The sequence below is a fragment of the Silene latifolia genome, chromosome 5 (assembly GCF_048544455.1).
Source record: "Silene latifolia isolate original U9 population chromosome 5, ASM4854445v1, whole genome shotgun sequence".
NCBI lineage: Eukaryota > Viridiplantae > Streptophyta > Magnoliopsida > Caryophyllales > Caryophyllaceae > Silene > Silene latifolia.
This window is the reverse complement of record NC_133530.1, coordinates 11,331,289-11,448,691: the sequence shown is the minus strand read 5'-3', so window position 1 is coordinate 11,448,691 and position 117,403 is coordinate 11,331,289. Positions and strand designations below refer to the sequence as shown.

The 117,403-nt window shown below is 35.7% G+C and overlaps 9 protein-coding genes and 2 non-coding genes across 19 annotated transcripts; 5 read left to right on the top strand and 6 right to left on the bottom strand.

The window, feature by feature from the left end:
* Positions 1 to 23,572: 23,572 nt before the first annotated feature.
* LOC141656697 (uncharacterized) lies at positions 23,573 to 25,105 on the bottom strand. The gene has a single exon (XM_074463698.1). The coding sequence runs from the start codon at positions 25,070 to 25,072 to the stop codon at positions 23,783 to 23,785; it is 1,290 nt and encodes a 429-aa protein (XP_074319799.1). The 5' UTR covers positions 25,073 to 25,105; the 3' UTR covers positions 23,573 to 23,782.
* Positions 25,106 to 46,368: 21,263 nt separating this feature from the next.
* LOC141656696 (uncharacterized) lies at positions 46,369 to 54,705 on the top strand. Of its 2 annotated transcripts, none has more exons than XM_074463696.1 (3): positions 46,369 to 46,665; positions 48,765 to 48,846; positions 52,153 to 54,705. In XM_074463696.1, the coding sequence occupies exon 3, from the start codon at positions 52,257 to 52,259 to the stop codon at positions 54,390 to 54,392; it is 2,136 nt and encodes a 711-aa protein (XP_074319797.1). In that variant the 5' UTR covers positions 46,369 to 46,665; positions 48,765 to 48,846; positions 52,153 to 52,256; the 3' UTR covers positions 54,393 to 54,705. The 2 variants fall into 2 exon arrangements, with proteins under 2 accessions (XP_074319797.1, XP_074319798.1); XM_074463697.1 differs by having other exon boundaries at positions 46,414 to 46,665; positions 52,148 to 54,705.
* Positions 54,706 to 55,544: 839 nt separating this feature from the next.
* On the bottom strand, positions 55,545 to 66,546 carry LOC141656695 (ATP-dependent zinc metalloprotease FTSH 11, chloroplastic/mitochondrial). The gene is made up of 17 exons (XM_074463695.1): positions 65,442 to 66,546; positions 63,429 to 63,582; positions 62,815 to 62,907; positions 62,538 to 62,626; positions 62,294 to 62,417; positions 61,875 to 61,994; positions 61,042 to 61,092; positions 60,493 to 60,554; positions 59,034 to 59,091; positions 58,612 to 58,737; positions 58,446 to 58,526; positions 57,943 to 58,072; positions 57,683 to 57,831; positions 56,895 to 57,176; positions 56,504 to 56,593; positions 56,293 to 56,346; positions 55,545 to 56,075 (listed from the first exon to the last, which is right to left on the bottom strand). Exons 1-17 carry the CDS (start codon positions 65,924 to 65,926, stop codon positions 55,923 to 55,925), a joined length of 2,301 nt encoding a protein of 766 aa, XP_074319796.1. The 5' UTR covers positions 65,927 to 66,546; the 3' UTR covers positions 55,545 to 55,922.
* A 1,445-nt stretch (positions 66,547 to 67,991) lies between these two features.
* LOC141656692 (polypyrimidine tract-binding protein homolog 2-like) lies at positions 67,992 to 75,386 on the bottom strand. 7 transcript variants are annotated; one of them, XM_074463689.1, is made up of 12 exons: positions 75,278 to 75,380; positions 74,341 to 74,584; positions 73,466 to 73,675; positions 73,266 to 73,323; positions 71,884 to 71,946; positions 71,633 to 71,706; positions 70,859 to 70,954; positions 70,721 to 70,778; positions 70,107 to 70,211; positions 69,940 to 70,021; positions 69,164 to 69,276; positions 67,992 to 68,560 (listed from the first exon to the last, which is right to left on the bottom strand). In XM_074463689.1, exons 3-12 carry the CDS (start codon positions 73,501 to 73,503, stop codon positions 68,255 to 68,257), a joined length of 993 nt encoding a protein of 330 aa, XP_074319790.1. In that variant the 5' UTR covers positions 73,504 to 73,675; positions 74,341 to 74,584; positions 75,278 to 75,380; the 3' UTR covers positions 67,992 to 68,254. The 7 variants fall into 7 exon arrangements, with proteins under 7 accessions (XP_074319790.1, XP_074319788.1, XP_074319787.1 ...); XM_074463687.1 differs by having other exon boundaries at positions 73,402 to 73,675; positions 75,278 to 75,359; XM_074463686.1 differs by having other exon boundaries at positions 73,266 to 73,326; positions 73,402 to 73,675; positions 75,278 to 75,352.
* A 6,715-nt stretch (positions 75,387 to 82,101) lies between these two features.
* On the top strand, positions 82,102 to 83,541 carry LOC141654820 (putative FBD-associated F-box protein At1g61330). The gene is made up of 4 exons (XM_074461934.1): positions 82,102 to 82,122; positions 82,256 to 82,879; positions 82,991 to 83,140; positions 83,254 to 83,541. Exons 1-4 carry the CDS (start codon positions 82,102 to 82,104, stop codon positions 83,539 to 83,541), a joined length of 1,083 nt encoding a protein of 360 aa, XP_074318035.1.
* Positions 83,542 to 90,981: 7,440 nt separating this feature from the next.
* Positions 90,982 to 94,043, bottom strand: LOC141656691 (pentatricopeptide repeat-containing protein At5g59600-like). Its single transcript, XM_074463684.1, has 2 exons — positions 91,858 to 94,043; positions 90,982 to 91,666 (listed from the first exon to the last, which is right to left on the bottom strand). Exon 1 carries the CDS (start codon positions 93,708 to 93,710, stop codon positions 92,076 to 92,078), a length of 1,635 nt encoding a protein of 544 aa, XP_074319785.1. The 5' UTR covers positions 93,711 to 94,043; the 3' UTR covers positions 90,982 to 91,666; positions 91,858 to 92,075.
* Positions 94,044 to 94,792: 749 nt separating this feature from the next.
* LOC141656694 (uncharacterized) lies at positions 94,793 to 108,274 on the bottom strand. Of its 2 annotated transcripts, XM_074463694.1 has the most exons (4): positions 108,087 to 108,274; positions 98,122 to 98,285; positions 95,743 to 95,994; positions 94,793 to 95,292 (listed from the first exon to the last, which is right to left on the bottom strand). In XM_074463694.1, exons 1-4 carry the CDS (start codon positions 108,121 to 108,123, stop codon positions 95,017 to 95,019), a joined length of 729 nt encoding a protein of 242 aa, XP_074319795.1. In that variant the 5' UTR covers positions 108,124 to 108,274; the 3' UTR covers positions 94,793 to 95,016. The 2 variants fall into 2 exon arrangements, with proteins under 2 accessions (XP_074319795.1, XP_074319794.1); XM_074463693.1 differs by lacking the exon at positions 108,087 to 108,274 and having other exon boundaries at positions 98,122 to 98,629.
* Positions 96,813 to 96,885, top strand: TRNAE-CUC (transfer RNA glutamic acid (anticodon CUC)). The gene has a single exon. It is a non-coding gene; the product is annotated as a tRNA-Glu (tRNA).
* On the top strand, positions 97,652 to 97,724 carry TRNAE-CUC (transfer RNA glutamic acid (anticodon CUC)). Its single transcript has one exon. It is a non-coding gene; the product is annotated as a tRNA-Glu (tRNA).
* A 1,542-nt stretch (positions 108,275 to 109,816) lies between the features above and the next one.
* LOC141655896 (uncharacterized) lies at positions 109,817 to 113,228 on the top strand. The gene is made up of 3 exons (XM_074462903.1): positions 109,817 to 109,901; positions 110,264 to 110,557; positions 112,550 to 113,228. Exons 1-3 carry the CDS (start codon positions 109,869 to 109,871, stop codon positions 112,607 to 112,609), a joined length of 387 nt encoding a protein of 128 aa, XP_074319004.1. The 5' UTR covers positions 109,817 to 109,868; the 3' UTR covers positions 112,610 to 113,228.
* Positions 111,788 to 115,416, bottom strand: LOC141655895 (transcription factor SPEECHLESS). Its single transcript, XM_074462902.1, has 3 exons — positions 114,838 to 115,416; positions 112,707 to 113,243; positions 111,788 to 112,134 (listed from the first exon to the last, which is right to left on the bottom strand). Exons 1-3 carry the CDS (start codon positions 115,240 to 115,242, stop codon positions 112,042 to 112,044), a joined length of 1,035 nt encoding a protein of 344 aa, XP_074319003.1. The 5' UTR covers positions 115,243 to 115,416; the 3' UTR covers positions 111,788 to 112,041.
* Positions 115,417 to 117,403: the final 1,987 nt, after the last annotated feature.

Here is a 117,403-nt window from a genome sequence, read left to right as displayed (position 1 = left end):
TAGTAAACTTAAAATTTTGGCTCACCCTATTACCCAAACTAGTTTTAAACCCGTGAAATTTACGGGTCTGCTTTCAATTTTTTAATTAATACGGGTAATCATGATTAAGATTTAATCGTTTAATTTATTTCGTTAATATATAAAGAGTTGTACATAGACTATATATATATCAGATATATAAAGTCTATTAGGTTGATTTCAGCTTAATAAGGAGTAGTTATTATATTAAGTCCTGACAAAAAAAGGTTATTATATTAAGTCACTCTTTAATTTTGTAGTACTTATTTTATAATAATCTTTACCAGATTTTATTTAGTACATATTTAATTCCCGTAACACAATTTTGTTAAAACTCTTAGAAAAGGTCAAAAAGTTAATTTAAAAACATTGATTTTATTTGTGGAGTATATACATATACGAATATATACTTTTTATACTCCATATATAATGAGATATTAAACCAAACCTATAGAAGTGCACTACGGATTTAAGACGGACATATCCGTCTCAACCTTAAGACGGTCAATTATTACACATACGGCAAAAAGAGAATACATTGATATTAGCAAAAGGTTTATTTCATCTTGGATGTCATTTGACCCGTTTTATTCGTAAACGGATAAATCCATCATAAGAAAAACTACTCAGATAAGTATTGTTTACTAATTCAATAAGAAAAATTAGGAAAAATAAGCCGAACGAAATAAACAACGAAGAGGTAGACAATATATGAACAAACACTCAAGATAAAACATAAATCAATTTGTGCTCTTTTCTTCCACCATTGCCATTGTTAATTGACAAATCAACCCCATAACTTCATGGATGTAAGTAGTATGTAACTACATCAAAGGGACTAATAATTGCCGTGGAGTATTACCAAAAGCAAGCCCAGCGAGCATCAACTGTGGTGCGTGTTCTTCGCTCAATTGTTCCTAAGTGGTAGTACCTTGATTTTGAAGGTGGTTTCAACAATTTTTTTTGATAAATTTCTAAAGGGGTGTAGATCATAAATTATGTAAAAAAATCACAGTTTGGAGATGAATTGTGATTGACTGAAGGTTGATGGCAATGCATGTTTATATTGATTTTTGTATGGCATTTCTGAAGATCTAATCTAGAGCATGTTTGGCCTCGATTCTCAAAAATGAGTTTTTGTTTTTCAAGCTTAATTTTTCAAAAGTGTTTTTCAAAAGCAGAAACAACAAATAGTTGCTTCTATTTCTATGGGCAAAAATATGGATTTTTAGCTTTTGAGAAATTTTGTTTAACTTTTAGAAAATTATGTGTTTGGCCAAAAAGTGTTTTCGAGTCCAAAAACACTTTTACAAACTTGGCCAAACACACACTAATTGATAATAGGCGAATTTTTTGTTTTTTTTTGTATTATATTTTGGGTCAATTATCCTGTTATTATTATGGAAAAAGATAATTTCCAAAGATAACATATATGAATCTACATGATTTCAGCATAATCAATCAATACTATATATTAAATCCAGAAACCAAGGGACTTCAATGTAATTAAAGAAAGTTATACAAATTAATTATACTATATAGTTTTAAATCAATAGCACCGTGTGATGGACCTGATTAAGGGATCTCAATGCAAATATTATATAGTTTGGGTTAAAATTAAATTATATAGAAGCTTGGTAATTTTCCTAAACATTTATAAGAGACTAAAACATGGTCAATTTCCTTAAAATAAAATAATTAATTAAGATGGTCAATTTCCTTAAAATAAAATAATTAATTAAGATGGACAATTTTAAGGAGACTAAAAGAAAGAAGATGCTTGGTAATTTTCCTAAATATTTATCAAAGACCAGAAGATGGCCAATTTCCTTAAAATAAAATAATTAATTAGTATAAACATGCACACTTATGGTATTAATTATTATCATCATAAAATTATATTTTAAATTTAAAATCTATGCAATTTTAATAAACTTTATAGTTTATTAGATGTATAGAGATGTTAATTATTTAACATACAAAAATATAATAAGTAAGTTATAAATAATTCAAGTTAGATTCCATAATATATAATATTGCATAATTCTTTCGATTTGATTTAATGCATATATGTAATATATTTATATAAATATATAATCCTCTTAAAATTGCATGCTTAAGTAGTAAAAGTAATTTCGTCAGTAAAGAAAATAATTGTAGTAATATTGGATATAGTTATATGATAATCACTCATTTGAATAGTAAAAGTAACAATATTATCAGCGAGATTAGTGAAAGTGGTAGAAACAACAACGGGGGTAGTGAAATAATCAATATTAATGCGACAATAGTGATAGTAACAATAATTATGGTAGAAGTAGTGAAATTATCAATATTAATGCGGCAGTAGTGACCGTAACAAGAAATACGGCGGGAGTGGTGAAAGTAACAATGATTACGGCAAGTAGTGAAATGTTATTACTATTATTTCATTAATAAGAGTAAAATATTAATAGCGGGAGTAATGAATTTGTCTCAAAATTTATTTCATTGTAATTTTAGGATATGTCATAGAAAAATATATTAATGATAAATTTTTGGGTTATGCAACCTTAAGTAATTTTATTTAATTAAAAAAAAAATTAATGGTAAGTAGAGGTAGCCCGGGCGAAGCCGGGCACTAATATTAGTACTATATATTAAATCCAGAAACCAAGGGACTTCAATGTAATTAAAGAAAGTTATACAAATTAATTATACTATATAGTTTTAAATCAATAGCATCGTGTGATGGACCCAATAGAGGGATCTCAATGAAAATATTATATAGTTTGGGTTAAAATTAAATTATGTAGAAGCTTGGTAATTTTCCTAAACATGGAAATTCCCTAAAATAAAATAATTAATTAAGATGGTCAATTTCCTTAAAATAAATTATACTATGTTGCGTAATTCTTTCTATTTGATTTAATACATATATGTAATATATTTATATAAATATATAATCCTCTTAAAATTGCATGCCTAAGTAGTAAAATTAATTTCGTAAGTAAAGAAAAGAATTGTAGTAACATTGGATATAATTATATGATAGTAATCACTCATTTGAATAGTAAAAGTAACAATATTATCAGTGAGATTAGTGAAAGTGATATAAATAACAACGGGAGTAGTGAAATAATCAATATTAATGCGGCAATAGTGAAAGTAACAATAATTACGGCGGGAGTAGTGAAATTATCAATATTAATGCGGCTGTAGTGACAGTAACGATAATTACGGCGGGAGTAGGGAAAGTAACAATGATTACGGGCAAGTAGTGAAATGTTATTACTATTGTTTCATTATTAAGAGTAAAATATTAATAGTGAGAGTAGTGAATTTGTCTCAAAATTTATTTAATCGTAATTTTAGGATATGTCATAGAAAAATATATTAATGATAAATTTATGGGTTATGCAACTTTAAATAAATTTGTTTAATGAAAAAAAAAATGGTAAGTAGATGTAGCCCGGGCGAAGCCGGGCACCAATACTAGTACTATATATTAATTCCAGAAACCAAGGGACTTCAATGTAATTAAAGAAAGTTATACAAATTAATTATACTATATAGTTTTAAATCACTAGCACCGTGTGATGAACCCGATTAAGGGATCTCAATGCAAATATTATATAGTTTGGGTTAAATTATATAGAAGCTTGGTAATTTTCCTAAACATTTGTAAGAGACTAAAACATGGTCAATTTCCTTAAAATAAAATAATTAATTAAGATGGTCAATTTCCTTAAAATAAAATAATTAATTAAGATGGTCAATTTTAAGGAGGCTAAAAGAAAGAGGATGCTTGGTAATTTTCCTAAATGTTTTTATAGAAGACTAGAAGATGGTCAATTTCATTAAAATAAATAATTAATTAGTATAAACATGCGCACTTATGGTATTAATTATTATTATCATAAAATTATATAATGAATTTAAAATGTATGCAATTTTATTAAACTTTATAGTTTATTAGATGTATAGAGATGTTAATTATTTAACATACAAAAATATAATATAAGTAGCTTATAAATAATTAAATTTAGATTCCATAATATATAATATTGTATAATTCTTTCGATTTGATTTAATGCATATATGTAATATATTTATATAAATATATAATCCTCTTAAAATTGCATGCCTAAGTAGTAAAAGTAATTTCGTTAGTAAAGAAAAGAATTGTAGTAACATTGGATATAGTTATATGATAGTAGTCACTCATTTGAATAGTAAAAGTAACAATATTATCAACGAGATTAGTGAAAGTGGTTGAAACAACAACGGGGTAGTGAAATAATCAATATTAATGCGGCAATAGTAAAGTAACAATAATTACTGCGGGAGTAGTGAAATTATCAATATTAATGCGACAATAGTGACAGTAACAATAACTACGGTGGGAATAGTGAAAGTAACAATGATTAGGGCAAGTAGTGAAATGTTATTACTATTGTTCCATTAATAAGAGTAAAATATTAATGGCGGGAGTAGTGAATTTGTCTCAAAATTTATTTCATCGTAATTTTAGGATATGCTATCAAAAATATATTAATGATAAATTTATGGGTTATGCAACTTTAAGTAATTTTATTTAATGAAAAAAAAATTAATGATAAGTAGAGGTAGCCCGGGCGAAGCTGGGCACCAATACTAGTATCAATTAAAACCGATATTTCTTTTTTTTGTATCAATTAAATATGGAATATTCTATTTAAGATGTCATATCTTCCCTTTTCTTCTCATTGTTTTACTTGGATTTTTTTTTTTTTTTTTTTTTTTGGTAATTACTATCACGCCTTTCGTTTTTCGCCATATCAGACTGAGATTAAAAATTGAGATGCCACATCAGCAGATTGGCTATTGCATTAGAGAAGTATATGATTTTCTCACTTTTGTACCACAAATAACATTATACCTCCAGTGGTACAATAACATCATATAACCAAGTTATATCTTATCAAGCTTATGTGTAATTTTATTGAGCTTTCTTAAAGTTAATTTTTTTATGTTTAAGTGAGTGAATTCAGAAATTTTATGGTATAGCTTGACTTCTTTAAAACAAAACTCGAAAACTTTATTATATAACTCGAATTCTAGAGCATACAACTGGTACAACTGGTTGTAGGATCTATTAACTGCTTTTGTACCTATCTCCCTCGCGCCTCACCTTTTTGTTATTCACATTTCACCCTCACAAAATACAAACCTTTTCTTCAAACTCTACTTATCTCATTCTATTCATCCGTCTCCTCACTTCTCCTTCATCGCCTTCCTAACTCCATCTTTACCAAGTTCAACTAATGAAATCAGATTCTCAAATGTTAATTTTTTTTCAAAAAATATTCATTGTTTTGAGATTGAAGATTATAGAACTAGTTGGTAAATATCAAAGAGTGAGATGTATATATTTTTTAATTTTTTTTTGTTATTAAAACACATTATTTTGATTTGAAATATTTCTCCTCAAATTTACATCTTTCCATTTTTCCCGTTTAGGCTAACGTTTTGACAATAATATATCTGTATACTAATGAATTGGTAACGTTTATTATTTCATTTCTATTAATTAGCGATATTGTAATTTCTGAAAAATGATTTATACTCGTAGTTTTTAACATAAATCTATATATATATATATATATAAGAGAGTTTTTTCGAGCGATTCTAGAGCGTTCACATCATCAAAAATTAATTTAGGAAAGTTTCATAAATAATATTTTCCACATAAAAAATAAAGTGGAGAATCTTTTAATTATTATAATATTTATATTTCATATTTTATATTCATGAGAAGTTTCTAATTTTTATATAAAAACTTTGACATTTCATCTGGCAAAAAAATGTTGTTATAAAATTATGAAAATAATATAATTAGATTCGTGGTAAAAAAAATGTTTTCATTAGAGTATAGATTTCATATGATTTGCACATACGAGTATTAAAGATGGTGTACTTCTTTTAATATGTTATATGTCCCACATTGAAAAAATAATGTTAGTGTGGTGATTATAATACGTATAAATTATATAATTGTCTCACATCGAAAGATTAACATAAGGTGGGTGATACTATGATTATAAATAGGAGTCATCATTGGAACCTATATACCAACCAAAAACCTTTTGAGTCTCTTAAGTATTGTTTTGGAAAGCTCTTAAGAGTTTATATCATTATCTTCACAGTATGATATATACATATTTTTTCTATATTATGTATTATATTCAAGTGATGTTTATAATCTTTATATAAAAACTTATACAAAAAAAGTGTGAATATTAATAATTAGTACTCTCTCCATTCAAGACCAAATACAACATTTTCATTTACCCACTTGCCAAGACACAAACTACACAATTCATGGATTATACAACCAGTTGTATATGTTATACGGTGTAGAATCTGAGTTTTGTGATAAAGTATCCGAGCTTTATGTTAAATAATATGAGCTTTATTAGAAAGTATTGAACTCATCCATTTACGCATTAAAAACATGAACTTTGAGTTAGCTCAGAAAAAATAAATATAAGCTTGGATTCTTATACCTTGGTTGTACAATGCTTATGGTACAACTGGATGTATAATCCTATTTGTGCAAATTACAACGTAAATATCTTTAAGTTTACATTATAAAAAATTTAAAGTTTGATATTCTCATTGTACTTTATAGGTGAATCAAATAAGATCCCACATGACCATATTTTGTCTTACATATTACAAAGAATCGTAAAGATTCTCTTCGTTCATGAATAGTGTAAAAAAGGAATGTAGTATTTGATCTTGAATCGAGGGAGTATAGTATTTGCTCATTATTATTAACCTGGGTTAGATGTCGAATTATGTGCGAAAAAGACGGTGTATTTCTAAGTATGTTATTTGTCCCACATTGAAAAATATGTTGGTGTGGTGAATATATTACGTATAAATAATAGAATTGTCCCACATCGTAAGTTTAGCATAAGGTGGGTGATCATATGATTATAAATAGAAGGCATTCTTAGAACCTAAATACCAACTCAAAACCTTCTGAGTCTCTTAAGAATTATCTTGGAGAGCTCTTAAGAGTTTATATCATTAACTCCACGATATGATATATATATTTTTATATTATGTCCAAGTGGTGTTTATAATTTTTATATAAAAACTTAATACATCTCATTTAGCAAAAAAGTAACATAATTTTTTTTTTTGAAAAAATATATAATTAGATTCGTGGTAAATAAATGCTAGCATTAGAATATAATATCATATTATTTGCACATATTTTAATCACGATAAGAAGTTAAAAAAAATGTACTATATGAATATTAATAAATAGTACTCCTATAGTATTTGCTTATTATTATTAAACTGGGTTAGATGTCGAATTAAGTGTGAAAAAGATGGTGTATTTCTAAGTATATTGTTTGTCCCACATTGAAAAATAATGTTGGTGTGGTAAATATACTACATATAAATAGTTGAATTATCCCACATTAGAAGATTATCATGAGGTGAGGTATCAAATGATTATAAATATGAGTCATAACTTAGGGGTATCAACCCAAAATCTTTTGAATCGCTTAAAAATTATCTTAGAGAGTTCTTATAAGAGTTTGTATTAACGGCAAACCTTAGTTACAACAATACCATACAAATATGAATCACGTAGATATTTATAAAAGCGAATATATATTACTATATTAGTGATATTATGATGTTTATTTTAAGACAATCGATAGTGTAATAACTTTATTTAAAACAAAGTCATAATTAAAAAATAAAATGGGTGCTAAATATACATAAATTTGTTTGTGTTATATAATGATAATCTCTGCACTAAAATAGAAAATTTATGAATTATAATACAATCAAGTGTTACATAAGATCTTAAATCCACAAACAAATCAATAATGAGCTTTTTACATTGACAAATAGTAGAATTAAATTTTTTTAACTTTCAAATATAGGTATTATTATGCCTCATTACATTTGAGTAACTAAAATACATCATAATTTTTAACCATTAATCAAAATCGCACCAGAAAAAGAAAATATTTTGCATTTGTTTATACATTCTATTGCTCCCTCAATTACATCTTAAAAGTCGTGTTAGGAAAAAAAAGGTAATTTAAATCATATCATTTGTACATATTTTAATTATGACAAAAAATGGAAAAAAACGTACGAATATAAATAGATAGTATAATATTTTTTCATTATTAAATCGGGTTGGATATCGAAATAGGAGCAAAAAAGATGTTGTACTTTTTCGTGTGTTATTTGTCCCACATTGAAAAATAATGTAGGTGTGGTAAATATACTACATATAAATAGTTGAATTGTCCCACATCAGAAAATTATCATAAGGTGGAGTGATCTTAAAAATTAATTTAGGAAAGTATTATAAATAATATTTTGTGATGTAAAAAATAAAGTGGAGAATCTTTTAATTATTATAAAATTTATTTCCTATATTATATTCAAGTGATGTTTCTAATTTTTATATAAAAAATTTTACATTTCAGTTGGCAAAAAATTTCATTAAGAAAATTATGAAAATAACAAATTTGATTCGTGGTAAAAATGATATCATTAGCGTATAGATTTCATATAATTTGTACATATATAAAATTGTGTACTTCTTAGTATGTTCTATGTCCCATATTGAAAAATAATTTAGGATTATATAAAAATAATAGAATTGTCACACATCGAAAGACTAACATAAGATGTAGTGGTCTTATGATTATAAATATGAGGCATCCTTGGAACTTAGGTATCAACCTAACATCTTTTGCGTCTCTTAAATAAGATATTTTGACTTTTGATCATATCTAAATAAATGATTAGACATAAGATGTAAATATTAAGACCTTATAACCAATTTTTTTTAACTAAGTTAATTACCCCGTTGCAACGCACAGACATCCAAACTAGTTGATCATTAAATTAGTGTTTCACAACTAAAATGTACTCCGTAATTTTTTATCTAAACATTTGTGAGATGATTATTTTTCTTTATCATCTTGTACGTAATATTTGCATAACTGATTATAAAAACTAGAAAACTATAAATATTTTTTTTCTTATTTTTACAGCGTCTAATCTGATCATTGTACGATTATTTAGTCATGTAATTTTTAAATTTAAATTCATGTAAATAATAGATAATAGACTTATTATAAGATTGCCTATTTATATGGATTTATTATAAGATTATGACGTTATTTGGTAAACGACATATTGGCCAATCTTTAGCATATTCAAGGGTCTTAGCATGTTTGACCAATTAAATATTAATATGCTAATTTTAGTGTTTGCTAAACAACATATAATCGTAATCTGCCAATTATCAGACACTCAAATTAATTCTGCTAATTATAATATGCTAGTCAAATCTGCTCATAAAATCTGTCATTTATAATCTGTTTTTGCAATCTACTTATGCGGAAATTAATCCGCTCTTTACCAAACAGGACCTCATGAGATATAATTATTTGAGATTTGCATATTTATAATTATTTGAATTTTTATATTTAATAAGTAGGATTTTTCTCTTTCTTCTTTGTTGGAGTTACTGTTTTTTTTATATTAATGTAAAAGTTTTTAGAATATTTGTTTTTCTTTTGTAATTGTGCACCGTTATTTACTTCAATTATATAGTTTGTACAAAAACTCTTCTTTATTTTTAATGAACCAACGCAATTTATTATACCTTCATGGCTCATGCATTCAATAAATTAAATCGATTATAAGGAGTCGTTTGGTTGCATGTAGGAAGTTGCATTGCCTAGGAAGTGATAAATCACATGATTTTAGAATTCATGTGAATTAAGAAAAGTTGTTTGGTTGCATAAAGGAAATGCAATTCATGTAGGCATTTCCACTTACCTAGGGGGACCTAGGTAAGCAACTTCCTCCATTATGTAGGAATTAGAGTTCCAAGGTAATTGTATTTCATGTGAATTGGGGTAACCAAACAAGTTGCCCATTTTGCAATTCACATGAATTGGAATTCCTGTGTTATTTAATGGGTAACCAAACAACCCCTAAATGTGGGTAGTAACTTTGCAAAAAAAAAAAAAGAATATAGTTAGGATGATGAAGCATGGTGGGCCTTCATGTTTCTTAAAAAAAATTAAACTTTCAATCAGTGGCTGACACATCAGCACTGTGATTGTTCCTTTAATAAAGAGAATCATTTTCTTAACACTCCCGAAACCTCATAGGTTATTCTCTCCGTTTTATTTATTGTTTACCTTTTTTTTTTCTTATGTTTATAACGAGTTAATTAATTTTAATTAAATGTTAAACAAATAGTTTGAACAAAGGAAATATGTGCTTAAACATTATGAGTAAACCCGATACGGATTTAGACACCTGACACCCGTACTCTTCCGTTTCAACGAATAGTTTACGTTTGTTTTACTTACCCTTCGCAAAACAAAGGAAACATAAATTAGCCCTTTATTGGCCAAATTTAGCAAGATGACAGCCTACTACGACTGTGCCCAAAAGATAGATCTAAACATTACGAGTACAAATGATTTGAACAAAGGGGTAATAAAATATATACAGTAATTATATCGCACTGCTGCCAAAAAAAAAAAATTATATCGCACCATACAAATATAACGATCTTACACAAGATTAATTATATTGCACCATTCATTACGAGTACAAATGATGGGAAAAGAGGGGTAATAACAATATACAGTAATTATATCGCACTGCTGCCAAAAAAAAAAAATTATATCGCACCATACAAATACAACAATCTTACACAAGACTAGTGACTAGTCTTGATTAGATTTGGTAAAATTAACTTGTCAAACAACCTAGAAATAACAAGTACAAGTAAATTGAAGTTAAAAAATAATCTGATTTAAAATAATCAAACAACACAAAAGGGACTCCACTTAGCATATTGATTAATCAAACATGTTAAAAGCAAACCCGATATGGATGATGTGTTTGACAAGATCGAGTAATAGCTAAGATAAAGGACTCAACTATGAGTTTTTTTACAGATAAGTGACTCAACTTTTAAATAGTACAGTTAAGGGATTCAAGAGTTAAAAGTAACGGAATGTTCACATTCATTGACCAAAAAGTTGACAGTTAACTACATAATTATCAAATAAATCCTTCTTGTCCAAAATACATGCATCCTGAAAGACAAAAAAAATGCATTTCACACTCGTCAAAGTGGAGTAATATTATGAAGTGCTTCCTTGGTTCTTCTTGCACTGACAATATTCTCCCTTTGTGATCTATGGTTTGCCCTTTGTCAAACCTAATTGGCTAACAATGCATACACAAAGCACACATTATGCCGACATAATAACGAAACTAGGTACGTTAAAATTAACAAATTACCTTGCCATGTCCATGTGCGACTTGTAACACAATTTCTTCCGCTAGAGTCCATGAAAGTGGGCATGCCCGTAGATGTTGTGCTAGTTTGAGATTGGTCGTAAAAAGTGAAATCACGCATTGTAGTAATGCCACGTAATGTTTGTTGACCTTCAAAATCAGAATAATATATAACTTGGTTGGCCTCTACTATATCACCCGCCAAATGATTTAATAGAAAAACATGTAATAACTTTACGAAAACAAAAAACGTACACAAAAACAAAATTTCAGTCATAATCTAGGAATATGAACATGTGAAAGAAAATAAGACAAGCAGCAATATTTGACAAAAACGTATACAACACAAAATTCGATAAAAACGTATACGACACAAAATCAAGCTCCAGTTAATATAAGTTCTAATAAATAAAATTAGTAAACATCTATGAACAACCAAGCTAAAACAAACGAAATTGACAAATTATCATACTTCATCCAGTTTTGGGTTTACTGCTAAAACTATGGTTAACCCGCTGATGGTTGAAGTTCCTTGATTCATTTCATATTCTAACACTCCCCCTCACACGAAGGCCCTTTTTTTCGGGCTTGAAGTGTGGGTGCAGGCAGGATTCCCTGGCCTGTTCTGATTATCCACTTTAGAATAAAGGGGGTGGGATTCGAACCCGTGACCCTTGGTCACGAGGCTCTGATACCATGTCAAGAAACCATCTCAACCAAAAGCTTAAGCTGATGGTTGAAGTTTCTTGATTCGTTTTATATTCTAATAGCATATATAATTATTGTTGAATAAAAATTGTTACTTGAGAAGAGATGAAGAAATTTAAGAAACCCCATCCTAACAACTCCATATATACAATAAGGTATTCATGCAAAAAATAATTGAAATAGATTAATATCACAAGAGAAAACTTAAATTGAACAATTAATTAGGAGTCATTAGTATCACTTACTTGGTTGTTTCTCCAGAAAGGATGCCCTGATTTTTGATTTTGGGGAAGATGGGGAGGGTTTTGTATATCAGTTTAGATTTGATCTAAGTGACTTCTAGAATTTAATTTTTTTTTTTAATAAAATATACTTGCAGCACACATTGGCGCCATTTTTTTTTGGTGGACATCAAGGATTGAACAATATGGGATAACGGCGTTATAACGGAGTCCCTTAACTGTACTATTTAAAAGTTGAGTCCCTTATATGTAAAATAACCTATAGTTAGGTCCCTTATCTTACCTATTACTCGACAAGATCTAACCATTTCTATTTACTACCACCATCACTTTTCACCATTTTTCCACTGTAATGTTGTTTTGGTCCATTAGTACGCGTAAATTTATCAAAAAATTAACTGGAAGTTGAATATGGGAAATTCAAAATTTCTTCCTTAGTAACAAGCCAAAAATTATTTCAGGAAGCTCTCATAAACTTATTAATGTCAATTTAATATCATATATTTGTTTCTTATACATAGTGAAAGGTAAACTTTAAAACAAAAAGAAAAAAAATAGTTATGATAATTAAGTAATACATAGTAAGTGATTGGACTAGCGAGAACCTGGACCTTACCTAGTCTCATTGGATTTGGATGGATAGATAAATTTTTAACCATCGGGTTTGGGTCATGTTATATCTAAGCAGCTAAACATAACCCGTTTAGCTATAACATGTGCGGATGAGTTTGAGTTTTGTACCACTAGTAACATTAACATCCATAGTCGAATGCATTAAGGGGGTGTTTGGTTGGACATATTGGAATGGAATGGAATGGATTTAATTCATTCCCTTGTTTGGTTGGAGTAATTTGGAATGGAGTTAGATACCAATGGATTCTAACTCCACCCCAACTCCTTGGAATCCCATACCCACCCTCCCCCCTTGGATTTAAACTCCATTCCCTTCTTCTATAATTTATGATGAACCAAACAAGATTAGACAAGTATGGATTTAGCACCTCATACCATCTTACTATCAAACTTCATTCCATTCCGACTTGTTGAACCAAACGACCTCTAAATAACGACAAAAAATTACTCTATTTTTTTTTATTACGGAAATTTCCCATGGTACCCCTAATTTTGTCAGATTTCCCATGGTACCCCTGCTTTTAAGAATCTGCCTATGAGACCGTTGAGGTTTCATTTTTGTGCCCATGGTAACCCCCTAATGTAACGGCCGTTAAATTTTGATGATGTGGCAATGAATTAGTAATTAAAAATTATTAATAAATATGAAATAAAATGAAAAGCAGAGGTACCATGGGAAATCTGACAAAATTAAAGGGTACCCCGAAAAATTTCCGTAATTTTTAATTACTAATTTATTGTCACATCATCAAAATTTAATAATAGGATCCCAAAGAGCCGTTGCTCAACATCAGCAAAAGGCTCCTGACATATCACAAATCAAGGCTGCCCATACTTAGTTGTTTATTATTCTTTCCATATGTTTGATATTGTAAACAATACTCACCATACTTAGTTGTTTATTTAGCTTGTATATAAAGCACATGAAAGGATGTAATTCACACATCAGAGAACATACAATAATAAGAATCATTCACCCCAAATGTTCCTCTGGTTCCTACGTTTCAATATGGTATCAATAGCTAGGTCTTTTCATCTCAAACATCTCATTCTCCATTAACAGTCTCCTTCTCTCTGTTTTGTTTCTCTGCTTTTCCTCTGTTTTCTTTTTCTTTTTCTTTCTTTTTTTCTTTCTATGCCGAACCCAGATTCCGGCACCGTGGGCAATACTACCACAACTCCGTCGTATAATCTGGTTCACGTCGAACACACCGGGCATAGTATTACTCCCATCGTTTTTGATGGCACAAATTACGATGAATGGTCACGCTCGTTTCACCTTGCTCTACTCGCTAAAGGCAAACTCGGATATGTTGATGGGACGATCTCAAAACCATCGACTACATCTGATACATTTGCGGCATGGCAGTCAACCAATGCTTTGGTTACTATGTGGATCTTCAATACACTTGCTCCGTCTTTACGACGACAAATCTCTCTGAGGCCGGAGGCTAGACAAGTGTGGCTCGATATCAAAACTCGATTTTGTCAGGCCAACGAAGCACGCATTTATCAACTCCAAACGGACCTTCATGCTTGTCGACAAGGGGCTTCTGAATCCCTGGTGGATTATTATGGCAGATTGACAGCGATTTGGGATGCTCTCGTCGATCAAGATCAGCTTCCGAGGTGCTCGTGCGACCCCTGCAATTGCGACTGGGTCACTCTCATCAATAGTCGCAGGGAAAAGACGCGGGTACGTGTTTTTTTAATGGGCCTTGACTAAACACCATAAAGCTTTTTTATCGGCCGTGACTAAACACCACGAGCCTACCTTTTATAAAGATGCCGCACAGGTACCCGAATGGCGAGAGGCTATGAAAAAGGAGCTTGATGCCCTCGCGAAAAATAAAACATGGACCCTCGAATCTCTTCCTCCCCACAAGAAAGCTATTGGATCGAAGTGGGTCTACAAAATTAAATATAATGCCGATGGGTCCATCGAACGCTACAAAGCTCGTCTAGTCGTGATGGGTAATCGTCAAATAGAAGGGGTCGATTATAATGAAACTTTTGCCCCGACAATTAAATTGGTTACCGTTCGTACTCTTCTTGCCATTGCTTCCGCAAAACGTTGGGTCATTCACCAAATGGACGTTCATAACGCCTTTCTCCATGGAGATCTTCATGAGGAAGTCTATATGAAGCCTCCACCAGGTTTTCTTCCCTCCACTGACGGGAAGGTTTGTCGTCTCAGAAAATCCCTCTATGGCCTTCGACAAGCACCTCGATGCTGGTATGCCAAGCTAGCTGCTGCCCTTCGCGAGTACGGTTTTAAACAATGTCCTCTCGATCACTCTTTATTCTCCATCTCCCACACCAACACCGAGGTACACGTCCTCGTATATGTTGATGACTTGGTTATTTGCGGGAACAATGTTCCCTTTATTACCAAGTTCAAGGAATACTTGCACAAGTGCTTTTACATGAAGGACCTCGGGGTCCTCAAATACTTTCTTGGACTCGAGGTTGCAAGAAATGATTCCGGATTTTTTATTTCTCAACGACAATACGCTCTAGACATTTTAACGGAAACGGGCCTTCTAGGTACCAAACCCGTTTCCACACCTATGGAACAAAATCATCGCCTTGCTCATTCAAAGGCCGACCTGCTAAAAGACCCACAGCCCTATAGAAGACTCGTGGGCCGCCTCGTTTACCTTACAATTACTAGACCCGAACTTACATACTCGGTCCACACTCTAGCTCAGTTTATGCATGCTCCAACTAGTGACCATTGGCACGCAGCTCTTACAGTGGTTCGGTACTTGAAAAACTCCCCGGGACAAGGTATACTTCTTCGTTCCGACAGTGATTTACGTCTCAATGCTTACTGTGACGCAAACTACGCGGCCTGTCCCACCAGTCGACGTTCTCTCTCGGCTTATATTGTGTTCTTGGGATCATCTCCCATTTCTTGGAAAACAAAGAAGCAACCCACCGTCTCACGTTCTTCGTCCGAATCAGAATATCGAGCCATGGCTGTTACAATTTGTGAGCTCAAATGGCTTAAAGGCCTCCTTCAGTCTCTCGGCATTCCTCAACAACAGCCAATCCCGCTTCGTTGCGATAACAAATCGGCTCTTCACATTGCCCGAAACCCAGTTTTCCACGAGCGCACCAAACACATCAAAGTCGATTGTCATTTCATCCGCGACGAAATACAACGAGGTGTCATCGCGCCAAGCTACATTCATACAAAAGCTCAACTCGCAGATATTCTGACGAAAGCTCTCGGTCGTGCTTCCTTCGATGACCTTCTATCCAAGTTGGGTGTGTCAACTATCCACACTCCAACTTGCGGGGGGTAATAGGATCCCAAAGAGCCGTTGCTCAACATCAGCAAAAGGCTCCTGACATATCACAAATCAAGGCTGCCCATACTTAGTTGTTTATTATTCTTTCCATATGTTTGATATTGTAAACAATACTCACCATACTTAGTTGTTTATTTAGCTTGTATATAAAGCACATGAAAGGATGTAATTCACACATCAGAGAACATACAATAATAAGAATCATTCACCCCAAATGTTCCTCTGGTTCCTACGTTTCAATATTTAACCTCCATTTAACGACCCTTACATTAAGGGGTACCATGGGCACAAAAGTGGAACCTCAAGAACACCATAAGCACATTCTTAAAAACAGGGGTACCATGGGAAATATGACAAAATTCAGGGATAACATGCTCCTCTGGTTATCTTTTTTGATTCGGTGAAACCAGGAGAAACTATAGCATTTGATGATGGGAAAATATGGGGAGTGATAGTTGCATTAAATTTGAGGGTCTGACTTCAAAGGATCTGTTGGACCTTGAATTTGTCGCGTCACAAGCTGACATGATTGGAGCCTCGTTCATACGTGATGTTGAGGACATCGTGATGGTTAGAAAACAACTGCAGAAACTTAAGGATCAAAATCTGGGAGTTATCTTGAAAATCGAGACAAAAGACGGATTTGAAAACCTGCCACATTTGTTACTGGAAGCAATGAAGTGCCCTAATCCTTTAGGAGTCATGATTGCCTAAGGAGATTCAGGAAGAGATACTGTCTATTTGTAGTGCTGCTCATATTCCTGTGATTTGGGCAACTCATATTCCTGTGATTTGGGCCACTATCCGCCTATAGTTATAGAGGGATAATGGCCGTCTATAATGAGACGGAATGTTGATTGATAAAACTACAATTTGATACACTGTACTTATGCAAGAATAGATGTATAACAACAAATGTAAAAACAGTTGAATAATTACTTGAGAGAATCCAATAAATTAAAGTGGTCACATTTTCCGTCACAAATTAGAATTTGTGATAAATAAAAGCCCGTTATGATCCCTGAAACTTAGAATGAATGATTCTACAAGGCCATCAATATACACCGTAGTCTATAATTATTCTTGGAGGCCATTAAAAACTCTCGTCTTGCGTAAACATAAATTAAAAATATTAATTGTTCTCTCTTCCGAGCGATTTCATCCATCAATGCCCATTTTCCTTACGGGTCTCGATCAATATTATTTCCCAATGTCATAACGTCACCTCTCTTATCAAAGCGTTTTTGTAACGACTAGGTAAAAATATGACTAATCCATCTTTCGCGATTCCTTAAATTCCGGACAATGAAAAAAATGTGAAACACACTCGGAATTGAAGAAATATTGTGAAAGATGTCGAAACATAATTTCATTCCATGTATGATGATCTTGTGATGATTCCGAAAACCCATAGTGAAATTTGGGATGGCACAAAATCACTCAACTTCTCAAATTAAAAGAGAGAACATTTATTCTTTGCCCTGCATCAATCAATAGTGAAAAAAAATCATCAAGACGTGAAATTGAAAAATTAAATACTCCATAATACAACAATTTTAAAAAAAAAAAACAAATTTACGTACCATTTCCCTCTAAAGAACGGAAATGAACTATATGGTAAATCTCTGATTTGATAATGGTATTTTGGTTTCATATAAACATTTCGAGGTTTTTTGTGATTTAAAACGGTATATTTGAGTTTTTTTCTATTGGAGAATATAATCATGTTTACGTCCTCTTTCATTTGATACGTGTCCTAACAACATGCACCAAATGGATTGACAAGCAAGTGATAATGTTGGGATATTGTAGAGGGACACTATTCGTCTTCAGCTTGTGACGGGATAGTATCCGTCTTCAATGAGAATTTGTGTTGTAGTATAGAGAAAGTTTACATTTATACTACCATACATATATAGCTTCATGTATGTAGTAGGGTAGGGTGGGTTGGTGAGGTCATATTTTATGGACCTTACTATATATGGAAACATATCAATGAAAATCAGAGTAAATCAAAGTGTTCACATTGATATAATTCTATTTTTAGACGATTTCAATTACAACAATGTTTACAGAATTCGATTGCATATTCGCATAAGGCATTGTATTATGTTCGATAGAGTAAATCTATTATCACGGTTTTAAAACGCGTAAATAACTCAAAACATTCGCTTTTTATCTTTTGTACTATTTATCGCGCGAAAATATTTTACATCCATTTATGTTAGTTTTCGTGACTAATAATTAAGTAAACGTACTAAGTTGGACTAATACGCAGAAACAAAGATACGAAAAAGAATCAGGGTAAATCGGATTTAATAAAAGATTATATTCGCAATTAGGCTCTTGTTAGGTACTCCGGTCCAGACCGGAGTATTTGTATTGCATTTGAGAGAGACAAACGTAGCTAGTTAGCTACTGATGACGAACATAAATAGGAGTATTATTGTTTATGTTTTGCTGGCCTAAGAAGTATTTATTCGTCTTTTAATTTGTGTAATTGATACAAGGGAACCTGACAATATCTTTTACATCTTCTATACTACGGAGTATAATTATTGATGCGTAAAAAGAAGCAAGTCTATGTTCGACATCTCCTTTAAAAATGGTAAGTAGAAGGTCGTTAACGAATCTCTAATCGATCCTCTGTTAGACCAACAAACTTAACGACAATGTCATCCAAAATGAGAATTTTTTCGTAGATCTAAAATTAACATCGTAAAGGATAATATGCATTTTCTCCTTGGAGAATATAAGAATTGATTATTTTGAAGCGAAAATTACAGATCAAACTACTCCCTTCATACCACACCAATGGTAACATTGGAAATCTTGGCACTATTCATGGTCGTAAGGAATCTTCGATATTATTCTTAATTTATAAGACAAAATATAGTCATGTAAGATCTTGTTTGATTTGTCGTTATTAATGCTATAAAAATATCAAATTTTTATAATTTTTAATGATGTGTAACTAAAGATATTCACGTTGTAAAACGTGTCTTGACAGGTGTGAAAAAGTCAATGTTACCTTTGATGATGTGGTATGGAAGGAGTACTATACAATTGTACATCAAATATACTATCTAAAGTTAACATCGCAAAAGACAGAATACACGTTTTCTCCTTGGAAAATATGATAAATGACCATTTTATGGCGCGAAAATAATATACTCATATCAAATTGTACAATTTTACATCAATAATCTATGAATCGATCTATTAGATATTATTACAAATGATTGAATACAAATACATTCGATTTCACACATATATATATATATCAGATATTACAAATGATTGAATACAAGTCATAGTATCACTATCGAACCCTTTCCAATTACCGCAGCTAACCCTTAGAAGGGAGTTACGATATTGCAGTACAAAAAGCGAGCATGAATTTTTTTTTAGCATGCTTATAGATTTCTCTAATCAGTTTGGACTGCATTGAATCTGCACGCTAGAAGTGTGATGTGTCAAGTTATTAAGGTGGGGACACAAGATGGGATATAACAATTGGACACAAGATGCTTGAACTGGCATCGTGGCATGAACCATATTTGTCCTGTATCAAATGAACATGAAATAAATGTAAGAAAATTAAATAGACATAAATTATATAGAGATTTAAGAACGTTAGAGGGTTTACAATTTTACGTACCACATCTTTCGAGGGGACGAAAATTGGCCATTTGGTCGATTACTAAATCAATGAAAACATTTTGATATATTCTATAAACTTTGTAGAATGATAATTTATGTTGTTTGGGTTTTTTTCTATTGGAATATGCAATGATGTTTATGTTTTCATCCATTTAGTACATGTAACAAAGAAAACATGCACTATTATATTGGATGAGTACAAGGTGTTGAGATAGGTTGCATTTATACTACAATAGATAGATTTATATGGTAACATATACACAATTTGGTCTTGGAGCAAAGGCCTAACTATCTACTTTTTGAACGTAGGCGCTGTTTGGTAAATAACATATTAGGTGAAATTAGTAAGTTTCGGTATAAATAGTAGATTGACCAATCAATCTACTAATATTATGTGTTTTGTCAATGGCATATTCAGATAGCATATTGGCCGGAATCTACTGTTTTTGAATATGTTGTTAATAGCAGCATATTGCTATAGCATATTCATTTTATACATGTATGAAAATGAAGTGCAGATCTTCTATCCCATTTCGTGTCCCATCTTGTGTCCCATCACTTCTCCTATTGACACATAAGCACTATGATATATACTATTACCATTTCTACTATCTTATGTGTGATGTGTCAAAATCTTAAAGTAGTGGGACACAAGATAGAACATAAAAGTGGGATAGGTGATCTCAACTGATGAAAATGGTAGATTTGTCATATAATCTGCTAATTACCAAACACGTTTTCTTAATTCTACTAATTTAATTCGATGCATGGTCAAACCTAGGGCTGTAAATGAACTGAGCCTGCTCGACAAGCCCTCGGGATCGGCTCGGTCAAAGCTCGGCTCGAGATCGGTCAAACTGAGCTCGAGCTCGGGCTCGAACTAAGCTGAGCCCAAACCGAGCCGAGCTTGAGCACACTAAGGCTCGGCTCGGGAGCTCGTTTGAGCTCGTTATTTTTAAAATTACTTAATGTTTTTCAATATATTTACTTAAATTGTATCAATTTTAAAATAAATAAATTAAAATATTAGTTTATAAGATAAAATTACATAATAACTGTTATTATAAGCTAACAAAAAAATAATATTCTCGTTTGAATTTGAATTTTTAAATAAAAAACTACGTTATAATTAAAATAATGCTCGAAAAAATAGTACGCAAATAAAGCTCGAGCTCGGGTTCGGGCTCGTAAAATATTATATGAGCCGATCCCGAGCCTTGATTTCAAGAGCTCGGATTCGGGCTCGAACTCGACTTTTACAATATGAGCCGAGCTCGATCATAGGTAAGCTCGAGCTCGGCTCGGCTCGTTTACACCCCTAGTCCAACCTGCTGCTAAAATCTGTCAACCGTATTCTGTTATGTTATCAGCTAGTGCAAAACTGCTTCTGCCGTTTGCCAAATAGAGCCTAATTCTAATTCAAATAATACAAGGAAATATATCAAATTGGATCAAAATAAATCAAATCGAAATTGAGTGTTCACATCGGATAAAGGAGTAAACATAGAAACTAATTAATTGGATTACGTTCTACATTTCGAACCTTTTTCAATAGTTACGGATAGGATAATTTCAGATCGCGGAAAGAAATGTTCTCTTTTATCGCGTGCTCAAATTCAAATTTCTTAGAGAAAATATCAAGACCGTTGAATTTTAGATAGATCTTATTCTTGTTGTATTAGTTTGTCGAATATAGTTAACATCGGTGATCAAATTCACAATATTTCAAGGACGATTTTTGTAAAATTTTACGTTACGCTAATTACAACCTAAAATATGGTAATATTGCATGTCATTTTGCATTTTTGCATGGAAAAGAGCGTGATTTTAGTTTTTTGAACACGATTTCTAAAACAACATAATTCTTTAGCCTTGATAGACCGCGAGTACTTGCCATGGTTTTTGTTGTTGTTGTTGCTATTGTTTTAATTGCTATATCGTACGTGTTTAAAAAAAATTCGCTATTGCCAAGCCCGTCACAAAACTTAGGAAACTGGTTAGTAGATATGTCGTTATATGATACAAGAAAATTTTGTTTGTCATCTAAAATATTCGATTAAATTTAGTTATTTTTGCTATAATCTTTTTTTATTTTTATATGGCAAATTAAAATTTGTTGACTTTAAAACGTAAATATATTAAGAATAATAATCGGAGATATTTAAAAATATTATATTTTCTACACAACAACAATAATAATTATAATTACAATTAAAATAATATTAATAATATTATGGACGTAAGGTTTTCTTTGAAATTAAATTTTTTTATGCTTAACTCCATAATGATGCTTAGACAAAAAAAAAATCAATAGACATGCAAGTTACATAGAGATGCAAGAGCGTTATAGGGTTTACATACCACATCGTTCGAGGGGTGGAAAATGGGCAATTTGGTCGATTACTAAGATAAAATCGATATTATGTAACTTTTGATTAAAAAAACGATATAGCTTGTTAGCTTGTGCCAATAAAACGTGATCGAGTAGGATTTCTAGTTAATGTATTATACAACTGGTTGTATATACAACTTATTCAATGCAGTTGAGCTTTGTTATAAAGTTATCGAGCACTACTAACAAAATTATCGAGCTACGATACAAAGTTATTGAACTTAACAGAATAATTATTACGCTCAATAACTTCATAAAATAGCTCAAAAACTTTGTGTAAAAGCTCAATAACTTTGAAACGGTTTTACCATGCTACTATACAACTGGTTGTAGGAAGGATAATATTTGTGTATGTAGGATTTTATGCACAAGTGGTTGATGAGGCAAAAAAAAATTAACAAATTAAAACAGATCAATGATCCTAGCTAACCGATTTAACCAAATCCAAAGCCGAATCAAAATGACTGTTTACCAGTCTATTTTGTTTATTACTCGATTCCTTTTTTCTCTTTTCAGTAACATTCACCACTTCAACATCACCGCACAAACCCAAATGCAGTGCTACTTATACAACGGTTTTACATAAGCGTACATTTTATTGTAAAATCAGCTCTTAGTTTACATTATTTACCTTCGTAGAAGTAGTTATCACTTTCTTTTGTGTAGCCTTTTTTGTACTCCTATATAAAAATCATTTTCACGTAAAATTATTGTACGAACATCTCATTACTTAAGACCTTTGGTAATTTCTAAATCTTCTACGAAATTTAACTGTTCATTGTGCAGTTATCTCCGTTGCACAAACTAATTCGATGTCTGTACCAAAAAAAAAAACAAACTAATTCGATGCTGTAAATCAGTTACAACAGAATTTTGGACTTCCCACTGTGACAAACACCATATTTTTTCCCACAGTTATTATAGATTACCACGTATTAATTAATTAATTAATTAATTAATGAGTACCTCTTGTTTAATCCGGATCCGAGCTAATAAAAACTAAACACTAAAAATTACGATAACTAATCCCGATCTTAATTACAATTCCGCGGACACATTCACGTACGAGTAATCGAGTATATTCAAGACTGTTGAACTAATTAAATCAGATATTTATGCATTAAAATACTGAATTTCTTTAAATTTGAAATTAATCGAGATTTGTGAGTTACTGTAACCAGTAATAATTATAATTAAAAAAAATTGTGATTCAATTAACAGACAAAATTAAAACGAAATTCAACGATAATTGCACCGAGTTTACTGCTAATTAACATCTTCATCATCATTTCATCATAATTCGTGGAACATCGATCGTTACAATTCAAACTACAAAATCATCAGCTACTACAATTCATCATCAACAAAATCATTAAAACGACAACTAATTATTACTATAAACGACGTAGTAATCGTCGATCATAGAACCTAAGATTAGAGAATTGATTGAAGATTATCATGAGATTAATTCAAAGACCGTGATGAGCATAATCATGATAATCATCATCAGACTCAACATGATTATTATCACCAGGAGCATTACTCTGATAATCAGCCATTACAGGCGAGCTTGCAGCAGCAGGTTCGGGAGAGACGGTCTCTTCATAAGCCGAATTTTGAAACGACGAGACAGCAGCAAGAGTAGCTCCGCTAATCTGGCGAGTGGCGGTAGAAATAGTGTGACCGAGACGAGGAAACGGAGAGGATACACCGTGTACAACAAGTTTCATGTTATACAACATATCAGGAAACTTAACTCTCACGTAATTAATCCTCATCGGCGACGACAATCCGCCACCACCGCTGCTTGTTACAGTAAGAGACTCGCCGATTTCGAGCGTCGGAAGGATCGTCGAAGCTGGAAGACGCTCCAGGTCAGCGAACCGAAGCATCCGGTTCGGGAGAATGTGGAACCGAACACTGTGAATGTACGCGTGTCCGCCGTGGAAGATCGCCACGTCATCAACCGCGAAGATCGTCATGTTATGTAGCGTCACGAGCTCCGGATACTTGACGCGGATCGCGAGCGAGAGGATTGAGTATCCGGAAATACGGAGGCGGATCATTGCGTCAGCGAGCATCATTCTGGTCAACGCCGTTGACGGAAGCGGATGGTGGATGTAGAGTGAAGACGACAACGGCGAAGCCGCGAATTTGTCGTAGGAACACGAGTACGGCGAGAGGTGAGATAAGAAGCCTTGTAGGCCATGGATTATAATGTGAGGATTTGAAAAGAGGTCAGGAAATGTGAGTTCGGCGCCATTGATGAAAAGGCGAGAGGAGTTGACCGGAGAGGTAGGAGGGGAAGGAGTGTGAGTGAGGGTGAGGCAGCGGCCGGGAAGGAGGGACTCGAGACGAGTTCCGAAAGGGAGACGGGAGAGGTAAGAGGCGGGGTAAAGGCCAGGGAGGGAGTGTTCTTGGAGGAGTAAGGTGAGGGAGCAGGTGGTGCAGGTACGGAGGGAGGAGTCGGAGGGAGCGAAGAGAGTTATCGGAGTGGTAGGGGAGAGTGGTGGTGAGGTTGGGGAAGGGAGGGAAAGTGTGGCGGAAGCGAGAGCGAGGTCGTGGTAACCAAGGGAAGAGAGGATTGGTGTGAGGGCGGCGAATGGGGAGGTGGATTGGGAAGGGAGGGTGGTTGTTGTGGTGGGAGGTTGGGAAGGTGGGGTGGAAACGGTAGGGAGGGAGGTTGTTAGAGGAGGGTTAGTGGCGAAGATTATTATGAGGAGAAGGATTGTTAAGGAGTGTGATGATAATGAGGCCATTTTTTGGTGTGGTGTGAAGTGGGAAATGGGTGGGGTATTTATAGGAGGATGGGAGAAGAGTAGCTTGGAGAAGAAGGTAAGGGAGGGAAGATATTTTGGAGGGAGAGTAGTGAGGTGGATGGTTCTAGAAGGTTTGTTAGTGATTCTGTTATGGAGGTGGAGATGAGATGGAATGGAGTGAACGGTATTTTTACAGTTTTATTACACTAAGCAGTTATACTGTTTTACAGAAGTTTTTACAGGAGGTGAGTCAGGGGTAAATTGGTAAATGGAGAGTGAAAACTCGCATATTGATTATTGAAGTATTGTTTTACTATAAGCTCTCTGAAATTAGAATTTGATTGGTTAAGTGGAAATTAGTGTGATTGGAGGAGCGCCGACGTCGGAGTTAGTGTGATCTCCGACAAGCAACGCCGTAGTTCACTGACGATGACTGTTGTGACAGTGTTGGTGGTGGTCGGTTCTGAGAGGGGTGAGGGTGGCCGGTGTAGAGGAGGAGGGTGGGGGAGTGCAGCAACGGATCTACTCACGGCATTTCGGGGTGCGCGGACACCGGAAATAGATTTTTTTTTTTTTGCGTATTTTATCTAATTTTCAGGTTAAAAAAATAATTCTATAATTCTTTTATGTGTGTATAGATTTTAAATATTAATCAGGACCCCAGAAAGAAATTTTTCTGGATTCGCTATTGGAGGAGGGTGGTCGAGTGATTGGGAAGGAACAAAAGGGCCGGGTGTTGTCATATTTTTTGAGTTTTTGATCATCCTCTTTGTGGCATTGAGAGATGGCAGGGGTATGCTTGGAATAAAAGGGAAAATGCGGATTTAAGTAAATTGTGTGCGGGATTTAGCATGTCTCATTAAATAGTTCTTGTTCAAATGACCACTCGAAAACCTTAAATTAATTTCAAATTTAGATTCCGTATTTTGTTGTCTAGGGGATTAATTTAACATTTTTATTATAGGATAAAATTAACATATTTGTTGAATCCCCCGTATAATATTATTATATCCTACGCACTTTAAAACTGTTTTCCAATACAATCCTTTATTTACCAAAAAAAAAAATCTCTCCTCATCCTCCTCATCATCCATGGCCACCCACCAACCATCCGACGACCACCATGTGCCAGTCCTGAGAACCAACCCTCGCGCCGGCGAACCATCCCTCATGCACTGAAACTTGTCATCGAAAGATTCGAGTCAACAGTGTAATAGTAACAAGCTCAATGTCATAATTCAACCAATTATAAGACTATGTTTATCCACAGACTTAATATGAGTCTTAACAACAGTAAAATATTATTATTTTATCTTAAAGACTTAACTCGGACTCTTTTATTTCTTCCACTTTATCCCTCAGACCCATCAAAATTATCAACAATTAAATATAGGACCCCACTAAACCTATTTTATACACAAACAAAACACTATTTACGGGTTTTAAGTTGGGTCTTAGATTCCCCTGACCCGTTCTAAAACTTTGCTACAGTACACTTGCTTTATCCATGCTATGCTGCAAGTTTGAGGCTGAGATCTTTGCTCAGACCCTTGCTAAGACCCGGTTAATCTTAGCCTAAGTTATAACACGTAATCAGGGGCGGATCTACATAGGTGGCTATATGGGCTTAAGGCCAACTAGTTTTTAGGAATATAATGAATTCACATCAGCAAATGATTGTTGTTTCAACCTTGCTCAGTTGGCAAGAGCAGTAACTTGAGGAATTTCCTTCTTGTTGTCAGGGGCGGGGGTTCAAATCCCATAACAAGCATCTTTTTTGGTGGGGTTTGGTGATAGGAGAGAGAAATGAATAAAATAAGAGTAAAAGTTTCCAAAATAAGAAAGGGGAAGAAAACCTGAATAATCCGTTTTAGGAAATAGGGAAGAATATATAGAATAGGAGGGAGTATATTCCAAAAAGACGGAATTTTCTAGTCTTTGTTTTTTTATAATGGTTGTTAAATTTAACAGAACTTGTATTATGAATAGTACTGAAAAAAAATATTTGTTAACAAGTATACACATTTTCAATTGTATACTGATTTATATTGTAATTCTCCAAAAAAAGAAAAAAAAAGGGCTTCGCCATCATCATTCACAGATCACTGCTCCAATTATATGGTTTGCGGGTTTCAATTGTCTAACCACCATCGACGTCAACGCAGCCCAACCTACTTCTAAATCCTAGATCCGCCCCTGCACGTAATAATGCATGGTCAGTGGTAAATCATGCAAATTCCAATCAATTTGCTAGCAACTTGCAGTTTATCTGTTTACAGCAATTAAATCATTATTGTGGTTGTGTGGCGTCGAGTAGAGGAAAGGGTTGTGGCAGCGTCGGCGCAGGAAGGGTATGGAGGGGTGGTCGTGGCGGTAGGAGGGTGGGCGGGGAGGGTGCCGGTGCAGGGAGGGGGGTTGGTGATTGGGAGGCGCGTTTCTCATTTTTTTGGGTTTTTAATTCTCTCTAAGTGGCGTCAAAATGAGAAAGGTATGCTCAGAATAAAGAGGAAAAATGTACGAAATTGAGTAAATTGGTGTGCGGGATTTAGCAAGTCTCAATCACAACACAAATTCTCATTATAGACGGGAGATATCCGTCTATAGTTATAGACGGGTCAAATATCCACCACTTTAAGCATAGGACAAACAATAAGTTGTATAATAAGCCTAAAAATGTGACCACTTTAAGCATATTTGACCCATGTTTCTCTTCAGACGGACGAAAAACTAATTACAATCACAGAGATATTTTCCTACACCGTGAAGCTTGAAAAAAGCGTATGTTTGGCATGTGAGAGTGACGTCACTATCAAATCCACCTATCCAAGTCCTATAAACAAGTCTGGGTAGTGGAAAATTCTGTTATGTAACTGAATTTTGCAGCGTCAGATTTAGTTTGTACGACTACTTTGTAGTCGTAATGCAACAGATATAATTTCAAAATGAGTATGTAGTACTTGTACTCGTATAATAATAATAAACGTATTAATTTCGAAAGATTGGATTAGAAATTATTATTCGTAGGATTGCATTCGGTCAGAAATACAATTTAATTTAACAAGTTCATTTGTTGAATAGACCTGCATATTACTCCGTTGAAGAGACGGTGTTTTATTAAGTTATTAAAAAACGTCTTTCTGTACTCTTTTATGTATTTTTCGTGACACTATCATTTATGACCATCTTCCTAACTTCATGTTATAAAGTACAACTATAAAAAGAACCGAATCCTGGAATTTTTGTACATTTTGCTAGGAATATCTCATTCTCCATTATTTTTCTTCTTGTTTCTTCTTGTTTCATTTATTATGTTTCAATATATACAACTCAAATTCTCGGAGAGCCAAAAAGCATTGTATAGACAATTTCTATGCATACTCCGTACTTCTGATCATATCACAAAATCTCATTGAAGACGAGCACTATCCGTCACAAGCTGAAGACGAATAGTGCCATCTCACAATATGCAAGTTGCACTATCCATAGGGTGCTCCATTTTTCCCCCACTTGCCCTCCCACTTGCCTTACTGTGAGAGGGGTATTATCCGTCTTTAGCTTGTGACGGGTACTATCCATCACAAATAAGACCAACTGATCATATATAGACTCCATGTATGTCGTTCCTCATAACTAGAAAGTACGAGTACCATTTAGTCATTACTTAGAAAATCAAGAGCCTAGAGACTGTAAAGATGGATTTGGGCCCGGTTAAGATTTGAAAATTTTGGACCCGTGTTGTCTAGGTTACCTCTTAGTCTAATGTGTAACAAATTTAGGTTTAAGTCGCCATAGGAATGCTAGGTTGCACGAAAACGGACACGGACACGGACACGGACACGACACGGACACGGGACACGGCAGTCCGATTTTTTTAGGACACGGGACACGGCAAAAAAAAACCAATATACATATTAAAATAAAGGGAATTTAAAGCCCATTACAACCGACATCTAAACTTTGGTCATTTAAAGGTAACAAAATCGTAAAATAACCAATACTAATCTTTAAAATACGAGTTATAATACGATCCAAAGTTAAATCATTAAAAAAATACATGACTTAAAAGGCCCAAAAGAGCCGTCTCAAACCGGCCCGACTACAACTCCAAATAAACAACCAAATCAAACGACAACTTCTATCATTTCCGTTGTCATCTGCTGCATCTCCTTCTTCAATCACCAATAAAAATCTCCTCCTTCAATCACCAATAAAAATCTCAATTTCCCCCAATTCATCTCCTCCTTCTTCACCATCATCTTCATCACCTTCAACTACAACCACTTCTTCTTGCTCCACCACCACCACCGCAACAACTACCGAAAAAACCATCTTTATCACTTTCAACTACAATCATCTTATTTTCTATATAATCATTTTTTATGGCAACAAGGTAAGTATTATAAATTAAAGTAATTAGCAGTTGGGTTGGTCTAATTGAATGAGGCAAGAGCACAAAACCCTAGATTCAATTTGGGGAAAAGTGAAAAACCAAATCTCTCAACTGCTTTGAGGAAGTGGACGGCGGCGAGATCGAGGCCGGAGGTCATTTGGGTGGTGGACTTGTCGGAGGTCTGATGGTCGCCGGCCGTCTGTATGGTCGAAGAGGAGCTTGGAACTTGAAAGAATTCAATGTCGTGATTGAGGGAGTAAAAATTTTGTTTTGAGAATTTCCAATTTGCCGTGTCCAACCTGACACGGACCGTGTCCGTCGTGTCTTGGCCGTGTCCAAGACGTGTCGTAATTAAATTTAAACCAAGGACACGGTCCAACGCGTGTCGGACACGTTTTGAGGCGTGTCCCACGCGTGTCCGTGTCCGACACGGTGTCCGACACGGGAACGCTCAAAATTAGGCGTGTCCGTGAAACCTAGTAGGAATGTGAACGTTGATTTTCGTAGTACACATTTTACTCATTACAGTATAATTTTGTCAATTATATCCAAATTCACAAAATCTCATTTGTGACGGCACGTATCCGTCACTTTGGATACCATTTTCTCTCACAAATGACCCAAATATAGGAGAGAGGGAAGCACATGAAGGTGCCCCCACCTTGTCCCCCTATTCGTTTTGTGAGTGGCATTACCCGTCACTTACTCCGACCCGTCTTCAGCAAGACTAATCCAAATTATCATCTATAATTGAAGAAATTGGTTGATTAAACGAGTTATATGGCCAGAAATCAAGAGTAACTAGGTAGTATCCCGCGCTTCGCGCGACCTGTTTTAAAATTTTATTATTATAATTGAAGAAAAATAATATAATTCATATATAACCTTTAATATTTTTACCTATAAATAAAAATAAATTAATTTTTTTCTCAAATTTTATTTTTTTAAGTTTAAGTTCAGTGTTTTAAAATAAAACAAATATAATTTTAATTAAAACTAATACTAAGTTATAGTTAATTACGCATGATCAACGTTTTACAAAAAAAAATTGTAACTGATCAAATATCACATTAATTAAAATAAAATTTATTCGAATAATGCAACAATCAACATTAAGGTATCAAATTATATCATTTCACGATACGTTATGTTCCAAATCAGTTAAAATATTTGTTCAAAATGATGTGAATATAATTTTATGCAATTTTTAATTTTGTATGTATAATGTTTGGTATTTATGTATCAAACATATATGGCCCAAACTAAACTTATTCAAATATTTTGGTTGTGTCTTACATGTGCTATGTGTCAAACATATCTATCAAAAATTTACACCTTTTGTTTTTTTAACAACTATATATAACGATGTTTAAGAGTTTACCGTAAATAAAATAGGTTAAATTTTCTCAAATATGATTTTTATATGATAACATATAAAATATTTAAATAAAAGTAATATCTAGTTAGTCATAACTAATATTTTGTTCTTGACGTATACATATTTAACTAAAGATATTAAAGGAAAATGTAATGTGTATTCTACTTTTTCATGTTTATATAATAGGGTTTTTCTACATGATACTCTTGTATTTATTCGAATTCTACGTGATATCCCTCACTTTTCATAAATACCCGTGATACCCCTAAACATGATAAAAACATCTTAAAATACCCAAAATGCTCTAATCCGCCTCTTTAAAATGTTTAATTTATACATTTTCTATTGATTTTTTGGCAATAATTTGTCATGTCATTAACATAAACATCGTCTACTCAATTGTAAACATATTTTCTTTACAAAATCTAACATATTAAAACGTGATTTTTAGTAGATTGGGTATTTTTAGAACATTTTACTAAATTCAGGAATACCACTTATATTTTCAAAAATATAGGGGTACCACGTAGAATGCGAAGAAACACGGGGTACCATGTACAAAAATCCTATATAATATTATATTACTTAATAATCATTACTTTTCTTTTAATTATTCAAACTCACTCGTGATCACTGTGTACATACATACTCGTTATCACAGTATTTAAACCTCTCAAAATCTCATATGTATTCATTTTGTCGCAATATAATTTTTCGTTCCCACACTATAAGAACTTATATCTTAGTAGCTTTTTTTAAGTTTTGTTTTTAATAAATACAATGACTCTTCAAAGTATATATTTCTTAATAAAATTAATGGTCTAAGTTTTATAACTTTCTCAAAATATTTTTTACGTAAATGTAAAACATTGTAAGATGCTCACTTTAATCATCTCTACATATCAAAATATGTTAATAAATATAATGAAAAGTATACTCGATTGAAAGCATTTTTCGCAATGAACGTTTTTATTTACAATTTAGATTTTTTATCAAAATTTTTTTTATATAAATTTAGAATCAAATCAAAGTAATTATTTAATATAATTTTATAATAAAATTTATTAAATTATAATTAATATTTACTGAGATTTTTGCTGCATTTATTATGTTTATATTTAATGTTCAACTGTAATTAATACTCGTATTTAATGCTGGGTTGACACGTGTCGCATCCACAGCGTTTCAACCCAATTTTATATATATATATATATATATATATATATATATATATATATATATATATATATATATATATATATATATATATATATATATATATATATATATATATATATATATATATATATATATATATATATATATATATTTATATTTATATATATATATAAGATTGGCTTAACATCTTTTGTAATGTAAGGGTATCAAATGAAAAACATTGTGTAAATAGTACTGTAATGAATAAAAAAACGTACTGCGAAAAAAAAATATGAATGGCTCGTATTAATAAAATGAATGGTTTAGCCCAACTTCCCAATTCCCAAGTTTTTTTCACAAATTTAATATCTTTAATTAGAGAAAAAAGTTTTTTTGGCAGCATTAGAAAAAAAAAAGTTGAACTTGCAAATGGTTTGTCAAATTGAATTGTTTAAAGAGTTTTTTGTCAAACACAACCTTTAAAAAACTTTTTTTTCCAAACACGACCTTTAAAAAAAAGTTTGTGAAACACAACCTTTAATAATTTTTTTTTTGTTAAACACGACATTTTGGCTAGAGTTTGAACACTTGCAATGGGGTGACTTTGAGTCGATGTTTGAGATAGCAAACGGGGTCGGTTTGAGGTGTTTTTAGACTCGTTGGAAAGGTGGGAGTACAAGCTTTCCCGGCATTATCAATATGGCGGTGATAGGTGGCCTTATGCGGGGTTTATTAGTGTGTAAAGTAAGGTTGGTCAAGGAGTGAATTGGTGTTTTTCTGATTTGTTTCTCTCTCCAATTCACTCCTTGACCAACCATACTTTACATATCAATAGACCCCACATAAACCCATCTATCACCGTCGTATTGGTAACCATTGGAAAGCTTGTACTCCCATCTTTCCAACGAGTCTAAAAACACCTCAAACCGACCCCGTTTGCTATCTCAAACATCGACTTAAAGTCACCCCATTGCAAGTGGTTAAACTCTGGCAAAAATGTCGTGTTTTACAAAAAAAAAAAAATTATTAAAGGTTATGTTTTACAAACTTTTTTTTTAAAGGTGGTGTTTCGAAAAAAAAAGTTTTTTAAAGGTTGTGTTTGACAAAAAACCCTTGTTTAAATTTTGATTTTACAAATTGTCGGGAGATGACTAAGAGTCAAACTCTAAGATGACTGCCACTAATTCATTTACATCCTAAAGATTGTTGAAATATTTCGCCGTTTTACACTTAGTTTTAATCCTGGGAGATTAAGTAATTAGTTTCCATTAAAACGAAGGTATCGGTATTTCCGAGTTTATGGTATATTGAGTTTTACCGAATTAGAAATGTAAGTATAAAGGAGTTGTATATTAACATGAAATTTAAAAGTGTACGCTATATTTAAAACAACGATATAAAAACAATTTGAGATTATATTTAAATTGATATGGAGCTTGTTTGAACGTGGGAAAGGATTTTTTTGGAAGTAAATTTGAGTATAAATTTAATTTTATTGTATTATTTTATTTGAGTCAATTTGTAGTGTTTAATTTATAGTTGTAATTTTAGGTGGGACTACTTTCTTCAAAATGAAACTGTATGAAACATATGATGATTTTGTATTCTGATTTTATTTTCGAATTATGATGATTTTATATTCAGATTTTATTTTTTGATTTTATTGTAATTTTAGGTGGGATCACTTTCCTCAAAAATGAAACTATATGAAACGTATGAGATTTTGTATTCTGATTTTATTTTCGGATTATGATGATTTTATATTCAGATTTTATTTGCTGATTTTATTTGATTGAATAGGGTAGATTTGAAATATGGGCCAACTGTATGAAACGTATGATGGCTGGTAGTATCTTAGAATATGGGCCATTAGTGAAATAAGCATATGACTGGTAGTATCTTAGAAAAATTCGGCCCTTTTAAGTAGGTGGTAGAAGTTGAGCGGGAAAAACACAAGGCTTCTTATTCTCTTAGTTATATGGGGGATGGGGGATGGGGGATGGGGGATGGGGAATTACACGTGTAAGTCTTCTAACAATAATTTCCATAATAAACTTTGATTTTTGCAAGATCATTCCACAATTTAATTTAATGTTTACATTGGTATAGTAGGTAGAGTTACTCATAGGCCAGGCCACCCTCAAGCGGGCCTTGTGATATGAGGCTTGGGCCCAACACTACTCTTCGGTGTTGAGCCATGTCAAGTTGGACTTCGGAATTAGTGGTCGGGTTACGGTTGTGTGTGGCGGGCCAGAACCGACTGCACAATGTTTGTTCTACTTTTTTATGTCGGAGTTGGGATCAAGTCGGGCAAAGAGAAGCCTGACAGTGACTGACACTTTGGATCATAGATTATTAATTTAACAATGATACTAAAATATTAATTTAAAATAGGGTTATTTCATGAGAATAATCCATCCTATGCCCCCTCTTCTCAGATTAATCTATCCTCGCGTTTAACTGAGAATAATCTCATGTTTGACGTCATTTAACTTATAACGATCTTTCGGAAGGGATACCGGTAAAACCGGTTACCTTTCCTCTTTAACTCTTTCATTTTACTGAGAAAAAAAAATCACTCAAGATCTTCATCCTCTTCAACAATCAAAAACCCAAAATTATTTTCCACCTTCTTCCTTAGCACTTCTTCATACTTTATCCTCTATTAACACCGACATTTCCTCACCACTTCTTCATCCTCCAATGACACCAACATTCAAAGGTATTATTATACACTACCATTCACTACACATCCATACCAACATCAATATATCATCAAACAAACACTCAATATAAATTGCCAAAACCACCAATATTTTACCAATTACCACTCTTTCATTCTACAATTTCACTCACCCAATTTCACTCTACCACCTACCACAATCTGAGTTCACCAAACCCCACAAAAAATCTGGGTTTTTTGGATTAAAGTTAGGTTTCCAGAAACATCTCACAGTGTATGTATATAGTTGAAATCAAATATTTATGTTGTTATTGTTACATGGCTCATCTCAGGGTCGGTGGGCGCGTGTGCGTTAGATTAAAGGGAGCCGACAATTTACAACAACCGGACCAATATATGGCTGTTGTATCTCTCAATCTGCTTCTCGTCATCAATTCTCATGAAACACAATATCACTATTCTAATTGACAAATTACACCACTCCACTCCGTTATTTTTGGGTTTGTTGATAATTAAACCCCCAAAAAATCTGGATTTATGTATTTAAAGTAGGTTTTCAATTGATTTGGGTTTGTTGATACTCTCCCAAAATATCTGGGTTCAATCAAACGATTTCTGGGTTCGCCCTTCCAAAAAATCGACTGAGTTTGTTGAAATTAAAATCGATTGGAATCAATTAAAGATGGTGACTGATTATTTGAGATTGTTGATGATTAAATCGATTTGTTTGTCTGCTACCTTTTAGTTTGTACTTCTTGGGGGGATTATTTGGGTTTGTTGAAATTAATGATTTGGGTTTCTTAATCATTTTGTCCGCTGCCTTTGGGTTTCTTTTGGGGGATTTTGTTGGGTTTGTTGATGATTTAAGTAGTAGGATGATTATTCTAGATATTGATAGCAATGAAGATGATGGCTATTATGAAGGTCTATAAGATTGGTTATGGAGGTCAATTAGATTGGCTATTTCATGAAAATGAAGATGAAGAAAAAAAAAAGAAAAAAAAACAATGACCTGTTGAGAAACCGGTATTAGCAGGTCAATTATGGATCCAGTTCACTACAAGTTAAATGACGTCAAAGATGAGATTATTCTCAGTTAAACACGAGGATAGATTAATATGAGAAGAGGGGGCATAGGATGGATTATTCTCATGAAATAACCCTTTAAAATATATATTTTTCTGACGGAACAACTTAACTTTTTTTTTAATCCAGTAAAATTATAAAGAAATTTTATGGTATATTAATGACCACATATGTTTTTAACAAATTGTATTTTCACCAAAAATACAGTATTCTTTTTCTCATACTTTATCCCCTCTCACTTTCTTTTAGGCAGCTAAAATTTTCAAATTTTGACCATAAATCAATTAAAAAATAATATGCGACGCTCGTATGGTCACATTTATTTAAAAAAAACGTAACTACCTTCGAACACGATTGAAGTGTTGTTTAAAAACTATATACATACATGTGGGAGAAACTATAACAACCCGACCCACCATCGTTGTAATACAACCCTAATAAGATGGATGTGTACTTTTGGGCCATTATTTGTCCTCACTTAAGCCCAACAATACAAGGCTTTGTTACTAAGTGGTGGGTGGAGTTCCTTATAAACACACCATAAGCTCCTCAATTTCCGAAGTGGGACAAATTACTCTCAATAACTTGGGTTGTTGCAAACTCCCTCACTTAAAGAACACAACAAATCCGTTGTGCCTGGAACTTGACCGCAACCATGCCCAAAATCCTCCCTCGCTAGATGGGTGATCCGAGTACTCCTGACCACAGGCTCAGCACACGGTCGCAAGGTTGCTCTGATACAATTTATAACAACCTGGCCCGTCACCGTCGTAACACAACACCAATAAGATGGGTGTGCACTTTTGAGCCCATAAAATGTCCTCGTTAAGCCCAAAAGCACAAGACCTTGTTATTAAGTGGTTTCCTGCTAAATGTCGTCGACAAATTACTAATTATTGTCGACAATTTGTAATGACTTTCCTAATCTACCCCTCACTCTAAACCTCCCATATATTAACATCTTTTTTTCAAGTACGACATTTCTGTCACCACCGCTTCAATTCCGCAACCAAATTCAAGGAAACGACGACAAGTAATCTAAACTAGTTTAATTTTTTTAAAATTTGTAATTAGTTAGTAGATTTAGGTGGTTTAGAATAGAATCGTTATTGTTAGAACGAATTAGCGATTATCGATTGCCGCGCCAAAAATTAATCTAAGTCGAAAAAAAAATTTCAAATTTTTTTTTTTTCCGGACGAAAAACATTTTCGTCCAGACGAAGAAATTTTTCGTCCAGGCCTAGGTTATGGGTGTTTGATACAAGGGCGATTCACCACCACTCATCCTTAGACCATCCTATCCGCCTACACCACCACTACCGTGAACACCACACTAATCCCCCATAAAAAAGCCACCCCATTTCAAAAGTAAGAGATGGTCTTGGTTGTGTTGTGGTGGTGGGGACAAAATTGGTAGCAATTATGAATGTTGTCATTCTTTTTTATGGAGTAACCAAACAGTAAGGCAATTTTGGAGTAATTTCATTCATTTCCACTTATTTTCCTTTGTTGATTTCATTCTCTTACCCTTTGATGAACGAAACGTCTCCTATTTACTAATCTTGCTAGGTAAAGAAGTTATTTTTTTATAATAAAGTATGATACCAAATGTTAAATGAATGAATCAACTCATATTACATACTCGCATTACATAATACTAACATTTGATGCATTCAACAAACAAAATTACATTATTACTTATTTTCTGTAAGTTTGATATGGTATTCCTAACATGAATTATAAGTTATCATGCTTGGAAAAAAAATATAGAGTGAGCGTAAGTAACAGGCCCACGATCACTTGTATTGTGTTGGTGGTAACGAGGAGTTTTCGTCACAAACCTTACCGTTAATAGATATGTTAATCAAGGTTGTCAAGATCGAGTCGAGGATCGTAAGATCTTAGAAATAGCTTGGATAAACTAGTTTATGTAAAAAATTGGGCATAATTTGTGATATATAATGTGATGGGGCATATTCTGCACCCGCTGACCGAGTCAACATATTGAGCAAGGTCAAAGATATCCACAAGCAAGTCAACGACTTAGACAGCCTAACCGACGCAACCTGTCGGCCTGTCACCTATGTCCCGGCCACGGCGACTAGCCAGCCGGGGCGCATATCCGCGTACTCATATCCAAGACCCCTCGGCGGCGAGTCAACAGGGTTTGCCGGCCTGCCATGGGTCCCTCGGTCGAGGGTAGATCAGTCTTTCCACCTGCTAGCCACTTGGCCACTACGTGACAAAAGGTGAAAGTCTATAAATACTCCTCAACTCTCATTGAGGAAAGGATCCACAATTTAACCTAAGAATCACTATTCATCTGGTAATATCTTCCTCATCTCTCTACAAAATATACTTCACCAAGTAACAACAACTTATCTCTTAAGTTTACTGACTTGAGCGTCGGAGTGAGTTCGCTCGGTGCAAAGCCGAGCCCTCAGTTTGTTCATTGTTTCAGGAGACCGAAAGGAGGATTCAATCAAAGACGTCATTCTACAAGCACGGGTGGTAACAAATAACTGCTCTGGAATTACACCCGGAACAATTGGCGCCGTCTGTGGGAAAAGACACTAGAAGCTAGTCACATTCATTCCCAAACAAAAAAAAAAAACACAAAACAAAAACCCACCCAAAAAGCTAAGAAGATGTCGAAACAACAAGAAGTATTCGTGACCGACGAAACCGAATTCTGCCAAGATGATACCGTCCACAATTCTGGGGTTGCGCAGCCCTCCACCGGCCGAGTAATTCAACCGGAGTACGGGATGCCAATAATACCAGATACGCCGCTGCCCGCCGACCAGGTCACCATCATGGGACATGTGGTTGATGTAGCAAAACTGAAGCTACTCCTGGACCTAATTGGTAGTACGCCGACTCACACTGTCACACCGACAAGAGCGGCGGAACCCGTCCAGGAGACCAGGGCCCAAAATGTGACTCCGAGAAACTTGAACGGAGCACTGGAAGAAGCTGGCCCGTCAAGACGCCGGGGGAGCCCAGAGTGCTAGTGATAGACCTGAGTCCTTCCCGCACTCGCGGGAGGACGGTGTCGCCGCAGCACCGACGAGGCCTGTCCCAGAGAAGCGAAAGAAGTCCGACTCACCAGAGTCGGAGAAGAAGTCCGACTCACCAGAGTCGGAGAAGAAGCCCGACTCACCAGAGTCGGAGAAAAAGCCCAGAGTCGGAGAAAAAGCCCTTCCCGCCACGGGGAGAGGAGCCGGACCAAGGATATGAGGAGCCGATCGCCGCGTGCCATTCGACACGTGGTCAGACAGCCCCTCGATGCCTACGTCCTAGAGGTCCCGGTGCCGACTAAGCTAAACTTGCCACCCATATCATACAAAGGAGAAGGCGACCCAACCGACCACACCGAGGCTTTCAAGTCTCACATGTCGGTGTGGGAGCAACCTGATGAGGTTTGGTGCCGAGTCTTCCCTACGACTCTGCAGGGGATGGCACAAAGTTGGTACAAGGGGCTACCCGATGGGTCGATATACTGTTATGCCGACCTAAGGGACACATTCCTAGCCCAGTATTCTTGCAATAAGAGGAGGGCCGTCGAGACATCGGACCTCCTGACTATCAGACAGGAGGGAGGCGAGTCTCTCCGGAGTTATGTGAAGAGGTTCGACGCCAAGGTTCAGCAGATTCGTGAGCTGAACAGCGAACTGGCGGCCTTCGCACTGATGAAAGGCCTCCCAAGAGGAGACTTAAAAAACGAGCTCATCAAGTGCGGCGGCCTGAACTTAGACTCCGCCAGGAAGATGGCCGACCAAGCCATAAAGGTGGAGGACTATCACAAAACCTGGGTAGGCCCCAGTGAGGCCGGGCACTCAGAGAGAAAGAGCCGCCGGGAGGACAACCCGGACGAAGGATGCCGTGACAATAATAGGTCACGGTCTGACAGATCTGCCAGGAAGCAGAACTCGGCGGGTGCCGGGGGGAGTTCAGGACCGTACTACCAGAAACGGTTCAATGGCCACACCCCCCTGGTCGTATCTGCCGCCGAGGTCTTCGCCCTGAGCAAGAACGAGGGCCAGAAGTGGGAAAGGCCCCCAGGCCGAAGGGGGACGGTGACACGAGCCGATCTTGAGTACCACGGCCACACCGGTCACCTTCGACAACTCGCCGCATCCGAAGAATGCCATTGAAGAGCTGATCCGGAAGGGGAGCCTCGGCAAGTATGTTGCCAAAGGCCAAAAGACGATGCGGCGGTTCAAATAAGAAATCCGTCTTTGAACGGATAGGAGTGATCCATGTTGTCATCGGGGCAACGAGAACGGTGGGTCCGCTCATGGGCACAAACGGCACTGAACGAGCCGTATCGGGCCATCAACTTTGTGCCCAAAACAGCGATCCCCGCTTCCAACATCCCCGATATGACTATTGGAAGGAAGGACTACGAGGGAGTCATCGCCCCTCACAGCGACCCACTCGTAGTCCACTTGGACATATTCAACCATCTGGTCAAGAGGTGCCTGATTGACACAGGCGCCTACACGAACATCATGTTCAGGGAGTGCTTTCTCAACCTCGGTTTGAAAGTCGGGGACTTGAGCCCCTGCACCAGTCCACTGTACAGCTTTTCCGGGGCCGGCCTGGTACCCCTGGGGTCAATCGACTGCCGGTGATGTTCGAAGCGAGGGAATGCGGCTAAGAATGTCCTAGCCGAGTTCGTGGTCATTGACGGCTCGTCCGCCTACAACGTTCTCATAGGCCGAGTCACTCTGAGCGAGGCCGACGCAGTGATGTCCATCCGGGCCTTGACACTGATGTATGTCTCGGACCGGGGGGAAGCGCATAAGCTCGTCTCCAAGGACGAGGTGGTCAACGTCCAGATATCTGCCAGAGGATGCAACATGCAATCCCTTAAAGTGGCAAAGAAGTCAGAGAAGGGGAAAAGCCCATCCTTACAACAGGAGGGCGACCTCATGGATGCAACTGACGGCTAACTGGGAAGGTCCCTACAAAGTGGTTGAAGAAATAAGGCTGGGTACACACCGGCTGACAGACATGGAGGGTGTGCCTTTAATGAGCCATTGGAACGCTGACATTCTCAGGAAATACTTTGTATAGCGGCGGAGGTGCCCAAGACAACTGTGGGCACCCCGACACATGTTTATATCTAATGAAGAATCGTCCAAGTTTTCCATCAAAGTGTTCATTTCCCCCCCATAGTCACTATCAAGAAGTAGACGCCACGACAGTTACCCCAAGAGGTAGACGCCACGGCAGTCACTATCAAGAAGTAGACGCCACGGCAGTCACCCCAAGAGGTAGACGTCACGGCAGTCACTATTAAGAAGTAGACGCCACGGCAGTCACCCCAAGAGGTAGACGCCACGGCGATCACTATCGTAGCGAGCGTCACGGCGGTCACTACCCGGCGCGATTGATACTCGCGAAAGCGATCAACATGCCTTAGAAACGTTAAACACAGTTGAGATACGCATTCTAAACTGCCTCGGCCAGGCCGAGGCAGAAACAAAAGAAGCGCTCAATTAATAACGTAAGAAGACAACTCAGACGAAGACAAGAAAAGACCTCGGCCAAGCCAGAGGCAAAATAAGCAAACTCTCATTAAAAATTATAACAGGTTACAAGTGAGGAGAATAAAGACGACGGCCGTCCCCATAGGGATAAGCCAAAACGCAACCTACCAAAGTTTTACAAAAACAAGGAAAAGAAAAGCAAAAGGTTACAGACATATCATTTGAAGCGCCAAAAGATGGCAGGGAGGAAAGGCTTAATAATTGGCTCCCGAACAGCTGAAGCTATCCGAGACGCCGGGTGAGCCTAGTGACGACCGCCCGTCTCCCTATGCCTGTTGCTGCTTGCCATCAACAGCGTTAGCAACGTCATCTTTGATGGGCGACCCGTGCTGTCTTGGCGATCTCGGCTTTCTCGGCGACCTCGGCCTCGGCTTTCTTGGCGACCTCGGCCTCACCGCTTTGCCTTCATCCTCTCGGCTTCCTCCTTGGCCGCCTTAGTCTTCTCAAGAAGGGTCGCCTTCTCCGCGCCACCTATTCCTCCTTCTTCACCCTTACCTCCTCCTTGGCCTTCTCCTCCGCGGCTTTATCCTTAGCTTCGAGCTTGTCATCAAACAGCTCGTCAAATTTGTCCCACGGAAAGGAGCCATCAAGAGGGAAGAGCTCCCCAATCACTTCCCTGGCGGATTCTTCGGCCAGTCCCGTGTTGGGCGCACATGTTAGGGAGGATAACGGTTTGGAGCGTCTCAATGTCCTCCTCCCTTTGGGCGATGATAGCATCCTTGTTCCGAACCACCTTCCCCGGGCCCGAAACATGCCCCTCCATTCGTCCCTCTCGCTTAGCATAAAGGTCGGCGTGCTTCGAACGAGGTCACGCCCTCCAAAGCGCTTAGCGGCTTCACCGCCAGCCTCGGCCTTGGCTCTCTCGAAGGACCTCCTTTTCGGCGTCCTCCCCGAGTTTTCTCTCGGACGGACTGCCTCCTCAGCCTCAGCCTTTGCCCTCTCGGCTACCTTGTTCGCAGCGTCGAGTTCGAGCCTGAGCCGCTCGAGCTGTGGGGCAGCTTCAGCAATGGTCTTCTCTTGCTCCAGAATAAGAGCATCGGCCGTATCCGCCCACTTCGACGAAGAACTGGTCAAACTTAGGCCCTCCGACTTAATCTGGAGGGGGGTAGGCTTCGGGAAGGAGGTGACGACGGTGGTATCTTGACCACTTGTCTGCAAAGTCTTCCTCTCAGCACGCCGTTCAACATTGTGTCCGGTGGACGGCAGCGGTTGATCTACAAAAAATTCAATCAAATCATCCATGTCAAGATTCATGGACAAACCAGAGAGCCTGTCATCAGGAACGCCCAATGAACCGGCTAAGTCTGAGCCATAGGATAGATCTATACCAGGCTTGGACTTCTTGGTCGGAGGACCCATTTCCTTGCCGCCCTCGGCAGCAGCAGCGGCAGCAGCAGCGGCAGCAGTAGGCTCCTTTCTCTTACGAAAGAGAGAAGACTCCTCTTCCGCGGTGACCTCCTCATCGGCGGTAATATCGACTACCTCCACAGTCTCCTTTTGGACAGCGGGGATTGGAGGTGGAACTGATGTCGACGCCGTCGCCGCCGAAGGCTTTGTTTTCCGCGTTCGGCGCGGCATGTTACCATCAACCTTTGCTTGGGCCGCCGCTATATTTAAGCCCTTCAGCTGCTGGTCCATAAGGTCATTCGGCGACGTTCTGCGATCACGGGCTAGAGCCTTAGGATGCAAATCAACAACGGTCTTGTCCTTGGCAAGCCCCATTCTCTTAAGAATATCTTCAGACAGGTCCGAGCCAAAATGATCTGCAAAGGAAACAAAGCAAGAGGAAGCGAGGAATAAATCAAAGTTCAAAATGTAAAAACATTGAGAGCAGAGATGGGCCTCACACCGACCCCACTCACCCTGTGCTAGGGCCGGTATGAGGCCGACATGGCAGAGCAGCTCATCCTGAAGAATGATCTGCGTCGGAGGAATCCATCTCTTCGGCACCCCATTCTTCTCCGCCTCAAACAAATACCTCATCGCGCCTTCTCATCCGCATTAAGAGGGACCTTGCTGGCGTCCATCTTAAGCTTACTCCGGGTGACCCATTTCTCACGCTCTGCCTTACTCTCGCACCGCAAATTAACTTGGTGCTTGAAGGACCGGGCAGCGGATAGTCATCCGGCACCTCAACGTACACCCACCGATCTTTCCAGTCCTTGCAGGAGGAAAGCTTATCAACGGAGACGTAACCCGGCTCCATTTGCACGCTGTACCATCCGACGCGACCAGGAAATGACGGCCGAAGGTGGTGAAGCCGACGGAATAAATTAACCGTTGGGACCTCCCCCTTGAAGAGACAGAGCCAGACAAAGCCGACTATGGTCCTAATAGCCAACGGGTGCGGTTGGCCACGACGACGTTCATGGCTCTAATGATGGCCATAACGTAATCATTCAGCGGAAACCGGAGCCCGTACTCTAAGTGCCGGATGTATACGCCGGTGCAACCCGGTGGAGGGCAACAGACGGCCGACCCTCCTCGGGGATAACAATTTTGTACCCCGCCAAAGTAGAAATGGCCCTCGAAAAGTGTTTCGCGGAACACCGGCGAACTTATGGGTCCAAGCACGGTCAGGGCAGACCTTACAAGCGTCGCCGTGATCCATGATGTACTGCCTCCCCTCATTAGGACGAGCCCTTTCAGCATCATCATCGTCATCATCAACATCATCATCATCCTCCCAACCCTCCAAAGCTTTTGGATCAACTTCGGGAGAAGGAGACCTAGGGCCCCCAGACCTTATCGGGATGGCGTCTAGTATCTCCTCCTCATCAAGACGCGACGGGGAACCCCCCGGCGCACGGTTACTAGGTCCGGCATCAGCAGAAGACATGGTAGCAACAATTACTTAACAAAATAAGAGTGAGAAAAATTTGTTTGTTTACCTTGAAGAAAAGCACTAGCCGAAGTAACGACTCTGAAGATTAGAAGAGAAAGAAGCCCTTGAAAGTTTAGAGAGAAGAAAATTTTAGAGAAAATGAAATTGGTGGCCAATTTCGGGGACTAACTGCCCTATTTATAGAGGAAAGCCCATGAAGAAGGACCAATCAGGGCACAGCCCATGAAATGTCAGCCAATCAGCGAACATACACGTGTCAGACATGCAACCACGGAATGTCAATCGTTGCAACAGTTGAACGTCAATCAATGCAACAAAGGACCGTGCGTCTTCAACACGCCCCTTCATATCTCTCTCGCCTATTCATCTTCCTCAACAAATTCCTAAAGTATCATTCTCCGCCGCCACATGATCAACCAAGCTAGGTAGCACCGGCCGGGGCAATCAAAAACAACCTTAAGCACTCTCAACCCGTGTCTCGGCCAGCGTCACTTTCTTTTCCACATCGGATGCCCTTTACACATCCATGTGGAGGGGGGATATGGTACGGCCTAAGCAGAACCAAGCCGAGGTAGAAGAAGCCGGGGCAGAAGATTTGGTCTTACGCAGAATATACGCTCAACACACATCGGAGCCCATACCACGACATAGACTACGCTGGGGGCAAATTGATGGGGCATATTCTGCACCCGCTGACCGAGTCAACATATTGAGCAAGGTCAAAGATATCCACAAGCAAGTCAACGACTTAGACAGCCTAACCGACGCAACCTGTCGGCCTGTCACCTATGTCCCGGCCACGGCGACTAGCCAGCCGGGGCGCATATCCGCGTACTCATATCCAAGACCCCTCGGCGGCGAGTTAACAGGGCCTACCGGCCTGCCATGGGTCCCTCGGCCGAGGGTAGATCTGTCTTTCCACCTGCTAGCCACTTGGCCACTTGGCCACTACGTGACAAAAGGTGAAAGTCTATAAATACTCCTCAACTCTCATTGAGGAAATGATCCACAATTTAACCTAAGAATCACTATTCATCTGGTAATATCTTCCTCATCTCTCTACAAAATATACTTCACCAAGTAACAACAACTTATCTCTTAAGTTTACTGACTTGAGCGTCGGAGTGAGTTCGCTCGGTGCAAAGCCAAGCCCTCAGTTTGTTCATTATTTCAGGAGACAGAAAGGAGGATTCAATCAAAGACGTCATTCTACAAGCACGGGTGGTAACAAATAACTGCTCTAGAATTACACCCGGAACATAATGTTTAAAGTCTATTTAATGACAAAAAAGTTTTAATAATCATATCAATATATTACATATACCTTTACTTTAGAGTTATAAGTATAGATGAACAACCAACTCGCAAAATTAGAACACAATTAAGTCTTTTACAATCCCGAACTATCCTATTATCGATCCTACACAATCGTGTAGGATCAATCGTACATGATTGTGTACGATCCTGAATTATCCCACCATCGATCCTACACGATTGTGTACGATCCTAAATTATTTCACCATCTATGCTACGCGATTGTGTACGATCCTACATGATTATGTACAATCCTACATGACTCCGTACGATCCTATGCGACCATAGAATCAGTTGATTTTGTGGGTTAATTCTTGGATAAGGATGCATTGTAAAATGGTTGATGAGTTGCGATTGGGCGTTTTTGCGGGTTAAACTCGAGTTTATGGTTTTATGGTGTGTGTATGTGGTTTTTAAATTATCATTTGCTTTTGTGAGTAGACTCGTGGTTAATGATGCATTGTAAAAATGGGTGATAGGTTGTGATTAGGTGATTTCGTGGGCTAGAATCTAGATCGTGGTTTCATGGATTGTGAATTTGATAGTTTTTTTTTGCTAGGTAAGTGGACTGGTAAATGGTGTCCGTGATGTGTGAGACGAAAGTAAGGGTTAGGATTTAGGGAAAATGTACCTTTGTCAAATAGAAACAAAAGATGGAATATGCCGATTCATAAAACTGAAGAAACGTTCATCAAAGACAGAATACCTTTATTCAATAAAAGTACTCTAAAAGTAACTCACCTTCTTAACTCGAGTAAAGAACTAACCATGATCAAAAAGTACGCTCTCTATTGTACATGCTCTTAACACCAGGATCGAGTCAAAAACTAACCATGGTTACTTTTCTCCTTGGGATTTGTACCAACCATGGTTAACATTTAACCATAGTTAATGGTTACTTGTTGAAAATGGACTAAAATATCATCAATGCCCACAATCACTTTCCTTTTTCTCCCTTCAATCCAAGGAAGAACATCCCCATTTTCCCTTATAAATTCTTGTGATTTTTATTTATTTTTGTCACAATTTTTTTTTTTTTTCATTTGGGTAAAGTTCTGGGATTAATCCCCAATCCTCTGCTCAAATTTCATACAAGCAGAAAATAAAATTCAAACTCTCTATAGTTCATGGCGCTTTCTGCATTCAAATTCAGTACTCTACAGTAATTTTTTGCTAATTTGGTATAAATCCCTTTTATTTCTTTACTTTTCTTACTTAAATTTTGTAACTTTTTTACTGTTATACTGTTGTTTGTTAATCTATCAACTTGCCCAGATGATACATTTCTAGGGTTTCTGTTTGAATTTGGTTATTGTTAATTTTGAATGTGTACATTTAAGTTTGATTGTTAGTTTAAGAGCTTTACTTGATGTGTTTATGTCTAATAAAATAATTCATTTTGTTTTGAATTGAGTGGTTTTACTTGTTTATGTTAATTGGATTTTTCCCTCCATTTTTTAGTGGCAAGATCTACATTTGACCATTTTTTTTTGAATTTAGGTTTGAGGGTTTTGATGAATTCTCATATACATTTACTCATGTCTGGTACTTTCTCGATGCGAGGGGATTTTGAAAAACGTATACAATCAAATGGAACGGAAAAGAAATACTTCTTTTAAACGGGGTTTAAGCGCGTTTTAAAACTTGCTATTGGCTATAATTTTGTGTTCATTAGTCCATGGATTCAAACATAATACACAGCACCACCACTGTTTTATTTGTTTGTTGTTTTGTTTATTTTAAGTAGATGACTCTGTAGATGTTTGAAAACTTCTGAATTCTGGGGGGTGTAGAGGAATGGAGATGTGCTCTTTTGTTCATTGATTGTTTGTCTGAAATTGTTAGTAGGCAATTCGAAGTATGCGAAATTTTTGAGATGGTTGGGATGAGGAAAATTTGGGAGATGAGTGATTTTGTCCTTAACTCCCCATAGATGGGGAGCACAGATAGAATCTCTGAATTTAATTGCAAGATGCGGTTTTTTTTGGCATTAACGATCTGCTAATTATTTTTTGTATATTTGTATTGAATATGTGTTCGTGAGAATTTGGAAATATGTAAGCTGATCTACCTAGGTTGTGCTGATTGGTTATCGAATCTGATAATTCTATCGGAAGCTGATAGGAATTGAATTTTTTGTCATTTCTTAACCTATTTCCAAAAAATTTGAACACAAACGGTAAAATGAGATGCTTAGTCATCGACTCATCGTTACTGACAGCTAAGTAGCTAACGTATAATGTCAGCGAATCAGTTGAAGGTGAGGTTTTTCTATGTGTGGTAGTACTAAAAAGATGCATACCTCAAGACGTTGTTTCATTAATTCTGTAGGTTATTCGCTGAATCAATTTGATCGTAGTCCTTGACCTCGCACACTAATTTTTTTGTGACACTTTCATGGTAAACAGGGGCAAACCCAGAAATAAAATTTAGGGATAGCGAATTTTTCTGATGTTGTTTTACACGTATGTTAAGGTGCATATTTGAAAAAATTGGGGTAGTAAAAGTCGATAATCTTAATCATTTTCTGGGAATTTGGGGTAGCGAGTGCTACCCTTTGCTACTATGTAGGTTCCCCCCTGATGGTAAATGGGACAAGTTATTAAGTATTACTGTCTTAGGTTGAGTTTTAAACTTAAACCTTAAACATTCACTCACTCTCCTCATGCGACCACCACTGCACCTCACCGGAGATCAGCTCATTGACTAATAGTATTAGTATCCTTAACCTTTTTATACCGTATACAACATGACCTCCTGAGACATTTCTGATGGCATGTTTAATCTATGTGTGGTTTGCTGTTGAACATGTCTTTAACGAGGCTCTGATTCTTTTTAGACTAGTTCGAGTTGACCTACATGGTTTCATGTTTAAAATCTTCTTGCATGGTGTCTTGTTTTGTTTTGTTTTGTTTTGACGATGGTTAGTAGCTGACCAACGTGACTTGTCCATTATAGTCGCTCTGCTAACTGCTAAGTACACTGGCGACCTTTTTTTTAATGGTTCATAAGTATTTTCTCCTCTTTTATCGAAATAATTTGAACATACCACTTACTTACATCTGTCACTAGGCTTTCTTCAACTGTACTGAGTTATATATTCTAGTCTTACCGTTGAAGTCAGATTGTAGTTATTCTCCACTGTACCCTAAGGTGTAACCTTAAATAACTGAGATTGACCAGTACGTCATAACAACTCTTACAGATTTTGTTGAATTTTGCAGCATTGTTGTCATTACTAGTTTGTTGACGCTGCATTTTTTTTTTCCATTTTTTTCAGGCATTGGGTTGATTATCTAAAATTGTTTTTAGATTAAGCAGGCGAGAGAAAGGAGCCGCTGCTGAAGCAAGCATTATCTAAGGTATCACTTTTGTAGTAAACTCAAAGCTATAGAAGGGAAAGTAAAAGTCAAAAAAAGGGGATTACATGATCATTAATGCTTTGTTACCCGTTTCCTCTATGTGAAGAAATTTTGTGATTATCGTATATACATCATTGATAACACACACCACTAAAGTTTATGCAGTATCCATGCTTCGGTTCTCCTGTGATTTTTTTTCCTGTTAGTTCTCTTAAAATATTGGTGGAGATTGGAGTTTTATGCAATTTGATATAATAATTATCTGTATGCCTTCACATTTTTTAACTGACTCAGCTGGATGAAAATTGTTTATATGTACCTTTTGTTCATATTGGAAGGCTATACTTGGTATTGCATTAATGTGGGGTGCAATTTATCCCTCATTCCTCATCTTGTTGTGCTATGAGCCCGTGACTCTTGCCATGTGTTCTCTCGGCATGATTTTCCTCCGCTATGATTAATGACCCCTTTTAAAAATCTTGATAAGTAAATCTTTTGATAGGAATACACATGACATTAGTGAACATATGTTCAATGTCAAAGGAAGCTTAAGTTTTATTTTTAATAGGAAATTGAAGATCAACTGTTATTTCAGCACATCCGCAAGGATGTTATAGGTTGATTTATAATCATCCTAGTTTCCTTACCTTATCAAAAAAAAAAAAAAAAAAAAAAACTGTTATTTCGGCAAAAAAAGATCTACCTAATGAAATACTATAGAAATATGTATTTAGGTTTGGTGGAGTTGTGATTTTATCAAGTAGTAAGTGTTTTAGTAAGACTATTTTACGTAGCAAATATGAAAATTTCATTACACTTCGGTATTTATAGCCATGTGCTATGATCATTGATTTGCATTTATAATTTTGGAACTATGCTTACTAGTTAAGTAGGTGTCTCTCATCTTTTTCTACAGTTCATTTACGATATGTCAACATGCTTATATTGAATGTAACAGTAGTGTTATGATCATTGCCAAATATGTCAAGATAATAGACATTTGCATTTTCTGATGTTTTTACCATTAAGGGCTCACTGACTTTACATGAGGATAATTAATAAGATTATTAAGACAAAAATAAATGAAAAATTAGGAAGTGATGGTGGTGAAGGGAGGAATACAGGTTGGTTGGAGAACTAAGTTTGGAAGTAATGCGTTACCGTTTGTGGGAATTGGCTACTATTATTCCCTTTAAGGGGGTAATTATTGTCTTCTTTTCCTCCCCTACTCCCTTCCGTTACCAACCACTAACTCCACATTTCCTGACTTCTGTTACCCTAGTAACAAGTAACAACGAGCCTCAAGCCCTGACTCTGGCTGATTCGATATGAATTAGACTATGCTAGTAATTTTTCCTTAATTTACTTTTGTGGTATTGGCCTTTTTTTTTTCTCAGATCTCTTGCCATTACCAAGCTAGATATGTTTACTGGTTTCATGCATCCTTAATAACTGAGACTGCGGGAACACTTAATTTATTTATCATTTTTATGCCTCAATTCTTTGCTTTCATTTTGTCTGCTCTACCCCGAGGGATTTTTTGGTTCACATTGAACAAAGCAGGGACGATGATGGATTTGTTTGTGTTTGGGACCTTAGGTCCTGTTTCTTGTCTCTGCACAGACCGCACTTGCAGCTGTTTAGTCTCAGTTATTGTTGAAAATCTTTGATTTTGCCTATCAAACATAATCACTTTCATGCCTTATGAAAATCTACTTGGCATCTTTATGTTCATCGAAATAGTTGTCCCTGCATTTTTTTTTTTTGCTATTTTGGCATTTTCCAGTTACTTCACTGCCTTTCTTCTTGACTGTTGTTTGAGTTTCTTTCACAGCTAGTGTGATTGAATGCATGTGCAATTATTAGTGGCGGCACTAAGATCTGAAGTTGGTGTGTGGAGTTTGGGCGAAGGAGGGGAAGGAATATAGATTGAAAACTGTAGGGTGAGCGAACTAGTAAGCCATGGATTTATTTCGATAACAAATGAAAAATTGAACTGGAAGATTTGAAATTGCTTGGGGAACATGGTTTAGTCAGCTTTGCGTGGTTTTTGTTTTCCCTTTTCATGTCAAGTGTCCTGGATGGACTAATTTTGCATGGAAATTTTCATATTAACTTGGTAAACATAATTGCTAGAATTTCGCAAGTGGAGAATTGTAAATATGACATGTCTCTATGATTGGATATATATATATCTACCACTGATTTTCCGTGCAACCTAGGTTGGTGCATCTGCCTTTTTTTTTAAAAAAAAAAAAAAAAAAAAATCTATTCAGCATATTCTGGGGTGAATCTATTGAGGATGAACTGTAATCTTTGGACATTGGCTGGAAATTTATGTACTCTTTGTCATGTTTATACTTTATTATGTGTAAACAATAATGAATAATCATAATCGTGCTTTGTAACGATAATTTAATAGGGCTAAACCATTTTTTTTAAATAAAAAATACTAGTCATTTAAGCATGCAATTAATGGATTTTTTAAGCAAATAGCGTGCTAGGTTTTCTTATATCCATTAAGCTCCGGTCAGTAAACATTGCTTGTTATTATAGCCTGCTTGAATAATTTTAGCTAATAGATTTTCCTTTTTTTCTCCTTATTAATGTATGCCTAGAAGTCACATTCATTAAGCTCTCGACTATCAAATGTTGCGTGAAATATGTTCTGATGTCTAGCACATTTGTAGTAGATACTCACTTTAGTTTTTTGGTTACTGCTTACAAGCTAAGTGAAACCCTTGTTCTTCTATCAAAGTTCTTTTACTGTGCTTGTTTTCTGTTGAATTATAAGTGTGTTGGGTTTACAATGAATAGATTCTGGCTTCACTATTGAAAACCCGTTGTCAAAGATAGGTAGTTAATGCTTGATCAATTAGATGGTACGAGGCACTTCTCAAGCAATTAATTTAGCATATTCATCAAAAGTTGTCATTGCTATAAGCCTAAATTACACTTAAGTTGGTAAGAGTATTATTGTCATTAAAGTGAATATGAGTAATGTCATACTCTTGTCACAAGAGTCTTGTGAATTTGATAGTATTTTTAGGTGGATGTGATAGTGTATTTTGCTACGTATGAATGTGTATTTAGGTGAATGTTTACGGGCGTGTGGGGTATGGTGCTCCCAGAGTTTTGAGGAGCACCATATAAAAACTCATCTAGGCGATTTAGTAGCTGTTGAGGTGAATATTTTTATTTAATTTTTTTTCTTGGAGTTATTGCTATTTTATTTTGGTTGGAGTGGAACTTTTTAGTGAAATCTTCTGCTAGTTTTATTTAACTTCAAATGAAATTCAAGTGCAGGCAGCAATTTAGTTTGGACTAATTTCAAAGAAATTTCCAAATTTGCTCATTTTGGCTAAAAGCACTAATTTTGAGGCGAGGAGGAGAAAAGCGGGCTGGGAAGGATGGAGTGCAATAAAGACGAAGCTATCAGAGCTAAGGAGATTGCTGTGAGGAAATTTACAGATAAAGATTATTTAGGTGCAAAGAAATTTGCTCTAAAGGCTCAAGCTCTCTATCCCGGGCTTGAGGGCATTTCACAGATGTTGATCACCCTTGATGTTTACATATCAGCCGAGAATAAAGTGCATGGAGAAACCGACTTGTATGGACTACTCGGTGTTCAACCATTAGCTGATGACGAAACCATTAAGAAGCAGTACCGAAAGCTAGTACTTCAGCTTCATCCTGATAAAAATAAGTCTATAGGTGCTGAAGGTGCTTTTCAATTTGTCACAGAAGCTTTCAATTGTTTATCTGATAAAGTTAAGAGATCAGCGTATAATACAAAGCGGCTTCTTCAAATGGCACCCAAGGTTCCTTCCTACTCTAGTGTTCCAATTGGGGCATCAGGGAGCAAACCCACTTCCGGCAGAACAGTTGATCAGAAGGCTTCAGCCGGACTTAATGTACCGCTTCCGTCTGTGGTTAATGGGTCTCATAAACGTGCTGGCTCGGCTAGTGGAAAGTCACAGAAGGGTGCGACTCAGAAAAAATCTTCGCACGTGCAATCATTTTTCAAGAAAGGGGATACTTTTTGGACGGTCTGCGCTAGATGTAGGATGCAGTATGAGTACATGCGAATCTATCTCGGCCAGATGCTCAAATGTCCTGGTTGTGAGCAGGGGTTTTTAGCTTCAGAAGTCCCGCCACCTTCAAATGTGACCCCAATTCGACCAGATAAACAGTCTCGGGGGTCACATTCGAATTCCAAACCCCGTTTTCCCAAGGGGAGTAAAATAAGTGGTGATGCAAGTGCTCGTTGGAGTCCTTTATCAGGGACAACAGCTTTTATCTCAAAATCCACCTCAGCTAGCCAACCAACAAAGGGGAGTCTAAAGAGAGAGCGTGAGGAGGCACATGCCAATTCAGACTTTGTTTCAAAAGGAGAGGGTCCTGCGAAAAAGATAAGGAAAACAAATGGCAGTCTAAGTCAAAATGGGATCGGAAACATGGATATTGGGTTAGGAAATGGTTATGGATCAAATGCTTTTCAAGGGAACAATGTGAAGGCTAATGTTAACAAAGAGTTATCAGCAGTAGATGCCAAAAAAATGGTATCGGAGAAAGCACTGGTGGATATGCGTGAGAAAGTAAGGAACTGGAAATTGGACGGAGAGAAAGCGAAAGTCAAACAAAGTGAGAGAAAGAAGTCGAATCCAGGAAGCCATAAGAACAATAACAATAATTCTGACTCTCACATAGGATCCAAGTTGAAGACGATATCTGAGGCTCCTGAGTTCAGTGTTCCTGACCCAGATTTCCATGTTTTTGATAATGATAGATTGGAAAATTGCTTCAAAGAAAACCAGGTTTGGGCTGCATATGATAACGATGACGGGATGCCTCGTTTTTATGCCTTGATTCAAGAGGTCACCTCAGTGGGCGGATTTAAGATGAGAATTAGTTGGCTCAACTCAAGAAGCAATACCGAATTTGGTGCCTTGGATTGGGTGGGTCGTGGCTTTAGGAAAACTTGCGGGGATTTCTGGGTTGGGAAGCATGAAGATAATGATCGCATAAATTCCTTCTCCCACAAAGTGAAGTGGGATAAAGGACCGCGTGGAGTTATTCAGATATATCCCCGAGAAGGGGAGATTTGGGCACTATATCGGAACTGGTCTCCCGATTGGAATCTGAATACCTCGATTGAAGTCCGACATGCCTATGAAATGGTGGAAGTGGTTCAGGACTATAAAGAAGAAGAGGGAGTGTACGTGGCTCCTATAACCAAGGCTCCTGGTTTTCGAACCGTTTACTGTGAGCAACCTGACCCAAAGGTGTTAACCCATATTCCAAAGGAAGAGATGTTCCGGTTTTCTCATCAAGTTCCCCATCACATTCTCACTGGTAGTGAAAAGCCGAATGCTCCCAAGGGTTTTGTGGAACTTGACCCGGCAGCTACTCCGGCTCATCTCCTCCATATGACAATGACGACAATTGACGAGCAACCTCAAGTACATCATGAAATGGGTAAAGCGCAACTTAGCCGTCCATCAATAGATCTCATAGAAGTAGATGAAGTAAAACCAGTGGCCTGAAATCATGGTTAGCATCATTTTTTGAGGGGTTTTAAGTTGTTTTAGTGATTTGAATTTTTTTTATTTGGTTGGGATATGGGTATAGGTAAACACAGAGGAGCCAGACCGAAAGCTTACCCTTTAATTTATCGCTTAGTATCAGCGAGTTAATTAAAAGGGAGTTTAGTTTAATTTATTAGGTCATAGTCTCATAGATGGACTTGTTACCTCCTGACCGTCATAGTCGTGACATGTATCTGTACATTGTATTGTTTTAAGCGCTCACAGGACTAATCGGCCATTGACAACATCCTGGCCATTTCATTCGCTAAAATGTTCGTATTTGTAGGGCTTCTGCCCCCACCCCCTCTTTCGGCTTATCGGCCTGACCGTAAAGCGTACCTTAGACCTCTGTGTGTATTTACTATGGAATTCATAGATTGTCTATCAACTAAGGAGCGTTGAACTCGTAACAATTAACAGCTTTGCTGTGTCTAATTAAAAATGAAATTAGCAGACTATATTTTGGGTCCAAGACTTCCAAGATTGGTTTGAAATTGTTAATATAAGATCACTTGTGTCAGCCCAACTGCAGGTGCAAAAAGAGCAAATAAATTGACCACAAAATATGAGCAAAATAAGTTTGCCCCAAAAACTCTGGTATAAAACATATACACAAGCAGTGGCGTATCCAGGATTTGAGTAAAGGGGGGGCACAGTAAGAACAAAAAATTTTGCGGACAACATTTATACATTAAAATTCAAATATCGTCTTTTTTTTTTTTTTTTTTTTTTTTTTTTTTTTTTTTTTGTCACGTGAGGGCACGTGCCCTCACTTCCCCCCCCCCCCCCAAATCCGCCCCTGTACACAAGGCCAGCCTAATACCAATAAGGCAATAAAGGTCCAATTAAATTGCCGTTTTCATTTCACTCCAAATCTTTATTCATATTGGTCTTATACGAGAACAACAAATACTTGTATTTAAGGCGGTTGCGCACAATTTTATCGTAAAATGGTATCTTTAAGTAACCATTTTTACTCACTAATAAGATCGCCTCACACAAGACTTGCTCCGAGAACAATTACTGAGTCGGTCCTACCATTTTTCTATTGTTGCAAGACATGGTGAGGTAATCGATAAACAAAATTGTAAAAGAACTCACCATTGCAGGTGGTGTAGACTAGTAGTATCTTGTTAACATTGAAATAGGGATCTAGTACTGTTACAAAAGTGTTGAATCAACAGAAAAAAAAGGCAGAAAAAAAATACAAAATAATTTATAGCCCTAGTCACTAAATTTCATTTCCGAACAACTGCTAAATGAAGTCGAGTTTCATGAAAAAGACCGCTATTTCATTATGTTGAAATATGTTAGTATAATACTTGCTACTAATTTTAATGCTAGGGTACAATTTACATTTGTTGGTCTTGGGCAATTTACCCTACAAATTTGTAACTTCACTAAAATGTCACGCCCTCCTCGATCGATAATTTCTTCATCAATAAACGGTGGTGTTTGACATGTTCACGTTCTCCATGAAACTGACGTTTATGCCAAGACGACATCCCCTTCTTGTTCTTGTTGCTCAATTCTCAGGCCAGTTTCTTCTCGATATGGAAGAAGAATCCGCTTTATGTCTTCTGAAGTTAGCGTCTCATACTCCAGCAGTGCGTTGGCTAGTGCATGTAATGCCTTTTCATGCTGAATACATAAAACCAAGTTCATGTTGAGATATTATTCGCAAAACAGCGATTTAGGATATACTTTCCGAAATCAGAATTTTACTTGCACCGTTATGGTGGGAGTAACAGATTAAATCACCGGGATCATCAACAATATAAAACACGACATTTTTGCTTATAAATATATTCCGAGTCTCCCTAATGTAAATGTAAAACACAAAATTTAAGAAACAAACCTTCTTTAGCAAAGTCTTCACCCGGTTATATGCATCTCTAAGGAGTTTAACAACCTAAAATACAGACAACAAATGAAATGAGTCTATTTGTCAGGGACGAAACGATAATAATAATAATAATAATAATAAAAAAAAAAAAAAAAAAAAAAAAAAAAAAAAAAAAAAAACAGTAGGATCAATAGTAAAAAAACATTAAGGTTTCTAGACTGACCTCTGTATCAATACGGGATTGCATTTCCGTACCCGGCCTTTCTTTGATATGAACAGGGCCTACAATATCACTCATCCCACAACTTGTTACCTTGAAACAAAAGTCCGATACACAGGAAGTTAGACAAACACATAAGGCACGTTTTGTCGAAGTTGAAATAAGTACTCCATTTATCCATCAATAAACTTCATACTTGGAATTCTCACTTTATACATGTTATTCGTGGTCACTATAGTTTCTGGTTTCACACATTTCGCAACTTTCGAGGTCATCCACATTTGTATGATTCTTAATTCTAGTGCCACGTGAATTCGACAGATTTAATTATAGATAAGAGGAAGGAGTACAAACAATGGTAAAGAAGGTTGATTCAAGATTCGAATATAAGTACCATGTATTGAGCAAGCTCCGTAGCTTGGTTGAGGTCGCTAGTAGCCCCAGTTGTCACATGATCTTCACCAAAAATGAGCTCCTCGGCTACTCTACCTCCCATACAAACATCCAGACGAGCCAATAACTGTTTCTTGCTGACCGAGGTCTCATCATTTGAAGGGAGTTGTGTAACCATTCCTAAAGCAGATCCACGCGGCATTATTGTTGCTTTGTGAATCGGATGAGCACCTTCGGTGTTCAAAGCCACAATTGCATGGCCACTCTCATGGTATGCAGTAAGCTACAAAGAGGAGACAATAAATATAAACTAGAACCTACACAGAAATTAACTGCCTATAAATAACTTCACCCGTATTTTGCTTTCTGAACGAGACAAATTGTCATGGACCTCACACAAACTAACTTTACGAGGTGGTGATAGTCCTGGCTTATAATAAAACTAATGGTTCCTCTAAAGTCAATGTATGCATTCAGCTTAAAAATTCTGATGGCCTGACATGCCTATGAATCAGGGAGCCTTGTCGATTGTTGAATTCATATTGTATACTAAATCCCCGAAAAGCCCTGTCTTATGGTAAGGCCATTTTGGCTAATGACGTCTCAAATTAGGAATTTGGGATCAACCTCGGGAAAACGTTTGCATGTGGTAGAGGTCATTTTTAAGTAGATGAAAGTAGTGACAATTTAGTGATTTACACTCACTGATAGAAGTAATAGGCAAGTATATTTTTAATCAAATATTTCCTAGCTTATTGAATTATATCCGTGGGAAATTCGCGCACTCACCTTTTTCGAATCTTCTGATATGAACATTGTTTTCCGCTCTGTACCCATAAGTATTCTGTCTTTTGCGAACTCCAACTGACCAGATGTTAAGCTTTCAGCCCCTTCAACTGCCGCCTTGATAGCAGCTATGTTGACGAGATTAGCCAAATCTACCAATACGGTGTTATGAAGCTATGTTAGAGACTGACATAATACATAAATTTTTCCAACTTCATGGACAAATTCAGAAACTTGAAAACACGAGCAAAAAAATGAAAAACCTGCTCCATTAAATCCAGGGGTACCACGAGCAATTGCTTTAACATCAACATCATCACCTACTGGTTTATCCTGTAAATATAGCTCTAATATTTCTTGGCGGCCTCGCACATCTGGACTGGGGACAATAATCTACATAAAAGTGACATTTCAGTGAATTCATGAATGATGTTAGATTAATAAGAGGATTTTTATTTTACTTACATTCACAAGAAAGACAATGAAAAGGAAGAGCTACTAGTAAAAAATAAGCTTACATACTGCTCTATTTAAAATACATTTTTTAGATATTTGATCATAAGCATGCAGTCGTGCACAATTATTTTTATCTGGATTCTTTCATGAGATTATATTGTGGGTCAAGAGCATATCAGCAACTTTGGCAAGTGCAATTATATTCATATTTTTTGAAGCACAATATTGATAGAGACCTGAAACAGATCTCGACATGATATGGAATTGACAAATAAAGAAAGTGTCAAGAGCTATCATGTATGAGACTTACATGCCTATCGAATCTGCCGGGTCTGGTCAAAGCTGGATCTAGAATGTCCGGCAAGTTTGTAGCAGCCATCAATATAATTCCCTGTCATTATGTGTTAACTGAGATTACTTTAAAAAGAACACTGCATTAAACCTACACCATAATTTGAAAATAAAGGCATACATACTTCGTTCTGTTCAAAACCATCCATTTCGACAAGAAGTTGATGCAATGTCTTCTTTGTATGTCCTTCCCATTGCTTTCTTGTTGATCCAATTGCATCGATTTCATCAATAAAAATAATACAAGGAGCCTGGAGAGATAGCAAAATACATCAAATTTGCAGTTAAAAAACCTTGAGTACTGAATTTCAAATAAAACTGATTCATCTTTAGAAAGAGTAACTATGCAAAAGGAACTCAGCACTCCTCTGTCAATAAGAAAGTTATAGATCAAATAATTATGCCTATAAATATAGAAATCCAATAAACGTATAAAGTCATGCTTGCTCTGTCTTCATCCTCATTGCTTCATATGGAGGGATTAACCAATAATATTCACTACAGAAAAAATTTCTACACTTTGGGAATGACATTTTTGACAACAAACCTTTTTCTTAGCTGCTTGGAATAATGACCTCACACGTCGAGCACCAACACCCACAAACCTGGTTCAGATAAGGATACAAAGATCAGTAAGCCAAAATACAGAGGTGTCTTACTTTTTCCTTTCCATCGGTTAAAAAGTTCCACTTGATTTATACTACAAAGTCTGAGGGTGTAAGGTCTAATTCTGTTTTTAGGCCCTGTTCTTTTGGACTTAAAGTCACTTAATTTCAGTTCAGTTCAGATTCTATAAGTTCAGTTCAGTTCAGATCCTATAAGTTCAGTTCAAATCCTATAAGTTCAGTTAAGAAATATTCAGATCCTATAAATTTAGTTCAGAAAAGCTATATAAGGAGTATTATTTTTAAAGACCGATACAAAAACATTTGACATTAATTATTCGATACATACATTATTATTTTAAAAAAAAAAAAATCACTCCTCTAATTAATAATTTCAGCGTCACAATAGATTTGGGCATGTTTGATAAAAAGCGGAATAAGGCCATGTATTAGGTACGAAACAACATAGTCAAAAACATTTGGCGAGGCAATGGATCCGTTGTTGAGAGTGATACTGAAGATGAAAGTGATGAGGATTATGATAATATGGAAATAAATGGTTAGAAAAAAAGATATAATATGTGATTTATTTGGTTAGAAAAATGTTATTATTTTACCTTGTGTTTTAGACAACGACGACTTAAGTTAAATAAAATAAAATAAAATAAAATTAAGTTTGGCTCCTATAAGTTCAGTTCAGAAAAGTTCAGATCTTATAAGTTCAGTTCAGTTCAGATCGTATAAGCTCAGTTCAGATCCTATAAGTTAAGTTAAGTTCAGTTCAGTTCAGATCCTATAAGTTCAGTTCAGTTCAGATCAGATTCGTTTCAGTCCAAAAGAACAGGGCCTTAATGGAGTCCATATTCTTTAGCTTTGGAATATGATGGAACAAAGAAAAATGGATCAATAATTTATTCGGTGCTTCCTATCTTGTAAAGTAAGAATCCGTCAATGAAATTTATGACAAAGGTTAATCATGGAATATCCTGAAAACATACTCTTTATGTTGAATAAACAAAGGGGTAAGGTTGCTTACATTCCACTCCCCATACCTACCATAGGCAATAGCGGTAGCCTTTGACTCACTAAGATAACTATGGTTATAACATTTTGTTTCCATGATATGGCCATGTGATTCATCAAAAAGACGAGAGCAAAGTAAATGAATATGTGTCTCCAGTTTGTGGTTTATGTTTAATGAAGCTTTATTGTTGTTGGCTCTTTGTTGTTGTGGTATAGTCAAATGAGAGCGTTATCAGAAGAACTTTAATTTGGGGCGTTTCATCTACTACATTTTTGCATGTCAAGGAAATCGGAGTGAAGAATAAAAATGGAAGGAAACTGACGCAACTGGCCAGTTGTCGGCAAAATTATATTTCAAATTACTAACAGATCACTTACATTTCCTCGAATTCAGATCCTGCTCTGTAGAAAAATGGCACTCCAGCTTCCCCAGCAATAGCCTTCAATAATTAAATAACATCACAAGTCATCACACATGTTTTGTTAACTTATAATGAAAACTGTAGAGAAAGACATTTAACAAAATGGAAAAATTATTAGGCCATCAAGTAAAAATCAATATTAGAATTAGAATACATTGGGAAAATATTCACGACAAATGTTTTAAGGGAGTATTAGATTTATAATACTCGTACATTGGGAAAAATATTGAGGTTGAACGTTTCAAGGGGAGCATACAACTTGAAATTTTAAAGATCACTTCAAAACCCTGCACCCACATCCTGTCTTGCCATTATTTGTCCTAAACAAGTTCCGAGAATTGGTATGCCACTGTGCCTTACTTTGCTCATAAGTATAGAGTTATTGATATCATCTTTTACAAATGCCATCCATTTAATGAATACTATCAGTGGTTAGAGGTGAAAATTTGATGGCATCCCCAACACACAGTAAATAGACAAAGGATCCTTAAGTTCCAAAACATACCTTGGCAAGAAGCGTTTTTCCGGTTCCAGGAGCTCCCGTCAAAAGAATACCCTGGCATTAGAACCACCAGTCACAGAGTGAGGAGTGGTGGCAAATAAAACTTAAAATAGATGCAATCAGTATTAGTAAGTCAAGTAACAGTTAATGTTGATACGCAGCAGAGGTTGTGCTGCACTGCTGCACATGCCGAACATATTTCTTCTTTGTTTTATAAAGAGGGCACATTCATAGAACAAAAAACAAAACTAAGAGATTTCTTCATGTTTTTTCACCTCATCCTCCAACAAAGCTAAACATTCTACCATTAAGCAAGACGAATCTCTGATCATGCATCTTTTATAGCTCAAAAAAAGATTAATTAAGATATTACACAAAAAGAAGGGTAAACTTGAAGAGCACTCTAAGTAGAGTTGGCAGAAAATGACTCAACTAGAACAGACAGAAATCCTATCCGGTTGAACCCAAAATTTTGGTAAATCGAAATTCAACAAACCTGACCCGAGGTTAAACTGATAACTCATAACAACCTAGTTCATCCCAACCCGACTTGAAACAAAATTAACCTGAAATTTACTATGACTCGATAATGACACAACCGAGTGGCGACCCAATAGCAAAATTAGCTAACTAATCCTTAGAATAAGGATTCACATTTTTCTTAATTGTTCTAACCTAAAATTAAAATAAATGCACCTAGAAAGGAGCTTTAACATGAAATCATTGGTCCAAACATGGAAATATAAGTGACCCAATTGCCACCTCAAACCGTGAAAATTTAACTGACAAAATAAATTGTTGCTGATTAACAAAAACAACGCGATTCTGGAACAGACCTTTGGCAACTTCCCTCCAAGGCGAGTGAATTTCGAAGGATTTTTCAAGTATTCAACTACCTCCTCAAGCTCTTGTTTTGCATCATCACATCCCTTGACGTCTTTGAAGGATTTGACATTCTGAAGAAAAGTCAATAGTAAAGATTACTATCTAAATTTCAACATTATAACAATGAGTCAACCTATTAAAAGTATTTAATGAGCAAGGGAAAGCAAAGTTAAAAAAGTCATGAACAGTTATTAAGTCAGGGCATTCCCAAAAGAAGATCAAAGATCACAAGTTTAAAATTTGAAGACCCTGCATGATGAACTTGTTGATTGCATATCATAACTATCTCTACAAATTTATATAATGAAAAACTTAAATATGTCAACTTAGGCATTAGTTAACGCTCAAAAACATAATAGTATAATACTACCTTCTCTGGTACAACTTCCTTGCTCAAGTCCTTTGTGTTGTAGGAGGAACTTGATCCAACACCAGAGGTTCCTACACCGCCTAAGTTGTTTATGTACTTTTGAAGTGCAGATGCACCCATTATCCTGAGAAAGACGAGATTGAGATTGATGAACCACAGGACAATGTTTTGACAATCTAAATACACAAATACACCACAGTTAACAAATGTCAAAACTGTAACAGACTCACGAAAGAGCTTGTACCAAACTAAACCAACAGCAATAGTGAAGAGGATAGTTGAGAAGAGTTCTTGGGCAAGGCGTGATGATTTGCTTGAAGCCTTAGGATCAACCTGAGCATGAACCGAGAGCATACATGTCAACATAATCAACACAACATTTATAAATAAAAACAAAAACTCATCGAACTACATTTATAAACATAACTTGGATCCATACAGAAGAACATGGCAACCTTGCCTGTACCCCCACCCCTCCAAAAATAAGAAAACAGAAATCTCACTGTCGAAGATCTCCTTACCATAACCACATGTAGAGGCTGCTTCTCGGATATTCCAGGGTTTAAAGAAAGTTCCTCCATATTCCCTGATGCACGTTGCTTTAACTCTTCCAACTACAAGGAAACAAATAACGACAATCAAGAGGTGCTAATTGGATAAACTTACTACACACCAGTCACCACACCACTGAGTTTAAGATAGAAACAAAAATATACAGTATCCTAAAATTTAAAATAAAGTGAACAGTGCAGTAACATGCTCACAGAATTGTAAATGACTAGCCTCTAAATGGCATGTAATAAATAAAAAATACTGCAGTATCATGTTAGGAATTTAGTATAACTTATCTCACAAAAATATCATCTCAATTTTCACATTATCTACTACAAATCTGAAATTTAGTGAGGTTAATTTGGGGAGGAACATCTCTTGTGCGATTGCATCACTACTTCGAGATAGAAAGTAACTTTGACACAAAGAATAAACTGTGGAGAAGCCCTAGTCAAATATTAACTAAATCCCCAACAGAATCATCAAGGAAAAATAGTGACTAGAAGACAAAAGTGGAGGGGAACTAAACAATAAGAACACATTTTCTTAGTTCTGTAATTTTCTATGCAATGTAATAAAGTACCAGCACAGGAAGGGCAGACGGCTTGCCAGATTGCTCATCAGGAAGGTAATCAGCTATAGCATTTGTTGCCACCATAGCTCGAAGATATTCAACGACACCTCTGCTGTCCACAGCAAGATCTACTTGCTTGAAGCGTTTTATGACAGCTTCAGGGCTGGAATATGTAAAGATGGAGATTACTACCTCAATAGCCAAACAACTAAAAGCACAAAGAGTAAAGGTATTTTCATGAAGCAGAACAGCAAAATTCATCCAATGCTATGGTTCTTTCGTGCAACAAACTTTTAAAAACTCAAACAATAACAAAGGTTCAAACTTCTATCTTCTGTAATTCCTCTAAAAATGCTCTAGATAGAAAACATCTTGTTGTACACACTACATACTTAATTTCAAAGTAAAACGGCTTTAGGAAAAAAAAATGGAAATGTCAATATTCTCTTTTAAAGTAGACAAGGCTCGCAAATTGGCCATTCCTTCCAATAGGAGTATAGGACATAACCAAATGAACCATCAAAAACCCAAAATTGAGGATGTACACTACCCAATAAAATACAAGTATATCGAATAAGCTTCCTCGTCAGCATTTATGAATTATACCAATTACACCAAATCTCCACAATTGTCAACAAAGCCGCACAATAGATGAGAAATTCAAGATCATATCATACCATACTACAATAAAAGGGGAAAAAAAAAAGGCAACTTAGCTTACAACACAACACAACCTTAAAGTTTCAATCTTTGAGCAATGCAGCTAGAAAGTCACAATCTTTTAAGTAACAAACTGTTTAACCAAATTCTAGTCATATTTACCCAAACAAGAGACATCTTGATAAGCTTAAATAATCACCAAAACCGGATAAAGAATAAAAAAGTAAGCTTGGTATAATGCTGCAAGTAAAGTTCCAGACATTGAGCCACGCATACAAATTGACCCCACATCCTTTACCAATATACAATGTCAAAGACATCCTCAAGTCAAGGAATCACACAAACATCAATGTATAACTTAGAGTGTGTTTGGATTGACTGATTTGGAGGGAAAAGAAAGGGAGGGAGAGTAAGGGATTTAAAATCCCTTATTTGGATAGCAAATGAGAGTAGAGGGAAATGGATGGGGAGAGATTTGGAGGGATCCAATTTCCCCTCTCCAAGGCTAATCAAAATCTCTCCACAATGGGCAAGATTTGGAGGGAAATTGTATCCAAACAACCACACTTCATTCCCCCTCCCCTTCCCTTCTCTCCCTTTCCCTTCCCTCCTTCCCCCTTCCCTCCCTTTCCCTCCACATTTTGTGTTTGGATTGATGGATTTAGAGGGAAAAGAAAGGGAGTGAGAGTAGAGGATTTAAAATCCCTTGTTTGGATAACAAATGAGGGTAGCGGGAAATAAAGGGGGAGAGATTTGGAGGGATCAAATTTCCCTCCTCCAAGCCTAATCAAAATCTCTCCACAATAGGCAAGATTTGGAGGGAAATTGTATCCAAACACCCACACCCCATTTCCCCTCCCCTTCTCATTTATCCCTTTTCCTTCCCTCCTTCCCCCTCCCCTCCCTTTCCCTTCACTTTTGCTATCCAAACACACCGTTAGTTAGGCATATACTCCCTCTGCCCAATGTTACTTCCGATTCAAAAGAAACTACGGACTAACGGAGGAAGGGAACGCATTTTCTGTTTGTTTTCGGATGGCATGTCTACATTCACCTTAATAGCAATCAAAAAATGGAAAGGTAAACAAATGACTATGACCTCTCAAAACAATGTGGGTAAACAAATGATCAGCCCGGAGGGAGTACAATTTAATCCAAATCTTTACACATACTCGAAAGAAATATACACTTCTACAACCCATCAATGTACTACAACAAATAGAACACACCCTTCTTGTATCTAATACTCCCTTAGTCTCATTCATTTGTTTACTGTTTTATTCTTTGTGTTCGGATATTTTAATCAAAGGCAGACAAATGACTGGGACGGGGAAGTAACAATTACGATTTAAGACCATATACCTATGCTTATTAAGCTCAGCAAGCAAAGCAGACTGCAAAGCAGCATCATTAGGATTAGCATCAGCCTCAACAACCATCTTCTCCAACCTTTTCTCCTGCTGCCATGGCCACCAACTCAACCACCCATACAACCAAATCTTCTCCAATTTTCGCTTCGCCGCAGCCCAAACCCCAATAAAAAACGCCACAATTGCCAACTTCCCATTACTCCCTTCCCCCTCCACTCTCAACCCACCTCCCTCCTCCCCAACTGGGGTCACCACACTCGGTGTAGGTGAAATACCCGTTTTACCCTCAACACTAGTGGGGTCATCAGGGGTAGAATTGGAATTAACAGGGTGTGATTGAACTGCACAACAAGAAATTGAAACTTTCCTATGTGATGCATAAGAGTAAGAGTGTGAGATGAAAAGGGGACGTGTTCTTGAAGGTAATGGTGGGAAAAATGGTGGCTTTAATAGTAATGATGTTTGTAAAGTTGTCATCTTTAATTAATTCCTCTTTTTTCCTTCTTCTTGTTGTAATTGATTGATTTGGGTAAATTAGGGTTTATCTGGGTTCAATTTTCTGGGTTTTTTTGGGTGATTCTTACTCTCTCCTCTTGGTTTAAGAGAGGAGAAGAGATGAAGAAAGGGAGCAAAAATCTTATCTTGAGAGTGATTGAAATTGGCGCCTGGAAGAGAACTTGTGTTGGGGATTTACTTGAAGAGGAGTCAACCTTTTTGCTTGTGGAATGTGGACTATGGTTTCATACTTTCATCTTTATTTGATTTCGGGTGGTTTGGTTCAACGGGTCGGAATCGCAAGTAATCAACTTTTTGCTTGTGGACTATGATTTCATATTTTCATATTCGTTCGATTTTGGGTCGTTTGGTTAACAGGTTTATCTTTATTTAATTTCGGATCGTTTGGTTTAACAAGTTAGAGTTTCAAGTAATCAACTTTTTGCTTGTGAACTAGGGTTTCATACTTCCATCTTCGTTCGATTTTGGGTCATTTGGTTCAATAGGTCGAATTGTAATGAATTAGAATGTGGTACATTAAGGATATAAGGTATTGTAAAATTTTGGTCTATTTTTACCGATTTTATATTGATGTTTAGTTATCGAGTATTTTTTTTTATGTTTTCGTTTTGAGTAGACAAATTGTTTTTCCTCCTCGTATGAAAATTGTCTTTTGTCTTAGAGTAGGTCTCCTCAGAGACCACTTTTTTGAAAAACCATAATGATACAGCAAGTACTAAAGTCACAGTATTAGTATTGACGGTAAAAAATGGTTATGACTCTCATAATTCACAATTATTAGGTAGTATTGATAACATAAAAATAGGTCTCAAATTAAGGTGCTACAAACGTCATCAAAAGTAGTACGGAGTATCAAATTGTCTTTTATTAGGGGCAATCAATCAGGTTTTCTTTCTATTTTTTAGTTTTTATGTCAAAAGCAAACGTAAAGAAGTGATCGAAATGGAGAGAGTATTTAAAATCATATATGAAAATACCTTACAGAGAACTAGAGAAGTGGTTCGAGCGTCTCACCTAAAGTATGTCTATAAAGTAACGACTTTTCATTTTGTAAAATTTTCATTTTGTAAGATTGAGTGACATTTTGTAAGATTGAGTGAGTAGACGGTAATAAAAAAAAAAAATCAACTCCAAAATTACCGTTTAGGTAAAATATAAATTAGTCGGTCATTTAGTTGTCACATAACACAAAAATGGGGCATTTATAGAATTTTACTTTTATTGATTAAAATTAGTTGCACGCACACCCAAAAAGCAGCTCACGGTGTCTTTCCTCTCTCTCTCTAAAAAAAACCCTCTCTAAAACCTAGCCTCCATTTTTATTCGGGGGCTTCCATCGATCATCCATCGATGGTAAGCCCCACAAAAGCTTTTTTAAACAACTAATATTATGCAGATCTATCTTATTTTCAATAATAGTCTCCCTTTTGGTGAGATCTGTTGTTCCGTCCCTTCTTTCGGGGTTTTTCCATTTTTTCGTGGGATTGTTATCAATATAATAAGTTTTAATCGACGGGGAGATTATCAGATTTGTTTCGTGGATGAATACATCAAGACGGCTACACTGTTTCCCTCCATCAAGAAGGATGCAAAGACATCGATTATTCATAGATTCAAGAAATTTATGATTTTGGAGCGGCAGCGCCATTACCAGTATTTAGATAGTTATTTTGAATGTATTTTTTACGTTAACAATCTTGATTTTCCTTTGTCTATTTGTTATCTTCATTGTAACCTACGCCTAGTTGATTATTAATGAGATGACAATTTCAAAAAAAAAAAAAAAAAAAGCAGCTCACGGTAGTTCTCATAATCCCTTCGTTCAGATCATTTATTTACCTTAATAATGTTTAAAAGAAGGTAATAGATGATGGCGATCTGAAACAGGAAGTACTCCATTTGTATTGAAATGTTGCACCTTATCCATAATTTCAGCCTCAAATTCTCAAGTGTTCAGAATTGACAGTTTGACAAATGATGTTTTCCAGAGGCGATGAAATTCCATATACTTGTCATTTCCACTTCATTGAAAAGAATAACATTTCACTCTCAAACTTTAAATATCACAAGAATTAATACGGCTTGATTCAGTTGATTCCACATTTCATCTGTTTCTTGCAGATGCAAGTTCTCTTATCAGCTAAGTATTCAGAACGCAGTTTGAAGGAAAAAAAAAAAAAAAAACAAGTCGAGCTTGGATGGTCAGACGACTTCTTACATAAATTTTGCTAAGGCCAACCAAAGCGGTTGCTCAATAAAAGGGGGTTGATTTTGAGGATAAAACATTGGTCATCGGCTGTATGGAGGCATTGCATGTTGCTGTGGCCCGCCATTAGGATTCTGCATAGATCCTGGTGGCATAGTGCCAGGTGGACCAGGAGGTGCGGATCCGTGTTGCATATATGGATAGTTTTGCGGCATCTGCATTCCCATAGGCTGCTGTGGTCCCCACCCTGAAGATACTGGAGGTCCTCCGTAGTGAGCCCCGTTATAGTGTTGGCCGGACGCTGCTCCAGGCGCCGGGACTGGCGGCTGTTGTGCAATAATTGGGGGCGGGATGGGTTGTGTATAGTCTCTACTTCGATCATTGTTCATCTGGAATTTAAGCAAACACATTAGTGAAGGCAAACATGCCACAGGAAAACACTTCAAATGCTAACTAAAACGACTACAAAAACCCTCGTTTGCCAGTAAATGCTTTCCAAAAACCATATGATGCTAGATTACTATGGCAAACAGAACAAACAACTTTACCCCTTATTCACAGAAAAGAAATAATTATATATAGAGGGAGCCGCACATAATCCCACAAAATTTTCATCTAACGCACATCCTTGAGAACACACTTGAAGGCGTTGTTTGAATCGAAGGATTATAGGCAAAAGGGAGAGGAGAAAAATGGAAGGTCAACAACACCAAGGCAAAATATCTTCATTTAAAGAATGCTGCATGATTGGGCAAATACGTGAATCATAATGACATTAGTAGTATCCCTAGAAAACTTCACAAGTTCAGATTGTGACACCTAATGCTTAAATACAACCCACTGGCCACTGGGTTGTATTTAGCATTACCCTTAAAACTAAACTTAATAAATCACTTGCTGACTAAAGAAACTGCTGCATTTTTTCACCCTGAAAGTATCATTGTATAAGCAAAATGTATATGGAACGCTCGAAGATAAGGCAAATTAGTTACCTTAATGCTTAAATCAGTGTGTCGTGAATATGACAGGTGAAGCTTGCAAAACCCACCATCATAAATGCAATGCCCTTCAAGCGCTTCCTTAGCAGCAATTGCTGTCTGAACATCTGCAGGTAGGAAACCTCCAAAAATTCTCAATACTCCAAACAGTTTACGTCTTGGAAAGAGAGAAAATCCATGCATAACATAAAGCACTATTTGGATATACTATAGATTCTTTAGTGTTTTACAACACTTTTAAAAACATAAGAAACAAATTCCTACTATAGCTGCAAAACATAAAATTCCTGACAACGTATGAACTCTTAAAAACATCAGAATACTGAGGGTGAGGGATCTCAATTGCATAATACCAAAAGACCACCCCAAACAGCCAATACAGAAAATTACGAGGTACTAGCTAAGCGAGTAAAGAAACAAATTATTAGAGAGAAAAAATAATATTATCAAAAAATTAAACAATCGTCCCTAACCCTACAAAGTTATGACAATGACTAAAGAAAGTCAAATTCTGTTGAATAAACATTGTTGAAATACCCCTGACAGAAATTTGGAAAGGTAGCATAAGTTCACTGTGAAGTTAATTGAAGACAGGTCAAATCGTAGAGTACAAGCCCTTCTCAAATATATGCTATGGAAAAAGATGTTTCCAGCCCAGTCATACATCAATTTCCGAATATATTAAAATTCAAGATTTGACACACTTCAATAGTTTCTTTCAACAGAGAAATGAGAAAAAATTAAAAAGAAAGGAGAACATAAGCACTCACCCGGATACTGAATCAAGGCCTGGAGACCCCCATTCTTGTCAAACATGGCAATCTTTTGCACAAATCCAAAGGCGGAAAAAACCTGCGGATTAGGTCAAGAAGGCAATAAATTAAGAAGCAAAAACGGAAGCCAAATAAGTAAAAGTTGCATAAGCTCTTGAGAATACCGTCTGAAGGACATCCAATGTGACAGCATACTGCATATTTTCAATTGATGCCAGAAGCACGTTGCTCTCAGGTTCCAATTTCCTCCCATCTAAGCCCACACCTAACTGCAACCATTACTCAATTAGATCTCAAAAAAAGAGTAAGAGTGATGAAAAACCAGACTTGCAGAGACAGAAAAAGGAGAGGGATGCTGCTAGTGTTAACTTTCAAAAATCAACGAGCATCATCCTTCATATATTTATAATTACACTTCTTCACAAATTCTTAAATGAGACGATCTTACACAATAATTGTTTCAGAATTCAGACCACTGCATTTACCCACTAACTATCGTTAGACTTAGCTTTAACTCTTACTAATCGTATATTTTCACAATTTTATATGTGAGACAGTTCAAAAGAGGGTAACTAAAAAGACGTGCACCAATCATTTTTCTAGCTAGATTCTGAGAACCGAGTTAATCTAATATAATCACTTTTACGCTTGCATGGCATGTAAGTACACATGTCGTTACGAGGCTGCTAAATGTCAAAAAGAGCCAGGACAAGAAATACGCCGACATTGCGAAGGTAACATAGAAATATATCAATAATAGATACCAATATATTCTTACCTGACCCGTTGCATCTATGGCCGAGGGAGCGACCGGAAGATATGGATTAGTGTAATCCCTGAAACAATAAAGTTTAAGTCAGACTAGAGGCCTTTATTTTGTCAGCCCAATAATGTGAAATTCTTTATGCCACCTTACCTGCTACGATGGCTCTGAAATTTAACACTCAAATCAGTATGTGCAGAATACGTTATCTTAAGGGTGCAGGGTTCAAGATGCTCTGGAAGCAGGTAGCTGAAGAGCAAAACAAGGCACGGGATTAAACCAAACTGACAAAAATCTCAATTATGGATGACAGATTGACAGACCATTGTAGTTTGCATCCAAAACTATTAGGCTATTAGCGACCAAACCAAGTAGGAATAGGCTGGCCAAGACATTGAAAATAAATTCATTACTCCCTCCATTTCACTTTAATGTCCTGGTTTGACTAAAAGTCATATTTAAGAAAAATTGGTGAAACACCATAAATGCCCCTTGACCGATAAACTTACATACAAAATATAAACAAAATGGGGAAGAAGAAGTTATTTAACTAGGGGCTAATGGATAGTTCACTATTTTTACTTGCTATATTTAGAAATAGGAGAATTAATTTGGAATGTGGAATAACAAAAAGAGGACAATAAAAGTGGAATGGAGGGAGTATAAAAATTCAATAAAAGCAAAGTACAATATGACCTATCCTTTACATGAACGGGTAAAAAGTTAAGATGGAGATATTATGGATAATATTGCCCTTGTGGCTCATTTGACGCCCCAAAAATAGGAATATCAGACCATCAAAACAGTGATACGAAAAGAATCTCAAAGACTTGAAACTGATTTTACAACACATTACACAAATGATTGACATGATGGCATAAGATCCAATAAAGTGGGTCAAAAGCAACAAAATAAATCCAAATTTACCTTGGAATGCCTCTTCCGTCAAGGGCATTCTTTGCAGAGGATGCAGTTTCTGTGTCTGAAAACTGTATCAACGCCTGTAACCCGAAAGAAAAAAGGAAATATGAGAGGCTTTGAAAATCATCAATAAATACCGCCCTATTCCCAAGGCCCTCAAGCAGACATCACTTTGAGGGGAACCCAAGAACAAGAGGAAGGATAAAAGAAGAGAGTACGACAATAAGGTGAAAAAATGACGAAGGGAATTTATTTGCCTGATATCCGGCAGTCTTCTCGAAAGTCGTAATCTTATGAACAAATCCAAATGCTGAAAAAACCTGCATTAGCAATACGTCACTCAAACAATGAACTTGGAACCAAAAGTGGAAAACATGTAAAGTACGACAAAAGAAACATTATTCTCTCTTTCCGATTCAAAATATTAACAAGTACAACAATGCAAACTTCAGATCAGAACATAAACTCATATTATCATATATACCGTATATTGGCTATATATAGCCTGTTTTGAACATATAAATTAAATCAGTAAAGTTCGCTATAATATAACTTAAAATCTGTATCAAGACAATCAAGGATTTGTAGCCAGGACTTTAAAAAAAATTACTCAGCCTCATGTAATAAGGCATTGAAACATTTGAAATTTTGAATATAATGTCAATAACACCCCTACGTCCTATCGAAAGTAAAAGCTATAGGTGTCAAAGTCACGACATCACTTGCGTCCAATAATTAACGAAGAATGATGACAAATACCTAATTTTGTTGTTAATCATTATTGGCTTAATAGAAATTAATGATAGTGATATGGGTCTAGCTGGAATTAAGAATAATATGGTGTAGGAGAGAATGTGGAGGTAAATGATGCATGTGGATGATGGGGGTTTGGCTATGTTTTAGTCTTGCTTGATTCTCAATACTTCTCTTTTACTTATTCTCTGAACCTTTTTTTTTTAAACTTTTTTGGTTATCTTCCCAATGTTTTGTAACTATTTTATCCTTAAGTAAATTTTATTCAAATTTCCACGCTATTTTTTCTCGTTTGAGTTCTAGTCAACTCTTCTGCAAAAGGTTTCCTCAATTTTTAAGTCTTTTCCCACTTATTTTCTAGTCTGCCTTGCTTAGTTTCACTATCTTATTTTCTACTCTAGTTCTCCCACCTAAATTGATGGTTATAACAATTCATGGAAGCCAACCCCAAACCAGGTTGTTGTAGATGAAAACAGAAGTCAGAGGGAAAAAGCAGACACAATAACTCGAACAATCCAGTTTAAAAGATGACGCAGCCATTGGTATATGGATGAAACCGTGCTATAACAGGAAAGCAGTACCCCATCAGCCCCATTTTATGAGACATAGTTAACTTTCCTAATAATTATCTAGTGTTAATAATGAGTGTGATCTACTCTGTTTATTTAGTAAGAAAATAATGAGTGTGATCTACTCTGTGTATTTAGTAAGAGATTATGTTTGGCTAAAAATCTACTAAAACGGTAGCTACGACATTTCGACAGTAAGCGACACTACGACAGTATAAAAGCAATGATAAGTCCACGAATGGTAGTAGGGAGGGAAAGGAAGAAGAGAAAGGAAGAAAGAGGCAGTGTTAGGGAAAGGAGAAAGGAGACAAACACACATAAGCTCTTTCTCCCGATGCACTAAGCTGCCATCGAAGATATATCCTTGACATGGGCCTGCTAATCCAGTTACACTCAAGTCAAATAAATGTCTTATCAAGTATGTCCAGTTATGGTCTAGGCAAGAAAACTAACCCAGGCATCGTCAAGGCAACCAGTAGTATCTTATATCCCAACATGGACCATGCAGTTTACTTACCAAGTGTAAAACGTCAATGCTGACTTGGCGTGCATCATTCCCCTCAACTGTCACTAATAACACATTTCCTGCGGTATCAGCGGTAGTCTTATTATTTACAATTTCTTGTCTGTTGGAGTATTGTAGGTAAACCGTTTTTCCTCGTATCTGTGCTGGCTCTGATGATGAAGCATAGTAAGATATCATAGCAATGGCTTGATTAAGGTCAGCCTGCAGGAGATATATGCATAATGCTTAGTATATTAATAAGAAACCCAGTAAGAGCCTGGAAGTTGGAACACATAGACACTGTCAATAACTTCAATGATGTCCTGTATAATGGTTCAAGAACACTTCTCCTTTATGTAAGACACAGTTTTAAGTAAGAATATAATTAACATAGACCGGCAGCTTCAAACTATCAGGTGTCAAAGAGTTAAAATTATCAATTCGGCTAATACAATGGGAAAAAGATTTTCCCAAATACATAGGGAAAAAATTCATCATAATTCGGACACCAGATAAAGATCTTTTGTGTTACTGAAATACAGAAAGTATCGCATACTGGCATTCGGTGACGATGTCCCACAGATTACAAGGCTCATAACAGACCATGGTTGAAAAACCAAGGTACATGTTAGATAAAGGCCGTGACAAATCACAGACTTTTGAAGCAACAGGTCATCAGGCGACACTCAATCATCAATACAAGAGGATCTAGACATACCATTGACAAGTATATCCAGGCTCACGAGGCATTTAGCTAGTACTTCACTGAGCCTTGAGCTTAAGTGTGCCCGACAGCCCAAGGCGTGCTTTTTAAAACTAACAAAGGTACATGCCATTGACAAGTATATCCAGGTCATGATTAACATCTAGCAAACATGAGCACTTACAAATTCAATAAAAGCTTGATTCTTATTGGCTCCAACATTGCACTTCGTGTTAACAACTTTCCCAAATGGTTTTCCCAGTTCAATAAGCTCTTCTTCCACGCATTCCCATGGCAAGTTTCTCAAATGAAGCACCTTGGATGGAGTTTGGGTGTAACGGAACTGTGGCTGACTAGACACAGACGCCATTACACAAGCAGGCAACGCTAAAAGAATTCAACGAAAGGCACCCACACCACAGAACCTCCTGCTCACAAGACAAAAACTTTTCAGATATTCGACCTTAAAAAATACAAAGAAAACATTAAATGTACTATCAACTCGATGCTAAAGTGAGCTATCAACTCAAAAAAAAATTATTTAGGTGGGGGTGGGGGGAACTAATAGGCTATCAACTCGGAAAAAAAAAACAATACACCTCCCTCATCATCAATTCATTACAGTAAGTAAAGTAACAAATGACCATTCACCTACATTCAATTAAAGATTATAAATTTGATTGTCCTTCATAAGTTCACATCATTTCGATTTTGCTTTAAACTAATTTTCGGAAAGGCGCAAGTGCGCAACATTATCCCTCAAATAATTCATAATCCCCTTTCGTAACGACTTTACCCACATAAACACTGATACAACAGATGCATAATCAAGCTAAGAGAATAGCTCCAAAATCTTTCATATGAGCAAAATAAAATACTAAAAAAAATCCAAATACAAAACTTTGAACAATTTATACCAGAAACTATTGAATCTACAGCGTTCAATAAAATATCCAAGGATCTAGACGAAAATCCCCAATTTGAACGAATTGAAAACCCTAATTCTGGGAATCAATAGACGAAGCAACGAAAGGAAATCGACAAGCTAAATTAATTGTAGAATTAAATGACGGCAAATTAGGGTTAATCAAAAGAGGGAAGAAACGAAAAGATGAACTAACCTTGATGAAAGAGAAGTAGGTAAAGGCAAAGATGAGAAATAAACGAAATCTGGGGGTGGTATTGTGAGAGTAGATGAGGCTTGAAAAGTTGAAAGGATGGGATATCTATGGAGTTTGTATTAACACTCGGGCCTAAGCCTAACCGAATTGAACGAACCGAAAATTAGAGATAAGTTGAAATCACCGGCTTTTAAACCACTTTAAAAGCGCGTTGGACAAGTTATTTACCTGCAAATATAAGTTAAGTGTATGATTATCGGTAAGACATTAAGGCTCACCAAAATCTTTAAAACTTTGTCATATTAACTTTTCAGTAACTTTTACTATTTCTTTATTGTTCAGAGTCACCTTAGATCCATAAATTATCAGTCAGACTCACCTTAAACTCAACTTTTCCATTTCACTTTTTTTTTCGGTTTTTTCCCATGGTACCCTTGTGATTTGTCACTTTGTCCATGGTACCCCTCTTTTTAAGAATGTGTCTATAGTACCCCTGAGGTTCAATATTTGTGCCTGGTGTGTCACTGTCGTTACAACTTCCGTTATGATCCTACATTTGAGCGGCAAAACTTCATCTAATGACTCTTATACTTCCTAATCACCTATCCCAATTACTTGTAGTCCTTATCACAAACACAAACCAAAAAAGTAAATTTTGATTTCAAACTTCATCTAATGTGTCTATGGTACCCTGGGGTTCAATTTTTGGATGCATATGTTGTAGTTTTTGGATGGATGAACTTTGTAATTTCTTGGTGGCATATGATCTGTTGTGATTTTTTGGATGAATGAACTTTGAATATAACTGTTGAATGGAGGTGTTGGATATGTATATTATGAGGAGGTGTTGAATGTGTATTATAGTATGAAATAGATAATGAGTAGTTACTGAAGGGGAAAAGTGTATATATTGCAAACCTCGGGGGTATTTGGTACAAACTTTATTTTTGAATAAAATTGATAAAATCTTAATTTTCTCACCAAATTTAGTTTTGCCTTAATCAAACTCGGTTACTCCTAATTTAACGTGCATAACCCAATGAGGGTATCATTAACACAAATATTGAACCTTAGGGGCACCATAGACACATTCTTAAAAAGAGGGGTACCATGGACAAAGTGACAAACCATAAGGGTACCATGGGAAAAATCCGTTTTTTTTTTTTACAAACTTAAAAAAAAAAAAAAAAATGACACATGAGATCTACTCATTGGATAATTTCCTTTGAAAGTGGGGTCCGGACTCACCAAAGCCTTAAGTTGAGTTGGGTGAGTCTTGACACAACTTAAGACTTTTTTTTTGCAAGCAAAGGGAGAATCCCTCTCCCAGCTACCAGCCCCAGCTTCATCGGGGTTGCCCCACGAAGGCCGACCAGGCTGATCCAAGGAGCGAGCAAACCCTCGGACACCCAGACACCGGCAAGCCCAGGGTCCACTTATTCAACGGGTTTCCCCTCGAAGGCCGAAATAACCGCATGCGTACTCCACAGTGGGATTTGAACCCAGGACCTCGCAATTCGCAGAATTTTCCACGCTTTGAGGGAGCCTGGAATCACCACTGGGCCACAAGCACTTGGTTGACACAACTTAAGACTTTGTTAAGACTTTGATAGATTATTGGTTTTCTTGTCCTAAAACTTACCAAAATCTTGTTTTAAGATTACCAATAATCTGACCCTGTTCAGAAAAATTAAGCAAAAATAAGTTAAGTTAAGTTCAACAAAATAAGTTCAGAAAAAAATAAGTTCAGAAAAGTTAAGCAAAAATAAATTAAGTTCAACAAAAATAAGTTCAGAAAAGTTCAGCAAAAATAAATTAAGCAAAAATAAGTTGAGAAAAGTTAAGCTTAGTTAACTATAAACTCATACCCGTTTTATAGTATTGATGAGTTTTTTAAAAAGTTACGATTTTCACAAATTCTCTTGTGTAAATAGTGAGTTTTTTAAAAAGTTACCAGTAGAGAAATGACCATCTATATAAAATAATACTTGTAAAACAACAACCACAACATATTTGTTTTCCCTCCAAAACCTCACTTCCACATTTAACATAGATTTTAGGATTCCTATAAATTGGCCTACTAACTAAATAGCCCAATATATAAAATTCTTTTATGTTGTTAGCATAAGATTTATACCATGCAATTTTATTATAGTTTTTACTAACTTCTCTGTATTCTAAGGTCTCCATAATATCATAATTTGTTTTATAATTTTGTGGGTTTTTTATAAATAATTTTCATATCCTATATAGTATATACTATTGTTTGACATTAATTTAAATTTTTCAAGCATCATGTTTTTACTCGATTAGACAATATTGTTTAATCATGGAGTTTAGATAATCGTTAGTCTCAAAATCATTCCTTTTACATTTTTAAACGGGTGAATAATTATTTGTTAAAGTGGTCAGTCATGTTGAAGTGTTCATAACTTTCAATCTAATTATCTATACTAATTAATAAAACAATAACAATTGCCATAGTATTTTCTTGATTAATTTTTTTACTATGAACTTAATGTTTTGTTGCCGATCTTCGATTATCATGTTATTACAGCATCTCTCCTTTTCTTGCACGAGTAAATTGAATAATCTAACAACTAACAAATTGGATTTGAGAAGCATTGGGTAAATGTATTTGGAGCAGGTCTCACAATAAATTTATTATGAGCTTATTTTATAATTATAATACAAAACAGTACCACGGCCGATAAACAGGTGAAAACATGGTTAAAAATAAAATGAGTACACTTATTAAAAGAATATATACAAAGTTAAAGAGTCGTTTCAAGTCAAGATTAACAATATAATTATATAATGCTCATGAAAACGAATAAATGAGTACAATGTTATATCACTAACTTATTTAGAGACTATATCCGATCTCCCTCAAAAAAATTTATTAGTTAATGCAATTTATACGAATGAAATTTGATTATGAGTATGTTGACATTGTTTAAACATTAATAAAGGATTAAAGGGTATGCATTAAAAAGTTCACTATTTCTTATAAATTTGTCACTTTTACCAGTCTACATTCTACTTACATTGTTAAAAGCGACCAATTTCTTATTTCTTATATAAATAATAAAACACAAACCATAAATATCTTTTTTAATTTCCCGCCTAAACACTCACCTCATACTAAACACAATTTTACCAACATCCACTAGCCCACTAATCAAATGGCCCACAATGATCATCAAGTTTATATTTCCTAACTCATACACGACTAATATTGACTATGAAATGAGCCCACCATATTAACACAAATGAACCTCAAATTGATTTTGTACCAATTTCTACCAGTTAAATATTGAATACCTTGAAACTAAAAAATAAATTCAACTTAGTTTATGACTTTTGAATTTGTGCATCAAAAGATATAAGACATGAGTAATGTTATGGGGACATAGAGACCAAATATGTCTCGCAATTAACGGGTCGTAAAACAATTTCAAAAGCTCAAAGAGGTTTTAATATGGTCATTTACATATACTGATTAGTATATCAAATAGAAAATAATTTATAGAGCAATCATAATGTGTAACTCATAAGCGTTCTTTCCTTTTATGCCAAGTTTTCAAGTGTATACATTAACTGATATTGTTTTGACTTAATTCGTAATTCTACTTTTTATTTTGTCCTCATTTAAATTTTAATTTTTGTGCAAACATTTCAAAACTTATCCTATATGGTAAAATTTGCCGATATTTGAATTATTAACATGCTTTAACATAGGTGTAAACATGTTGGCATATGCATGCTCTAATCAAATATATGAGATACTAATGTTATACAATAAGAGTGTAACTATGTTTTACAATTAATACTCTCTTAATACTAATGTTATTTTGAAAAAAAATAATACTAGAATTTAAATATGTAGATTATATTGTTATAGCAGTATTGTATTTGTAATTGTAATTGTCAAGTATATAATTTCCATGTAACATATGGGAAATCAATTACCTCAAATAAGAAACAAAAACAATGTTGTAGATATAAAAATTTTCAAAAAATTTTATATATACAATCTATACACGCCTGTGCAACTTTGCACGGGTCCTAAACTAGTTTTTGTATAAATAGTGACCAGTCGCATAGGATAATTACTATCTACTAAAAAGTAGTAGTCACTATTAACCAAAAAGTAATTACATTTTGCAAAAATACACGGAATAAGACCATTGCATAGGATAATTATCTAGATTTATATGTTTATATTTTATGATATGGGTTAGTGTCCGTCTTTATTTTGGATTTCTGTTTTGACGTTTTATGCCTTCGAATGCTACTTGAGTGGTACTCCCTCCAATTCGTTATAATGTTCCCCTTTGTCTTTGGCATGATACTTAAGGAATACTATTAAAAATGAATAAAGGACATTGGTGGGGTTGGTGTTAGGAGATAGAGATGAATTATTAGGAGTTAAATAAGGAGTTGTGGGACCAAAACATTAAGAAAAGTAATAAAATAGGAGTAAAAGAGTTGTGTGGAGTTTGGTGATAGGAGAGAGCGATGAATTAAATAAGAGTAAAAGTTACCAAAAAAGGAAAGGAGAACATTACTTGAATAAACCGTTTCGGAAAAAAGGAAACATTATAGCGAATAAGAGGGAGTATAATTTATCTTCGACTTTTTCTGTTTTGCAAATGGGTGCTACGTATTTCTACTGAACTAATGTTACTCCTGTTCAATTTTGCTACCGAATCTTTGATATAACCGTTTTTGTGCTACCGAATCCGAAAGCTACCATTTGATGCTAATAGCTGTGAATGTTTGGCGTTTTATACTTTTGTGATCCTGATCACAATGCACAGGTTGGAGTTCGAGATACACTGAGTCACTGACAAGGATAAAATCGTTACACAGGCTAGACCATGATACACCGCTCCTGATCACGATACACAGGCTGGGATTATCTTGATCCTTAGCTTCCAAATGGTGATCGATCTTGCACGGGGAAGCGTGCAATACTACAAAAAGCTTAGCAAACTACCCCGTGAAGCCAGCGGCGGATCTACTAAGGGACTTCCGGGGTGCGCGGACACCGGAAACATAATATTTTTTTTGCGTTTTTTGTCTAATTTTCTGACTAAAAAAATAAATTTATAACTTTTTTATGTGTATATAGATTTTAAATATTAATCCGGACCCCGGAAAGAAATTTTTCTGTATTCGCTATTGCGTGAAGCTCAGTTAGCCAATTTAATCATAAACTCAAGCAATTAGAGATTAAATGCACCAAAATTAGGACTAAAGCAAGGGTTTTTGACATAAATAATGGGACGTTAACGTAGGTATTAGTGACCAACATACTTTCATATCGTTGAATGAGAAGATTTGCCTCCTAAGTCCTACCAATGAAGATCGTAAAAAGACCAGAGCAAGAAAATATTAAATGAGAAGATTTGCCTCTCACCAATGAAGATCGTAAAAAGACCAGAGCAAGAAAATACTATTTCGTAGCATCTAAACATTGAATTAGATCTGAATATATGTCCCTGCATCAAGATCATGGCCATGGCTTCACCTGAAGGTGCTAGGCTAGCTCATAGAATGGTCTTGGAAATGAAAGAAGAATAATATAATATAAGAAGCTCGCATCTAGAAGAAGTAAAAGCTTTTGTGAATTAAAGCATATAGTTGCATTTAGTACTCGTATCAAACAAAGAAGCTAGTCAATACAAATGAAAACGATGATATTATCAGGAAATCAACTCAACCAAAAATTTAAGCCAATGATTGGTGTGCCAAGATCGATTTTATACTAAGAGATATTACTCGAAATATTTTGTGAAAACTTTTGTGTTTTGGAATTTTTCCAAATTTGTACCCAAAAAAAAAAAAAAAAAAAACTTTTCCAAATTTGGAAGACCGTCTGACCGACCATATTAAAAACATTGCAAGCAAAGTGGACTCAATATTTGCCAATTTTCCATAATTGAATTCTACAAGTTAATTGACTAATACCTTTCATACGAGTATAAAAATGATTTCGTATACTGTATTTATATCTCTTCCAGTTCATATCTTTCCTTTGCATAAGAAAATCCAGGTAACTTCTTTAACTCAATGTCTTTAGTTATGGGTCTGTTGATAACCAAAACCATAATTATTACGGAGTACTTTATTTTGTTTTAGCAAGTTATTCTTCAACTACCCTTCTTAGCTTATAAATTGCTTTTTAAGTTGATTTAGCTCTGTTTTATAATAATCCCTTTCACCCATGAATGAGCACATAGACGAGTTTGTTCTAGCTTAACCAGAAATCGTAGCTTAGAGCCTTGAGTATACAACTATACAACATTGTTAAAATTTACGAGAGAAAGGTTTACCGCCTTAATCGTTGTTGGAGTATAAAATCGATCTTGGACTCCAACCATTAGCTTAAGCTTTTTGGTTGAGATGGTTTCCTGACATGGTATCAGACAATCTCACCGCCTCCAATTTTTAAAGTGGAATATTAAGCAACAGGTATGCGGAGGCATGTAGCTGCATCCGCACTTCAAGCCCAATGGGTATTCGTGTGAGGGGGCGTGTTAGAGTATAAAATCAATCTTGGGACTCCAACCATCAGCTTAAGCTTTAGTTCGTCTTCCCTGGGTATTTTTGCTTTTAACTCGGGGATTTGCTAATCTTTGACATCTTCATGTTCCTTTGCATGTCTTTATTTTCGATAACAGCCTCGCTCAGGGCCGTGAAACGAGTACTGTAGAAATGAATGATCGGCTGAGTGAACTACCAAACGAGGTCATATTATTAATTCTTTCGTTTTTAACAACGAAAGAAGTTAAAAGAACTAGTATTATCTCGAAAAAATGGAGAAGGTGGTTATTGGGGTATTATCCTAATTTAAATTTCCAAAGTTCGAGGGATATTTTTAGTATTTGGTATGATATTAGAGATAATGATGAGGAACTTGCCAAACAAAGGTCTAGTTTTGTTAGTGAAGTTGATCATGTCCTGAAACAGCATTTGGATTCGTCAATAGACGAATTCAGGGTCGTTTTTGATCTCGACACAAGTTTCCAATCTCGTATCGACCATTGGGTGGTTTTTGCGCTAAGAAAAAGAGTGAAAACTCTCGAGCTAGACTTTCAGCCAGTAATTGAACGGATGGATACAGATTATACCCGAGGTGGTTTGTTCATTGATTACTCCAACTCTTTAGCATCGTTGTCTCTCAATTTCGTTAATATTACTTCAGAAATCGTCGACAGCATTTTGCTTTCATGCCCCTTCCTTGAGAATCTACACATCCGAAAATCCATTTTTTTAACAAGCATAAAATCCCAATCATCCTCCTTGAAACAGTTGGATGTGTCACATTGTGATAAACTACAAACAATCGACATTTCCGCTCCAAACATGGTGTTCTTCAAATATTTCGGACAGCCTATAGAGCTTAATATTAGAAATGCCGTATCACTTTCTTCGCTCTTCATTGGTGCGGGTACAGGGTTGGAAATAACATATGCTTTTGAGCCAATGTCGAAGTACTTCTCGCAGTTGGAGTTTCTATATTTACAGATATCTTTAGGTTGCTCATTCGTTCCTCCGGTTAGTGCTCATCTTCATCTCACCGTTTCTTCTGCTGTAATATTTTTTTTTTTGGCAACTGTGAAAAGAGTTCTTATACAGGTGGCATCTGCTGTAATAATTGTCTGTCGTTTATTTTGACATAGTATTTTCTTTTTCATCTTGCAGTATAATCTGGGAGTTGAGCACTTGAAACTGCCACTGTTAACTAGACTAAAGGTGCTAGACCTTTATATTACAGGAGATCATTCAGTAAGCCTCCTAGGTTGGACCCCCTTAATTGAGGCATGTCCAGTCCTTGAAAAATTGACAGTCAAGGTAATAATTCGTATTCGTTTATTGTACATCGTGTTGAACTTAGATCCAATAGTATATGAATGACGAGCTTGAATAATTGATATATATATATTGGTATTGGTATTTATATGCAGTTTAATTGCATTGACTATGGCGTGAATCGGTTCATAAGTAAACGAAATGGTTCAGCCCTAAAGAGCTTGAAGACGTTGGAAATATTTGGTTATTGTGGGCGTCGTATAGACATTGAGTTAGCAAGTTTTGTTATCGAGAATGCCATTAACCTCCAACGGGTAGTTGTTGATGTTTATACATTTCGTCGAAAGTTATCTATACCCAAAGGCGATCCTATACGTATTGACGAGTTGAAAAAGATGATACCGGAGGATGTTACATTCATGTTAACGGAAGACGTACAATAGATGATACCTGAGTGTCTGAATGTGTTAAGACTGTTAGTGTGTTACATTTATATATGGACTAGGGATGTTGTAATCAATCAATGATGTTAATGGACGGTTTACTCGTATCGAAATAATTAAAGTTTCACCTTGTATTTTTAACTGGTTTGAGCTACATTATTACTCTTTCTATTCTAGTCTGAGCTACATTATTACTCTCTCTATTCTGGTTAATTGTTGATTGATTGAAACAATCCAAAACGAAATAGACAACAAACGGCCAAGATATAAGTAATTTTCAATGACAGCAAGGTACTAGCATTTATTTGTTCGAGTAAGAAGACTAGCCAACAAGTAAAAAAGTTTCATCCTAAATCCAATTGGTACTAAGATAAGTAGTTCATTAATTTACAAACTAGTCTTCCCACACTAAATATACCGGTATGCGACAATACACTAGCGTCTTGTTTTTCGGGTAAGAAGACTAACCAATAAGTAAAGAAATTTCATCCTAAATCCAATTGATTCTAGGACGAATCGTCCATTAATTTACAAACTAGTCTTCCCACGCTAAATATACTGGTATGCGACAATACAATACATTTACAAACTAGTCACATATATATACACAAATCATTAAAGTTGTACATTTTATTATTATGTAATCACTTTTTGTATTAAAGTTGTCCATTTATAATTCCCTCGCCGCGGGTGTCTTAAGATAACTGAACGGTGAATCGTGTCGTATATTGATATCAATCATTGACTTATATAGTTACAATATTGGGCTTTAATAGCCATATAATAATATCCATAATAGTATAGTAATATCATAATAATCCTAACAGGGTGCTCTTACGAGGAAGTAAACGGTTGAGTAAAGAGTTTGCTCTATTCTCATGGACAGGGCTCGAACCTCTTATCTCATGGTTACGGGATAAGGTAAACAATCACCACACCAAATCCATTTGGTTACACGAGAAAGTAAGTACAAATATATATTTATACAAAAGGTCATGTAATCGTTAAACGTGGTAACAATTTATTATTAGGTAGTCACTTTAGAAATCTAAGTAGTCAAACACTCAAACATAGTGTAAAATGGTAAAGAAAAAAAAAACATAGTGTAAAATGGTAAAAAGAAAATGATCAAAAGTTCAAATTAAAGGGGTAAAAAAATTAAATTATAAATTGAGGAATAATAATGAGGAATTTACTTAATTAATGGGCTTAATAGACTTTGAAGTTGTAGTTCCATCTAAATATAGACATAAAGTTATAACATTTACCACATTTTTGTCAGAGAAATTGTGGACTTTGAAATTCGATCTAAATATAGACATAAAGTTATAACACTTACCACATTTTTTTTTTGAAATCATGAGTATTAAGTAGATGAAACCAACATAATTAACCATAATTAAAATTACGACTTTGAAATTTATAATAACTAGTTTTCAACCCGTACAAAATTGCACGGGTATGAACTTATAATCACTGAAATCACGGTAAATATTTAAAAATTGTTAAGTAATATACATGATTATTTTATTTTGTATTTTTTTTATATATTGATAATAGAATAAAATGCGTGCTAAATTTGCAAGGGATTGAAACTTGCACATGTTTTAAATATGTGATATAAACCCACAAATTCGGTGTTGTAACATGAAACATAGTATATAGTATATAGTATACAATATATAATATATAATAAATACAATATATGGAAAATAATAAAAAGCAAACAATATAAATATCTCTATAAAATGGAAATAGTTATCAAATTTGAAAAGGGTTTACAATCAAATTAAAGAAACATAATTGTAGAATTAACGAAAATAGTCTAATATCATTCCAAATGTTGGAAAATTTCATGATAGACTACATTAGTTGTTGTATTCGAATAATTAAATCAGTACGTTCTGAACAATTTCGCAAATAAAATCAGAACATACGTTATTTTTTAATTAATTACGTAGTTTTCTCCGTGGGACCCGTATTTCCGGAATTTAAAAAAAATTAAAAAAACCTTGCTATGATGACGTGGCTGCACAAAAATCCTTTAAATGTTCTTGTTTTTATTAAGATAAGATTAGACAAAGCCAACATATCGAAACAGCAAACTAGAGCTAAGGCAACTATCATGATGCATATCGAAACAGCAACAATCATCACCATTGTTGATGTATGATTGCTAAAGCTGTTACTTGGGCGGTCGACTGGTAGAGATGACATGTTTGGGCGGTCGACTGGTAGAGATGACATGTTTTGGTGTTTTGGTTTGAAAGAGAGAGATGATTGTTGTGACTTGGTGAGTTAGGGTTTAGTTTGAAAGAGTTGGAATATGGCGATGATTTTGTGCGTGGTAAAGAGAGAGAATGGTTGAAAGACTTAACTCCAAAACTAAACCCTAATGGCTTGTATTTATAGGCACCATTAAGGTTTAGTTTTGGAGTTAAGTGTACAACAAGGACCCAAACTATACAAAAGTTTAGCGATAAGGACCTGAACTACGAAAGTTTAGCGACAAGGACCTGTACCCTCTTTACCGTTAACATTCTGTTAACTTATGAAGTTAATTTTGGTCGAATATGGCGATGATTCACTAAGTGCACATGCATGTAATTATGTAAACAAAATATGATGGGATTATTGGGCGTTGAATTTTGGCACAATATAATTTAAAATATATGTTGATAATCGTATCCAATAATGATACAATGTTATTAGCCAAATCCTAAAATAATTCGTATTTTGTCAAAAACTTACACCCCTAACTGGCTAACGAAGCTAGCTCTCAACTCAACTTTCATGTGATTATTAGGAGCGTTTTTACTTGACCTATAACTAGACCTATCAAAACCTTACTAGACCCAAAACTCCGGCTAGGCCCGAAAACTGACCCGATCCCCTTTTTTTGGGTCAAAGATCCATAAATCTTGATCCGTGACCCGAATCCGAAATGACCCGTTATTTTAGGGTCGAAACTCAATCCGACCCATTCGACCCAACGGGTCAAAAATAAATTAAGTATATTATTAAAATATTAATATTTTTATATCTTATTTAAAATAATAAATTGAAAATAAATTATTTTAATATTTTAAATCAAAAAATTAATTTTATATGAATTTTATATCATTTAATAATAAAATTCTAATACAATAATTTTATTTATAAAAATCTTTTTAGTATAAGTATGTTAAGTAATAAATATAATTATAATATTATTATTAATATAATTTAATTTTTTAAAAAATTGTTTTTTTGGCTGAAAGAATACATTTTATGACAGTATTCTGACCCGATCCATCCATATAACCCGACCCGTATTTGTCCTGATTTGTATGACCCGACCGGGACCCAACCCACCCGACCCGTTTAACAGGAACTGACCGAGTAACGCAATTACTACCTTTAATAAAACAACCACACTGACATAATAACTTGACTGTATAAATCAAATAAAGATAAAAAAAATGTACTATGTATTATTTTCGCTCTATTTTTATCTACTCTGACATGACATTTTATTAATACAAATACTAATTTAAGACAGTACTATCCGTTTAAGTTTAAGTATCATACCACTTGTATATATAAGACAAAGATATTACTTTTTCTATGCATTCTTATATACAAAAGTGGTATATAATTAACTCTTCTTATATTCGTCTTAAATTTATGACAGATAATAAGGGGGACTTACTGATTTATCCGTTAATACAATTTTTGCAAATTAAGAATAGGAAGGTATGAACTAACGGAAAAGTTAACGTTGAAGAAGGGAGAGTTCCTTATCACTAAACTTTTATAGTTTAGGTCCTCATCGCTAAACTTTTGTAGTCTCTTAATTGATGTTTAACTTAATTAAGAAGGGAGAGTTCCTTATCACTAAACTTTTATAGTCTCTTAATTGATGTTTAAGAAAATGCATGTGTTGTATTTTCTAAAGTTTTTGGATACAATTCGAAACTCCAGACTTTCAAGAGACTGGAGTTTTTGGTAACTAATTAGTACTACTAGTTGTTCCACTTAATTAAGAGACTAAACCATCTCACCCAATAACTAACCAACCGCTAATAATGTTCTCACCCATACTAGTTACCGACTACATCATCACCTTTCTACCCTTTTTATACCCTTCACTAATAAGTTCGGCTTTTGTTTCTTTGCTAATATGAGAAGGAACACGAAATACCATTCCAGTCGGCATCTCAACATCAGCACACTCTAGCTCATCCAAGTCGGAAACGAATGCAGCTGCCCCTTTTGTTAGGTGGCTCTTGACAGCAGCTGCCTTACGCTCTGTCAAACGATTCTTCTCCTCCAAGGTTTGTTCGACTCCTTGCAACTTCAGCTTGATTCTATTAAGTTCACCGACTAAATCAACCGCCTCAATGTCTTCAACTGGAACTTGAGCCATAATAACTAAATTTGCGTTTTTCTTACTTAAGAGGATATGCTAGTCAAGTCAAGGAATGGATAATATTGGATATGATTGATTTGTTTGTATGAATACAGGAGAACTACAGTAGTATTTATAAACAAGCGACTTGCATTAATACAATACTGGCCGTGATATTTTGTTACTCGAAATAGTGAGATTTGGTTTTCCATTGTTTCAATTTTTTTTGCTATTTTGATAACCAATACTCGTGACGGACGATGTTAACGCTTGTACCTCAATTCAGAATTGCAGATAGCTTTGACTCTTTGAGGACCTAGTAACTAGTAAGCTCTTCAATTGGGTCGGGTTGGAATCGTATCAATTCGGGTCAAGTTTTGCAATAATTCGAGTCGGGTTATTTCGAGTTTGGGACATCAGACATATAATTTTCAAGTTATTTAGAAAAAATGTCCAGTTTCCAACAATAAACATTCAATCGATTATGGTCCAATATACTTGTCTAAAGATAGTGACAAAATGTTACACATTCTAGCCGGACCAAAATATATACAATATCGAATTTAGACCCTAAATAATTCAATTGAAGACTATCTATCTAAACTTTTGATACTATTGCCTCCGTTCCATTGATATGCTTACATTTTTTTTTTTTTTTTCTTTCACAAAATAAAGGGAGAGTAAACAATTACTGGAATAGAGAGTGAATATTAATAAGGTTAGATGACTTAGATCATCTATAATACTCCTAGATAATTAATACAACGTAATTTTAAATAATATATAAAAAAAATATGCTGCTCTATCTCTCACAAGTCACAACCTCAAATACTAACTTCATCGAGTCATATAATTGTGCATTATTATTTCCGAATAAATTACATGAGCTTCATCCAATAAATCAAATTGCATTATTGTTTCGAAAAAGAAAAGAAAAATAAATAAATAAATAAAGAAAATTGCATTAGATGAGCTCCAAGGCCTCCAACCTTATACGTTGAACACATTAATACATTTACATATGTCTATCTATATAAGTACGTAATCCATTTTTTATTTAAGACAAATATTTCGGTCTAAAAAAAATGTTATGTTTCCTTTAGACATATAACATGTCACACAAATTAGTAACACTATATAGGTGAGATCCTTACGAAAATCAGTAAGATGGAGGATTCGTCTCAAATCTTTAAATGGGTTAAATATTATTATCACATGATGGTAAAAAATACAACTTTTACATTTTTTAGGCATGATATAATTTAATACTCTGTATGTATTTAACCCGTTTTAAACTTAAAACAAACAATACCCATCTTAAATATTCTCTTTCATCCAAACAAAAGGTAACGCTTGTTTTTTGGCACTATTCATGGTTGTAGCCTTATAGGGAATTATTGATATTATTCTTAATTTATAAGATAAAATATAGTCATGTGAGATCTTGTTTGATTTATTGTCACGAATGTTATAAGAAAATAAAATTTTTATAATTTTTAATTACGTGTAACTAAAAATATTCGCATTGCAAAATATGTCTCAATAAGTGTGATAAAGTAAGTGTTACCTTTGATTTGGCTAAAATCTGTGTAAGAAAATACGTTATTTGAAACCACCATAATTTTCTCCAATTACTGTGATAGTGGCGTGGCATGCATAATTGGGTAAATTATACCATGCACCCAGGAGTATGGTGCATGGTACTCCCTTTTCTTAATTTTTTTCTTATAATAAATAAATTAGAAATTAAATAAATTAGAAAATAATAAAAAATATATTATTATTTATAATTTTAATTCCTCTACAAATAGAGATCATATTTTATATATTTTGTTATTTATTTTATTTTTCCTCACATATTCACATAACGTAATTGACATATTCATATCATATCACATAATTTTTTTTCCTTAAATTATTTTGTAATATGCGGTTTTGGTATGAAATTAAACGTTCATGATTATTGTTCAATATATTTGAACAAATAAAGTCATATTCACTAAACTATAAATGTTATATTCACTAAAGTGAAAGTGAATATAATATAACCATGGGATGAATATCACACCACATAATACATATTCATCAAACTACACTGTCATATTCACTAAACTGAAAGTGAATATGATAGTGTTCTATTGCGAATATCGCACTTTAAAGCACATATTCATTAAACAATATTGTCATATTCACTAAACTTAAAATGAATATAATAGTGTCATATTGTGAATGTAACACTACGTAATACTTAAACTGAATATGACTGTGGTAAATTTTCTTAAAAGTGGAAGTTAATTTTTTGTTTTAAAATTTTAAATGGAAAAAAAAGCAAAAAAAGAAAAAAAGAAAAAAAAGGAGGAAGTTGAGGATGAGTGGGGAGTTGGAGGGAGTATGTAGTATCCTACACATGGGTGTAGGATATAAGAATTGACATAATTGCGTATCAGATGGACAGATGGTTACTTGGAGTAGGTTCTCTTACTTCCTGTCAGTCTGCTTGTGACGGTCATAAGTTTTGACTTCTCACAACCATCTCCTATTTGCCTTTTTGTTTCAGGTCACAAGCTTGTGACGAATTTTGTCCGTCATAAATGAGAATTTGTGTTGAGGTATAGTTTGAATTCTTTTAGTAAATACATGAAGTATAATTCAATGATTCGTAAAAATGATATTTCATCTGCAGGTAGAAGTCACTTATATGAAATTGAAACCCATCTTTACCAAAGCTTTAAGCCTTTAACAATGCCAATCAGGCAATCATGAATCAAACGAGCAGCTATTTGTAAGTTAGTGAGTAAGTCATCATATTACCTTATACTCCGACACTCCGTAGTTGATCTCTTTTAAGACGAGTATATCCGTCTTCAGATTAAAATAATCAAATAGGATAAACAGGACAGAAGCAAAATATCAAAGAATTAACAATTTGTCTTTAAGATTAAAATGAGCCGTATAAGTTAAATGAGACAAAGCATAATGCACATAATTTAGCAAAAAGTTTATCTCATCTATCTATCAAAGTAGGATGCTATTTTACTCGTGAACATATATAAGCTTGAATTCGACCTTTATATAAGCTTCTAATTTGGTCTAGTCATATAAGATTGAACATTGTATTAGCTTGAATTTGATATTACTAAACTCAATCCAAATACTTTGCTCCATTTCTATTCCTATCTTAGATACCAAATGTGACAATAAGGAGTTGTGACTAAAATTACAGTTTAAGCAAGCATCTTAAACAAATCATGCAAGTAGGTAAACAAACTATTCTATTCGACAATTCGACAACCCTAATTAAAAGTTGAATTGGCGATACCAAAACTTCCAGCAAGGACACCAGGAATAGTCATGGAGTTCCAACCTTTTGTGGATGCCATTATTGCCATCCCACAGGCTGTCGTCGGACCTCCAACATTTGGGTTTGATGCAATTAGCAACAGCTTCAGGTTGAAACCAAACAATTTTCCTAATCCAAGATGAACGGAAATTTGGACGAGGCAAAACACGAGTATGCTGGATGCAGTACTAATGACATTCCAAATATCAACTCGCCAACCCAACTTACTAGTGTATGTGGCTCGGAAAGAACTCGCCAACCCAACTTGGTGATGATATTTCCAGCTTTGCATATTAGGAATGAGTGAATAACACCACAATGGCAGTAACCATTTGTTCCCATTTGTTGAACAGGAAGCTTGTCACTTGTCTCAGATCCCTTGTTCATCAAGTTCCCTGTTCGATGTGGAATTAATTAAATTGAAAGGTAAGCTTTGGAGAGAAAATCAATTCAATACGGTTCTAATGAGGCCAAAAACGGTGTATAATAAGACTTCTCAATTGCATACATAGATGTTGCAGGTGAGTGGCGACAGAATGAAAAAGTTGCATTAGTATTCAAACAAAGAAACTAGTCCTGCTAATACCATTATTTGAAGCTTCAGTCTCTGGAGGTATTCTTGAAACTTATGCAAATAAATTTGTAAAAAATACTGCACAAAGAACATAATCAGCAGCCAGTCCAGCAGTTAACAGTTGTTGCATTCCTTAGGCGCGAAATGTGATACACCAGTTACAAGGACGGCTCATTTACCCTATGACAATATTTCATTAGCATGACTTGATTCAAGATAACCCAAAAAATTCATTCTTTCTTTCTTTCAACTGAACTAAAACCGGGATTTTTATTAAATCCCTTCCCCTTCATGATGTTCCTCACATTCTGAACTTCCTGCCACTTTTTTTCACCTGCATATATGTTTGACAATGTCACCAATGCTGCAGTCTTCTGAGGATCATCTTCTGATAGATTTTTGGCAACGTCTTCTGCAAGATCTCTTCTTCCATGGATTATGCATCCATTGAAGAAAGATCCGAGAATTGACTCTGTAGGTGCCATGGACATCCTCTTGATTATCTCATGAGCTTCTTCCACTTTCCCTGCCCGGCATAAAAGGTCAACAACACAACCATAGTGCTCCTTACCGGCCTCAACCTTGTACTTTTCTTTCATGGACCTAAAAATTTCCATACCCTTTTCAACTAACCCTCCATGGCTGCAAGCAGAAAGAACAGAAACTAAAGTTACTTCATTTGGCCGAAAACCTCCCTCGAGCATTTTTTCAAACAATAGAAGAGAGTCATTAACCATGCCATGCCTCCAAAGGCATCCAATTATGACATTCCATAAAGCAACATTCCGTACATGAGTAATGTCAAATACATTTCTAGCTGATTTAACACACCCACATTTCGAGTACATGTCGATAACAGCATTAGCAACGTAGACATTGTTCTCCAGGGCCAGCCTGAATATTAAGCCGTGAAGTTCCCTGCCTCTTTTAATTGAGCCTATTACTCCACATACCGGAAGCACCCCTGTTACAGTCACATGATTAGGTTTGATTCCAGAAACTAACATCTGTCCAAAAAAGTCTAGAGCTTTAACAGGCTGACTGCTTCGACCAAAACCGGAAATCAGGGCATTCCAACTAACCAAGTCAGTGCCCAGCCCGGCTTCACTCATTTGAGAGAAAAGCTCAAGAGCTCTTACTCGATCTCCACTCTGAGCAAAGCCCGCAATCAGCGCATTCCATGTAAAATCATTTGGCTCCAACCCATTCAACTTCATTTGCTTAAACAACACAACTGCTTCATCAAGCTGCCCCCTATTACAATACCCAGAAATCATAGACGTCCAGGTCGCTACGTCTCTTACAGGCATCCAATCAAAAAGCCTCCTACCATACTCTATCTTACTGCATTTACCATACATATCAATCAAAGCATTACAAACCAAAGTCTCACACTCACAACCCATCTTATTTATCACAGCATGAACTTCCCTTCCCTTATTCAAATCCAACAAACCGACACACGCTTTCAAAACAAACGAAAACGTATACTTATTAGGTAAATTTCCCAGTTTCCGACTAAACGAAAAATACCCAATTGCCTCAGAATTATACCCATTAAATGCCATAACTGAAATCATCCAATTAGTAGCAAAAACATTTGGGGTTCGCATTTTATCGAACAGTTGGCGTGCATAACCTACATTACCACAACTTGCATAAACACCCAAAATCTTTGCATCTACTGACATCTGAGATAGATCACTCCCATTTGTTATCAGCATTCCATGAATTTGCTTGGCTAATTTTGAATCTTTTGATTTTGTGCACTTTTGTAGTATTAAACTCACCTCATCATATGATAATTTATATCTCTTAAACAATTCAAATATTCCCATGTATTTTGGCACTGTGCTCAAGCTCATCTGATCTGTGAAAACTTATAATCAACCCAGCATTGTTTCAGATTATATCGGAAAATAAATGATTGAGACGGAGGGAGTATTACTTAACAATGGACAGCAGTTGCGGAATTTCAATCACAGTCCAGAATTTAATTAATAAGTGAGATTAGAACAACCACCTAACGCAGAAATTCAGCACACGGCCTCTCAAAAATCGTTTGAATTCTTGAAGGGAAAAAATTGGGTAAAGCCGTACTTTGGTAAATACTAAACTGAGTTATTATCATATAAACATCTGATTGGTCTCATTTTAAACGAACATATCCGTCTTTAAATTAGAACGTTTCAATAGAGGATAGATGAGATAAAACAAAATGTTTTTAAGAATTAACGAGTAATACCAGGTCAAATAGGATAGATATGACAAACAAACATAACGCCTAGAAATTAAACCCGACAAACGGGTCAGTCGAATTGGGAATTCGAATTTGGGTTGTTTGAGTTTGCAAGAATTCGGGTCGGGTCATTTCTGGTGGGTTGTCATCAAGTTATGTAAGATAACAGTCGGTATGTGATAATAAACATTCAGGTCGAGTTGAATAAGTTTGGGACAGAATCGGGGCTTCGATTCTGATGCGGGTCGAGTTCGGATTTGGTCGGTTTTGCGAGGTTTACATAGATCCGCTCTTCATGGACAAGCCAAAAGCTAAAATTGAACTGTTGCTTCTTGGACGAGCCAGAAGGCAAAATTGTCGTACCAAAATCATTTAGAGTTTCCTTGTTATACCAAAAAACACCTCTACACATGAAAAGTGTTAAAAGATTCAAAGCGTCTTATTATAGATGGGGGATATCGGTCTATAACTATAGACAAGTCAAATATCCACCAACTTTAAACAAAACGGGCCAAATGTCACAACCTTAACGCCAAATGTCACCAGTACCATTTCCTTGTAATAAACTACCTGTTTTAGCTTAGGAAATGGCACTGGTAACATTTAGCCCGTTTTGCTTAAAGTGGGTGGATATTTGACCCGTTTATAACTATAGACGGATATACGCCGTCTATAATGAGAATTTGTGTAAAAGATTAGTGCTCTAGGGAAACATCAAATGAGGATTATAGGGTACAAAATTCCATAAAAACTATTGATCTTGAAAAGCAAGTAAAATCATCATGTCACCCACGTCGAAATTACCTTGTGTAACCACGAAAACAAACCTAACACAACTGGATGAGTAAAAATGATGGCGAATACACACCCTAGAAAATTTCAGTCACAACAAATTCAAACAACGGTTCTTCACAAGAGGAAAACAATTGTTTTTAGTTATTACCAACAAGGACATCCTTGTAAGGAGTAGACCCGACAGGCAACCTTGTATCCGGGACTTGACGCTTTCGTGTAGAAAGGTTGTCCTCTATGATTAAAGGCACTTGGCCTTCTCTTACTCTGACTAGCCTTTCTTGGGCGCCTCCTCGAAGCTTTTCTAAGCGTAGTCCATCGATTTGTTGCATCTTAAACACCTTCACCACGTTCATTAACCCTCCGATGAACAAGAACACGCTCCCAAAGATTCCCAACCACGTCCAAGTTCTACCCTGCATTCATTAGAAGATAACACATAAGCTTTACTCTGTTCAAACAACACTTTCCTAGGTTATACGCATCTTTGTGTCTAGTGGCGTAGCCACATGTGACGTTTTTTTATCATTAAAAGTTGTCTGTTTTGGAAATTGTCTTTAAGACCCGTAATAAGAAATGAATAACAATTACATTAGAATAGACCCCACAGGTAAACCATTGTAAACCATTCTGGCTCCGCCACTGTTTGTGTCCCTTCTTGGACATAATAAGAGTCGAGATAGTTTTGTCTATACTTCTGTGTTTCAGAATTCGAGTCATATCTTATGTTTTATCTTTTCTTACAAGGTAAAACCTGTAAAATGATTGTATGAAACATATCATGGCCAGGTCTAAACCGCCGAGAACTTATCATATTGAGGATTTTGTCACAAAACGTATGTAGCAATATGTTGAAAAAGACTTACAAGTAACATAAGGCCATGCCGATCAAACCATCCTGTGTGTTCGCTCCTATTAACGATAGCACCCACCACAAACAATAAGCTTCCTAGCAAAAACGGAATGTGAACACTCTCTTGAAGTATTTGAACATGTCCATCAGATCTTTCGTAAATTTGGCAAGCGTTGTGTATTGAGCCAATCAACCACAGTACTGGTCCAGCAATGAGCAAATTCAAGGCATGGTTTTCCAATCTATATCCGATCCCTTTCTCTTCCTGCATGTAGTTAATTACTCATCATACGCACAATCGGGACTAGGGACTACTAGGCCAGAAGCCAGAAGGTACGAGACGACTTTTAGGAAAGGATGTGTTAGCTAGGCAGGCACTAATCGCATTTATATTTCCCTTTAAGACTTTCGTAGATTTAAGTTTACTACACTCTCAAAAGAATCGAATACTTACTCAAATTGAATTGGGATTCCTTGGAGCTGTTACAGTTAGCTCTAAGGGTCTTACTTCAGTTTATATATTATAAACGCATCCCAATCACTATAGTCCCGGTGACGAAATTTGTTTTCTCCCTAATTCTTTTTTTTTTTTTTTAATTCCTAAGAGCCCACATTTACTTATTTACGGAGTATGTTTATACAAGTGTGCAAGGGATTTAATAAATTGCCAACCTTAGGTGTTACGTCTCTAGAATTCATTTAACAAATATATGGAAAATACTTGTGTAAGGCGATTTTACAGAAATTTATCGTAAAACAGATATTTTTAGTAGTCGTTTTTACCCACTAATAAGGTTATGTTTGGATCCATTTTACATTATTAAAGACTAACTCAAAATAAAATGTACCTACATAAACTAACAATTTATATATGGAGTTATGGCGGATCGTATATTCATACGAGAAAATATTACTGTATGGAAGTTTATATTACCCTTCGACTCTTGTAGATTTTAGTTTGCACGAAATTGCTCTCAAATATTTCACTCAATTAAAATGGGATTCCTTGTTGAACTTAACCCAAGAGCTCTTACTTCAATTTATTTAGGTTATTTATTATTAATATCTACCTCTTTAAAACAATCTGTTGTAGTCTAGTTGGTTAGGTTACTCGGCTCTCACCCGAGAGACCCGGGTTCAAGTCCCGGCAACGGAACTTTTTTTCCTCCCAAGTCCTTTTTTTTTTCGTTTAAGGGATTAGGGATCTAATAAATTGCGAGAACCTCAATGTTACCTTTCTAACATCCATTCAAAAACAATGTACCGTATGATCTTGTATAAGGCTGTTTTACACAAATTTATCGTAAAACGAAATCTTTTAATAACCATTTTTACCCATTAATAGGATGTGCACGAGCCGAGGTTTGACCGAGCCGATCTCGAGTTCACCTCGAGAGCTGTCTTGTCTCATTTAACACCCCTAAGTTTACTAGGCCAGAGGCTACGAAAGAACTACTAAGAAAGCATGTACGAGTATTAGCTAGGCATGAATCACTATTTATATTACCCTTCGACTTCTATAGATTTTAGTTTATCCTCCCTCCATATCACACCAATGGTAACATTGATTTTTTCACACTTTTCGAGACACGTTTTGCAACGTGAATATCTTTAATTACATTATCCAAAATTATAAAAATTTGATATTCTTATAGCATTCATGACGATAAATCAAACAAGATCTCACATGACTATATTTTGTCTTATAGATTAAGAATAATATCGACGATTTTCTACGACCATAAATAGTACCTAAAGTCTCAATGTTACCATTGGTGTGGTATGTAGGGAGTACCAAATTGCTCTCAAACAGGAGTACTTCGCTCAAATTGAAATGGGATTTCCTTGTTGCAGTTAGTTCAAGAGTTCTTAATTCAATTTATTTTGTTTATGAATTATTAATATCCGCTGTTGTACAACCATCCGTTGTAGTCTAGTTGGTTAGGATACTCGGCTCTCACCCGAGAGACCCGGGTTCAAGTCCCGGCAACGGAATTTTTTTTTCTCCCCAAGTCCTATTTTTTGCCTAAGAGGTCTAATAAATTGCGAGAACCTTAATGTTATCTTTCTAAAATCCATTAAAAAAAATGTACCGTACGTAAGCTAACAAATTATATGGAGGATCATATGAAAAATTATTGCAATCTTATATAAGGCGGTTTTACGCAAATTTATCGTAAAACAGAATCTTTTAACAACCATTTTTACTCACTAATAGGTTGTGCTTGGATCCGTTTTCCCATTATATTAGCGTAAAACCGCTTTGCACAAGACTAACTCAGCAGTGGGTCAGGCCACAAGAAGTATGGATGTAAAATAACTTATTATAAAACCGTCTCATATAAAAATCGACAATAAAAAAAACAAAACCGAAAACAAGATGATTAATTACCAGGATGAAGAGAAAGAGAATCCCCAAGAAGGAAAGAAGACAACCCAAAGACTGAACAAAGGGAACAGCAAACTCAACAAGAGCAAGTTGATTATCAAACTCCATTAACGAAAACCGATAATCAACACCAGCAAGATGAGCAACAAGATCATGAAGATTAACAGCTAAAATCAAAGCAAATCCAATTAGTAGTAGAACAAGTCCAGATTTAGGTTCCCTTGAAAACTGTGCTAAAAATCCCATTAATAAAACAACAGTTGCAAACACATATAATCCTGCATTCATGTATTCTGAACGTTTTCTTGATAATCTTGGTCCATATTGCCTAATCTCTCTTGCACTCGCTAATTTTACCATTTTGATAAAACCGTTTTGCACAAGTATTTTTGTTTTGATTTATTGTTATTTGTTGTTTAAGAGAGGAATTGGTCAGAAAATAGTGTGGGATGAGATGAGGAAGAGGTGTGGAAGGTTGAGTTAATGGAGGTGATACGTGTCTTCATGCATGGGAAGTTTGTTGATCTTGTGCATGTAGGTTTAATCGACTAGGTTTGTGACACGTAGTATTTTTATTATGTTAAAAAAAATTAATTATTTGGTAAAAATAGTATCAGTTTGACCAAAAATCCAAATCTTGACCTTTCAAAAACTGACCTTATCCGATATGTTTTTATGAGTTCTTTTTTCCAAGTGCAATATAATGCTGACGGATTGTAAACCAGGTCGTGAATAATATGAATAACTTAATAAGTATCACTATTATTATGATATCAGTTAAGCTAGTAAGCCTTATACCGAGTTCTACGTAATGATATTTGATTTGAAATTAGCGGACGAAACTATTTGTCTTTAGTTTATGATTTTTGTTAGAATATAAAATTGATTATGAGTCATGAGACTCCTACCATCATCCAAAGGGTATTCGTGTTAGGGTGAGCGTGTTAGAATATAAAACTGATCTAAGACTCCAACCATAAGTTTAAGCTTAAGTTTTCAGTTGAGAATTTTTTTTGGGTCAAATACAATGAAAGTGGTAACATTTTTTTGCTCCCACCACTCCACTTGTTGTTTGTCTTATTAGGAAAATGGTATTGTATTTGACCCGTCTTTTATCATAGACAGATAGTGTCCGTTTATAATGAGAATTTAGGTTTTTTTAACACAGGAGTGTATTTAGAGTTTGACCAAATTCTGTATGGATCCAGCTCCTATGTAAGACAGTAAAGTGTATGACCAACCCAGCCTGTTATACAAATTAAATGTGTTGCCCGCGAGTGTTTGGGCTACGATTATCCGACGGGCCAGAAACGAATTGCCCATCGTTATTGGGCTTTACCTTTGTGATGACACAACCTTCTGCTCTCTAAATGTTAGATCGCATATGGCCTGCACCGGTCGAGGAAGAGAGTGTTTATTTTACAAGTATAAGGATGTTCCATCTCAAAATCAATTGACAATGGGAAGAGTAGCTCTTTGGTTTATAAAGTAGATTACATTTCTCTCTTTCTACGATGTGGGAGAGCTAATATGTGATTCTTCACGCTAACAATAAAGAGCACCCGTTATTTGAAGCTTTTTCTTATCAAGTTATCATCATTGAGATTTTAGCATATGAACATTATTAGACCACATCTATAAAATTGGAATGAAGGAAGTACTAATTTGTTAAATAGTGTTAGGTTTAAGTGGTTAAACCACAAATTAATAACTCATGAGTGCCGTGTTTAAAACCTTGCAGATCAATTTGATACGAGACTAGGTCATTTTTTTTTTTGAAGAAACCCATGAGGGTATTAATTCATTAAACGAAAATCAGCATACATCGCAGCAGCAGCCGGAAGTGGTAACCCAGTCGTCCAAACACGTCTACCTAGCACATTCGGCTCATAATGTGTGAGCAAATATGCCACAGAGTTACCGGTTCTACGGACAAAAGACTAAACAATAGAATCAAAATCATTACGTAAGGAACAGATATCGTCTATAACTAAGAAATATTCATTACGCCCCTCCTTGCTGCTCTTAGGGTGTGTTTGGATTGAGGGATTTGGAGGGAAAGGGAGGGAAGGGAATTGGAAGGATGAGAAATCCATTATTTGGTTAGCAAAATGAAGGTAGAGGGATTTGGAGGGGAGGGAAAATGGATCCCTCTATTTCCCTCCTATAAGGCAAATTATTTTCCCACCAACATAGGCAAGATTTGGAGGGAAAATCATCTCCTCCTTTATCCCCTTCCTTTCTTTTCTTTTCCCTCCTTCCCTCTCCCCTTCCTTTCCCTTCTTTTTTCCTATCCAAACAAGGCCTTAATGTCTTCGATTAGCTAGAGACAATCACTCTCCATGACAATATGTCGATAGCTTCGTCTCTTCGCTTCCTACAAACCTTCAAGCACCACCACTGCTTCCGCAATCCTCGGCTCCCATAGCACAATTCTTCGATTGGACACACCCCATAAACACTCCCCAGTCTCATCTCGACACACAATCCCCACACCCACATCCTCCTTTGATGCCGCATCAATATTAATTTTTATGCGACCAACCATAGGTGGAACCCAGCTCTCTCCCTCCCCTCCCCTTGCCTTGCCCCTCTCCCCATCCCCGACTCACCCCTCTTACCCTTCTCCTCCTTCATGCGCTCGATCTCCTGCTCCACCTCCCAAACCCGTCGCACAACCGCTCTCGCATCAACTTCCTTACCATCAAGCACCCTCTTATTCCTTCCTTCCCAAATGGCCCAACACCCAACCATAAAACGTACATAATGGTCATCTCCTATCTCTCTCATCCGTGCCTCCACCCACTCCTTCACCCTCTCAAACCCGTCACGGCCTTCCTCCTCCAAACCCAACCCATCCCATACCCTGCCAGGCTGCCAGCCCACCCACAACCCCGGAAAAGATGAATCAAAGATTCAGACGAACCACCACATATAGGGCAAGTAACATCCTCACTACCACCACGAGCTTTTAGATTCACCTTGGTAGCAATCGCCTCTCTACACATTTGCCAGAAGAAATTTTTTATACGAGGCCAAATAGGAGCTCTCCATATTTTGTTTCATATCCACTGTTCCCGGCTCCAATCCGACTGCCCCGTCCCCTCCTCCTCACCTTCCATAAGAAACTTGTAAGCAAACCTAACCGAATAAACCCCATCCTTCTCCCCTGCCCAGAACCACGAGTCCCCTAGCCGTCCATCACTGAGGCGTATATTCGAAATACACGCAACCTCGAAAGGGAGAAACATACCTTCTAACTTCGCTAGGTTCCAATTCATGCCCGTATCATCAAGTAACTCCGCAACTCGAAGGTCTTCATTACCCACACATGGCGAGATAACCTGCCCCGAATAAGAGCCCAAAACCCACGGGTCTCTCCACACTAGAGTGCTTTCACCATCCCCAATTCTCCGTCTCAAACCCTTCTTCAAGACCTCTTTTGCCTCCCAAATACCCCTCCACGTGTAACTAGGATTGTGTCCGAGACCTGCTTCCAAAAACAAACTGTCAGCAAAATATCGTGCCCTCATAACCCCAGCCCATAACGTGTCCCATGCGCAATCAATCTCCAAGCTTGTTTACCAAGTAAAGCGGAATTGAATTTCTCCAAGTCTCGAAAACCCAGCCCCCCTTTACACTTAGGCTGACAGAGCCGGCTCCAAGCTACCCATGCTATCTTCCTCCTGCCACCCTCACTTCCCCACAAAAATTGAGAAATTAGAGATCGAAGTTCGTTGCAAAAAGATGCGGGAATTTTAAACATACTCATAATATAGGTAGGGATAGATTGGGCAATCGCCTTAATCAACACTTCCCTACCCGCCCTCGACAATGTTTTCCCATACCACGCTTGCAATTTCTTGCTCAATTTATCCCGTAAGATATTAGTTAGAGCCTTCTTCGATCGTCCTATTACGGTGGGCAACCCGAGATATTTCTCCTGCACCTCCACAACAGCCACCCCGAGCACACCCGCAAGATGGCTTCTCCTCTCATTGCTCACCCCTCTGCTAGAAGACACGGTAGTTTTCTCCAAACTTACGACTAGGTCATTTTAGTTAAGTCCGAGCGACTAATCTTACAAAATGGAATTTCATTAGTTTTGTTAGAACATGAAAATAGGTATTAGCCTTACTCAAAAGGAGACGAGATGGATCACTTGACTCATACAAGAGAAGTTATATCCTAAAATCAATTGATAAGAAGAAGACACAACCAATGTATGACACTCACACGGTGGTTTATATTCCAACACGCCTTCTAACATGTGAAATCCCGGTCATCCAGCCTGTTATCCAACTCGCAATTCAGATACTGACCAATCTGATCTGTTATCCAACTCGCATATAAGTAAGTAATGCGATCTACAAAAGTAGTCAAAATATGAGCGAATTAGCAACTTAAACACGCAAAACTAGGACACATGAGTTTAGAAATCAATAAAACGCATAAATTAATGTGCTAATAGTTATCTCCAAATTTTATTTCTACAAACTCCGATCCTCCTCGGCCTCTCCCCTCGATATAAACATCAAACAATAAGGATGATTGTATATTGTGCATTTGTGCATACTGGACATGTAGTTGCCAAGTTGGGATTATAAACAATGTGCAACTATGGCACTTGGCCAATCATATGAGGATTATGTGCCCCCCATCCTCGGACTTCAATCCAATAAAAATAGAAAGAGCACACATCTTGAAGTTTAGGCATGTTGCTATTGGCTACGTCTCTAGGTCGACGTAAGCTAGGGTTTTCATGCTGATGTCAATTTCTGTTCAACTGAGGTATACAATTACTTAGTCGGTTAGTCTCTTAAGACGAGTATATCTGTCTTAACACTAAAACATGTCAAATAACAATCAACTTGGCTATACATGTACAAGACGATTAATTCCCCCTAGTCCCTAGAAATTAAACTCTTCTTTTATCCTATCAATTATATTCGACCCGTCTTAAGTTTAAAACGTATATGTCGTTTTAAAGTACTCGTGTTAGTTTTGACATTGATAGTTTCCTCAATAGCACCTATCATAATTTGTTAGTTAAATTTAACGATAGTTATCATATATTAATTTTCCTATGATTTTCTTTTTGCGTAAAAGGAGTCATAAGGGTAAAAATGAAAAAAGATAGAAATAAAACGTAGGGAAAATGGTTTACTCATTTATCCATAACTTAAGGTTTGCTTAAGCAACAATAATTGTTTTAATGATAAAAGTGGTCTAAAACTATCACTTGATGATAATTAGATAAACTTATTACTTATACCTTAGGGGGTGTTTGGAAAACGGCATATTGGACAATTTTTAGCATATTCAAGGGTTTTAACATGTTTGACCAGTCAATATGCTAATTTTAGTGTTTGGTAAAGAACATATTGAAACAGTATATTTGGGGTCAATATGTTGCTTATCACAGCATATTGGTTAACATATTCTAAACTAGGAAATGTTAATACATTTTACAAAAGGGGTGTTTGGTAAACAACATATTAACCGATTTTTAGCATATTCAAGGGTTTTAGCATGTTTGACCCATCAATATGCTAATTTTAGTGTTTGGTAAACAGCATATTGAAACAACGTATTTGGGTCAATATGTTGTTTTACAATATGCTACTTACCCCAGCATATTGGTTAGCATATTGTAAAATAAGAAATTTTGTTCCATTTTACAAAAAAAAAAAACTAACAATCTACTAATCGTAATCTGCCAATTACCAAACACTCAAATTAATTATGTTAGGTGCCGTTTGGTTGTCATGGCGGAATTACTCTCCCGTTAATTTCAAAAACACGTGAATTGGGTAATTCATGTGAATTACTAAAAAGACATTTGGTTGACATGTAGGAATTGAATGGACACAAGAATTTCAAACTACCTAGGGGAGCTAGGTAATCAAACTCCTCCATAATGGAGGAGTTTGCAATTTCTAGGAAAAAAGTAAATCATGAGATTTTGGGTAACCAAACATCTTCATTTTTTCCAATTCATGGGATTTCGAATTCCCCCACATTTCTAGTGGCAACTAAACGATGCCTTAATTATAATATGTTAGTCAAACCTTCTGATAAAATCTGTCATTTATAATCTGCTTTTACAATCTGTTTATGCTAAAATTATTCTGCTATTTACCAAGGGTCAAAGAAAGCTAACAATCTACTAACTGTAATCTGCCATTTACCAAACAGTCAAATTAATTCTGTTAATTATAATAGGCTAGTCAAACCTTCCGTTAAAATCTGCCATTAACAATCTGCCATTGCAATCTATTTATGTTGAAAATAATCCGTTATTTACCAAACAGGACCTTGTTGGATGAGTTCGGAGAAATAGGTATGTTTGCAAGTGCAAAAACAATACCTAAATTAAAATTAAATAAAGTTAAATAAATAATTGAGATCGAGTGACTTTATAAATCTCATAACTTGAAAACCCTAGTAATGTGACTGATCCGTACATATCTTGATTTGGAGACATGGGTGAAAGGACTGAAGAGGAAACGCGGAATGAATCTTGAAATTCTCTTGCGACCATCATTTGTTTAATGTATATGTTGAAGCACTCAATTCCACCTACTAAACACATCAATTTACAAAGATCCGACTTTGTTTTAATATTAATTTTCCTTCACATAATTAGCATGATTCACAATTACACATCCTTATCGTACGATTTGAGGACGGGTAATTGACCTAGTTGGATAGAATCGGTTTGTGTAATTTTGAATCGGTACAATATATATATATTTTTCGCAAGGATTTGAGTGTGCAGTGTGTTACTAGTATTAGTTATGTCTTAAAGGAGTTTTGAGCCGGATCGTTTTGGGTTAATGGTTACAACTCTATTACTCCCTTGTCTCAGTTATTTATTTGTCTTTGATTAAAATGTTCATCACCAAGGAAGAAAAAACGGCAAACAAATCATTGGAACAAAGAGAGTATATAAGTTAAGTATTTTCGTTCTATAATTTATGTTATTAGGATCAATATATTTTTGTTCCCTAATCTTAGTTTCATGACCATACTAAAAAGTAGTATCATGTTTTCAAGCCATTTCAATCATATTACCCTGTTTTTTTTTTTTTTAATTTAATTTCAACTCATTTTAGTTCAATTCTTCTATTCAGTTCAGTTCAACTTTTTTCAGCCGAAAAAAATAGGGCCTAAGTGTCGTCGTAGTATGAATCCAAATAACTTTCAAACCCTAAAATAGGAGGTGTATCATCTCTTCAAACAATGAACTAGCAACATCTAGGGTGACTACTTCTTGGTTTGAATAACAGATGGAGACTGGCAATTGCAGTTGACTAGAGAAAGCAAATATTATATTCATTGACATTGAGACTTCCATCATCAAATGACAAGGTCATCCTTGCTTACAATGGTTTTTTAAGAGGTAAGTTGATGAGGACGGTAACGTCGGTAAGCATTGCTTCAACATGATTGGTAGCAATATTGGAGGCAGTGACGGAGTCAAGATTTACATTTGGCGGGGAAAATTTTTTAACGAAGACAACCGAATAATACCATAAGGTGAGTTTGAAAAAAATGACGAAAATTAACTAAATTTTTCGAAATTTTCAATTTTCAGCAGGGACACTAGCTCGCTCCTGTTAGCCCTCCTCGCTCCACCACTGTTAGGAGGCTTTTCCCGAAATGAAAGGCTAATAACCCACTTCTTTTTTGTTGCTAATATGTTGATGTTTTCATATACTCCCTCCATTATTTTATATATGTCATTCTCACATTTCGAGACAGTCACTTCTCTTTTCAATATCTCTAAAAATATACTCCGTATGAGCTAATAATATAAAATGTATACTCTTATCAAAGTCAAAGGCTTACCTCGTAAAACGAAAACGTCATATATAAAATAACGGAGGGAGTACTACCTACAACTTGTATTTAATTATTCACTAATTCATTTTCTAATCCTTAAATCAAATTAATGATGTATAATACCCTCAAATTTCCAACTTTCAAAGTTGACATTCATGTCATCCTAGATTCTTTTTCTTCTTTCTAAACTCTATTTTTTTTTTGAATTATTTTGTTCATTTTATCATCCAATATTTGAAATTAAACAAGCAATTTATTAATTAATTAATTATTTTAATTTTACATAAATTGGTAATTACATAATATTTCAAGTACATAATAAACTAAAAAAAATGGGAAATAATGGGATTGATGCTTTAAATCAAAAGGGATTATTGAATGAGCTTGTAGAAGGAAGAGATCTTACTAAGCAACTTTACTCTATTCTTCTTAAGGCATCTTCTTCTTCTTCGTCTTCACTAGATGAATCAAATAGGTTAAATGTTGCACAAAAGATTTTAGCAAAAATTGAAAGTTCACTTACTTTCCTGAGACATGAATCTCTCGTTGAATCGACGAATCCGATCACGGGAACAATTGATGATTCTCCTATTTCCGTAAATGGGAGCCCTAAAAGTTCTTGCTCTGAGGGTAATTTCATCAAAGATTCAACTTCAACTGACTACAAAGTTGTTGGGAAGAGGTAAAAAATCTTCTATCCATTATAGGTTTGATAATACAAAGTACTTAGATTTATTCTTTTATATAATTGTTACTCCGTATTTGTTTATATCAAGATTCGCTTTAATTTTCTTACATTTACTTTGTCTTACAAGCTACAAGCTAAGTCGCGAGGGTTATAACTTATAAGGGTCAGATTTATGCAACTTTATTACGATTTTGAAGGACTACATACCCCCATTGGATATTACATTTTTTTTATCGTGTGTCGAAATTCTTAATTCCGAATCCTTGCAATTGGATGAGTGACGGTTTTATATAATTATATGTATAAGTTCTTAGTGATAGTTGGTTGCTCCATACAAAAACATAGTACAAAAACACAAGATACATGAATTGCATCAAGTACCTAGGAACTTCAATTCTTCCAAAATGATTACTCCGTATAAGGCACTTGAAGATAATATTTTCGAAAGAATTTACGAATTTTAGATGTTAGGAGCGATTAATGAGTAAAAAAGTTAGCAAAATTCTTAAAAGAATATGCAAGGGCGAGAAGAGATTTAAACCTAAGACCTATTATCTGTGGTGTGTGCTATGCGCTTTAGTGGTGTTTAACACTTTCTTGATTTTTTGGCCCCGAGTAAAATAACTTACCCAAATAAAGTTTTTATGAACTATACTATGGCTACTTAAAATGCTGATAACGGGGTGGAGTCTAGTGGTTAAAACTTGGGTGAAATTCTCAGGAGACTCGGATTCAAAACTCCCCAAGAGCAAAATCTTGTGAAGCATTCTTGGATTGAGTCCATGCCTAATAGAATTCGAGCCTGTCACCCTCGGGTGACTTACCCGATATACGTGGTTTGCAGGTTAGCACGTACATCCGGAGGTTTACCCAGTGCGCACCAAAAATAGCGGTAGGAATTTGCATATGTACTTGTACATTATCATCATAATTGTTCAAAAAGGTGTGATTTTTATGTATGTTTGAATTGAAATTCTGGCATACATAAGCTGTGTTTTTTTGTCTTACAGAAAGTTAGTTCCTCAACACACCCTTAAAGTGGAAGGTTGTCGTAAAAGTGGGCTTGAAGGACCAATCGAAGATGGTTTTAGTTGGAGAAAATATGGACAAAAGGACATTCAAAGAGCCAAATATCCTAGGTAAGTAATATACATTCATCATAAATTCTACGTCTTAAGCTTAAGACGGGTCAAAAGCAGAATGCATTGGAAAAGATAAAAGATTTGTTCTATACCCCATGTGGGGTGATACCTGACCCGTTTTATCGTTAAAACAGATATTTCTGTCTTAAGCAAGACTAGCTGATCAGCCACGGTATTGTGAATGTGTAAGCAGGGCATATTACAGATGCACTCAGAGAGAAAAAGGATGTTTTGCTACAAAGCAAGTGCAAAGAACTGAACATGATCCTACATCTTTTCAAGTCACTTACCGTAAAAACCATACTTGTTATCAAGCCGCTTCTTCATCTTCTCCCATTCCTACCAACCCTAAGCCAAAATCCGAGCCTACCAACGCCTCGCCACCCCTTGAACCACTAGAAATCCTCTTGTGTTTCGAGACCGATCTCAAAGACATTACTACCCATCTCAATTCTCCTTTTTTCCCATCCCATGTCGCATCAAATAACCATTTGGATGCTAATACACAATATACTCTAACAAATTTGTCTAATAATAATAATAATAATAATAATAATAATAATAATAATAATAATAATAATAATAATTTATTTTCTCCTAGGGTAAATTCCCTGGAATATTTGTTTGATTACGGTGAGCTTGACCGGGATTTTATTTTTGACGACCCACATCTTCTTACGTAAATCTGGTTCATTACAGATAATGGATTTAACAAAAGGATGCAATGATAGTTTTCTTTGTGTAAAGGGATCAATTTGGGAATTTTTTTGGTTTACGTGTCTCGAACTCAGGTAATGAGTATCGCCAATAATGTACTCCGTATAACTTTACTAGTGGTATTGATTCATTTGTCAATTTTTTTTTTTTTTTCTTTCTAGTTTTTCAGTAAGGTTTTTTTGACATTATACGTTAAATCATAAGCCATATTTTTTTTATACTATTTTTGTATCGTCTAAGAGATATATAGTAAATGGGAGGAACTGCAAGTGAATTACAGGGAGTATATAAATCTATCTTGCATAATGAAATCAAGTCTGAACGTTTTCCTTATTACAGTATACTCCCTCTGTCCCGGTCATTTGTTGCCCTTTTCCATTTTTGGGTGTCTCAGTCATTTGTTGTCCTTTCTATTTTAAGAATGAATTTGATGAGTAATTTGTTCATTCTCATTCAATTTGTTCCACTTGTCATTTAGTTATTGGCCTTTTCCTCATTTCTTGGTCTTTGTGCCAAAACGAAAGGATAACAATTGACCGAGACGGAGGGAGTATGAAATATATACTCCTCTGCCAAGCGTGCCGGCTGTAATGTAGTCAGGATTTAAAGTCATCAGAGGCAAAAAATTCCAACGAGGTATAGGGGTAATAATATTAGGTAATCTCAAAAAAATTCAAAATTTGAGTAATTAAAAGTTACAAAATTTTCAAACGCTAGTAGAGACAAGAGCCCCCCTCGTTCCACCTCCGTCTCCCGCTAAGTTTAACATAGAACATTTATTATAATGTAAGACGGTCGATTTCTATAATAGTAAAAAAATGATCCTTTTACGAGATCTCTGAGTGATACTCCTATCCTATGTAGACCTGACAAAACTGATCCGACCCCGAATAACCTGGCCCACCCGTGATCTGACATTAGAACTTAAGACCCGAACCCAAATTAACTCGACTCGAATGTTAATTGTGTTACACACTTACACACTGATGATTATCCATCCATAAATAAATTGATAATAATTCACCCGAACCCAAAATAACAGACCTGACCCAAATTCTTGCCAATTTGACCGGATTCAAATCCGACCTGATTCACCCGTTTGATTGCTAGGTCTTCAGTCCTATGGTCCTATAGGTTAGCGACTTAAAAGAAAGAGGGTGCCGAGTGTGTGGGTTCGGATTTCGGAGGATTGTATTGTACATGACCCAAATCGATTTTTTATTAGTTTCCAAATACGTAAAAAGATACTCAAATCAAACCAAATACTGAGAATACAGAAGGGATCCTTCATACAAAAGAAAGAGGGTACCGACTGCCGCATTGTAAATTTTTAGGGCAACGACCGAAGGACGTAAATGAAATTGAGGTCTCATTCTGCTCTTCCTCAGGTACTCTTCTTCTCTACTCCCTCTGTTCCGTTCATTTGTCTACCTTTTGTATTCTCCGTGATCAGTATCTTAATCAATGGTAAACAAATTGTTGGGATGGGGAGAGTATATTCTATCACTATTGTTATTAATTTGAAATTGTTAGGGTATAAAATCGATCTTGGGATTCCAATACCACCTTAAGATTTTGGTTGAGATGGTTAGTTATTATGGTATCGGAGCCATGTGACTAAAAAATCACGGGTTCAAATCTCACCGCCCCTAATTTCTAAAGTGGAATATTAAGCACCAAGTATGCGGGGGCCTGTAGTTCCTTCCCCTTATAGTTTTAACTTGATTATATAACTTTACTATTTTTTCAGGCCAAAAATGGAGTAGTTGCTCCCCACAAGCGAAGGAAAGTAGAAAAACGTAATATCTACCTTCCGAGAGATGTCATATTTAACATCCTACTTCATCGTCCTGCTAAACTCCTGTACGAGGTTGTCAAATACGTGTGCAAGCAGTGGTATGATATAGTTAACGACCCTTCTTTTATTAAAGCCCATTGCCAAATGCCTACTACCACTACTACGTCGGCCTCTTTCATTATACAATCTCGCAATAATCAACATGAAGTGTATTGTGCTGAACAAGTCACTGCTAAATCATTCAAGGTAACAACTATCCAATTACCCTTCCCGGCCATAATTAAAGGTTCATGTAATGGCTTAGTCTTGCTTTGTGATTTTCGGGATAAACAAAAGGTTCATCTAATGAATCCTCTTACGAAACTAATGTTTAGTCTTCCTCCTGTCGAGCTGCCGAAACCACCCTTCTCTGGATTTTATTCTTTTGCAGTTAATTCCTCTGGTCAGTATAAAGTGGTGAATGTTGTCATATATGTGGCCAACCCTGATAGATGTGAAATAAATTTGTTTACTATCGGTGTTGATAAAGCCTGGAGACCTATTGATCTTCAACATTCTCACGGTATACCCATGAACCATAGAAACACGATTTACCCACTTGTGACATGTGGGCGCCTTATCGCAGGATTTATATATTGGTGTAATACTGTCTTTCCTTTAATGGCTATGGATGTCGATACAGAAACCTTTTATCAGATTTCTTTGCCCACAGGCATAACTTTTTGTCATAGAAACTACCTTTTTAGTATGGAAACTACTATAGGCTTAATTACGTTAGATTTGAATAAGCGTGGTATATGGACGCTTCGAATGTTGACAGACTTAAAATCTAGTGAGTGGACTGAAATCACCAGAATCGATCTTAGAGCATTGCTTAAAAACATTAGTGACGGTAAATGGACCGATAATGTTGGTATATGGCCCTTTATTAAAGAAGAGAATATACAGCCTGTTAGCTTGATTGATGGAGAGTTTTGCTTTTATGTTGGTTTCAACAACGACGAGCACCCTTGGTTAATACGTTATAACCTGGCTAACGACAGCTTTGTGTCGTTCAAAGTCGCCGTCCCGTTTTTTACTACCTCTTGGTTTGATCATGTACCAACTTTGGTTTCACCGAAAATTCCTTCAAAAATAGTTACCACATAATTATTTACAAACTTGTACGTTTTTATATTTGTAAACCTATTATTTATGAAATTTCTATGCAATCGTAATGCATGTGTTCGAGTATTTATAACACAAATACTATCCTACAACCAGTTGTATAAGAGCATTGTACAACCGCCTCAAAGTTTTTGAGCTCTTACACAAAGTTGTTGAACTATTTTATAAGTTATTGAGCTTAATAATTATTCTGATAAGCTCAATAACTTTATATCATAGCCCGATAATTTTGATAGTAGAGTTCGATAACTTTATAACAAAGCTCAACTAGATTGAATAAGTTGTATATACAACCAGTTGTATAATACATTAACTGTATTTATAACGTTCTGTCTTTGTTATAGTACGTACACTAAATGGCTAACCATAAGTATGTATGAAATGAAGACAAGGAACAGGTTTCATACATATAGTGTTATTAATTTCAGTAAATGATATTCAATTCTTTTAAATTTCCCTTTGTGTTATGGATGTTATATATAGAAATATACCAACACTAGGAGAAAAACGGCCATTGTTATCGGTTATAAACCTCCATTGACATCGGTTCCAGTAAATGTCGATTAAGGAGATGTAAATGAACAAGGAGATGAGTAGAATGTCTGTTGTATTTGGTGCGCGAGTTCTTCAGCACTTAACTGGCATTCAATTCCAATCTGTAGAAATATATAAGGAGTATAATTATTATTATTAGACATGATTACATAAAGCAGTTGATTTGAATTAAGTACATTATACATTGATAAATGATTTCATTATTAGTTATCAATCTGACTCAAAATATTCAAATTATTGAATGCAAGTAACTTGCATAGCTTAGTATATCTTATGGATGATTTTGGTAAAACAATAAGTTTTGATGAGACAATCCTAACTCATATCTATTCTCTCTGTCCCAGTGAATAGTTTACACTTGCTTTATTTTGTAAGGGAAAATAACAAGTGTAAACTATTGACTAAGACTGGGGGAGTACTCTTAAACATTGATGGATTTTAAGGTTTCGTGTTAATTGAGATTTTACGAACTTATAGTTTCTAATTCGGTCAGTGTGTTGACCTTTGTGTTGACAGGAAAATGATTTTGTACTCCGTCATGTTACTAGTGATATTGAACTATCTATGAGTACTTAGATCAACTGGTACGAGATTATTTTAGATTAACCAGAGGTCTCAAGTTCAAACCTTGATAACGTAGTATTAAAACCCATGAGGGAGAGGTTTACACTACCTTGATGGTGAAAGAATTGAGCATCGTGCCGTCAAAAGTGCTCATGCTGATTTGAAGAATCTCAAGGGAAAGATCTTCAAGAAGCGATACAATCTTCACAACTTGTCCTGGAATTTTTGGAGAAACCGTCTTAAGAAGGAGATTTGGTCCAGAAAACTTGACCTCAACTTCGGCCACCGGAGATTTCGAGTTGGCAACAAGCTCATTAGCAAGAAAATCATTAAGTGAAGAGCATGAAGATGAAGGAGATAAGTCTATAGGAGTGATTAGTGTAGATGAGAGGTTAGTCCTTGGTCTTATATTGTAAGGGCTACTAGGTTGAGGTGTCCTTGGGCTTAAGGGAAGGTTATTAAGCCTTGGACTTAAGGGAGGTTTTCTAGGGCTTAGTACTTGTGATGGTCTAGGACTTGAAATTAATCTTGGACTAAGGACTTCACTATATGCTTTTCTTTGTTTCTTTGCTTCAAGTGATTGAAGAACTTGTTGCAATTCACTTATGTAATCCACAACTCCACCAATTATTGATGCTTGATCTCCCTATTAATGACAACAATACAAGATTAGTCATAAATTAATTATGATGCTTAATTTGGAGCTATAGAGAACTTGTTTTTGATCAATTCAAACAAGTTTCGAATCCTATGAGTCATGTATGTACTTGCATTGTCGTTTGTTGTGAACTTATCTATTTAATTATACGATATTTATAGCTATCGAGTTTATTGTACTGTAATGTTATGTTCAGTGGTAGAGTTAGAAATCAAGGTGAATGTGAATTGAACATTAAAAAGAAGAATTATAGGCCAATAATTAGCTATTTAATCGGAAAAGCTAGGAAAAAGTCGAAAATTTTAACCAGTAGAATTCAAAATTTCTACAACCGGTTTTGTTATTATGTTACATTTTAACCAATTTCAAAACGTTGAGAAATATGTCCCCACCATTCAAGATATTTAAATTGGTTGGGTACAAAATGCATGACATGTAGTATGTGCTCTATGTATTGAAGACAGACTTGACCACATAAAACAAAGGGATTGTTTTAGGAAGGGAGAAACACAGTTTGTATGGCCTATTTACATGCAAATATCACAAGTACATACTCATGTATATTACTCCCTCCGTCCCGGTCAATTGTTGTCCTTTCGTTTTGGCACAAAGACCAAGGAAAGAGGAATATACCAATAACTAAATGACATGTGGAACAAATTGAATGAGAATGATCAAATTACTCATCAAGTTCATTCTTAAAATAGAAAGGATAACAAATGACTGAGACACCCAAAAATGGAAAATGACAACAAATGACCGGGACAGAGGGAGTACATTACTACATTAAGAGTGAAGAGTAGTGTACACTTCATGTTAGTACTAACCCTATGTATGTAGTAATTTAAATAGTTACTCAATTTCGGTCATTTGTTTACTTTTGGTTTTAGCACAAAGACATTAAAAGAAAAATGGTCAGTTACTAAATGACAAGTGAGTCAAATTGAGAATGTAGAATCAAATTACTCATCAAAGTTATTCTTAAAATAGAAAGTTGTAATTGACTGACACCCAAAATGGAAAATGTAAACAAATGACTGAGACTGAGGGAGTAAAAAAAAAAAAAAAAGTTGGCACATTGTTTTTGGACCAACAACAAGATATCCACAAATGGTTTCCTATGATTTTGTTAAATTAATCTGTGTAAGGCAAAACTTACTAGCTCTAAGTTCACACGTTCAAACAATTGAAATACATTTGTTTTGTGGCACCAACCTGGTCTCAAGGTAGTATTATCTCGATCCAATTTATATTATCCTCATTATTAGTGTAAATATTTACATATTTATTAGTGTAAATATTTACATATTTACACTAATACTCATTATTATCAAATTTTGGTAATTAAATGGTTGCACACTAACTATAATAACTTTTTTTTACAATATATTTAGAATAATTAATCAGTAAGTTTTGTATATGGCAGTTTTATGTAAAAATAGTGTAAAACGGATGAAGACAAACCATTTCAGTGGATTAAGGTGGTTATTAAAGCGAACTGTTTTTACAATAAGGCATGTAAGGCTGCCTTACACAAGTACTGGTGATCAACAAAAGCAAACTAAAGAAGCATAAGGCTTACTCTCTTAACATAGAAGCAAGGCATGAGAGACCGCAAAACGGAAATATGTTCATTCATTTGCTTCCTACGGTTCCTTTCTACGGCTATGTGAGACATCTTACTTCCTTCTCCTCCATCTCCGCCACCTCCAACCGACCTCATTTCTTGATTATCATCATCTTCTACATGTATTAACTTTGCTCTCTTTCTCTTAGACTGTTGATCTACTTCAACTTCAAGTGCATCGAGCTCGGTCTCAGACAGTCCTTGAAACAATACACCTTCCTTTATCGTCTCTTCACCTTCTTGCAAACCTTCTAAAGCATCAAAGATGCTAAATAGGTTATCCGGTGAAGCCGGAGGGTTGGAGAAACTTGGATCTACAAATTCTAGGCCTTCAAAGAAACTTGACATGCTTTCACTCATTGTTTTCTAGGGTTTCTTATTATTTTTTAAAGTGAGATTTTATTTGAACGTTGCAATATTGAGTTGATTAAGGAAGGAGAGCCGTTTGAAAGAGAGGGATAGGGAAAGGCTAGGGTTTGTGTATAGCAAAGAAAAACATGTGTTCCATCTTAATAATGGCGAAGGGGGCATCATTGGGTCCATGCCATTTTTTTTCTTCTGATTTTCCTTTTACTTATTTTTTAATCCACCATTATCATATATTATGGATAATCTAGAGATATAAAAAATAATAATTCATGTAAAACTTATCTTAAAACTTAAATACCATTTTAATGGAGTAAAGATTAACTCACTATCTATCTTATACTCCCTGGCCTCCATTATTTTATATATGTCATACTCACGAGACACTCACTTCTCTCTTCAATATCTCTCAAAATATTTAAGTTAATAATATGAAATGTATACTCTTTTGAAAGCAAATTTTATGACGAATCTAATGATATAATTTTCATAATTTTTTCTAGAGTATATTTTTATATAATTGAATGTCAAAGACTTACCTCTTAAAATGAAAACGTCATATATAAAATAATGGAGGGAGTATTTATTTTATTTATACCTTTATTGCAAAATTTGAGCTTTTATATATAAGAGACTCTATTTCACTCCCGAATATGAGCGGATTCCATCAATAAAGTTTGTAAATTTAACGACTAAAATTGAAAACCCAGTTTCCACGCTCATGGCGAATATGGCCTTAGTCGCCCCGGCTTTCCGAATCCTAATAGAGGTAACCTAAGGCCCTGTTCTTTTGGAGTGAAACGGATCTGATCTGAACTGAACTGAACTTATAGGATCTGAACTGAACTGAACTGAACTTATAGGATCTGAAGTAAACTTAAATTAAGTGACTTTAAGTCCAAAAGAACAGGGCCTAAGTATTTAAGATCGATTAATGAATTTGCTTGTTTATATAAATAATGGTTTTTAATTTATAATTTTTTCCTAAGTAAATTAGAAATTATACCCTTTTAAAATTCAGTTTTTTAAAATTACTTCCTTTTAAAAATTTTTTGCTAAAATTACTCATAAGTTACATTTTGACCTAAAATTGCTTCAAAACTCGCTCCAAAATATGTGACTTATTTCGTCTGTTTTTAAACTTATTTCGTTTGTGCCTTAGCCAATTTATACTCTGAAAGGTATAAGTGTATAACTATATAGACAAATGGAGGGATAGTTCAACAAACTAAATAAGTCACTTAAATTGGGATTTTGAAGAAATTTTAGGTCAAAATGTAACTTAAGAAGTAATTTTAGTAAAAAACTAAATTTTATTCCCTTATTTTATTCTCCTTTGATTATATGTACTCGTACTTATTTGCAAAAAATGCTATCAAGTCCAATTAACTTGTTATATGATAATGTGATACAATCGATGTTAATGGTAGAGTCATGATTTGAACTTGGCTAAACGCCAGAACGAACGGGTAATAACATTCTTATACGAAGCAGTATTTATTGTAAGTATTTGAATAACGTTCAATAAAAATGCCCAAGGATCCTCTCCAGTACCCAACAAGTACTAGAGGGTCCAGTACAAATCCAAGGGTTAAAAAACTGCACACCATGAGATCTAAGGCTAACAATTGCTAGGTACAATAAATTTTTGAAGGGAAAAAATCAATTACCACTATTTCTTGGCCTTTAGATTTCAGGACAATCATTTCTGACCCTTGAATGAGGGGTAATGGACCATCCAGTACATTTTTGGTACTGGAGAGGATCATTCCTCAATAAAAATGCTACCAATAATCCATGCAACAATTAAAACACACAAATTCATGCCTACATGGCTCAATAATTTCCCAACAAATCCCCAAATTTTGTTTTTTACTGGTGTTGAAATTAGAAAGCAATTAATTTTAGAGGACGTAAAAACTGAACAAGGTCAGCTTTATTGTGCATTGGAGTGCGTTATCTAACCAAAGTGACAGTCTACTATTCTGCATTCATCTTACTTACTCCAATTAGATAGTACAACTGTACCAACAAACCCAAATAACACTTGCATTATTTAGGACAATTTAAGACATTGAAATAAATTATACGATACGGAGTACTTCCTCCATTCAACTCCACTCTACCACTTTCATTTTTGCACACTATTCACATT

Bases quoted from the DNA above. Each gene is read 5' to 3' on its own strand.
- LOC141656691 (XM_074463684.1), bottom strand. From the start codon at position 93,710: ATGAGCTTGAGCACAGTGCCAAAATACATGGGAATATTTGAATTGTTT.
- LOC141655895 (XM_074462902.1), bottom strand. From the start codon at position 115,242: ATGAGTGAAAGCATGTCAAGTTTCTTTGAAGGCCTAGAATTTGTAGAT. The intron at 113,244-114,837 runs GTAAGCCTTATG...TGTCATTAATAG, and splicing joins CTTGCTTCTATGTTAAGAGA to GGAGATCAAGCATCAATAAT. The intron at 112,135-112,706 runs GTAGTGTAAACC...ATATTTCTACAG, and splicing joins TCAATTCTTTCACCATCAAG to ATTGGAATTGAATGCCAGTT.
- LOC141655896 (XM_074462903.1), top strand. From the start codon at position 109,869: ATGAAATTGAGGTCTCATTCTGCTCTTCCTCAG. The intron at 109,902-110,263 runs GTACTCTTCTTC...CTATTTTTTCAG, and splicing joins CTCATTCTGCTCTTCCTCAG to GCCAAAAATGGAGTAGTTGC. The intron at 110,558-112,549 runs GTAACAACTATC...TTGTGTTGACAG, and splicing joins TCACTGCTAAATCATTCAAG to GAAAATGATTTTGTACTCCG.
- LOC141656696 (XM_074463696.1), top strand. From the start codon at position 52,257: ATGGAGTGCAATAAAGACGAAGCTATCAGAGCTAAGGAGATTGCTGTG.
- LOC141656697 (XM_074463698.1), bottom strand. From the start codon at position 25,072: ATGGCCTCATTATCATCACACTCCTTAACAATCCTTCTCCTCATAATA.
- LOC141656694 (XM_074463693.1), bottom strand. From the start codon at position 98,478: ATGGTAAAATTAGCGAGTGCAAGAGAGATTAGGCAATATGGACCAAGA. The intron at 95,995-98,121 runs GTAATTAATCAT...AACTACATGCAG, and splicing joins TTCTCTTTCTCTTCATCCTG to GAAGAGAAAGGGATCGGATA. The intron at 95,293-95,742 runs GTAAGTCTTTTT...TAATGAATGCAG, and splicing joins GGCATGGCCTTATGTTACTT to GGTAGAACTTGGACGTGGTT.
- LOC141656692 (XM_074463685.1), bottom strand. From the start codon at position 74,526: ATGGCGTCTGTGTCTAGTCAGCCACAGTTCCGTTACACCCAAACTCCA. The intron at 69,277-69,939 runs GTGAGTGCTTAT...TCCTACCTGCAG, and splicing joins GGCCTTGATTCAGTATCCGG to ATGTTCAGACAGCAATTGCT. The intron at 68,561-69,163 runs GTAACTAATTTG...CTTAAATTCCAG, and splicing joins ACACTGATTTAAGCATTAAG to ATGAACAATGATCGAAGTAG.
- LOC141654820 (XM_074461934.1), top strand. From the start codon at position 82,102: ATGGAGAAGGTGGTTATTGGG. The intron at 82,123-82,255 runs GTATTATCCTAA...GTCCTGAAACAG, and splicing joins TGGAGAAGGTGGTTATTGGG to CATTTGGATTCGTCAATAGA. The intron at 83,141-83,253 runs GTAATAATTCGT...ATTTATATGCAG, and splicing joins TTGAAAAATTGACAGTCAAG to TTTAATTGCATTGACTATGG.
- LOC141656695 (XM_074463695.1), bottom strand. From the start codon at position 65,926: ATGACAACTTTACAAACATCATTACTATTAAAGCCACCATTTTTCCCA. The intron at 60,555-61,041 runs GTATGTTTTGGA...TAATTATTGAAG, and splicing joins GAAAAACGCTTCTTGCCAAG to GCTATTGCTGGGGAAGCTGG. The intron at 58,738-59,033 runs GTTTGTTGTCAA...CTATCTCTCCAG, and splicing joins TCCAAGCAGCTAAGAAAAAG to GCTCCTTGTATTATTTTTAT.